We start from the raw sequence: 144,179 nt of genomic DNA, 5'->3' as shown, positions 1-144,179 counted from the left end.
GGACGCAGGGAAGACAGAACCGCGGGCACCTGGGCTGAGGTACTGGAAACGCGATGAAGAAACTCACACCCAGCCCAGCAGCACTGGCTTTGTTGCTATTCTGTCTTTTGCCAATGTCTTTAAAATTGTGTCAGCAGCTGTCTCTGGGGCTCTTTTTTCTCTCCTGATGCAAGTTTCACACCTTCTCTGCAACTCTTCAGCTAATCCTAGGCTTACTTATTGGTGCTTATTCCTTCCTTTACTACATCCTCTTCAGACGGTTTGTCTTGCTCTAATTGTAAGCACCCTCACATTCACACACCTACGCGTCATGATTTTGTTCCTTATTGTTTCATTCTGTGGACTTTTGGAGACCGAGTCAATAATATAAGCTGGAGATGTTAGTTACTTAGCTCAGAACTTGTGGCTTCTAGCTCAGTGGGTTATAATTTTGGATGCACACGTTGAATCAACCAAAAACCTTTAAAAAAATGCAGATTCCTAGCTCCCGTCCCAGACCTCCTAAATAGGAATCTCTGAAGATGGAGTCCAAATATTCCTATTTTTAAAAGTTGCCCAGGTAAACCCATGCAGCTGACCCGGCACTGGTCCAGGGCCCACTACTGGGAGCCGTGGCTCTAGCTTCTGAGTCACTCTCCTATTACTTAGTCTCTGCTGTTTTCTGGGCTTTGAGCTCAAAGCAGAATAACCCTTGACCACAGATATTTTGTTACTGTATCTCTTTGCTTACAGAGTCACCTCCCATGGCTTGGGAACATTGTGGAAATGATCTTAGGTTGACCCAGTATTTACTGTAATTTTAAAGTCATATCATAATTACATCTTATCTGTCTCCCACACTTCCTTGTCTGGAGCCCAAATCTCTTCTCACTGTTCATGACAAGACATAAACTGTTCACGTCTTGTCTTAATCCAGAAAAGAACATTATTCTGTATGGGTCTAATCTTGTAGTCATTTAAAACCAAAGTCAGTTATCTCTGCCTTTATTCATTTAGTCATTACCATCTTTCTCATACTCCCAATGCAGGTGCTTGATCCGACTGGTTATCATGGCCCACTCTTTGTCTCTAAATCCATCTTTTTTTCATCTGAGCTATATATGGCTCATACCGTGTAACAGCAAACATTGAGATCGTGGAAATCTAGTGGGTTAGGATGGGAAGCAGAATCACTACATGATCCTGGGGGAGCCTAGGATTTTTAGTTACTTTCTAGTGAGAGTTTTTAGTTCATGGAAATGATGCTTGGAAGTTGAGGGGTTAGGGCCTTCTTTGCAGATCTCTAGGATGGAAGTCAAAGTCTGAGGTCATTTCCTAGGGATGCAGGGGAGCTGAACCGGAGCCTTGGAAGCTTCACTGTGATCAACATTCCTGGGAAAAGAAGCCTGGACAAAGGTCTGTGATTTCTGAGCTTCTAAAAGGGATGGATGAAACAAGAACAAGAACAAGAACAAGAACAAGAACAAAGTGCTGAGGAATGAGAACCGGCACTGTGAGGGAGAGGCTCTGTGCTCTGCTAGAACACCACAATCCAGGAGCACCTTGGTGGCTCAGTTGGTTGAGTGTCCGACTTCAGCTCAGGTCATGATCTCACGGTTTGTGAGTTTGAGCCCCGCATCGGGCTCTGTGCTGACAGCTCAGAGCCTGGAGACTGCTTCCAATTCTGTGTCTCCCTCTCTCTCTCTTTGTCCTTCTCCCCCTCATGCTCTGTCTCCTTCTCTCAAAAGTAAATAAACATTAAAAAAAAATTTTTTTTAAAGAAAAGAACACCGCAATCCAGGTGAAAGTCTAGAGGCCAGTGGTACTTGTAGAAAAACCAAATTCCAGGTCACCTGGGTGGCTCAGTCAGTTAAGCATCCAACTTTGGCTTAAGTCATGATCTTGTGGCTCATGAGTTCAAGCCTGGCATCGGGCTGAGTGCTGACAGCTCAGAGCCTGGAGCCTGCTTCGGATTCTGTGTCTCCCTCTCTCTCTGCCCCTCCTCTACTTGTGCCTCCCACCCCCCCAACTCTCTCAAATATAAACATTAAAAATTAAAAAAATAAAAGGAAAAACAAATTCCAAGCCCTTTGCATATGGTACTAAATGAGTTTAGTGTTTGTGTAGCTACTGTGTGTTGAGGGAGTATAGTGGGAAGGACCAGGTCTGAGAGAAGCAAGAAAAGGGATGTATCTGCAGAATGTGCAAGAAGAATCCAGGAAGGCCCTCAAGGACTTTGAGGGCCTTCAGTTCTTGAAGTCCTGTCTAGTGAGTGCTTAGTACTCATGGAAACAATTTTTGATTAGACTTTGCTCAGTTTTTCTACTACTAATCGACAATCAAGAATTTCCCTTTCAACAGCTATGACGTCTGTATGCCTTTTTTAAGTTACAGGAGAATTCTACACATGCCTTTTGGGGTAGGAAAAGTTTAGAACACTTACATTTCCATATTTGCATTTTATGCATTATCCGTTTGTGGAAACTCCATGTGACCATGCCATGACAGATGTCATTTTAGCTTCATTTTCACTTCTTCTGGAATTGTTTGTTCACTCCCCTTGATTTAATACTAATTTCAATGTACAAGATATGCAGTGTCATCCAACCAAAAGAATATTTAAAAATTATCCCATTGCCCTGGTAATGAAAAAATGATTATCATGTGCTAGATCGGAATTTATATACAAATAAAGTATCTTTAAACATATATGCAACAATTCCCACCTCCAAACTCATGGGACCAGACTAGAAATGATTCTTGGTTTCAGCACATCAGTGGTCTTAAGATCAAATAAAATGTGGCTGAAAATTGGAAAATTAAGCATCTAAAATGAAAATGTTTCCCTTTTTCCCTTTTAAGAAAGTGCTTTGTTTATTTCATTCAAATGGAACAGGGAATTCCTATACTCAACCACCACAATGCTCCTAATTTGTTAAAGATGTTTCTTCTTATGATGGGGAATCATCAGATGCAAGAATGTCAAAGCTAACCTAGGGTTTATTACAAAAATATAAATTGCCCAATGACCTCCCCACTTCCTCTCCTTTTGGTTTCTTTATGAATGAACTCTTTGGAGAGAAACATTGCAAAGATGCTCTCAGATCTCTTGATGATATGGAACCAAACCACAGAATTAAAGTGTTCTCTAGTCCATAATAATTTTCCTCTTGATATCCTTAAACTCTAGATTAAACCAGTGAATCTTTTGCATTCATTTAATAAAGGATGAAAGAGTCTTAACAGTGTACAATTTATTAGCAGGATTTAATTTTTACAAAAGATCTTTATTTTAAAACTATGGCAAAAGTTAGTCATTTTCAATTAAGGAAAAAAATAGATTGAACACAGCTTTAAACACATGCAGCAATTGGGGCAACTCAGTTGTTCAAAAACAATGTAAATCCATGTAGCTGAAGATGAAACGTTTCTGGGCTACTCAATGGTAAAGTCACTTACCATTATCACAGGCACAATTTCAGAAGATAAATATCTAAGAAGATAAAATGAATTTCCTGACATTCAGCAGCAACCATCCCACCCCTACCTCCTGTTAACTTCTAGTGGATGTTAGTAACCACGCATGTGTAACAAGGAACTCACTGCAGTGAATAATTATAGTAAATGTCTTGCTCAAACACTTATTCAGTAACTTGAAAATAGGTGTTTAAATTATATAATTAATCATCCAATTAGCTGGTATTATAATCAGTAGATAGTTAGTGGATGGTTCAATTGCTATTCATTCAGTTACATTTAGTATCTGAGAATATCAGATAAAATTGTTCTGTTTTGTTAGTCCCCATGTGAAAAACAGAACATGAGTGGAGGATGCGATGTATCCACATCATTGGGAATATAAGCATCAATAAGGCAAACCTCCTCATGATGATTCTTCTGTGCCACCACTGAGCTTTAGGCTGAAAGAATTGGTTCTTGCTAATTATAATCTGCTTCATTTTCTTACAGAAGCCCTTCAGTGTTGACAGAGAAGCTTGCCCATTCATTTCTGGGACTACAGTAAGTTGATATATAGGGGACATATTTAGCATGTCTTTCCACAGGCATGGTGGTTTTCCCTTTCCCTGGAGCTTTCTTCAACTATCTTACTCTTTTCTTAACTATATTTGCATGAGACAGCATCTACCTATGTGACAGGATCTCTCCCCTAGAATGCTGGCAATTGAATTTTTTTAAATGTTTATTTTTGAGACAGAGGGAGACAGAGCACGAGTGGGGGAGGGACAGAGAGAGAGGGAGACACAGAATCTGAAACAGGGTCCAGGCTCTGAGCTATCAGCACAGAGCCCAATGCAGGGCTCAAACCCAGGAACCGTGAGACCATGACCTGAGCCGAAGTTGGACACTTAACTGACTGAGCCACCCAGGCACACCTAGAATGCTGGTAATTGAGAACAACAAAAGATGTTATAAAATAATTTTTTTAAAGCTAACATTCAGTTCCACTAGGTTATTAAGAATGCACTACATGCCCAGCATTAATGTAGATGCTGAGGAAACAAGAATGGATAAGGCAGAGCTCCTGTCCTCAAGTAGTTCACTAAGAAGAAGTGAAGATTCTTATACAATGGTGTGAGATACACTAAAATATTCACAGGCTCCTAGTTTTATGAAAAGTCCATAGAGAATACTATTTATTTCATCTGGTAAGGATAATAAAAATATTCAGATATACAAAAAAGAGGACATCTAGCATCTCAGGATTTAAAGGAAGGTCGACCAGCCCGGGGCACTGCTTCTTTTCCACATGGCTCCTTGGGCTTCCTCACCAGATGGTAGCTGGGGAAAATATTCCGTGAAATGAAAGCAGAAGCTACAGATCCCTTAAATTCCAGCCTTGGAAGTTAAACAGTATCAGTTTTGCTCTGTTCTGTTACTGAATACATATCATGGAACCAGCCAAGATTTAAGGGAAGAAAAAATAGATTCTACCTTTTGATGGGACAGTGACAAAGTCACATTGCAAAAGGGATGGGCAATATTGTTGTGACCATGTTCAGAAATACTATCCACCACCCTTCATTTGAAAATAGGGCATTTTAGCACTGATGTATTTAGAAGGACATAATCACAGACTAATGGGTGATCATGTAAATTGAATAAATCTAGCTTAATGAAAAACACTATGTAGTTTATATTTTTTCTAGTCACTAAATACCAGACATAACTTTATCAAGGATCAGCACTGGCTCAAAGACCAGCCAAGGTTTAGAGACCAATTATTTAAGCCAACAACTTTAACATCTACTTAATGACTCATGAGAAATACATCTTAACAACCCAATGAGCACTTACACATACATGAAACAAATCAAAAGTATCATGAATGTTGTACTTCAAACAATTTCTTTTTCAACTTTTCCTATTTTATTAAAAATAATGATGTTAATATTCTACTAGATTAATTTCATGATCTAATAATTGGGGAATACCCATGGCCAGAAAAAAACATTTCTAAACCATTCCCTCCTTATTCTGTCTCTATTGAAAACCTTGAGTAATGACAATATGACTGTCAACTAAGCCAGTCCTTATTACCTTTAGCAGTTCTTTTTTGTTAGAAAAAGGTAAGATTTGCTTCTGGCTTTCATATATTTTTCTTTGGGCCCAAGAATAATCTATCCTCCACCTGAGAGATCAATCGTCCAGTATTTGGGGACAACTGTCATACCCCTGAAGTCAGCTTGTCTTTACTTCTCACTCCCTTTCCTTTATCTGATCTTTAGTGAACAGTCTCCTGAGTTCTATAGGGACATGGATAAGAGAGTGAGCCCTGAGGTCAATCTGCTGAATTTAAATTCTGGCTCCAGATTTTATTAGTTGTGCAGCTTTGTGGAAGGTACTCAACTTTCCAGAGCCTCCGTCTCCTCACGTGTAAACTGGAGGGTAATTATAACATTTAGATCATAAGGGACTATGAAAGTTAAATGAGAGAATATAAGAAAATGTTTTGCATGGTACTTGGCAAGTATTAAATATTTAAAAATTATTATCGTTTTCATACTTATCTCTCTTTAGTCTGTCTATACTCCATTTAAGATGTGGTTCAGAATATTATATTCTGTGCATTTACATTATATATTATTCTGTATTATCTAATGATGGATACACAGCATTTTTTTTTTTTTTTGAGAGAGAGAGAGAGAGCCCAAGTGAGCGAGGGGCAGAGAGAGGAAGAGAATCTCAAGTGTGGAGCCCTAGCAGGGCTCAAAGTGGGACCCAAACTCACCAATGGTGAGATTATGACCTGAGCTTAAGTCAGATGCTTCACCTGAGCCTAAGTCAGATGCTTAACCAACTGAGCCACCCAGATGCCCCAACATTCAATGTTTCTTATAATCTGTTGAGTGTAGTATGAGAAGAGAGTATCCCTTTCATGGATAAGCGTCCTATGCTTTTCTTTGGGCAGATTGAGGTGGCATAACTTTTATGACAGTTTTTATTTGTACTCAAACTGAACTAGCTGGTGTCTAAAATCTCTTGTTTTTCACACATGTTTCCGTTAAGTCAGGTCTCTGCCCTCCCACATTTGAGCTTTTGTCTTTTAAGACCCTATTCATTATTATCTCATTAGATTCAAACCGCTGTTACAATCTGTTAAATAACGTTATATTTTAATTCTAATCCTGCTATCCAGTGAATAATAAAATGTTCTGTCTCCCTGCATCTCCTCCATCTAGATGCTATCTTCTGAATCTCCTTCTAAGATATCTTACATAGATAAACACGTAAGAGGAACAGGATCTAGCTAGAGCCCCCACAACAAGGCACCAGAAACACCCATCAAGACACCAAATGGTCAGTCAGGATTCTCTATATCCAGTATTTTGACCAATTGCTGCCATCAAAATGGTCTGGTGACCAAACCACTTATTTCTCTTCTCTCATTTTACACGCTGTAATGAAAGATGTCATATGGGTTTTTTTAGAGCTCAGTTTTACTACATCTTCCACATTTCCCTGAAATAACATTATGGCAACAACCCCATCAACCAAAGAAGTGGAAACATCTATGGTATAGTCAGAAGATGTGATTCTGTCTCCTGTGAAATCTGGGGCAAAGTCCAGTTCCGTTCCATGGTCCAATGATCACCTAACATGTATCCAAGTGCCAACCGACACTTCCACTTTTGTACTTAATAGGTATCTCCATATTTATATTTCTGTATTTGTTGGGTTAATTCTAACTCTGTATTAGTTAGGTTAATTCTAAGAGGAGGAAGAAGAAGGAGAAAAGAGAAGCAAAAAGAAACCCAAACATCAGCAGCTTAATACAATAGGATATGTCTGGTTCTTGTGTTTAATGCATGTGTTCCTGGATTGTAGGGGAGCTTTCTTCCATGTAGTGATTCAAGAAACCAAGATCACTACTGCTTGTGGCTCACCGTTCACTAGGACCTCAATGTCTCTGCATCCAGCTGAGGAAATAGCAAGCTAGCCTACAGAAGACACACTGGCCAATAAGACGTACATATCACTTCTGCTCACATTGTAGTGGGAAGACTGGCCACATGGCTGTACTGAGGTGCAATGGGAATGGTGAAAGATGGACTCTGGCTGGGCAGCTGCTTCCCTGATACAACGCTACAAAAGAAGCACAGGCAGGCCCCACACAACTCCTTCACCACCTGTAACTCTATGACCTTATTTCCTAACCTTTCCCCCAAGCTTCCTTGCCTCCTGACACTTTCCTCTGCCACTTCAAGGCTTTGCCTTGGCTTTTCCCTCTTCCCAGAATCTCTATAAGCTTCACTCCCTCACTTCTTTGCCACGTCTGCTCAAATCGCATCTCATCACAGAGGCCTTCTCTGACCACCTCATTTAAATAGCACCACCTGGGGCGCCTGGGTGGCGCAGTCGGTTAAGCGTCCGACTTCAGCCAGGTCACGATCTCGCGGTCTGTGAGTTCGAGCCCCGCGTCAGGCTCTGGGCTGATGGCTCAGAGCCTGGAGCCTGTTTCCGATTCTGTGTCTCCCTCTCTCTCTGCCCCTCCCCCGTTCATGCTCTGTCTCTCTCTGTCCCAAAAGTAAATAAACGTTGAAAAGAAAAAAAATTTAAATAGCACCACCTGCCATTCCCTATGCCCACGTCCTTTCAAATAGACTTTTCTTAAAAAGAACAGTTTTAGGTTCACAGAAAAATTGAGTGGAAGGTACAGAGAGTTCTCATGTACCCCCTGTAGCCATGGAGACACAGCCTCCCCACAAAGAATGTGTGGTACACAGTGGTACATTTGTTATAATCAATGAACCTATACTAACACATCATTATCACCCAAAGTCCATTATTTCCATTAGTTTTCACTCATGGTGGTGTGCATTCTATGGATTTTAGCCAATAGATATAATGAAAATGTGCCTACCATTATAATGCATATGATGTATCACACAGAGTGGTTTCACTGCCCTAAAATCTTCTCTGTTCCACTTATTCATCCTTTCCCCCGTCCTGATCACTTATCTCTTCACTGTCTGCATAGTTTTGCCTTTTCTAGAATATCATTTGTTAGAATCGTACAGCATGTGGCCTTTTCAGATTATTGTCTTTCACTTAGTAATATGCATTTAACTTTTCTCTATGTCTTTTCATTTTTTAATAGCTATTTCTTTTTAGTGCTAAATACTGTTTCATTATTTGGATGCACCACAGTTCATTCATCCATTTACCCACTGAAGGACGGTCTTGGCTGCTTCCAAATTTTGGCAATTGTGAATGAAATTTCTATAAACATGTAGGTACAGGTTTTGTGGGAACATAAGTTTTCAACTCCTTTGGGTAAATACCAAGGAACATGATTGGTGGATTGTATGATAAGAGTATGTTTAGTTTTGTAAAAACTGCCAAACTGTCTCCCAAAGTGGCTGTCCCATTTTGCATTCCCACCAGCTATGAATGAGGGTTCTCATTTCTCCACGCCCTCATTTGGATGCCAGCATTTAGTGCTGTCAGTGTTCTGGATTTTGGCCATTAAAACAGGAGTATAGTAGCATCTTTTTGTTTTAATTTGCTTTTCTCTGATGACATATGATGAGGAGCATCTTTTCATATCCTTATTTTCTATCTCTAATCCTCTTTGGTAGGGTGTCAGTTCAGACCTTTTGCCCATTTTTTAAGTTAAATTATTCACTTTTTTATTGTTGAAGTTCAAGAGTTCTTTGTATATGTTGACTAATAGTTCTTTTTTAGCCCATCCTTTGCAAATGTTTTCTCCCGGTCTGAGGCTTGTCTTCTCAATCTCTTGACAGTGTCTTTCATGGAACAGAAGTTTTCTTATTTTATTTATGTTTTATTTGAGAGAGAGAGAGAGAGAGAGTGCACGGGGCAGGAGTAGAAGATCAGAAGGAAAGACAGAATCTTTTTTTTTTCTTTTTTTACAGAGAAAAAGAGAGGCAGAGAGCTGGGGAGATGGGCAGAGGAAGAGAGAGGGAGAATCTTAAGCAGGCTCCACGCTCAGCGCAGAGCCCGATACAGGGCTCAATCCTATGACCCTGGGATCATGGTCTGACCAATCATCAAGACTCAGACTCTCAACCAACTGAGTCACCCAGGCACTCCACAGAACAGAAATTTTTAATTTCAGTGAAGTCCAGCTTATTGTATTTATTTCATAGATCATGACTTTGGTGTATCTAAAAAGTCATCACTATGCCAAGGTCAACTAGATATTCTCTCACCTTCTAAAAATTTTATAGTTTTGTGTTTTCATTTAGGTCTATGATCTGTTTTGAATTCATTTTTGTGAAAAGTTTAAGATCTGTGTCTAGATTCATTTCTTTCTTCTTCTTTTTCTATTTTTAATTTTATTTTTATTATTTTTCTTGTGGATGTCCAGTTTTTCCAATATTATTTGTTGAAAAGTCTGTCTTTTCTTCATTGCATTTATTTTGCCCTTTTGTCAATGGTCAGTTGACTATATGTGAGTCTCTTTGCAGCTCTCTTTTATATTCCATTGATCTTTGTGTCTGTTCTTTCTCCCGTACCACTCCACCATGATTACTGTAGCTGTGTAGTCAGTCTTAAAGTTGAGTAGTATCAGTCCTCTGACTTTGTTCCTTTCCTTCAAATTGTGTTGGATATTTTGAGTATTTCACTTCAATTATACCTTTTTTTTTTTAGTGGTTTCCCCAGAGTTCACAATATACAATATACATTTACAACTAACCCAAATCCACTTCAAATAACACTATATTGTTCATGGGTATTATAAGTACCTTAAAATACATGTATTTTATGTATGTATATATAAAATATATGTATTATATATATATAGTACGATATGTAATGTACATATATAGAGAGAGAAGCAAATAATTGTTGCTATTATTATTTTATTTTAGATAGATATATAGCAGGAGCGGGGAAAGAGGCAGAGGGAGAGAGAAAATCTTAAGGTGGCACCACACTCTGCATGAAGCCCAGTGCAGGTCTCAATCCCACAACCCTGGGATCATGGCCCAAGTTGAAATCAAGAGTCTGACACTCAACTAACTAAGCCACCCAGGTACCCCTGTTGCTATTATTTTAACTAAACTGTTACTGTTAGATCAAATAAGATTAAGAAATACCAAGGTTTTTATATACCTTCATTTATTCCTTCTCTAATATTCTTCCTTTTTTTTTTTTTTATGTAGAAAGTTTCTGCCTTATATCAAGGCTGATCTACTAGCAATAAATTCATGTTTCCTTGTTTGTTTGAGAAAGTCTTTCTTTCTCTTTCATTCTTGAAGTACAGTTTTGCAGAATTCTGGGTCGGTGGTCATTTTCTTTGAATACTTTAAAAATGTCACTCCACTCTCCTTGTTTGCATGGTTTCTGAGGAAACATTGGATGTAATTCTTATCTTTGCTCCTCTATAGGTAAGGTGTTTTTTTCCTCTAACTTCTTTTAAGATTTTTTTTTCTTTATTTTGATTTTTCTCCAGCTTGAAGATGTTATATGCCTAGGGACAGTTTTTGTTTATTTGTTTGCATTTGTCCTGCCTGTGTTCTCTGAACTTCTTGGATCTGTGGTTTGGTGTGTGACATTAATTTGGCAGGAAATTCTCAGTCATTATTGCTTCAGATATTTGTTTTGTTTCTTTCTGTCCTTATTCTCCTTCTGGCATTCCCATTGTACATACATTTTACTTTTTGTAGTTGTCCCACAGTCCTTGGATATTTTGTTCTGTTTTTTTCTCCCCCAGTCTTTTTTTTTTTTTCTTTTTGCTTTTCTGATTTAGAAGTTTTTTTCTTAATGTTTATTTATTTATTTGTTTTGTGAGAGTGAGAAAGAGAGAGACTGTGTGTGTGCAGGTGGAGGGCAGAGAGAGAGCAGTGAGAGAACCCCAAGCAGGCTCTGCCCTAACAGCATGGAGCCAGATATGGTACTTCATCCTAAGAACTGTGAAATCATTACCTGAGTTGAAATCAGGAGTTGGATGCTTAACCAACTGAGCCACCCAGATGCCCCCAGATTTAGAAGTTTCTATGGACATTTCCTCAAGCTCAGAGATTATTTTCTTAGCTGTGTCCAGTTTACTAATGAGCCCATCAAAGGCATTATTGTTGTTTGATTCTTCTTAGAATTTCTATCTCTGCTTGCATTATCCATCTGTTCTTGTATGTTGTCTACTTTATCCATTAGATCCCTTAGCATATTAATCATAGTTGTTTTTGAATGTCATGGTCTGATAATTCCTATACCTTTGCCATATCTGAGTCTGGTTCTGATATTGCTCTGTCTTCAAACTGTGTTTTTTTTTTTTTCTTTTTAGTATGTTCTTGTAATTTTTGTTGAAAGCCAGACATGATGATATACTAAGTGAAAAGAACCCAAGTAAATAGGCCTTTAGTGTTGTGGTGGTAAAGTGTGGGAGGAGGAGAAGCATTCTATGTTCCTATGATTAGATCTCATTGCTTCTCGGACCTTTGGCTAAGATCAAGTGTATATTCCTATGATTACAGCCCAGTCTTTTAGTGAGCCTGTGCCCCTTGGGCTGTGAACTTCACAACCTTAGGACAGAATGGCTGGAGGGGGCTGGGTTTAAATATTTCCCAACCCTAGCAGGTTAGGCTCTGATAAAATAGTTTATCTTGAGGACAGGCCTTGTTAAGAACAGAATACTCTGGTGTATTTCAAAATGGTTCCTTTCCAGAGGATTTTTCTCTGATCTTCATGAGGAGAACCCAGTAGAGCCCCAAGACGTAAAAGTCACAGAAGAAGTATGCCTTTCTTCCCAACTCCAGGAAGTTTTTAACCCATAGACTTGTCCACAGTAAGCCTCTAACAATTCATCAATTATAGTTCACCACCCCATGCCCCCAGCCCCCAGTGGTTCTTGCAGAAGGGGGTTTCTGCTGCAGTAAGTTGTGATTATCTCTATCTGTGCGTGTCTGGCTTTCTAATTTGGGGGGCAGTACTTTCCCTTATGAAGTCATTTCTTGAAAGGAGTTAAGAAGAGTTGTTCTAAGCTCCTTATGTACCAGAGTGGAAACAAGAAGTCCTCCTAATCTTTTTTTTAAATTATTTATTTATTTATTATTATTATTTTTTTATGCCAGGTATCACTACCTGATAAATTAATGGTAGCTTGTTGTTGGTATTTTTTTTTTTCCTGTCTCCCCTGCTGAATGGAAGTTCCATGAGGGCAGGAAAGTATTTTGTTTTATTCATTACTATGATGCTTGAACTCACATCACTACCTTGAATTCTTCTAGGTTTTTAATAAATGAGGTGTTCAGTGAAGGCTTTTGGAATAAATGAAAGAATGGCAGTTTGGGGGCTACTCCTAGTTCAGCCACATCATTTTTGTGATGAATTGCAACCATGAAGTGGTGCAAAAGCTTTACTCACAGAGTTGCTGTGTTGAAGAATTTAATTTAAATTCTTTAAATTTAAATTTGTTGAAGACTCAATATAAAGATCAGGAACAACTTGACTTCCAGCAAGTGTAAGGAGCCACATTCTTGTGTCTGTTTTGTTTTGCCTCATTTATTTCATATGAATCATACATGTTGAAATAGAGAAACCAAGGACATGGGCTTACAGCTGACCTGACCTCCATGATTGACTAATAGTTTCAAGGGGGAAAGATGTGGTAAATGTACTATTTGTTTATAATATTTAAAAGATTTTTGAATTCTAGAATAGTTTTAGATTTACAGAAAAGTTGCCAAGATAATACAGAGAATTTTATATGCCCCATACTCAGGTTCTTCTATTACCACATCTTGCATTATTGGTGCAATTGCCAAAACTAGTGAACCAATATTGGTACATTATGATTAACTAAGCTCTATGCTTTATTGTATTTCATTAGCTGTTCCCTAATGTCCTTTTTCTGTTCTAAGATGCCATCCAAGAGACCATATTACACTTAATCATTATATTTCTTTATGTTCATCTGGGCTATGACAATTTTTCAGACTTCCCTTGTTTGTGATGACCTTTGTGATGACAGTTTAAAGAGTACAGGTCTTGTATTTTGTGGAATGTCCCTCAGCTGCAATTTGTCTGGTGCTTTTCTCAGGATGGGACTGGGATTATAAGTTTCAGGGAGAAAGATCAGAGAAGTAAGATGCCATTCTTTTTTTTTTTTTTAATTTTTTTTTTCAACGTTTTTTATTTATTTTTGGGACAGAGAGAGACAGAGCATGAACGGGGGAGGGGCAGAGAGAGAGGGAGACACAGAATCGGAAACAGGCTCCAGGCCGTCAGCCCAGAGCCTGACGCGGGGCTCGAACTCACGGACCGTGAGATCGTGACCTGGCTGAAGTCGGACGCTTAACCGACTGCGCCACCCAGGCGCCCCGTAAGATGCCATTCTTAACGCATCATATTAAGGACATGTGCTAGCCACATGACTTATCACTGGTAGTGTTGATCTTAATAACCTAAGGTAGCATTTACCAGGTTTCTCTTTAATGTACTCTTTACAAGCAAGTCCTTAAGCATAATCCACATTTAAAGAGTGGGGTGTTATACTCCATTTCCTTGAGGGCAGAATGTCTATATTAATTATTTGGAATTCTTCTGTATAGATTTGCTTCTTCCCTCTTCCTCCTGTATTTGTTTGTTTGTTCAATTATGTATTGAGATGATGGCTGGTGGATATTTATTTTATATTTTATGTTATAATGCAATGCTACTGCATTTTGATTCATAAATTGTACTGTCTCTGGCTTATTGAATGCTCTTTCAGTAGACTCTTGTGTCCCTTTGACATACCCGTGTCATTTCATTTGAGCGCTTCCTTATTTTCTAGCTTTGCAAAATGATCCAGGTTATCTTGTCTATTCTATAACCAAGTCCTAAGACTGATCATTTCTCCCAAAGATCACTGATTCATTTTACTGCAGAATGATATAAGTAACCAAGTTCTGAATGGGGATTTTGCTCATTGATACTGGGATAAAACTGCTTTCTAGCCCCTCTCAGGAGACAGATCCAGGAAATACATGTATGTATATTAACCATGTATACACACATATCTAAATTTATTTCTATATAGATCCACTGGTATCTGTATGAAGCTAACCATGAGTTCATATTCATGTCTTCAACATGAATCAGTACCACTTATTCATTCTAGCCTTGATGTGGTATTTTTAAAGTTTATTTATTTATTTTGAGAGAGACAAAGACAGTGCAAGTGGGGGAGAGGCAGAGAGAGAGGGAGAGAGAATCCTAAGCAGGTGCCATGCTGTCAGCTGAGAGCCTGATGTGGGGCTTGAACTCATGAAACCGTGAGATCATGACCTGAACTGAAACCAAGAGTTTAGAATCTTAACTGGGTGAGCCACCCAGGTGCCCCTAAAGGTTAAACTGTTACAATTGTGTGACATTGACTGATATGGAAAAACAACAACAACAACTCGAGGTTAGTTGGGGACCTCACTAGCCCAGGTGAGAGACATTCGAGTATCATTTTGAACAATCTCTGGAGATGCAATAAAAGGAGCTGATGCACGACTATGATGACTGGGGGGCCTGGGTGGCTCAGTCAGTTGAGTGTTCAACTTCAGCTCAGGTCGTGATCTCGCGGTTTGTGAGTTCAAGCCCTGCATCAGGCCCACTGCTGTCAGCGCAGAGCCTGCTTTGGAACTTCTGTCTTCCTCTCTCTTTGCCCCTCCCCTGCTCGAACTCCCTCTCTCTCTCTCTCTCAAAAATAAATAAACATTAAAAATACAAACAATAGGATGACTGCGTTTAACATGGCAGTGGCAGACATTAAATAGATGCCTACCTGTATGCAATGGCATTAAACAAAGAACTAGTGTAGATCCAAAATTATAGACCTTACCTTCTCCCATTTATTTATTGAACAAATATCTGTTGACAGCCCACAATGGAGCAGGCACAGAACTGGACTCTGGGTATGTAATGGTGAACAAAACAGACATGCTTCTCACCCTGAGGGCTCTAGACCGTAAATACGAAGAGAGGGAGAGACAGTTAAATAAATACATGTATAAGTATATGGTTGTAAACCCCTGTGCTGAAAGAGAATATGAGTGAGATTAAAGGAGGAAGCTAATTTGGATTTGCAATCTGGTTTCATGTTCTTTGTTTCCCCTGAGAACAGAGGGAAAGTCTTCAGTCTTAACAGAAAGATTTAGATTTGGGCATTTGAACTATAAAGGATGCTAAATGTTGGAGTGCTTTACCAAAGAGAAGTAGAATACTTTCTATTCTGCCTTTTTGAAGAGGGCTAATTGACAGATATGCATCCTTTATTAAACCTTTTACTGCAAGTCATTTTCAGTTCTGCATTTCCAGGATGGGAGAGGGGCCCAGATGCCACTCTGGTGCCTGGGTTCTTCATGTGGTTTGTCTCTAGAAAACTGAAAAACAAGCTCTTTATCCCCAGTGTTTACAGGAATCTCAAACAGGGCTACATAAAAGTAGCAATTTATTTACATGCAACAACACAGGAATAGAAATGGCAGTCCTCTTTGCTGACAGGAAAATTTTGCCTAATGTCACTTATTACAAACAAAATGCCTTTTGTAAACTCCCCAAAACACTTATTAAATATATATCTCTGTGTTTTGAGAAAGTCTGGGAAGTGGCTTGGTAATTACAGCCCAGAGTTAACACAATTTAGCCTCACTTATTCAGTTCCAGCTTTCAGATTCCCACTGCCTTGCTGGGACCCCTGTGGACCATCCTGACCACGTCTTTGCTTTCTTGATACTTATTTCAAGCCTAGCAATTATCAACCAAACCTTCACTACCACCAGAGTGGTCAGAACCTCCTGACCTTAAAGACTTGCCAGGACTCAACATTAAACAGCCTCTGGTACTTCTGACTGTGACACTGACAGCTGCGTTTCCCACACGAGGATTGTGCAAACCACATTCCAAGGAATGCTCTCTCCCCAAATCTATGCAGCATGTTCTTAGTCATGATTTGTTTAACGTGTCCTGTCCTCCATCGTTCCTTTCTCTTTTCTTCCTTGTCCTATGTCACACTCATAATTTGTTACCCACTCTACTCTTGCGAAGCACTCTATTTACCTCTCCATTTCTCAGCACTCTATTTACTTTTGCGGTGATCAGATTTGGGAAACCATTCTCTCCCTTGCCTGTGCTGTATCTCAATCCCAAGCGCTATTTCTGCCCTGATTTTGCTGGAGGCGGTTTGGTGTAGTAGATAAGGGCACAGACTTTCGGACGGGACAGACTTCCTTGATTGGAATTCTGATTTGCACCTGGCAGCTGTGAAACTCGAGGCAAGCTTTATCTTCTTTGAGCCTCAGTGCCCTCATCTGTATAATGGCAATAATAATAGTACCTACCTCAAGGCCATTATGAGGATTTGGTAAGTTAATGTATGTTAAGTGCTTAGAACAATATCAGGCATGTAACAAGCCCTATTGAGATTTTAGCTGCCATTATCATCATAATCATGCACTTCCTAGGAACAATTGACTTCCTAGCTATAAAAACTCACTGAGTCAGACTTTCTCAGTTTGAATTCCAGTGTCATCAACTCCTTGCCATGTGACTTTGGGCATTTTCATCTCTCTCTGAGCCCCTGTTTTCCTCCTCTGAAAATATAGATACTGATTGTAACTTCCTTATAGGGATTTGTGAGGATTCAAATGAGATAATGAATATAAAGCCCGCATCACGGGGTTTCATAAGTAGTAAAAAAAAAAAACTCCAAATGAAATTGTACAACTGAACAATAAAATTACAAAAAGTAAGAACTCACTAGATGGGTTTAACAGAAGTTTAGATACAACAGAAGAGAGAATTTTTGAGCCAGAATATAAGTCATTAGAACACATTCGAACACATTCAGATCGGAGCACAATAAAAAAGAAGGGTGGAGTACACTGAAAAGAGCATTAAAGCTGATGAGACAGAGAAAAGGTCTAACATAAGTGTCTTTGTACTCCCCAGTTTGAGGGAAAAGAAGAGAAGGAAGATATAATATTTGAGTATTCATCAAATGATGCGTATTTAAATATCCATCTCTTCTCAACACTGATGACAAAAGGTATCAAACCATTTCAAGAAGCTCCGGGAATTCCAAGGTAAATACAAAGGAAGTACTGGGCATTGGAATAAAACTGTGGAATATCAAAGACAGAGAGGAATCTTAGGAAATAGCCAGAGAAAAGAGACACATTACCCCTACAGGAGCAACAATAACATTTCTATTTGATTTTTCAACGGAAATTATAGAAGCCAAGATAATGTAATTGTATCTTTAAAATGAAGTGCAGCCTGAAATTCTATATTTGGAAAAAAATATTCATCAAAATTAGAGGAAACTTAAGGCTGTTTTCTGACCAACAAAAGCAGAGAATTTGTTACCAGTCTAAGCACACCAAAAATATAGGCATGGGTATTCTTCAGGTAAAAAGAAAATTATCCCACATAGGAAATTTGAGATAGAATGAGGATCAACTTATAATAATAGACATAAGAAGAGACAAATAGTCTAATTAAAAAAAAATTAGAAAGCCCAGGATTAGAGTAGAAAGTCCAAAAACAGACCTATATGTATACAATCATTTGATTTATGACAAAAATGCCTTGGGGTGTCTGGGTGACTCAGTCAGTGAAGCGGCCAACTTCGGCTCAGGTCATGATCTTGCAGTTCAGGAGTTCGAGCCCCAACATCGGTCTCTGTGCTGACAGCTCAGAGCCTGGAGCTGGCTTCGGATTCTCTCTCTCTCTCTCTGTCAAAAATAAATAAACGTTAAAAAAATGCCTGTAACTGGTTGAATTGTGTCTCCCACAAAATATATACTGAAGTCTTAACTCCTGGTACCTCAGAGTGTGACCTGATTTGGGAAGGGGAAGATTGCAGGTGTAATTAGTTAAGAGAAGTTCTCGCAGGAGTAAGGTGGGCCCTTAGTCCTGTATAACTGGTGTCCTTATAAGAAGAGGGATATCTGAACCCAGACATAAGTCATTGTGGGAGAAAACCACGTGATGAAGGCTGCAGAGAGTGAAAGGCCACAGCTAAGCTAAGAAATGTCAAGTATGGGAGCGCCGGCTCAATCGGTTAAGTATCTGACATCAGCTCAAGTCGTGATCTCACATTTCTTGAGCCTGGTGTTGGGCTCTGTGTTGGCAGCTCAGAGTCTGGAGCCTGCTTCAGATTCTGTGTGTCCCTCTCTCTCCCCCTCCCCTGCTTGTGCTCCCTCTCTCTCAAAAATATATAAATAAATATTAAAAAAGAAAGAAAGACAGTCAAGAATATAGCCAGCAAATCACCAGAAGCTAGAAAAAAGCAGGTAAGGATTCTCTACAGGTTTCAGAGGCAATGCACCTTGCTGACAACTTGATTTTGGACTTCCAGTCTCCAGAACTGTGAGAAATAAATTTCTGTTTATATGACACACAGGGCACGTGGTTAGGACAGCATTAGGAAACTCACACAAGGCCACTTCAATGAAATAGGAATGATGATCTTTCATCAAAAGGTTCTGGGTAAATTAAATATCCATGTTTTTTTAAAAATGTATCTTAATATTAATTACACTAAGGACAATAAGTATTTTATTAAAAAGGATGAAAATATATCTTGATGCTATATGGATGAAAATTCAAATATCAATAAACATGAAAAAATGCCTAATGTCATTAATTTTTAGAAAAATACAAACTAGATCACAATGAGATTCCACTGCATAACCTCCAGACTGGCCATAATACAAAATAAACCCGACACTACAACACGTGGGTGGGGGCAACGGGTAGCTGGAACTTTCATACACTGCTAATTTGACATACCTACTAAGCAGAAAAAACGCATCCAATGCTCTGCAAATTCCATTCCCAACAGAAAAGCAAAATATATCTATCAAAAGACACATATAAGAATGTTTATAGCAGCATTTCTTCTAGTAAATAGTCAAGAAACAAAAACAAAAAAAACAAAAAAATAGCTGCCCATCAATGGTAGAATAGATTTTTAAAAATTGTGGTCTATGGCAATAAATATAAATGAAATCCTGCTACCTGAAGCAACAAGAAAGACTATTAAAAAAATTATGTTCAGACAATAAGGCAGGTACAAATGGGTATATCATGCTTGATTTTAAATGCATAAAGCCTCAAAACAGACAATTTAACCTATAATTTTTATGTTTTAGAAATAGAAATAATGATTATCTTGGAAAGGGGGTTAATGATTTGAGGAGTTGAAAAAAGACTTCTGAGATACTGGCAATATTCTGTTTTTTTATTTGGATGGTTAATTATATGTGTGTGTTCCCATTATAGAAATTCATTGAACTGTGCTCTCATGATTTGTGTGGTTTTCTGTATGTGTGCACTCAAAGAAATTTACAAAAACAATGCATGTATGTTAGTTATTTAATGCTCTGTAACAAATTATCTCAAAACAACAGCTTAAGACACATTTGTTATCCCACAGCTTCATGGGTCAAGAATCCAGGCATGGCTTAACTGGGTCCTCTGGCCCTCCCTGTCAAGAGAGGCCCTCTCAAGGCTCACAGAGGCAGGATTTGTGACCTAGCTCACTCCTGTGGTTGATAGCAGGACTCAGTTCCTTGCAGGTTGTTGGCTGGAAAATTCAGTTCCTCCTGAGCTCCTTTCCAAGAGGCCTCATTTTATTCTTCTCTGTAGGCCTCTCCAAAGAACACCTAACAGCATGATAGCAGAATGTACCCATAAGAGAGCATGCTAACAAGATGGAAGTCATAGTCCTTTGTAAGGTAATTGTGGAAGTGACATCTCATCACTTTTGCCATATTTTATTCATTAGAAGCAAGTCATTAGGTCCAGCTTACACATAAGGGCATAAGGGATAGGAGGCAGGGCTCACTGGAAGCCATTTTAGAAGTCTGCCTATCACAGCATGTTACTAGTTGTAGCATAGAACAAAATATATACAAATATGTACTAGTCCCTACACTTCCCTATGCATTTCCTAATACACAGGATAAGGTCAGTCAAACAGAAATCTGAACTAAATGGAAAAGTCTCTATTCCTGTTTCACTTTGGTTGTGTAGATGGAGAGATTGTGACTTTTAACTGACCACAGGCCTTCTCCCAAAAGAAATTAAATTGAATTATATAGAGGAAAAATAGCCCCATGAAAAGAAAGGGCAGAATGCTTTGTTTTAATGGGTTTTGAAGACTCTGCCCCAGTAACAAATGTTCTCAGTTATCCCACCACCCACTTGAAAAGCAACTGGCATTGGGGAAAGAACAGAGTTGCTTGGCCTATTGCAAGAAGACTCATTTTACTGGAATGCAAGCATTACTCTGAAATAGGGAAGAAGAGACAGAAAGTGGGAAAATGGCCTCCAACAACCGCTTTTAATGGAAATGGCATGATGGCCCCTTACCCTCCTCTTCATGGTTTTAAGTCCGTGGTCCCCAGAGAGCATATCTGAGGCTGCAATGAAAGCCTGGATGCAAGTTCTCTCTTCTTTAATGCCCCAGTCAGAGAGAATGTTTCCATTGTGTGTGGGGTTTTGATATGTAGCTTTGAAAAGAATACTAAATCCTTCCATGAAAAGGTTGGATATTGTGCTCTTTGCTGAGTAAAGAGAGTTGTTGTTTTGGAGTAAGGCTGAAATCCCACTCAAAGTCTCCCCTTGTTCGGGACCTGCTTCTTCCTCAGGAGGCACATCAATGTACCCTTTCTTTTACTTATTGTTTTTTTCTTTTCTGTGGATGGCGTGACCATTCTATTCTTTGATGGGAAGGAAATGTCACACTGAAAGAGGAAAAAATGTGAAAATGCAGGTAACATTTTTTTTTAATGAAGAGAAAAAAACGAGACAGCGTTGTTTCACTGTACTGGAGGCATGATATACTAAGGTTGCCGATGTTAGAGGCTGGGGTCTATGAAGGCCACTCCCTGCCAAATTCTCAGTCTCTGAGTCGGGAAAAAATCAATAGGAAGTGCAGTATTAACACACAGAAATCCAGTTAACTGGATTCTTCAGAGAACTGGAATTTTTTGCTGCTCAGCAGTGCTAGGAAACATTAAGAGAGCAAATGAGAGCAGGAGTTTGTTAAATGGCACACTGAACGTCAACCCCCCCCCCCAGGAAAAGGACCCTGTGGTTTCGTGCCTTCCAAAGGTAGCTGAAAATCAAGCTGTGTGAGACTTAAATTGCTACAGCCTCATCTAAATCTACTAAATCAGAATCCCTAGAAGTAAGGTGTGAGCATCTTTATTTTAAAGGGAAAAAAGCCATTCAGGTGAGGAGTTTGGACCAAAAGGTTTTTTGCAGGGAGTACAAACACAAGGCCACTACGGTTATATCTACCATGTAAAGCAAACAGAGACTTTCAGATGATAGTGATAAATGTAGGTTCAGAAACCTTCCACCTGAGACTGAGAGCTCCAGTAATTGGGGGAAAATAGAAAACTCCAATCATGCAGATGATGGCCCGAATCTCTCATTTCATGTTCACGAGAGCCAGAGGAAACAGGCTTTCCTCGCTTCCAGCCTTCTGGTGATAATTTCCTTCACCAATATCTCTGTGCCACCGAATGATACTTTGTTACATTAAAAGCTCCCTGTTTTCTACTTTTGATAGAGTATATGTTAGTACTTGAACTATCTGTTGAAGGAAACTATTAAATCCTCCCTAATTATACTTTCCATACAGTTGTCATCTCTCTGTCTCTGATTTTCCAAATGAAGCAATCTGTCCCTCTGTTTTCTTCCTGTGTCAGGCAATTGGAAACAGGGGCAATCTTAACTTTCCCAGAAACTTCCTTCTCAGCCTTCAGACTCCCATCTCCAATCCTCAGAGCAAGATTGGCTATATCCAGGCTTGTGTCTGCAGGGCTAGGCTGGAGAGACCCCTCTCTTTTTTTCTCTCTCAGAAGCTGGAGAGCCACACATATTCTGGGAAACCTGCCCAGGAAGTCCTTAACACTCATCAGAAAGATCTTCCTTCAATTAACCTAGATCACAACTATATTAAGGAAAGCCCATCTCCTTCCTTTGGCCAAACAAAGCTCGTTCTCAAGAAATGCATGCAAATCATTTAAACATAGGACAGCAGTGCTGCACCTGTGGATAAACTCCCTCAAAGTCCTCGTCCATATTCATTCACTGCCATATCTCTTCCCCGTGCCCCCCCCCCAGAAGAATGTATCTTTCAGTAAGTGTGAACACAGTTGTGTTCTGAATCACTGTTAATCCAAACACTGAGGAATTTCACGCATCAGGCACTAATGTACAAGGTGCTTCCACACCAAGTACACATTAAAAATTCCAGATCAGTTTCTCTCAAACTCAGCAGCTGCACCAACCTAAAAGTTACTGGCTACTTTGGTACAGCTGCTCAACTAAGAAAAACAGACGAGGGTGTAGGTAACAGGCTCCATTCTTCGCAAAGCATTTTAATTAGGGTTCATGTGCCTGGTGTGATGGGAAAAGGCCAAGAACTTGGGAGTTTCTCAGATGCACTTGGAGTTGCCAACTGTACCTTCTGGCCAAGTGTACTTCTGACCAAGTGAAGTAACTTTATCTTGCTAAACCTCATTTTCCTCATTTCTAAAGTGAGAATAACACATCCAACTGACTCTCAGCATTGTTGTGAGGGCATGGTTAGAAGATGAATCTGAAAGAGCAGTGTAGTCAGCCAGGGGTTAGTGAAGGGTATGGAGCTCTAATTGCCACCTATTTGGCCTCCAAATCATACTGTTCTGTATCTAGTGCTGGTGAACACATTGTTTCACATGATATTCATATTTTTTCAAGATTTTCTTGGCAGATTTTTCATACACAAACCATGCGTTGAGTGATAGGGTGGGATCCTGGAGATATGGAAGTAAAAAACAATCTAATAGGTGTCTCTTTATTTTACGGTATGTCGTCATTATGAATCTGCCTTTGATTAATTATATTTATGCAACAAATATTTATGAAACACTATATGCCAGGCACTGTCCTAGTTCATAGGAAGGGTCAGCAAATTAAATATACATATTTTAACATATGTTTAAATATACATATTATGTGATAAAAAATGGTGATAATGCAAATAAGGAAGATAGATGGTGTGTAGTTTGCACAATGGAAGCCCACTCTATATTGTATTTGAGCAGATTTTTGAAGAAAAGTGTGTGAGACAGCTACAGGGCTATCAGATGGAAAGGTGCTTAAAGCAGAAGGAACAGCAGTTGCAGAGGCAGGGTGTGCTTGGGATGTTGGAGGAAGAGTGAGCATGCCTGAGGCAGAAGCATAGTGAAGCGGGGAAAAGGAGTAAAAGGGGAGGTCGGAGAAGTTGCCGGGACCAAATCATGGGAGTCAAATGGAACTTTGTAAAGGCTTTGCTTTTAACCCTGATGAGTTGAGAAGCCACTGAAAATTCTGAGCAGAGGAGTAACATGATCTGACTCAACCTGTTGTGAAAACACTCTGGTTGCTGTGTAGAGAATGTTTGGAAGCTGAAAGGTTAGTTAGGAGCCATTGCTGTAATCTTGGCAAGAGAAGATAGTGGCTTAGAATGGGGTGGCAGTGGAGGAGGTGATGAGAAGGTGTCGGGCTCTGGATGTCTTTGGAAGAATTGACAGGATTTGTGGACAGTCAATATACAGTGTGAGAGAAGGAGAGGAGTCAAGGATAGCATTGTGATTTTAGCTGAGCACTAGAACTTTGAATCTACAATTTACTAAGATGGGAAGACTGAGTAGGTCTATAAGGTGGAAGGAGAAACAAGTGTTCCATTTTGGACGTGTTGAGCCTGAGATGCCTAATTATATCTACATCATGTAGAGTAGGTAGTTGGATATATAAGTTTCGAGTTCAGAAGGGTTGAATACAGGAAATGTGAGGTCTCTAGCATTTAGACACCTTTAAAGACATGGGAGTTAGATAAGGTCATCCAGGAAAGTGAATATTGACAGAGAAAATAAGATGCCAAAGATTTTTTTCCATTTCTATTTCTATTTAGTCTTTAGTCAAAAACCTTCACAAAACCTTTATCATGTACTCAGAGACTTCTTCATCCAGTATAAGACTTACCATATTGACACAACCCAGTTTCCCAACCTTATGTCTCCTTCTTCCTTCCTTGCTAACGTATGCTCCCTATGACGATCACTATTTCCTCAATCTTACCATACTCTTTCCTGTCTCTGAATCTTTGATTGTCTTTTTTTTTTTTTTCCATTGCAACTGGCCACCCACATTTCTGGCTATTGAGATACCACCAGCTTCTTGAGGTCCAGTTCAATTCTATGTCCATGATGGGTGGAGTGATTCCTATTATCTCACAACCAAATCTGATCCCTACTCTTTCTTGTCAACCATTGTATGCATTTGGACCCATGGCAGATATGGAAGATTGTAGCTCACAAGGCACTCATTCCAGGCCTCTTCTGGACTGCCTTTTTGTACTAAAGAAGCTCAAAACCTAAAAAAAAAAAAAAAAAAAAAACAACACTAATCCCAAACTCCTCCACTAGAGTTTCTACCTATGCCTTAGGTTCCCCAAGTAAATCTCTGGGATCACACAAGACTTGAAAAGCAGAAGTGGTCATTATGGCATAACTGCTACACTCAGCTACACTCAAAGAGGTTTTCATTCTTCTGAGGCAGCGAGGTACAGAACCTAGGATCATAGGTGCTGAGTGGAAGATAGCAAGGGCCACGACAATGAAATTTTCACTAAATTGTTTTCTGAGATGGTGGACAATTCTGGCTGTGTAGCATCCAACTTTGCTTCCTTGGCCTATCTAAAAAAAATTTTTTTTTAATTTTTTTTTTCAACCTTTTTATTTATTTTTGGGACAGAGAGAGACAGAGCATGAATGGGGGAGGGGCAGAGAGAGAGGGAGACACAGAATCGGAAACAGGCTCCAGGCTCTGAGCCATCAGCCCAGAGCCTGACGCGGGGCTCGAACTCACGGACCGCGAGATCGTGACCTGGCTGAAATCGGACGCTTAGCCGACTGCGCCACCCAGGCGCCCCTAAAAAATTTTTTTAATTAAAAAAATTTTTTTTTATTTTAGAGAGAGAGAGAGAGAGTACAAGTGGGGGAGAGGAGCAGAGGGAGGGAGAGAGAGAGAGAGAGAGAGAGAGAGAGAATCTTAAGCAGACTCCACTCTCAGCACAGAGCCGGATGCAGGGCTTGATCCCACAATCCTGGGGATAATGACCTGAGCCGAAATCACAAGTCAGACTCTCAACTGACTGAGCTGGCCAGATGCCCCAACCTTTCTAGAAATTATGTAAGCACCCTAATACTCTTTAATAAACACTTTCTGCTCAAAGTAGGCTAGGGATTCTATTTCTGCAATTAAACATCCTGACCAATAAAATACCTTTCTCATTATGACATACCGTCTTGCTTTGCTGTATAACATGTCTTAGCATACTTTTATTATGTTCTCTATTAGATTGCCTAGCTCCTTTCAGACAGGAAGCAACAGTGTTAAACTGTCCCTGTATGCAGTACAGTGCCTAACTGTACTTAGGGGTGTCCAGGGTGCCACAGGAAACTCACAGGGGTACTGCAAGGTATCTAAACACAGTGATGTGGGGCGCCTGGGTGGCGCAGTCGGTTAAGCGTCCGACTTCAGCCAGGTCACGATCTCGCGGTCCGTGAGTTCGAGCCCCGCGTCAGGCTCCGGGCTGATGGCTCGGAGCCTGGAGCCTGTTTCCGATTCTGTGTCTCCCTCTCTCTCTGCCCCTCCCCCGTTCATGCTCTGTCTCTCTCTGTCCCAAAAATAAATAAACATTGAAAAAAAAATTAAAAAAAAAATAAACACAGTGATGTGTGTGAACACTGAACAGACTATGACTATGAGGTTACTTGAAACTTTCTACTTAGAAAATTGAACTGTTTTTTCATATCATAAGAGAAAAGTACAGAGACCCTGAGGGAATTATGAACCAAAAAATTCTGATAACCTGTGTACTAGGTGCTGAACAGAAATAAATGTGTATGACATCTGGGCTTAAATGAGACTCAGAGAGTATAGTCCTTTTCAGTTCAGGAACGAAGGGCAATCTGACCCATATGGGAACCAGTCAAGGCAAGGAGGGTTGGAAAATAAGACTGAGTTTTTGACTTAAATTGTGGAGCATCTCAAATATAGCTTTATAATTTTGGTCGGAAATTATGCGAAATGCTCCAATACCTACAGCAGGCAGAGGACCCACTGCCTATCTTTGCATCACTGAGCTACTATGGTAGCTCTTTAAGGTCCTCTTGGCAGCCCCCTCCTTATCCTTAATGTCACTGCCTTGTAGCATTCTACTGGCTAAAATGAAGCGTAAGAGCCCAGAAAGGAGGTCAAACACAGGCAGAGAGCCTAACTGAGGCTATGATAGAGATGAAAGGCTGTATTCTGACTGTTGGCATTCCAGCTCATATCTTTTGCCAAATGATATTTATACAGCTGAGAGGAGTATGTGAGTTTCGTGTTCCTTCTGCATAGGAGTGCGAGCCATTCTCAGGAGAAGGGTCCTAAATGGAATGCATATGTTTTACAATATCCAAATGAGCCTCCCATCCTCAGATCCTTGAGCCCCTAAATACCACTACTTTGGCTAAGCTGGCAGGCTCCTTTCTGGCCAGAACTCTGATTAGAATCTAAACTTCACATGATTGTACTCCAGAATCATGGAGTATGAACCATGTTGGGGTTTTGTAGCGTCCGAATGCAATTCATTATGGTTACTGAGGTTTAGGATTCATTTGAAGGAGCTAGAATTATTCTGAGGAGACATTTTATCAGATAGTTTTCAGCTAAGCCAAGTTTTCCTGAGAGCTTAGAAACTGTGGTCCAAACCTGGGACCTCATCCACCCAAAGCAGCAATTAGGGGGCTAAAGGGCAACCCACCAAATCAACTTGGATTTGCCTAATGGAAACGTGAGTCAGCTTCTCAGGGCTACAGTGGCCAGGCCTGTGGGACAGGGTACAATAGAGTGAGAATGCAAGGAATTGACAAGCAACTTCCATTTAATGGACAGGAATAAAGTTACTAGCCAGTTGTTCTACTAATCAGGTGTCCCCAAAGGTAAAAATATGGCAGCTTTTAAAGCAATCATTACAGAGCTCTCTCTGTCTCTGTCTCTGTCTGTGTGTGTGTGTGTGTGTGTGTTTAAATATTTAATCTTCCATCTATCTGAAACCCAGAGTAATTATCAGGACTAGAGCTGTAGAGGAGCAGAGGATGGGGAATCCTGCTTTTTTCAGTTGGTTAGAGAGAAATATATGTAACTTTAGAGTCACTCTCTTGTCTCCAACTTTTACAGAGCAGTGTAGAGTGGAGGAGGGCTGAGATGCTATGGAAGGTAAGGCAAATGCTGGCTTTTTTTCCTCCCTTGATAACCAAATTAAGGGTTGCTCTTCAAAAAATAAAATACTCTGCTAATAAGTATGCTTATCTGTAGGGGAAAAAGAGCATGGGTGACTCTTGATGATCTATTTATCGGTCTTTATCAGCTAAGAATGTGACACAGACAGAATCCCAAAGAAAAGCAGGAGGGAAACATTCAAATATTTACTTGGCAGCCTTTTTGCCAAGACAGATATAATATTTGTGTTGGTGATGTTCGCTGCTTCACAAGTGAGAGCGTTTCTCTTCACCTTGAAACACTGAAAGCAGCCTGACCTAAAATCATAAATAAAAAATTAAACTTACTCCCAAGACCCTTGAAAGGTCAGTGATGTCACTAACTGAAATGACCTTGCACTTATTTTAATTTGGTGTCTTTCTGTCAAGACTTGACTCTTCTCTCCTAGGAGACCACTCATTTGTTAAAGCAGGTTGTTTGAATGTGGAGAGAATTCTGGATGAGGAGTCATTAGACAGGTGGCCCATCTGGCACTGTCATTAATCAGGGGGTGCCTGTGGGCAGCTCTGTTCAACTCTCGGGGGCACAGCTTACTCCTCAGTAACAGGACAGGGCAAAATGGAAATGTCCTCTAAAATCTTTTCCAACTTGAACGATTCCTGATTTTAAGAGTTTAAGAATTCACCTTGTTGGCCCTTGTGCCACTGGGCCAGCCTCCTTCTATCCATGCTTCCATCTGTTATCATTTTTCCTCCCCTCAACACACAGCCACATGCCAGGTTCTGTATATTCTTGTTGATAAGCCACGTCAAACTCTGATATTGTGCTCATAAAGAATTCATCTCATTGCCAACTGAACCTAAAAGATGTCTTTAGATTTTCTACAAGTCGCCCAAACAACTATCCAATATTGCAAACTAAATCAAAGATGTCAACTGAACGAACAAATCAGTTAAATCATCAAAGGGCCTGATTATTTGATCAATTTGATTAATCTATTTAGTGGCTGTTAGAGGCCCCCAGCCTCTGTGTGCAGACCCTCTACATTGGAACAGAACAGGTGACAGAGAAGGCCATGCAGGGGTAGGTCCAGACATGAGTCTCTGCTTGCTTAGCAGCTGTGTGGCCTTGTGGAAGTTTTGCAACATCACTTAGCTGCAGTTTCTTCTTAAGTAAGATAAAGATGACATTACATAAAGTATAGGGCGGCTTAAATGAAATGCGGTGTATCGAGTCCCTAACACAATACCAACTCATTTCCTTTCTCTCTCTTACCTTTTGCCCGGCTAAGAAGTCTTTTTGCAGCAACCCTAGCAAGTGGGCATAGAACTGAGAAAATTTCTCCAGGGTAGGGGAGCCCATTACTAGAGAGCCACCCAGACAGCCAGAAAAGGCTTAACAGAGAAAAAAGGCAAAGGCCTTCCTCTGAGTTCAAAATAGCAATTGCCAAAATTTTAGGATCAAAGCACTCACATAATCATTCAAAACAACAACAAAAACAGCCTTCAGCTGACTTCATCTTATTTCATCAATGGAATTTTAGAATGGGCTGTGTATGTGCCCAAGCAATATCCTCTGTAATATCCTTGGAGTCTGTCAGCCAATAAGCTTCCGGAAACAAGAGAGCTCACTACTTTTCAATAAAGCTGTCCATATTAAGACAACCTTATTCAACATTAGCACAAAAATCTTACTCATTTCTAACTCCCGCTTGATGTCCTAACTCTTCTCTTTGGAGTAACTTAGAATGTTTATCCCTTAGCAATGCAGCCCATCACATACCTGAGAAGGAAGGTTGTAGCTTCCAAAATCCACTCTTTCCGAAGTAAAAATTGCTCTAATTTTTCCCTGCAAGACACTGAAATCTATTACTCTTCTCTGGGAGAGTGGAGCAAATGTGAGGCATTTGTGTAAAGGAAAAAGTGGATGTTTGCGGTAAGATCCCGGGGAAAGTTTAACATATGTTATAGTATTGCTCATATGTCCTCAAAAACATACAGGCCTAAATAAAATAAATAAAATATTTCAATCCTCTCTAAATTTATTCATCCAAATCTGATGATGGATTTTGATTCATCTTTAATTTCATTGCACACACACACACACACACACACGTATCAAATATTTAAAACTATTTGGAGTTGGGGCGCCTGGGTGGCGCAGTCGGTTAAGCGTCCGACTTCAGCCAGGTCACGATCTCGCGGTCCGTGAGTTCGAGCCCCGCGTCGGGCTCTGGGCTGATGGCTCAGAGCCTGGAACCTGTTTCCGATTCTGTGTCTCCCTCTCTCTCTGCCCCTCCCCTGTTCATGCTCTGTCTCTCTCTGTCCCAAAAATAAATAAACGTTGAAAAAAAAAATTAAAAAAATAAATAAATAAAATAAAACTATTTGGAGTCTTTTTTGCAGGGGACAAAAAGTTTGAGTTCTTTCAGACAAAAATAATAACATAAAGCCAATATCCACTGTAATAATTTCTCTTGTGGCAGATTTTAGATGGCATTCACAGATCAGTTATAAAGAAAAGAGCATCTCTTAAGAAAGCTTATCAATTTAAAGTGCCCAAGAATAGATTGGAACAGGTCCACAAACCTGTAAGTGCTGCACGGTTGCTGAAAGTCTCTCAGAAAACATGTGGCCTAAAACCTAAAGTCCAAATGTATTGCTTTAATGTATAATAAATAGCAGTGGCCTGATCAGTGAGGAGGGAGGGGATGGTGATTCCAACTACCCCCTAAGCAGGAGGCCTGGAGTGTGTGTGGGCACATGCAGTCTCCCTGTCAAGTCACATTGGCTCCATGGCTCTAGATGTTGCTTGCTGCCTGGCGATCTGTCCAGAGACGAAGCAACAAACTCGCTTAGACTTCAGATTCCCCAGACAGCCTTGGTAAACACTGATGGTTCCAGGAGCAGCGAGGCCCTTGGTCAGAGCAGGGAGCCCGGTGCCCCTCGGTGTTAACACCACTTTGGCCCCAGGAGTCTGCTCACCCCTCTTCCCAGCCTGTCCTCTGTGCCTCTGCAGAAACCCCCCCCTTGGAGATTTTATTCTGGGTTCATACCATTTGAACTCATATGACTGCATTCACAAATGCTCACATTTTTTGCTTTTTTTAAAATACAGATTTAAAAATAGAGTAGACAGTTCACTTCAAGGGGATCTAAAAAAAATTTCCAGTGTAATCTGCAACCTGCATGTTGGAACACTTTGTTCTTGATGCTAACACTGTAGCCTTTAATTCTCCTTCTCCTTTTGCCTCTGACCCATGAAGAAATCTGACTAGAGGGCTTTCAGTTCCTGAAAACAATGTTTTTAAAATACCCAAATCAGTTCAGCAAATATTTATTTGAGCATCTCTTACGTACCATGCATTGTTTATTCTAAGTGCTGGAGATACAACAGTAAACAGAACAGAGAAAAATTGAATTTTGTACAATAAATACTGAAGAGGAAAGGGAAGGAGGTGATGAAAAGTAACATCTAAATAGGGAAAGCCCTCACTGAGAAGAAGGCTTAGAGGAAAGGTCTGAAGGAAGTGAGGGATCTATCCAAGCAGGGAAGGAGATTTGATGCACAGAGAGAGCTAGCTTGAGGGGTATGAGGTGAAAGTGTGCCTGGAGGTTCAAGGAGCAGGAGGCTGGTGAGGCTGGAACAAAGGGAGCCAGGGAGGCAGGGAAGAGCTGTCCCCAGGAGGCCAGGTGACGTGGGGCTTGTGGCTTACAGGAAGGATTCTGGCTTTTACTTTGAATGAGATGTCAAACCATTGGAGAGGTTTGCTTTTTTTTTTTTTCCTTTTTTTTTAAAGTTTATTTATTTATTCTTGAGAGGTAGAGGAGGAACAGAGAGAGAGAAGATTAAGAATCCCAAACAGGCTTTGCGCTGTTAGCATAGAGCCTGACATGGGGTTCGATCCCACAAACCATGAGATCATGACCTGAACTGAAATCAAACCACTGCAGAGCTTTGAGCAGAGGAGCACCATGAGTTGAATTATGTTTTAATGGGTTGCTGTGGCTACTGTGTTAAACATATACTGGGGAGGGGCACCTGGGTGTCTCATTCCATGAACCGTCTAACTTGACTCAGGTCATGATCTCATAGTTTGTGAGTCTGAGCCCCGCCACGGGCTCTGTGCTGACAGCACAGACACAGCCTGGAGCCTGCTTCATACTCTGTGTCTCCCTCTCTCTCTGCCCCTCCCCCACCCCTGCTCACACTCTGTCTCTCTCTCTCTCTCAAAAATAAATAAACATAAAAAAAATTTTGTTAATAATAATAAAAAATATATTGGGGCACCTGGATGGCTCAGTTAAGCATCCCACTTCAGCTCAGGTCATGATCTCATGGTTTATGAGTTTGAGCCCCATGGAGGGCACTGACAGTGTGGGAGCCTGCTTAGATTCTCTCTTTCTCCCTCTCTCTCTACCCCTCCCCTACTTGCACTTTGTCTCTCTCTCAAAATAATGAACTTAAAAAAATATATACTGAAGCTGGGCAATTATGGAGGCTCTAGGTAGGAGGTTATTGAAATGATCCAGGTGAAATATGGTGGTGGTTGGAACCAAAGGGATAGCTGTGGGGGTGAGGGCAAGAGGCTGATCCCAAATATCAGATGCAAGGAATTTGGTCTGGGTAATTGGAAGAACAGAGTTGCTATTAACTAAGACAAGGAAAGCAGCAGGAGTTTTGGAACTAAAAGATACCAGGAGTTTAGTGTGGGTCACATTAAGGCCAAACAACTATGAAAGCTATCAATTTTTTTTCCTTGCTCTTTAACATATAAGATAAGCTCCCTTACTTTTACACACACACACATGCACAAACACACATATGCACACACGTGCTGTGCTGTTTTCTACCACCCAGACTCAAGAAGGGAGTCCTTCAATTCCTGAAGGAATCACTCCTCTGCTGAGTGAATCCATTCCAGGAGGTCCAGTTGAAGTGGTTCTTGAGTACAGAGGTTTCTAAATCTTCAAGGCCAAGTGAGGAGTGGCCTGGAATCTCTTTAACACCCAGCAGCAACATTTCCTATATACTTATTTATTATTATTATTATTATTATTAATACTAGTGGGCAAACAACTAGGGTGTCAAACCACAGAAAGCCTGATGAGCCGTAGAGAAAATGACAAATTGCTGACTATCAACTCCAGACTGTTGGGACTCCCTGAAACCTGCAACAGTATCACAAATGGAAGGATGGAGACAGTCTATAAAACAGTTTATGATGACAATTACAGGCAGGGAATCATCGGCTATTCTTGTAAGAGAATATCATTTATAATCCAATTCTGTGTTTACTCACCTAATCAATCAGTCATTCAATACACACTTCTAGAGGACTCACTAAGTGGCCAGCACTCGGACACAGAAATGAATATTGTGGCCACATCTTTCTTTCAAGGAACACAAGCCAGCTGGGGAGACAGGGTGCAACCTAACAGTGCAGGGTATGGCCAGCGAAAGCTATAAAAGTATGATGGTGGAGAAGCAAGGAAGACAGTTCTTTCTGGGCTGAGAGAGGAAGTATTGTTTGAACAGTTGCAAAGAGAGTGGACATTCCCCCAAGCAGGCCAAGGAGAGAGGAAGCGAGGGGAATCATGTTTTTAGATGAATGGCTTGAACATAGAGTGAAGCTGTGGGCATATTCACCGACCTACAGAGTAGTCCACAGGAATGTGGCAGGAGGGTAATATGGTGAGCGACGGAGCCAGCTCCCAAAGAAGTCTGGTCTGCAGGTAGTTGGCTTTATCCTATGAGCAAAGAGGGACCATTAAGTAGGGGAAAGCCTGATGGATTTGCCTTTTAGAAAATTCACTCTGATAGAGAGATAAGGAAGTGCACAGGATACATGAACATGTACAAGACCTTTGGAAGGATTCTACAGATCCTACAGTAAAGGTGGTTTCAAAGGTTTTTCAGTCAAATATACTATATGTTAATTAAGATAGTTCTTCTTAGCAAATTGACTGAAATAGACACTTGTAGAGTTGCATTTGCCCAAGATTACTTGAGTGTTGCCTGTTTTCAGTGTCACGGAGCCAAACATGAATGACAAACTTTTACATGCTTCTCTGTACCCTAAGTAAAATGAATATGAAAGACAAGGAGATATTTTGAAAGTCTAGTCTATCAGAATGCTTCTTTGGTTCTACACGCTATTCAGTCTAATTCATCTACTTCATTGCCTAAATTCATTTCAAAGAATTTATATTTAGAAAAGATTTATGTTATTGATGAAAACAAAAATGAAGGGAAATGTAAGTTTTCAGTTAATGTCACATGCATATTTGAGGTGTATAAGTCATTAAAAAGCCTTTTTATTAGAATAACTGGTTTGGGAAATACCAGGTGAATGTGTAAAACATTTTAAAGAAATGGGAAAATTTTCCCACTTATCCTAAAATTCATTGAAAGGGTTTAAATGTGTCAGAAACATTGCTTAAAAGAGTAATCAACTCTTATTGATTATTCTAGAGCAGAGGTAAATAAATAAGTAATACATAAACAAGCTTAGATGCCTGAGACCTTCCACAGTCTCTGATGGTTTCATCACAAATGAAGCACCCCGCCTTCAAAGATACCTTGGTGATGGGTTCTGACCTCAATGGGTCCCATCACCCACCAGTGGTGAGATTCAGATAATCATGGAAATGTTGTTGTTCTGTAGAAATGAGAAATGAATCCAGTCATCAGGCATTATTTCTCTTTTATTGTTTAGCATTGAATCCAACTTGTTCTCTCAACTACTGTATCCTAAACCATTGGAAGCAAGATCCCAACCCCTCGTTACCAAGGTGGACATGCCTGTAGAGTCTTCAGGCATCGTACAGACCTTTTTCTTAGCTCCTAAATAAAAAACAAAGCAACACACTTATGAGAAAAGACTCTGTCCCCATTGCACCACTGTTTCTTCTCTGATGAACCCCTTGTCTGTATGTCTACACTGTTGTCCTGAGTGTAAATTCCAAACCCCATCTCTTATCTCTATCCAGCGAGGTGCCCCCATAGTGCCATAATTCCTGCTTTTACAAGAATTTTGAGACAGTTTGTGATCTAACTTGCAATGGAAGAGAAAAGAGGAACCCCAAGCACGAGGGTCTTGATTCTGAGTGCCACCGTAAGCTTGCTATGCCAACAAGAGACTGCCAAACTAATACTTCCTGTTTCTACAGCTCTGTGTTCCATACAACACAGAAGATTATAGGATATGTGGGACTGAGGAAGCAGAGAAAGTTTCTTTTATCCTGATTCCACCTAACTTACACTCATTTATTTATTATTTTTTATGTGACATTCATTTAAATCTCTTAGAGGGGCACCTGGGTGGCTCAGGTAGTTAAGCATCTGCCTTCCGCTCAGGTCATGGTCTCATGGTTTGTGGCCTTGAGCCCCACATCAGGCTCTCTGCTGTCTGCGCAGAGCTGGCTTCGGGTTCCCACTCTCTCTCTGCCCCTCCCCAACTTGCAAGTGTGCTCTCTCTCTCTTTCTCTCTCTGAAAAATAAATTTTAAAAAATCCACTAAATCTCTTAAAGAGAATATATGAATTATTCAGACAAAGAACAATGAAGAAAAAGTTTGCTGAGTAAATGTAATCAAATGTAATCGAAATGACAGAAACAAGAAAATTACGTGCTTTTGAAGCGTCTTTCAAAAAGCAAGTTAAAATATTAATATTAGCTAAAAATCTTTTGAATACTTATCATTGGCTCACATATACAGGTTAAGTACTTTGTTTATAGTTCCCACTGAATCCTCAGTACTGATTTGGGAGGGGACATGTACAATCTGAGACTTGAGGGCTTTGTCCAGGAACATAAAGGTTTTACATGGCAAATTTGGGATTCAAATGTAGCTCTTCCTGTGCTCAGTATAATATACAGCCTCCTGACGATTGCACCAATATTGTAGGTCTCCTAGAACAAATATTATTAATACTTTGTACATGATTCATATTATTATACATTCTTAAAAGCAATACAACTGTTTTCATTTTAAAATGAATGTAATCTGGAATTTTCACCCCTTCACACTATTCTATTTAATTATTTAGGATTTGTATGACCCTACCATAAAATTCACATGTGCTATCCAAAACTCAGAAAGAAAAAAAAAAATGAATTCCATATAAGCAGTCCAAAAAATTAGTATTATCTTGTTTTTCTTTAAATTGTATTCCATTGGTTCTAACAGCCAGATAGGATTCAGTTGCCCAAATACACACAGTGCAGCTCAAAATATTTTAGCAGGAAGTGAAGTAGACAGCTTCCTCTCCCTAGAAGTTTAAAATCTAAAATTCAATATGGGCACTTAACAATGCAAAGAATATTACCACACCCAACCGTGCAAGAAGAAAGTACACGGAATAATAAATATATAAGCAAGCCCATAAATTATCACTAATTTTCATATTTGTCTGAAGTTTTCATTGTTGTGGGCATTGTACACACACACACACACACACACACACACCCCACGCACACACAGAGCAATTATCACTCAAATCAGGGAGAATCTCAGAAGAAATGAAAGCAAGGGAAAGACTTTTCCCAATAGAGAGACTACTGGATGAAACCTGGGAATGGCTTCCATGAAAGTGGGGTAAGCTTGGTAGAACAATATGAAGCACATGGTAAGGAGATGGGTTTGGGCAAAATGAAGGGAACCTGAAAGAAGGAAAGAGATTCATTACAGATCCAGGGATCAGATAAAGAGCCCCATAGTAGGGCCAGAGCAGCCTGACCTATATGGAGGGAACACAACTGGAAGCCGCAAGAGATTTCAAGGGGTCAGATAACGTGGGGTGGGTGGCGGAGGCATTGGCCCTGCTCCATCACCTGGATCATCGGGGTCTGAGGTGGAGGAAAGTGGGCCAGTGAGAAGGAGGCGGCCATGGTCAAGTCTAGAAGCTGGTTCTTCAGAAACTAAACCCCTTTATCCACATAATGCCACTTCTTCAGATGAAAAGGACAGAATTCAAATGACGCTAAGACTCCTTTTTCATTTCTTTCAGGTTTTCAGGCAGTAACTCTTGGCATAGAGGGCAAAAATGCAGAGATGGAAGGACGGTGTGGTCAGGAAGGAAGGAAGCCCAGATTATAAAGGGGATGAGTTTTAGTGGTAGCAACTGGCATAAAATACACTCACTAGTATGTTAATCTCTTCACCATGTTCCTGGTGATATTTTATGTCCATTCTGATGAAAGAAAAATATTCGAACTTCATCTCTCAAATATCATTATTAACAAACTCTATTTCTTTATTCCAGGTCTTGATGAAGACTTATGAACTCAGTCGGCACATTTGCACTTGTTTCCATATCACTTGCAAGAGAGTTTTATTGTCTTTTGAGCAGTTAGGAGGTAAGGATGTGAAGCCAGATGTGCCTCACTCAGTTCAAATTCCAGCTGTTCTGCTTAATTGCTGTGTGATGTTGGGAAGGTGCTTAATGTGTCTAAGTCTCAATGTCCTCAACTGTTAAAGGGAATAATAATATCTACCTGCATCACTGCTTTACAGATTAAATAAAACAATGCATGTAAAGCACTTAATATAGTGCTGACAAACAACAGATGCTCAAAGGATATTAAAGACTATAGTTATTTTTCTGTATGCTTTCTTTCCAGATAAATCTCGCACTTTTTAAAAGTAAGTTCAAAGTTTATGTTACCTCTGATACCCCAACAAAATACTAAATCCCATCTTCTACAAACAGTGAGGGGTTGAAAAGTAAAAGCTATTGTAGCTGTGACCAGGATTACATGCCCCACCAACATCCAAGCAGAAAGCGGATCCTTCTGTTCATGATCATATAGCAGCAAACACCAAGTTGTCTCTTGGACTGAATGGACTGTTGGCTTCGGAAAGAAGAGATTTAGAAACTATGGATTAATATAAGCGTGCAGGAATTGCTTACCTTGTAAAGTGTGCAGAGGTGTGGTGATGTTTAGTATCTAGTTATTCATCCCTGATGATTTTTATTGCAGCAATAGTCTATTTTAGATAGTTTTTCATCCTACTGCATGACCTGCTAATAAATTGAAGCATTTTCACCTCACTAAACTCAATTTTTAATGACAATAGCCTATTTTGAATACACATCATTGGAATCTCACTCTTGGCGCATAATGAATCCCTCTCTGTGGCCTGCCTAGGACTCTATTAAATAATCTTTGTGAGCCTCACCACAATGGTTTGGTTCAGTATCCCTCCACCATCGAATACATTAAACCCAAAACAAAACACTGTCATACATGGAAGAGTTCATAAAATCCAGCCTGTGAAAGACAGTCAGCAATCTGTCCAAGTCACGTCCTGGACTTTTTGTTTTACAGACTTTCCCAGAATATTGGCTCAATGTTAACAGAGAAGCAGTATATCAAACTTAAAAAGGAAGGGGTTGGTTAGTCTATGGGAGACCAGAGTCTAGAGAGTTGCCCACACCTCTGAGAAACACCAAGTTTGCTAAACTGCTCTTGTCAGCTCAGATTCTATGGCTGATAAAATCACAGGGCTCTACAGTATGCCTACTCAGTCCTTTGGGATTATTACTAAATAGGACCATAAGGTACTTTTTTGCTTTTTGCACTAACCGCAAATGCAAAGACTCCAAAAGCAGTCATTTGCAAACACATTCTTTTTCCCTCCAGGTCATGCATTCCTCTTTTTTTTTTTCTAAGTGAGAATGAAAGAATTTTTAATTCATTGTAAGAATAGTTATTCTCATTTGCCTTGCCTTTTTTTTTAAAGAATTATTTCATATTCTTATAAAGTGTTATTAAGCATATTTTTGAAGCAAATGATATAGCTTTGGAACTAAAAGATTCTTCACAAAGGAAATTGCTAATCAGAGAATTTTAATAATTTGCTCAAAGTCCCACAGCCAGTGAGAGGTAGATGTGGGAGTAGGATCCTATTCCCCCTCTCCTAAATGCTGGGTTTACACCCTGCCAAGCAGTCCAACTTCAAATAGTGGAGCAATTATAATGTGCCCACATGCTCTGGACTCTCATCTGGCCCCAACCTGTATAGCACCCTTTGCCCTTCTTTCTAGCATTTCCTACCTCTAGTCTGAATGCCTCCTGTTCTAAATAGTCAGATGGAATCCCAGCAGTTTCCGCACATTTCACCAGAACAGCTAAAAACATGACTCCTCACAGATATCCTAAAGGCTAAAAGATCTTAATAAGGTGTCATGAACACTCCTGGTCCACATGAGTACCACTCTCCAACACAGGCAGAAGCAAGACGAGAGTAACACATATAGAGAAAACGCTGCCGTGTGATGAAGTAGAGGTGCCTCCTGAAGAGGAATCCTGAACTGGGGTCATAGAGTGTGTGCTGCAATAGATGATCCTGACCCTGATCTAAAGGTTGAGTAAGGGTTACCAGGGTAGGGGGCTGGGGTGGGCCACCCCTGTTACAATAACCAGATTTGACTTTTATTCTACCACTAAGTAGCTGTTGGACAAGTTTTACAAATCCCCTGACTTCTTATCTGAAATGGAGTTGTTAATAGTAACTACCCAAAAAGTTTGGTGGGGTATAAATGAATACATAGATGTAATTTCTTTTGAAAGCCTAAGTAGACATCTCATAAATTTTAGCTATGATGTTGTTGTTGATGATGGAACAATATGCTCAAAGACTCAGAGGTAAAATTTGCATAACATATTGCTGAACATTCCAGGAAAAGCAAATACTTCAGGTTGGTGGAAAGATTGAATGTAATTTAACTGAAGTGGATTCACTTCTCCTAGCTGTGGTATAAGCAAGAAATTGCACATCATTTCAACTAACCAATATAGTGGAATACTCATTAAAGCTTGCTTTCTCTTCAAAGGCTTGATGGTGGGTTTATGGTGGCCTCCGTTAGAAGGCATGTTTGAAGTGGGCACCCGGGTGGCTTAGTTGGTTGAGCTTACAACTCCTGATTTTGGCTCAGGTTATGATCTCACAGTTTGTGAGATCAAGTCTTGCATCCGGCTCTGCTCTGACAGCGTGGAGCCTCCTTGGGATTCTCTCCCTCTCTTCTGCCCCTCCCCCATTCTCTCTCCCTCTCTCTCTCTCTCAAAATAAATAAACTTATTAAAAAAAAAAAAGAAGGCGGCAGGTGTGAATTTAAGGTAGGTAGCCTTAGTGGAGGGAAAAGATTTAATTTCTAAGAGATAGGTAAAGTGGAGCCCCGGGAATAGTAGGATAGGCAACCAGGGCTGAGTATGGAGAACTAGCCTCATACCTGGAAGTAGACCTATAGAAGGTCTATGGCTCCGAAGGTTCCAGGAGCACTGGCCTATAGTACTTCCTCAGAGCCACCATTTAAATGATCTGAAGTTATAGGGCTCAGAAAAAGCTAACTGCAGCTTTTGTCCTGGGGATGACTCTTCCTGGATGGACTGTCCATCATGTTAGTGAAACTTCTAGTCTTTCCCGTGTCTCAGGCCTGGGGCCACCTCATGAGTGTGAACTTTGGTTCAGTGAGGCTTCAAGTCTTAGAGTGCCAGTGAAGGGACTGTTAAGTGGAACTGCTAATTATGACCTGTGGCACAAGTGTGTCCATTTATTAACAAGAGGTAATTCTGTCTAATATGGAGAAATAAGTCATTTATAAATGGAGTTGAAATGACTTTTTCCAGATGTCACAGCAAACTTCAGGCAGAATTTGTCCTAGAAGGAAAATATTTTACTCTCAAAGATCTCAGAGCCATGGGGATTGTCCTTTGGCAAGAGAGAATGACCAATCCAAATTACTTAAATAAAGTCTTCTCCTTTAAAGTTAACAAGATTTCTAACTTCTTTAACTTTGTCTTCTCCGCCCCCCCCCCACCTTTTTTAAGAGAGTAAGCTGAGGAGAGGGGCAGAGAGAGAGAGAGAGAGGATCATAAGCATGGAGCCTGATGTGGGGCTCGATCCCACAACCCTGGGATCATGATCTGACCTGAAATTGAGTTGGACACTTGATTGACTGAGCCACCCAGGTACCCCAAGATTCCTAAATTCTGGCAAAGTTATGTGCTATAGACTGAATGTCATGTCTCCCCAAAATTTATACACTGAAACCTAATCCTCAATGTGATGGTATTAGAAGATGGGGCCTTTAAGAGGTGATGAGGTCATGAGGGTACAGCCCACATCAATGGGATTAGTGTCCTTGTAGAAGACATCCAGAGAGTTCCCTTGCCCCCTTTCCACACTTGAAAATACAGTGAGAAGAGGGAGACCTATGAAGCAGAAAGCCAACTCTCATCAGACCCAGCATCTGCTGATGCCTTAATCTTGGACTTGCCAGCCTCTAGAACTGTGAGAAATAAACATTCGTTGTTTAAGCCCCTCCTACCCAGTCTATGGTATTTTTGTTACAGTAGCCTGAACTGACTAAAACACTGTCTGAGTTAGAAAAGAAACACCAAAACAGAATATGACTGGAGTGCTCTTGTGTCCTTTCTGAACCTTTGCACCCAGGGTACAAAACCACTCAGGGATCCGATGGCACGCAAAGCGCTTCCACTGTGACCCACCTCCACTCACACTCCAGGCAGATGGGAATTCAGAAGTGCCCTTCCCTCCTGTGCTTCCCTCCGCTGTTCATCCCTGCCACATCTCTCATAAGGTTGTTAGGCTTCCCAATCCTGCTTTATCTTAAACTTCAAACAGACTCCTCTGCCTGCCCCCATAGGACACTCTAGTGCTTGCTGGCTTGCAGGTATTGTATTGAGCCATTTTCATTTAATGAGCAGGATGTGTTCACATAGCGATTCACTGCATTATAAAAGCCTTTATTAATCACTCCATGGTGCCATAAAATGACAGGCATTTGGTTCCCAAAGCAAACACTACAAACCAAGAACCTTAATATAGAGGTGGATATAAAATTATAATAGCCAAGTGGCAAGTCCTTGGTGCATTTAGAGGATCACAAGAGGATAAAAAGAGCTTCTGGTGCCTCTCTAATTGTTTTTAAATTTTTATTTATGGTCATATTAAGCAGTTCCCTGAGAGCTCGAGCCATTTAAATTATGGTGATTCTTTCTGAAGGCTTTTAACGGTAAGGAAATTGGGAATTAGTCCCTTTTCTGAGGAGACACAGGTGCCTGAGTATTTCCTAGCAGACAATGTTCTTTAAACTTGCTGAGTGGATGAGTTATCAGCAGTTTGCAACCTTCAGCATGCTTCAGAATCTCCTGATGAATTTAATAAACTCATATTGCTGAGCCCCACTTCTAGAGTTCTGATTCAGTAGGTCTGGAGCAGGACTTGAAAACCTGTAAACATTCCTTGGTGATGTTGATGTTGCTGGTCTAGGGACCACACTTTGAGAATTACCATTATAGAATATACTTTGAGCTAAATGCACCAGGCCATCTGTCATTGTTGGGTAGGGTTTAAAAAGGTATGGCTCCTCCAAGAAGCACGTCAGTCCCTTCATTGTCTTTTTCTCAGTAAGAAAGGCACACTAATCCCACACTATGCTCCTCAAGTTGCTTATGGATTAGATGCTGTTTAAGGTGAAAAAATGAATGTTTGTTCTAGTTGTTACCATGGAGTAACAATATATGCATGGGGCTGGGCAAAGGGATTGCATGGCATTTGTTCTGGGTCACTCAGAAATATGAGAAAATAATTACATTGAATTTTCAAGCAAATCCAGAGATGTTTTTCTCCAGTAAGTCCATACTTCATATATACAGTTGACCCTTGAGCAACTTAGGTTTGAGCTGCATGGATCCACTTATACACGGATTTTTTCGATAAATACTGTACAGTACTATAAATGTATTTTCTTTCATGATTTTCTTAACATTTTCTTTTCTCTGACTTTATTAAAGAATATAGTGTATAAAATCTGGGTTAATTATATATATAATGTACAAAATCTTGATTGATTGACTATTTACATTATCCACGAGGCTTCCAGTAAACAGTAGGCTAATGGTAGTCAAGTTTTGGGGGAGTCAAAAGTTATACTCGATTTTTGACTGTGCAGAGGTTGGCACCCTAACCCTTGCATTGTTCAAGGATCAAGTGTATTCCATTTCAGAATGAGCAAAGAATAACCATATATAATGTCAGCAATGAAGTTGCAATAAAGGAGATTTTCTTTATGCGTAAACTGTAGCATCTTTTGATTTCATTTCAGCCTATTCTCTATCAATAGATTATGGTTCTTCCCCAAAGAATTGTTATTATATATGATATTTCTATTATATCACACTTTAGGATGTTGTCTTAGGATAACATATTTTATATTTGTTAATTTCTCAGGCTTAGGTTATAAATTTAATTTCTCATATTGGTTGTACTGAAATCCATTAATTTTTAACCTTTAATTTTGAAATAATTTCAAACATACAAAAAAGTTACATACAAAAAAGTTGCAAGAATGGTACAAAGAACTTCCATATAACCTACACTCAGATTAGCCAGTTCAACATTTTCCACATCTCTCTCTCCATATATATATATATATATATATATACACATACATATACATATACGTATATACATATATATACAAGATTTTACCCCTCAAGATTATCCCTCAAGATTTTAGTGTTAATTTTCTAAAAATAAAGACAGTCTACTACATAGACACGGAACAGCCATCAGCATCAGAAAATTAACTTTGATAGTTTACCACCATCAAATTTATAGACTCCATTCAAATTTTACTAATTTTTCCAATAAGATACTTTATAAACTGAGGATTTCAATCTAAGATTGTTGTATTTAGTTGTCATGTCCTACAACTTGGAATAATTCTTCAGTCTTTCCTTGTGCTTTATGTACTTAATATTTTTTAGGTGTTTAAGACTCATATTTTGTGGGCTAGACTTCCATCTAAATATGTCTGCTTTCTCCTCGTGATTAGATTCCAGGTATGCTTTTTGGCATGAATACCATGGCAGTGACACTGTGCTCTCCTCGGAGTATCACATAACGATGTACATGATGTCAGTTTGTTCCATTCTCAGTGCTGTGAATTTTTTGCCATTTGGTTATGGTTATGTCTGCCAGTTTTTTTGGTACTATTTATTAATAAGTTATTAACAAGTATTTTGATAGGATATACATTGACACTATCGATATCCTGGTTGTCATCAAACTATCACCAGCTAGTTTGGGCATGCATCAATGATTTTCATGCCTGAACAGTGACAATCAATTTCTTTAATTAAAATTCATGGGCTTTATGGGAAAAGGGGGCTAGGAAATGACTCTAAAACAATGATCAGTCCTTGAGTTTACAGTCTAAATGGGAAGGTAAGAAATAGATGCAGGTGTAGGAAATGAGCTATGAAGTATCAGGCTGGCAGTCGGACCGAAGACCTGTAACTACTGACAAAAGTGTGACATGGAGGAGTAGTTTGGGTCTCAAGCTAGTGGGACTGTGAAGAAGATGTAGCCCTGGGAGGAGAGGGGTTGCTGAGGCAAAGGCAAAACATGAGAAGTAGGAATGTGAAGCTGTCACGGCGGAGGTTTTTGTAGGAAATTTGGGGGAAATAAGAAAAAAAATTTTGAACTGAAAACCTGTTGCGTTGATTTTCAGGAATAACTGCTTCGACCAAATCCATGAAATAATCAAATAAGAAACAGTACTGGAGGGGCGCCTGGGTGGCTCAGTCGGTTAAGCATCCAACTTCGGCTCAAGTCATGATCTCGCAGTCCGTGAGTTCGAGCCCCGCGTCAGGCTCTGTGCTGACAGCTCAGAGCTTGGAGCCTGTTTCAGATTCTGTGTCTCCCTCTCTCTCTGACCCTCCCCTGTTCATGCTGTCTCTCCCTGTCTCAAAAATAAATAAACGTTAAAAAATTTAAAAAAATTAAAAAAAAAGAAACAGTACTGGAAAATCTTAAGTCCTACAGTAGTTTCTGCCCTTCTAATAACCAAGAATACATTTTATTATCTCTCTCGCAAATTCCTGAAATGTTACTATTGACCATCATTTGTTATCTGCATGAAAAGTAATGTTATCATTCAAAGGTGATTTTTTTTTTTTTAGTCCTGCAAAAGCAAAGAATTTTGATAGTTTAGTTAATCTAAGCAGTTTTATCTCTGTACAAACTTTGATTTTATTGAGTTTTTTGAAATATTAAAAATAGCTTGAGGATTCTCATTGTTTGTGGACTCTTAGAAGTTGTACATACTCATTTAGTTTAATAATTGCATAGTATAGATAAGGAAATAAGAGGCTCAGAAAAGTTAAATAACTTGCCAAAGGTCACACAGTCATTGACTAAACCAGTCTTGACATGAATCCAGAATCTGCTCCTTTGTCTTTCTTCCTAGTTGAGAGCTTTATTATGCACTAACTTGTGTTCTTTTCTTTTTTTCTCTTTTGCACTATTCCTTTCCACCCAAGATTTTAAACTGTTGAAACAAGGGAAAGTCATCTTCTTTTTGAATAATGATGATAGCAATATGTGTATATTATTCCTAAAGAGAGTCGGTACTAAATGCTTTCTAGACATGGCTCATTTAATCCTTCTAACAACTCTGTGAAACCGGTATTAGGAGTATCACTTTACAGATACAGAATCTGAGCTTTATGAAGGGTAAGTAATTTGCCTTCAATTATGCAGCTAGTAAAGAGCAGAACATGGGTTTAACCCCAGATCCAGTCTTCTCCAATGCCTTTGTTCTCTACCAGCTAAGCTGCCTCTAAGGGTACTCATAATTCTACATTCCCTAACACAGCCAGGTGGCCGAGTCTGATGATTTTCTAAGGTCTCTTAAGATGCCCAGCTCTTAGAAAGACATAAAAGTCATAAAAGCATGGGTATTTGTTTTCTGAAAACAATAAGGTACTGCAAAATATGTTAAATGTATCAAAGTGAACATATGAAAATCTCCTCTAATTATTTTTATAAGACAGTTGGAAATATATTGAATCAGAGAATCTTCACATTTCATAAGATGTTTAACATTCATTTTCTTGTTTATTTCTCCTTATCAATTTTGTCCTTTGCAGGCAATTTTCCCTACAGGCAATTTTCCAGCAAAAATATCCCTCTTCACTTGGAATTATTTTGCTCACCTGTAATGCCTCAAGGGTAATGTTGGACATCTTTAATCAACAGATCACTTCTCTTGAGGTTGTGAATGGTCACCATTCAGGAGCAAGGGGACCAGAGGTGGGGCCTCAGGGACCACCAGAAGAGTAGGAAATCTCACACAGAGGCTTGACCCGTGCTATTGGGCAACTTTGCGACCTTAGTGGTCATTGACATGTTAGCAAACATTGGGCTTGAGAGAAGGGATGACACCAAAGCTGTGTGGGAATGAGAGAGCTGTTGGGCAAATGCAGGATCGCTTGGCAGGAAGAACGTCAACTGAGATATTGATGGTGCCCCTACATATTTAATTGAATGCAGGGAATTTAATCCTGAGACATCTTGAGTCAGAGCTCACTCTCCTGTTTCCTGTCGGATTTGGCAGTGCCCTGGTCTGTTATTGAGACTGTGCCCCCGGGGAAAGGAGAGGCTTCAGGGGGGAGGGGACACATCTGCCTTCACGTTCAGGAGTTGTCATTAGCCCGACAGAGGCCAGACCCAGAGTACGAAAAGCTTTTCTCCCAGTTACCGATGCATCCTCCAAGGCAGGCTTTTTCCTCTTTTTCCTTTCTTTTCCCGGTTTTTACTTTTGTTTTCTTTTTAACATTTGCTTTAGATATGCTACACCGTGTAGTGGTTTTAACCCTAGTCATGCATTAAAATCACTCTTCTGTATTGTTGGACTTTTTTAACCACATGAATTTATTATTTCAAAAAAATCAAGTCACGCCGGGGCACAGAAATTTTAATTTAATTGCTCTGGAATGGGGCCTCGGCACCAGGACTTTCAAGATCTCCAGTTGGTCCCAATGTAAAGCCTAATGTGATTCTCAGCCTGGGACCCCCAGAGGTCCTCAGGAACTACTTTGAATATTTCAAAGAGCCCAAAGACAGTCATCTATTTTACCCATAATACACTTCCTCCAGTTAACACTGAATCTCTTTGCTCTTGGCTGGAACTAAATCAACACCTGATATAATAGCTTATCACTTTCTGATGCTAAACTTTGATAAGCAGAGTTTCGTAAAATAAAACTGAAATGGGAAATTAATTATTACTTTATAAATACAGTTTTTATGTGGGTAAAATCTTTCAAAAATTGAGTATATCATGAGAGAAAGTATATAAAAGGGTAATTTCAGGTGATAAAATTGGGAAGCAATCTGATAAAGTTATCTTTTAAGCTGGTATTAGCCTTCAAATACCCAACAACAAATAAGTAAAAGGCGTACCAGAAAGGCACTGGCTGGCAGGCCGAAGCCAGCAAGGGGATTTTATATTTGTCCTGGATAATGAGCACTCAGCTATGCAGAGGATGACGTTGGTGATCTTTGTGAATTCACCTGCATTCTCCTGCTGTAGGCAACCTAAGTCTCACAGCGTCTCCCAATCGCCCCATCTCGCTTCTATCAATCCCATTAGGACCAGACCCTTCAAGACCTGTCTGAGAAAAATCACAGAAGGAAGCACTAGAGATTATTTCTATTGTCTGCCAAGTTGGTCTCTTGCTATCATCCGGAAATGTTTAACATAAGTGAATCTTTAATTAACTTCAAAAAGTGCCTGTGCTTGGTTTCAGGTATGTAAACATGGCAGGACAAAAGTCACTAATGTTTGGCAAGGGGAGTTCTGAAAACATCAATTAGAACGAGTTGGTATGAACACCCGATGAACACCCACCTCGACAGTAGGAACGAAATTAGTGCTAATTATGAGTATCCCTCTTACTTCACCAAACATTTGTTCATGATTATACACTGGGAAGTGAAATCAAGTACATTTTTTGCTTGTATTTTATTTATTCATACATTTAACAAATATTTAAAGAGAATATACCATGCACTAGATACTGCTCCCGGCACTAGAAATAAAGAAATAAGCAAAATAAACAAAACTTACTATCCCCATGAAGCTTAGATCTTGAAAGGGACTGTAGATGTTGGAAGTCACTACCAGTCAAGAAGAGTGCATGCAAAACAGCTGTTACTTAAAACTCTGTATTAAAACATTTGTAATTCAGACTTCTAAAAAAAATACCTCCTTTGCATACAGAAAACTAAAGTATTCCCTCCAACCCTTCACAAGAATAGTTTTAATTCACAGCTTCCCATTGCTCGAAATGATTAAATCGAAATCCAACTAAGAGCAAAACATAATTTTAGGTTCTTATGTTCTCCATCCCCAACAGTTTACAACTGAGCATTTACTAGCTGGGAGCTTGGGTCATTCAAGTAGAGCTTGCTTCTTTAGCGATGATAAGCAAGACAATGCGCTGTGTTTATGGACTTAGAGGTGAGAAGAGAAAGAAAAGCTCTCTTAGGAAATCTGAAAAGGAGTTTGGAGACCAGTAAAGAAATTCAGAGGACATCAACATTCAAATCAGATACTGCCATGTAATAAATATTTGCTGAATATTTCGTTGGGCAGCTAGATTCCATAGATAGGGTGACATTGTGTCTCTTAAGACGTTAGCACTTTGTATGTACAATTGTACTGTATAGGATACATTTCAGCTCTCATTTCCAATTGGTAATCCCTTGAAAAAAAATCGTATAATGTGTCTGTGGCTGAGTGTAAAATTATCTTGGGTAGAGCCTCTGTGAGAGTATTGAGGCAAATGCTAATTGTGCCACCTTCTTGGCTTGAGTGTTTTTCAAGGAACAGTTATAAAGCCTTTAAGGCAGAGAAAGTGATCGAGAGTCAGAAAGTATGCTAGCAGTTGAAACCCTACTCTTGAGATAAGAGCTACCTTGCCTAAAATACAGTGAATGGCAGCCTCAGGACAAAGGATTAATGTGAAGAGGTACAGCCACACGTCTTCTGAAAGCCCTACACCATTGCCACATTGTTCTGAGTATTTATAAAAAGTAGTTTTCCAGGAGTAGGGACTTGTCAAAGGAAGTTAAATGTTCACTTCATAATGGGGGTTCCATGAAGAATTACTGAGGAAGTAAGAATGCTTTTTCTTAAACAAGCCTCCTTCTGTTTAAAATTTTATTTTAAAGTGAAGGTAAGTATATATGTCTTGATGCTTTAGAAACAGATGTAGTGTAAATAATCAAATTTTAGTCAGATAATAACAGAGGCTTACAAATTTGGCAAAAAATAGGAGACTATCTTTTCTTTGAAGTGTCTTCCCACAGAAATGTCAGACAAATGTAGCAATCAGTTTTACCTGGACACTTTAAAAACACTTAATCTCACTGTCCTTATATTAATTCAACACACAAACATTTAAGTTGGTGTCCTGCAGAATAACAAATTCATAGGATATGATCCCTTACACGAATAAAAAAGTACCATTGATCACATTGAAGCATGAAAAGGACTGCCAGAGAAAAAAACAGAACACATTAAAAAAAATTTTTTTTGAGAGAGAGACAGGGCGCAAGTGAGGGAGGGGCAGAGAGAAAGAGAGAGAGAGAGAGAGAGAGAGAGAGAGAGAGAGAGACAAGCAAGGCTTACCTAAAGCGGGGCCCGTGCTCACCCAAGCAGAGCTTGAGCTCACTCCATGCAGAATTTGAACTCACAAACGGTGAGGTCATGATCTGAGCCGAAGTCAGATATTTACTGAGCCATCCAGATACCCCAAGAACACCAAATATTGTAAGAGACACTCTTATACTAACATTTTTTTGCTGTTTATCTGAAATTCAAATATAACTGAACATTCTGTATTTTTATCTTATTTTTTATTTTATTTTAATTTTTTTTAACATTCTCTGTTTTTATTTGCTAAATCTGGCAAGCCTAAAAGGGTACATCCAAATTAAAAAGCAAATTACTAGAACTCCAATTTTTTTAAACATTTGAAAAAAATATTCAACTAGACTCTCTCCTGAAATGCTCCCAAGGTGCTATGGACTGATGTCTGCCCCTCCCAACTTATATGTTGAAGCCTTAACCCCCAATGGGACTGTATTTGAAGATAAGGCTTTTAGGAGACAATTAGGTTAAATGAGGTCGTAAGAGTGTTCCTAATCCAACATAATTAGTGGCCTTATTAAAAGAGAAAAAGACATCTCTCTATCGGCACACCTGCACCAAGGAAAGGCCACATGAGCACTGCACAGAAAGGTGGCCATCGAAAGCCAGGGAGAGAACCTTTCCCAGAACCTGACCGTGCTGGCACCCTGATCTCAGATTTCCACTCTCCAGACTGTGAGAAAATAAATTTCTGTTGTTTAGGCCACCAGTCTGTAATATTTTGTCATGATCACCCAAGCTCACAAAGACACAAGACCCACTGCACTTCCCCTCGTAGTCATCATCACCCCTGGACCTGCTGTACTTCCCAGATTTATTTCCCCAGCAGATCCTGACCTCCATGGCAGCAGGGAGGGCAGAGAGTGCCTGCCTGGTCTTTTGCTGTGTGCTTAGCTGAATGCACAGTGCCTCTGGCTTGTAATGGGGACTGAGTGAATACCTGTCAGCTAAAGGAATACTGTATGAATTAAGTGACTAGAAGGGCAGACAAAAAAAAAAAATGTGTTCACCATTGCCTAATGTATAGAATTGTTGAATTATTATGTTGTACACCTGAAACTAATATAACATTGTATGTCAAGTATACTTCAATTATTTAAAAAATATGCCCACTGCAATGTTATTTATAATAATAGTTGAAACATTAAGAAAGATCTAAATGTCCAAAATTAGGAGAGTGTTCAAATAAATTAATTACATTAATAAAAGTACAATCATATGACAATATATCATGTAGTTGTTAAAAAGAGTCTTACAAATATTACTTTTAATGGCATGATAAAGGTCACATAAAGTCACATTAAGAAAAAAATAGGATATATATGTACCTATACACACACACACACACACACACACACAGAGGAATATTTGGGAGTAAATGCAATTTTTTTTCTTTTCTTTTAGAGAGAGAGGGAGAGAGCCTGTGCCCGCACCTGCTCACCTTGGGAAAAGGCTAAGCCTGGTTGTCCAGAGATTTCCAAAAAGAAATAATATTGGGATTGTCTTCAGTGGAACATGGCAGGATAGGGAGTGAGCATTAATACTACCATTGTTTTGGACTGCCAGCTCACCATGATAATAAAGTGCATACTGACTTTTAGTTGTTTATTTTTAAAGCAATTTTTTTTAAGTTTATTTATCTTGAGAGAAAGAGAAAGAGTGGGGGAGGGACAGAGATAAAGGGAGAGAGAGAATCCCAAGCAGGCTCCATGCTGTCAGCACAGAGCCCCACAGGGAGATATATTTCACAAACCGTAAGATCATGACCTGAGCCTAAATCAAGAGCTGGATACTTAGTCATCTGAGCCACCCAGGTGCTCTGGAGTAAATGTGATTGTTAACGATGGTTATATTCAGATAGTCAGATAAGATTATTTTTTCATTACGTTTTTCTTTACTTTTCAAATTTACTACAAGAATTATGGATGCTTTATAATCAGGAAGAAAATTAGTAGTCATTTGGCATGAGTCATATGGATTGAAAGATTATATTTGCAAAATTTTTATAGCAGGGAAAACAAAGATAAGTTGGTCAAAGTCATTATTCATGCAGGATTCAGAAAAATCTTATAAACTCCACTGAGAAAACACCTCAGTAGTGAGATTAAACTAAGTTACACCATAAAGAAAGCCTTTATGGTCAGGAATAGTCATGTGAACAGATAATGTCATTATTTGTAAGGACTAAGGCAAACCCATGTAGTAGGGATCTGGGGCAGAAAGGAAAGACCTTGAAGTGGATGCCATTGCTGCCCTGTCAAGATTCCCTTCTTCAGCCTGTTGTATCCAGCTTACAGCTGCTGTGAGTTTGGGCTGCTGGAGGTTCACAGCTGCCTTCTTCCCTGGTGAATTTCCTTTCACAATATTGCAGCCTCCCCTCCTGGATGAGAGGGGCACCAGCATTGTCGAGAAGCTGCAGTGGCTGTCCCATGTAGGTGAGGATTAAAAGGATAGGAGATCCTCCTATAGCACTGTGCTCCTTGATAGCAATGGGGATGATAGGACCTCAGAATAGCACAGGCCAGATGGCCAGAAGCAAGGTGGGCATGATTATCAAAGTGCACAGCAGACGGACTAACAGGCTGTGTTCAAAGAGACCTATGGAGCTACCTAATGGAAAATGGTGTTCCCAGAATGAGATTGACGGACAAGTCAATAGGGGTCTTGCTTAATGTATATCAGCAATCAAGATATATCATGAATAGATGAACAGAACGCTAAGGTCTACCCACTCAGTGGAAAATCATGATCCCTTCATCAGTTTACAGACTTTAGCTAGTTCTTAGACCCATAACCTATTGCTTCCTAACTTGCAACACCATGGAAACTGTATAAAGTAGTGTTTCCCTCCTTCTACAATGGGGCCAATGGCCATTTACTCAAATAAAGATACACTGGGGAAAGTGGGCTGTTGAATCAGGAATCTGAGTTGACTATGATACCTAAGGACACAGAGTTCCATCATGGATCCTCCTGTTAGAGAAGAGCCATATCTGGGTCCAGAGTTCTAGGCTGGATCCATCTCATAGTGGGTGCACAGGGTCCATGAATCTACCCTGTGGTTATTTCCTGGCTTGCTAAATTTATAATCAGCATATGTGTACTTAACGTTTGTGAAAACCCTCACAATGATTTGTAGATAAAGAGCTGTTACAGTGGGAAAAACCAAAATGAATACCCCCTGAAATTTCTAAGGTAATACATCAAAAACAATATTATATTCCAGATGGAAAGGCAGAGATTGGTACCATCCTCAAAGACTTAAAAGGTAAATGGATCATGGTCTTCATCAGCTCCATTTAATTCATTAGTCATGAAATGACTGTGGACAGAATGACTCAGCCATTGATGTAAGTCAGCTGCTAACCACCACCTCTAAACATCATAACCAAAGAGCTTGGAAAATCTTTTCCAGGATGGAGTGAATTTCATGTGGGAAACAACTGGATATGAGTGGTGTAAGGGATAGAGTATCATAGATGCTGTTGGTGCCCTGGCAGGATCCCTTTTTTCCAGGCCAGTGCACTTATCCCACAGCTAGTGTGAGTTGATCTGCTAATGGCTCACAGGTACCCCTTTACCTGGAAAACTGCCCTTGATAAATGGAAATTATCACTCCTGAGAGGTATTTTTCAGTTAAGTGCAGTGAAATCTATTTCGTGGGATCATCTCTTAGCATGAAGAGAACAGAAAAGTGGTCATTTCTTTCGGTGAAATAAAAACTAATTCATTTCTCTATTTATTTAGCAATAACTTCCTAAACACAGATTAGAGCCAATCATTTGTGTTACCTGTTCCAGATCCAAGAGGGAATCAGTCTATCTCCTGTCTTTCAGAACTTACACTTTAGGGTCATGTCTGAGTCTCCCTCCATTTGTCTGGAAAGGTGAGAGCAGGGTGTGCTTCTGGACACAGATGGGAGAAAACGGTAGCTTTCTGAAGGGAGGGTTAAAGAGTAGTTTTCCCTAGTACAAGCAACAAGTGGGTGCACCATCTGTAGAAAATGTCAAACAGTAATAAAAACCAACTAAAAGGGGGCGCCTGGGTGGCTTAGTCGGTTAAGCTTCCGACTCAGGTTATGATCTCACAGCTGGTGGGATAGAGCCCCATGTCAGGCTCCTCACTGAATAAATAAATAAACTTTAAAAATTGCTTAAAAAAAACAACTAAAAGTCAGTATGCACTTTATTATCATGGTGAGCTGGCAATCCTAAACAATGGTAGTGTTAATGCTTACTCCCTACCCCCCATACGCCACTGAAGAGAATCCTAGTATTATTCCTGTTTGGAAATCTCCGGACAACCAGGCTTAACCTTTCCCCAAGGTGAGAGGTCACAACAGCTTCCATCACCAAGGAAGGAGAGAAGTGGTTAGAAGGAGAGGTTTAGAGCCACCAGTCCCAAAATAACCTTGAGGGTCCACCCCTGAGTGTCTCCAGGAAAGCAGGGGCAGTTCATTATGATTAGACTCTAGCTTTTGTGTGGGGGCAGGGCAGGGCAGGGAGTGAGGATCGTTGAGGCAGCACACAATGAATTTGCCTCACTATAAGCTTGTATATTTTATCTAGAGTAGGATGCTTGGGGAAAAGTAGAAGAGAATGAACGAAAAGGGAGAGCAGAATCAAACCCCTTCTGCGAGTCAGAGGAGTTTGACTTCAGTGAGCTCTGAGAGAAGAGTTGATCTCTTAACCTGTGCTGGCAAAGATTTAAAGTCACTTATTTTGGCAGGGAGAGTCAAAAGACCAACTGTTCATTCCTAGGGATTTGGAGGTAGTAACTTGCTTAGATTTTGTCAGTAAAAGGAGATAATTAAGGTTCTAAACAACTACAGACTTCTTCCTATTCAGCGAGCTTACAAAACAAGGCTATGAATTTTAAAACCTTTACAACTTACCTGAGGAATTAATATTCTCCCATCCACAATAGTCACCATAATGGGATAGAAAATGAAAAGTGACCAAATGCATTACTTTTCAACCTTGAATTTCATCATGCTCGAATTTTGTAGAGTATTTATTATACTTGATTAAGGGAGATTTAAATAATATGGGTTATATTTTATGTGTTGGGTGAATTTTTCATAGATGAAACTTCTCTTCAGAGGCCTAGGAATAAGAACAAAAGAAAATAAAAAGGTTACTTGGCAAAACTTAGTATTGACCTGCATTATCCAATACTGTAGCCAGTAGCCACATTCAGCTATTTAAATTTATAAAAAGCAAACTAAACTAAAAATTCAGTTGATTGGTTGCTCTTGCCACATTTAAAAAAGATTTTTGTTTTGAAATAATTTAGGGCTTACACAGAAGTTGCAGAAATAGTACAGAGAGTTCCCATGGATGTTTCTCCCAGTTTGCCTCAGTAATATCTTACATAACCATAGGATAATTATCAAAGCCATCAAATTGACGGCGGTACGATACTATTAACTAAACTACAGACACTATTTGGGTTGTTACCAGTTTTAATATGCACATTTGGCGGGTGTGGGGGGTGTATAGTTCTATGACATTTTATCGTGCGTATAGATTTGTAGAACTATGATAATCATCAAGATCAGCATCAACCATTTCACCATCCCTTCATAGTCCTGCCCTCCTGCCAACCCGAACCCTTAGCAAACACTAATCTGTCATTCATCAGTATAATTCTGTCATTTTGAGAAGGTAACGTGAATATAATTGACTTTTCATTATGCAGCATAATGGATATCCAACATGCTGTTGCAGTTTGTTTCTTTTATCACTGAGTAGTATTCCATTGTATGGACACCTTAGTCCATTTGGGCTGCTGTAACAAAATGCCATAGACTGGATGGCTTATTAAAAAGCAGAAATATATTTCTTATAATTCTCAAGACTGGAAATTCTAAGATCAAAGTGTCTACAGATTGGGTGTCTGGCAAGAGCCCACTTCCTGGTCCATAGACAACCATCTTCTTGCCATGTCCTCACATGCTGCAAGGGGTAACAGAGTTCTATGGGTTCTCTTTTATAAGGGCATTACTCCTATTCATGAGAACTCCACCCTCATGACCTAATCACCTTCCAAAGTCTCCACCTTCAAATACCATCACATTGGACATTAGGATTTAACATATAAGTTTGAAAGCTGGGGGTTCACATTCATTCTGTAGCAATGGATGTAATATAATTTGTTTATCCGTCCACCTACTGAAAGAACATTTAAGTTGTTCTAAGTGTTTTTTTTTTAATTTTTTCAATGTTTATTTATTTCTTTTGAGAGAGAGAGAGAGAGAGAGCACATGTACAGGGTAGGGGCAGAAAGGGAAGGAAAGAAAGAATCCCAAGCAAGCCCTGGGCTGTCAGCACACAACCCAAGGCAGACTCAATCCCATGAACCCGTGAGATCATGACCTAAGCCGAAATCAAGAGTTGGATGACCAGTTGACTGAGCCACCCAGGCATCTCTCAGGTTTTTTTTTTTTAATATGAAATTTATTGTCAAATTGGTTTCCATACAACACCCAGTGCTCATCCCAACAGGTGCCCTCCTCAATGCCCATCACCCACCCCCCCCCTCCCACCCATCCTCATTTTTTGATTTACAAATAAAGCTTCTATGAACATTCACGTTCAGGTTTTGTGCTGATTTTCTGTCTGGTGGTTTATCAATTACTAAGAGAAGCCTTAGCTCTAGTTACGGGATTGTTTATTTCCCCTTTCAGTTTTGCAATTTTTCTTTCATGTTTTTTCAGGTTCTGCTGCTTAGAACATACATATTTAGGAGTGTTATGTGTTCTTAGGTAATTGACCCTTTTGATAATTTTGTAACACCACTTTTTGTTAATTTTCTTTGCTCCACAGTCTACTTTGTCTGATATTAATATAGGCACTCCAGCTTTCTTTTGATTAATGTTTGCACAATATATCTTTTTCCATTCTTGTACTTTAAGTTACCTGTATCATACCTAGATTTGAAATGAGTTTCTTCTAGACAGCCCATAGTTGGATCATAATTTTTTGAATCCATTTTGCCATTCTCTGTCTTTTATGGTGAGTTGAAGCCATTTACATTTATTTATTTATTTATTTATTTATTTATTTATTTATAAGAGTTCAGCTTTTTATTGAACAGGTTAAAGAAGAGATTTAATCAAAAGACTAAAGCCCACATCATCATCAGACTCCTCTGATTCTTCTTTCTTTGCTTCCACTTTCTTCTCCTCAGTTGGGGCAGCAGTGGTGGAGGGGGCAGGCCCAGCTGCTGGGACAGAACCACCAGCCCCCACCTTACGGACAAGGCTCCTGATGTTGACGATGTTGATGTGGGCCAGGGCCTTTGCAAACAAGCCTGGCCAGAAAGATGCAACATTTACACCCACTGTTTTAATGAGAGCATTGACCTCATCCTCCTTGACCGACACCTCATCATCCTGCACAGTGAGACCCGAGTAGATGCCCGTGAGCTCCCAGACAGAGGCGGAGGTGGGGAGACTGGGCGCTGCTGGATAAAGTGAAGCGTCCTCAGTCGGACCAAGCACTGTAGCAGCAGCTGAGGAAAGGGGCTGAGCCATTTACTTTCAAAGTAATTCACAATGTGTTAGAATTTACGTCTTCTGTTTGATTGTTTTCTATTAGTTCCCATTGCTTGTTTGTTTCATTTTCCCTTTCATGCATTTCTTGTTGGAGTATTTTCATGACAGTTGCTTGACAACCTTGTCATTTAACTCCAACCTCTGTGCGATCGTGGCATTGCATGTCTTTTCTCATTTGAGTTATGGTTTTTCTGGGACTTGGATTGATTCTTTAACAGTTTGAGGATTGAGTTAGAAGAATCAGGTTTCTTTTTAAATCGTATATTTTAGCAGGCAATCAACCCTGAACGTGTCTTGACTCCATTTTGTGGACTGTGGTTTGAATGTCAATTTAGTCTCAAAAGCTTTGTACTGTTATTTTGGTCTCCCTCACCTGTGTGCTTCTCAGAGTCCAATCTGCAGATGTGATATGGCGCACCAACTTCAGTTTCCTAAGTGTTTGCTGTGTTTATTTTGGCAGGTTTCATGCACATGAGCCATTTTTCAGGGTAAGGAGTAGGGAGCAAGCAATCCGGGACTTTAATCATAGAATTAAAGGAGTCCTTTTTCTACCTTGTTCCTCTCTATAATTCTCTCCACAGTCTCTGCTGTGTTGTCACTGTTTAGTGCCACCCTACCCACAACTTAAGCCCTCAGTAGCAACATATGGCTAACAAGTTCTATATTGGACAGTGCAAATACAGAAAATTTCCATCATCTCCAAAAGTTCTATTGCATAGGGCTGATATAGATGAAAACCTTTTGCTTCATGAGTTTAAGCTCTTCTTCAAGATGATTAATTATAGAAAGAAACAAAAGGCATAAAAATAGATGGGGAGGGTGAGAAAAGAAGAATTTTAAGATCCAAAGATTAGAAAAATAAAAGTGGTAACAAGAAAAGACAGCAGAGAGACATTGGAAATACCTACATGGAATAAATCTTTTTTTTTTAAAGTTTATTTATTTTGAGAGAGAGCGAGCGAGCAGGGGAGGGGCGGAAAGATAGGGAGAGAGAGAGAATCCCAAGCAGGCTCCTCACTGTCAATGCAGAGCCTGACACAGGGCCTGAACCAACAAACCACAAGATCATGGCCTGAGCTGAGGTCAAGAGTCAGACGCTTAACCGAATGAGCCACCCAGGCGCTCCGCCATGTGGAGTAAATCTTAATTGAAAACAGCAGAGCAAGCTCCTAAGCACAGGGTCTCCTAGATATTCCTGATACTTACCTAGTTTCATGTGCCAGAGACCAGGCCATCTTCTCAAAGCTGTGTTTCAAAAGCAGTGGGTTCAAGCTTCAATTGTCATTCTCTTACCTCATTCTCTGCAGTGAAAGAGATACCTAGAATCTTAGAGTGCAAAAGACACTTTAAGACTGTGCAATTCAAATGTTACTTCAAAACACTGTGCATGCAAAGATTACACACTTGGGTATGGTAAGGCTAGCCTCCTTGCTGGTTTTAGACTTGTCTAAATTAATGAGTATCAAGCCCCCACAGGGACTTCCAGGTATGGGAGCCTCACTCCTGCCCAGGCCTTGATGAATTGCAACCCAGTGCTCTTTGGTCACCGAAGAAGAAACATTATGGCTCTCTGACCTTGTTCATCCTTTAGTTTTTCAGATGGAAGAGAGAGACCCCAGATACTGTCCTGAAAGCAGCTGAAAGTCTGAGTGTCTAGTAAATAAACAAAGGCAATCCCTAGCCCCAGGCTCCAGGGCAAGGGAGAAGCTACTAGGGAATTGAAACTGAAGATCTGAGAAGAAAGAAGTAACCTAGAGAGCGGTGGAGAGAGGGGAGTAAAGAAAGAATGCCAAGGCACTAGTGGGTCAGGGGACAGTTTTGAGCTAATCTCACAAGTTCCTTTCTAGAGACTTTCTGGAGGCAGACACTGAAGGACACAAACAGTTGGGACAAGAGCTGGCTTCTTCAGAGCAATCCACACACTAGTTTCTCCTCATGGGATTTCCCAGAACTACGGTTTTCCTTTCCTAGTACACAACTTGGAACAAATTTCCTGAAAGAAGTGTTCAAAAAGTTGTTCTCTCTTCTTACACCTTTTGCCAAGATTTCTTGAAAATTCTCAAATTCATCTCAATGCCTTTCCACCCTTATCGATAAATCAGGACAGAAGGGAGATACCAATCATTAGACCTGACGTGTGTATTTTCACTACCAATAACATATTTAAAACATAATTCAATATAATTATTGAAAAAACAGGCTTTCAATCCAAATATTGTTGAAGAAGAGGGAATATTGCCACAGAGAGGTGAAAGAGATACACTAAGCCAAGATGGAAACTAACAGTATTTTAGTGTGCTTAGTGACAAATCATAATGAAAAACCTAACAATAGTTTTCAGAATCAACAGAGTTGTTTTCTAAAATGGTGCCAGGATGTGGTATCAACAGTGTGAGTGGGAGTCATATGAAACCAGACAGTTTTCTTATTCTATTATTTAGTACCTGGAAAAATGACCCAAGGTGTCAGCTTCAATAAAAGTAATCGTAATGCCTATCTTGCAAATTCATTATTAGGATTACAAGACACGGTGCATGTAAGGTGCTTAGCGTGATGCCTGGCACACTTGGCACACACTGAATGTCTGGATCTTTCTTCTTTTCTCCCTTTATAACCTGTGATAGATAACATCACTTCTGTTGGGCCTTCAACCTTTCTGCCATCCATCCATGCTGCTGGTCAGGTGCCCTCTTCTCTTCTAGGCTCCCTCTTCTCTTGAATAAACCCTGATTATTACAATTATCATGTGCCTTATAATTAGACATTGTATCTATTAACTCAAGTCATGTATTTAAATGAAGCACCTAGTGAAGTAATGCATTGGGATCATCAATAGCTTTTTGCCTCTTGCCTCTTTCCCCACTTGTCCACTAGGTTTGCTGGGGAGCAGCTGATTCAAACCTACTTTATTGGACTCTGTGTTCATGTTTATTTTACAGTGTTTATCTTTATTCCCAATTATTCTAACCCACTGAAAGAAAGCAAGGCCCTTAATAAAATGGAGCATGCAGTTTCAATTTTCACATGAGTCACACTTGCGAGTAGTGCGTTCTTTTGTCTTGGGCTCAGCGCGTGGGGCAAATCAAAAGAGGATGGGAAGAGTTTTGTGCCTGGACACAGCTGGAGCACTGTGTTAAGTTGATGGTATCGAAGAATCTGAAGCTTTTCTTTTGGTCTGTGTAGGGAATAAAATTAGTAAGAATCATTTTACACCCGTGGGAGGGATTTACTGGTTTATAAATATGATAAACCTTTCTTAGTATAAGTGCTTTGAACTTGCTGAGCGACTTTCAGCGGTGGATTCCAAAGCACTTCTCTGACAGTAAGCCCCAGGACCCTCAGGATGGAGGCATTATTTCCATTTTAGAGTTAGGGAAATAAATGCAAGGAGTGACTTGCTCGAGAACACAGAGTAAGTCCTCTTCATGCTTATACCTCAAGAACTCAGACCAAATCTAACCTCTAGGCTACTCTTGCCCCCACATAATTATTTTGTAAAAGGAAAACAATGATTTCAAATGTATATTGAGTTAAGCATAAGCATACATCCCTTTCCACCTGTTTTAACACGTTTTTGAAGTTTTGCTTATTTTTACATTGGCAGGATTTTCAGATGATTAGCTCTGAGTGTCTTTTGTTTAAAGTGTCTCATATGAAGGATGAGAGAGACTGGATGATCAAGGATCTTTCCTCTGTTTAGTAACTAGCTCATGTTCAGTCGAGCTGTGTGGTGACCAATAGGGACTATTCCAATTCTTCTTCTTTTAAGTTTATTTATTTTCATAGAGACAAAGACAGGGCAAGTGGGGGAGGGGCAGAGAGCGAGGGAGAGAGAATCCCAAGCAGACTGCACTGCCAGTGCAGAGCCTGATGCAGAGCTCGAACTCAGGAAACCATGAGATCATGATCTAAGCCGAACCCAAAAGTCAGATGCTTAACCAGCTGAGCCACCCAGGCACCCTGGGACTATTCTAGTTCTGAGAGAGGTAATCTATTGTTCATCTTAACCTAGTCTTGGAGGCAGGGCATTGTTCCAAAATGAAAAATGGCAGAATTTATATGCGGTTATTTGGGTTCTATACACGAGAGTCCTATTGAAAACCTATGGACATGGATGCAAAAGTACAGAAGGGAGTAGTCTTAGAAACAGAAAATGAACAAAAATGTAGAACAAGTCCTAAAGAGCAGTAGAGAAAGCAGTAGAAGGAGCACTAGACAAAGCCAGAGATTGAGAAATGAAAAGTAGCATCAGCAAGGCTGATACCACCAGTGCTAACCTGCAAACAGATTTCAGGAGAGGCATATGACTTGACCTCACTAGACCAAGAGGATCAAAGGAAACAGGCAACCAGTATTAAGGAATAGGCAAGTAGGAAGACAGTTTTATCACACTAATGTCCTAGAGAATAAGATAAAACAAAATATATCCCTAGTTCCTAGTTGGAAATTTGCATCTATTTAATTGTCTAGTATAGGTGCAACAGATCAAAAAGTAACTGTAAATCATCACCAATATAAAGGTCAACATTTAAACTATTAAGACTGTAAATGGGGTAATAACTGAACGTCATTACCCATGCAGGGCACTACACTAATACAGGCTTTTCTAATACCCTTACCCCACCCCCAAATGCACAAAAGCTTTTCGAGGCAACATATAGCTTCCATCCAATCCTTATTTAAGGGAAGCATCAGCTTCAGCAGCCAACAGGTTGCTCCCTATTTCTTCCTTCCTTCCTCTCAGCTTGTAAGATCTGGAAACAGGAAGTGATATTTACTCCTTGGTCTCAATAGAATAACGATGGACAGGGGCGCCTGGGTGGCGCAGTCGGTTAAGCGTCCGACTTCAGCCAGGTCACGATCTCGCGGTCCGTGAGTTCGAGCCCCGCGTCGGGCTCTGGGCTGATGGCTCAGAGCCTGGAGCCTGTTTCCGATTCTGTGTCTCCCTCTCTCTCTGCCCCTCCCCCGTTCATGCTCTGTCTCTCTCTGTCCCAAAAATAAAATAAAAAAAAAAAAAAAAAAAAAAAAAAAAGAATAATGATGGACACTGTGAATGTACGCGACTTTAAATATTGACCACAGCAGGGAAACATTCTCATAGGAATATTTATAAAGCTTGTGATCTTCATTTTTGAATATCCACGTGATGTTTCTTGTGATTTTTAAAGAATTAAGCACGAATTGACATTTCAGTGAAAGGAGAAATAAGCCCTACAGAACCAGAAGAATCCACATGAGCCTTGTCCAGAGAGGATGATATTGTAAAAAACGGTATCATCAGGAATATGTTAGTAACTGTTCATTCCTTCTCATAAATATAAAAGCCAGAAGAGAAGCACTCAAAATTACAACTTAAGAACTCTATCGAACAAGGTAGCTTGTCATTTGTTTTTGCATAGCTGTGTAGTTATATAGTGAACAGAGCAGATTCTGGGCAGATCCCCAGATGGTTCTGAGTCTGGGGGAAGAGATGCATGCAATTTGATAATGCCTTTACAAAAGGGATGTTATACACAAAATGGGTAAAATATGATTGAGACCATCTCACTCGAACTTTATTCGACATTCACTTGTGTCATAGAACACTTGTGTCTGTGTTACCATGCAAACTACAGGTCTGGGGGTTACATTTACATTTTTCTCCAGAAACAAGGAAAACAGCACTGCCTTAAACAGAGCTTCTATACTACTTCTGCTGCTGTCTTGCTATGGCCTTCCTTTTGGAGAAAGTCATACCTCAAGCCATGGTTTCCGTACTTGTTTAAGAGCACTTAATACCCCAGCATAGAAACAGGCAAAACATTATTCTACTAGTGTATTTCTTCTATGTAATTAATTTACAACATTGGCTTATTATCAAATTCATCATTAAGCACAACCAGTGTTTTGATTTAGAAAATAATTTGAAATCAGCCTCAGTATTTCATTTTTTGCTGTACTTCGTTTTGGTTGCACAGTACTGAGAAAAATCCTAATTCAGCTGTAGAAGTCTTTGCAAAGGCCGACACTCTTGCATAGCTCCCCTGGCAATCTCAACACACTCTTTGAAAAAGTGGATGGAAATATTTATTGTAAAAAACTGTATCATCAGGAATATGTTAGTAACTGTTCATTCCTTCTCAAAAATATAAAAGCCAGAAGAGAAGCACTCAAAATTACAACTTAAGAACTGTTTTGAACAAGGTAGCTTGTCATTTGTTTTTGCATAGCTGTGTAGTTACATAGTGAACAGAGCAGATTCTGGGCAGATCCCCAGGCCTGACCTGGCATTTATCGAGCCCAGTATTCATGTAACCGAACCCAGCATTCATGTAACACAGTCGTGTGCTTGTACAGTTTTACATGAGTACACATGAGTGGGCCTGAATTTTTTAAAGGAACATTTAAGCACCATAACATTCCTAATCAATGGCACATTTAGAAGTAAAAATATTTTCAGAGAAGGCAGGAGAAGCTATATTCTGACTCTACACAAAAATGAGTTAACCTGAGTACACGAGTTACAACACCAGTGCTATCAAGAGTCAGCCTGATATCCAGCATATTGAACATGCATGCCATTTCTATTCTTTTTTTGAGTAAAATTCAGATCAAACATTTGAAGCTTCCTGAATCATTTTCCAGAGTTCTTCTAATATCTGACATACCGCCTGGCCTAGAATCAGTAATAAATACTTGTTGAGTGGGTAACAGACTCTAGTTTGAAAATTCACTGGCATAATAGAGCAAAGGTCTTTTCAAGATCCCTTGTCCTCTTCAGGGGAGATAGAAAGAAAACCAAGCCATTCTGCAGTTACCTACCTCTGGTACTTAACCAACCACTTTCAAAGCTTATTTCTCATGCCTCCTTTACAATGGAGGTTTTTACATGAGTACTTGCAGGTCTGTAAGGGAGATGTTATTATCCTAGCATCATAGCTCAAAAATCAAAACAAAATAATATTTACTAGGGTCTATTAATGAGTGAAGTGTGGAATTGAGATTCAGAACCTGGGCCATGGGATCTCTAAACCCACTTCTGTCTTTGGCGTTCTCTACCTCTCCCTCAATTTCCTGCCTCTGTCACATGCTGAAAGCACTACATATAATTTAAAGCCTACTTGGGCTTTGGGGTTAGTCAGAGAAAGCCATTGAGTCTCATAGTTGCACTTGTTCACACATAAAAGACTTGAGATAATAATATTTCATAAATATATAAACTGTATATATAAATATATATATTTAAATATATGTATTAAATATATAAATATTTTATATATTTAAATATATATATTTAAATATATAAACTAAACTATACATAAACTGTATGATAAAAAAGCATAAACACAGAACATATCCACACATCCTATGTATAGAGTAAGTTTCTTAAAGTTTGGCGTAAAGTACATTTCTTACTGTATCAGGGCATTTCACAGTGAGAGCTTTCTTATTCAGAAATGAACATTTGATTCTTTCCTCTGTTTAAAGAAACTTTTTTGAATGTTTTCTTCCTCTAGATATTGGAGAGTGTACTAACCAAATAAACATATAGAATATTAAAATTTCCCTGCTGATAATTTTGCTAAAATACTGAAAAATCATTTCTTGCATAAATAAGACTAGACACAATAGTCAAGGATCAGGGTTTCTCGACACACAAAGTAGGCTTTGTCCAGTGGATGTTTTCCTTGGTTTTTTTTTTCCTTGATAGAGTGCTAACAAAAGTATAACTTTCCCACTTTGTTGCAGAGATGGGGGATTGAAGTCTAGTGAGGGCAACTTTGTGCCTTATCTAAGCCTCTCATGGTGGGTCACTTAAGAGGGAAAGACCCCATTCATAGGTCCCTGGACAGGAAAGAGGGCCCACAGTGGGGACAAGGAGCAGTTCTGTGCTTAAAGGGATCTTGCAGATTTGCATAACGGAAGATGTTTATCCCTGTTTATGGCATATCCCTTCTCCCTTTATGTTTCCCATGGTTGATGTTACTTTTTATAGTATATCTGCCTGTTTGAGAAGGAGAGTGTGAGTTCCATGCCTTGGAAAGCAAAGAGGAAGGGACAGAAACCTTCAGTAACACTATCTGCTGGAGGGTGTCTGGCTTTAGGAATTTACAAAGAAGATGAAGTGTGTGTGTGTGTGTGTGTGTGTGTGTATTCACTGAAACACATATATATGGTATATATGATGTGGGAGCTTTTCAAATGGATAACTTAAATGAAAGAATCAAAAGCTTTTCTTTATATACACTTGCAATTTCTTTAGTATATTGCATACATTGTCAAATTAGTATCAATTATTAATAATTAGATTCCAAATTATATTCTAATGTCATTTTTTGTGGAATAGTAAATTGGGAGGATCCCACTGTCTTTGAGTTTTAAACATACCTGTGGAAAATACCAAAATTCCTGTGATGTACTTTTACTTTTATCATTGACATTATGATTTTAGTAAGAAAAGAAAGGAAACTTCCAAGGAGAGTTTAATTTTAAAGAGGATGCAGGGTATCTTTTAGAAAGATTTTCTTAATCATCTGGATTAATCCCGACTTTCAACTCCAGATAAGAAATAGGATATCCCATAAGGAGGATTTGCAGCATGTAGGGAATTTTTTGCCAACCAGGAAAGGCTCCCAGGGTCTCAGTTATTAAAGTTAAATTTATTGGTGATTATGTCTATTTCCTGTATAAATGAAACTTCAAAACAAACACTTGAAAAAGCCAAAAGAAGTCAACTAAATGGCATGGTTTTTACAAGTATAAAAGAAGTGGACATTTTCAAAGGGCCTCACGGCTTGGCAGATTGAATAAAATGAATGTGAGAGCTTACTGTTAACCCCCAACAAATGCTGACACAGTTGTAGCCCCCCCACCACCCCCACACACTGTTCACAAGAAATAATAGACAAACTGCCCAGAGATACACAGCTTTAATCCCATCAAGGGGCTCTTGTGACCTTGTAAACCAAGTAACTAGAGTTTGAGTAGATGAGGCTGTCCCTAGACCTTCTGGATGGGATTAATTCCATGTAATTCTCTACAGCCTTTTCTAATTGGTTAAGATGTGTGAGATGCCATGCGTAATGGAATCACTTAGCCATCTGCCTCTCACACAGGCCACTTCAAATGGGGGAAAAAAAAATTATTGTGAGAAGCCAGCAATTGACTCTATCTTGTAGGAATATAGTACTTACTCTTCAGCCAGACATTATGACAAATCAAAACAATGAACACGAATGTTGCTGCACCAGCAATGCCAACCTTGGTAGAAGGCGCAATTGTATTGTAAATGAGCCTGGATGCTGCAGAGCCAGGTGTCTCAATCTGCATGTGGAGTTTTACATTTTGGTAAAAGTAAGTACCAAGCCTTGTGCCAGTACACACACTGGTTTTGTATAAAACAGATCTTCAAGAAGTTAAGCTGTAACAAAAATAACATACATCAGATGGAACACTTGCCCAGCACTTGTCTGTACTTGTCATCCACTAAAATACTTCACTCATTTGGCAAAGTTAGAAAATAATAAAATCATCAATATACGATGAAGGTCACACAATTAGCCCGTTAACTGAACTTTTTTTATTTTTCACCTTGTTTGTTACAGTGCTATATAAATACAACCTGAACCCACAAGCCATTATAATCGTAAACACAAGCAAAAGCATGTTCCAGTATTACACAATGACCATGGGCCCACTTAAGGCTTATTCCTTATTAAGCTGGATACATCTAAATGAACACTGGACACCTATATGCAGTTGAGACTGGGCATGTATCCATGTGCCTCTAAATCAGTGATTTTACACATATGTGTTTGTAATGCCCAGAGACCTCAACGCAATCTTGGTGGCTTGGGAGACATGCCCATAGAGATCTACACTTTTGAGAGAGCTAAGTGAAGTTAATTATTTGAGTGCTTGTATTCATTAGATGTGATGATTGGAAAAGGTGTGGGAGAAAGTGTGGTTTTCTTGGTAAATAGGATTGGAGGTTACAAAAAAAAAATAAGAGTACATAATAAGACAAGGTGATAAAGCAGGCTTAATTTTTGTAGTCAACTATAAGGGACATCGTTATTCGTAAAAATTAGACTTCTAGAATGAATATATTTAAGAGCAATATATTTTTCACGTATGTTACTTGAGCCACCTCCATCTGAATTATTCAGTGTCCTTATTAAAAATGACCCCCCAATACCTTTTTCACCTGCCATCCTCTTTGCCTGATTGACTCCAAGTAATCCTTATTGTTACATGCTGGACTTTCCCCTAAACTCATAACTGCTTTAGGATGAGGGTTGTGCTTCATTGATATCTCCAGAGCTTAGCACAAAGAGATATCCATGTTGAATAAATCAATGCTGATTTTAAGAAAGTGGAATTTCATAGGATTTCACGACTAAGTCTGAAGTAGTTAATATCAGGTGTTTGTGTCAGATGGGTCTGAGAATAATATGCTGCTGTAGGGCCTGAGCACCTGAGCCAATGCCCACACCCTATTCATAGACAAGAGAAAGGAAGCAAACGTGTATCAGGCACTAAGTGCTAGGAATGATGATGGCTGCCTCAAAGAGTGTGTCATGTGAGCCTCACAATCCCAGTAGGAGGAAGAAATTGCCACACATTATAGAGCTAAGGTAGTAGAAGCTCAAGGAGGTTAGGCTACATATTCAATTTCTCAGAGCTACAAAGTAGCCAAAGAAGGACTGACTACACCCCAAGGATCCTCTGTCCATTGTTGCAAGTTGGGTTCAAGTGGATTTCACCCACACCTAAAATATCTGATTTATCTTGGACCTCCCCCTGATAGAAATTAAGAAAATTCTCAACTCAGGACAGTTGATTCTACACTCCATCTCCTGGGTTTTACAATTAGGTCAAGCAGATTTTCAAAAGTAGTTATTTCCAAAGCATCACCTTAGGGCGGATGGGAAGAGACCCCCTTACTCCCTGACTCTCATTCATCCCACTTACTTGCAGCTGGGCTGCAACCAGGATACCAAAGGGCCACAGGGTCACCCCAGAGTTCTAAGCTTCAGGCAGATGGCTCCTCAAGTGTAAGACAGAACCTAGATCTGCACACAGGCTGGAGTTTATGGTCAAGGGTCTGTTGCTCTGTAAGGGAACAAAGAAACCATTAAAGCAGCCCTGGGCCATTTTCCAAGAGATTTGGAGGGGGGAGAAAAAGTGGTTATAAGCAGAAGAAAAGTGAAATTTATATTTTCTAGAGATTTATGTATATGTGAAATATATATGTATACATGTATGAATGTTTAATTCCAGGGACCCAATACAGAACAAAAGAAAGTCTCTTTGAAATAGGTTTCCTTTTCTTGTTTAAAACTCCGTTTGATGAGCATGTAGCTTAATAATCCATTTATAGTTGACACGTGTGCTGCTATTTGAGCGGTCTTAACATATTCACGGTTAAGATCCTTCAGGGTCCAAAACGGAAAAGCACCACAGCAGCCCAGAAAATGCATTCAAACTCATCTCATTTCCTTAACAAGTGGTCTTTCAGGTAAGATCACACTTAAAGAAATGCCATTACAAGAAAAGAAGAAAAGAATAGAGAAAAGTTTTTATATTCCTTTTAGATTACATCTTTTTCCCTTACCTTATGAAAATAAAAGTATTTTAAAAGAATTCTAGTTATAAGAGGAAGCAGCTTCAACCTGAATTAATATTGGCAATTGGCAATGTCTCTTGAATTATTCCTAAGTGTTTCTTTAAAAATTAGGATTTTTTTCTTTTTGCCTTTTTCTTCATATTTTAGCCCTCAGGAAGTAAGTACTTCTATGGTTCAACTTTCTCATTTTCAGGAACATATGTATACCAAAATATGTGACTCACTCCACTTACCAATTTTTCCCCACATTTTCTTTCTTTTTATTACACATGCTTTTTTTTTAAAGCTTTCCAACTATATTTACATAACATTTAGGGGAGCAGCAGGCAATTGTAGGGTATGGGGAAATATACTAAATTTTGTAGTGTATTAACAGGGATTTCCTCTGCCAAAAAAAACTCTGACACCATTCATTGGTGTGTTGTTGGCTCAAGTGGGCAAGACAGATGGATCCGCCCTTTCACCTCAAAGGAGAAATCTTTTTTGGATTAATAAACAACTGACCTATAAGAAGCACTTTTCCATCCCTAACAATCCACCATCCTCTATAAAATTCACAGTCTCCTTGCAAAAACCAGCTTCAGTGTCATAGAAGCATTCTAAACCACAGTGTTTTCCTAATCCAGCATTGCTCACCAAAATCAGGGCTTATGGAGATATTTTTGGTAAACTTTGTCTGCCTCCATCCTAAGAAGGCTATATTAAACAACACCCAGAATTGCCCAAGGAACAAAACCCCCGGCGGGGCCATGGGATTGTTTCCAGGTCAAGCATGCAGTACTGGCTTTCCCTTACTCATTTCCTCACCTCAGAGAGGAGGTGCCTGTATCCATCATAAGTGGACGTGGCAATGTCCCTCTTCCTTGCATTGACTATAGAACTGACAAATTCCCCCCCAGTTCCCTCTGCCTGGAATGCTTTTCTTTCACTTCAGTCATGCTGCTGCCCAAATGTCATTCAGTTACCAGAAGGCCTTCCCTGACCACCCTATGTAAGTTAACCCACCACCACCATCTCTCTCAACATCTTACCCTGCATGAATCTGCCTCCTAACCCTGACTCACTACATTTATTTGTTGGCTGCTTCTCCCTAGTTAGAATATCAGCTCCTTGGGGACAGGACTCTGAGTTTTTTGTTTGGTGCCGCACTCCTAAGGCCCGGAACGATGCCAGGACATTATTAAATTATAAATAAAAATTATTTTAAATATAAATTAATTATATATTATAAATTATAATTCAATCACAAATTTAAAAAGACACCTCCCTGAGATATTTGTCTTATGAACCAACCAATGATGGTAAGACATCTTGCCTAGAGCTTCAGAAAGGTTTCTGGCCATTTTTTGACTTTTCATGGTGTAGTGCCCTCATTTTTGTGTGTGGCCCAGAGGCAAGGTGTTACACCACAGGACCTGGGGACCTTCCTTCAGGCTGTGGAAAAGTCTAGGGTTGGTAAGTGGTGGGTTTTCCCCATAGACTGTGGCCTGATCACAGTTTAAGGTCTTAGTCTGCATTCAAAGACTTCTATAGAATAGCCTCCCACTGTTTTCCAGCCTTCCCTCTTGGGGTAAACATATACAGTCTTACCCACAGTGAGCTATTTTCTACCAGATGTGCTCACCCCACCACTGTGCCCTATTAATGATATTTTATTTGCCCCCAAACTGTTCTTTCTACCATTCCCAGCCTCCTTGGCACTTCTTGCCATCACCACACACCTCAATTTCATCTCATCCACACTCAAAGCCTTGTCTAGGAATCGTGCCTTCCCGGAGGCTCTTCTTCACATGCCCACCATCACTATCACTGCCATTGCTCTGGCTGGAAGAAGCCACTTCCTCTCTGCTCTCACTGATTTAGATCCACATCTCCCTGATTGTGCAATAACAATCTTTACTGTGTATTGGGAGGCTTTGATTGTGTTTATTGTTGTTTGCTTATTTGTTTGTTTTTTGTATGAGTCTTAGCTTTGCAAATTAGGCTAAGAAGGAGTTCCCCTTGTTTTTATTAATCTGCCTCCACCCACTTCAAATGTGCAAAGCATTCCTAGTCCACAGTGATTATCAACTGCAGAGCACAAATCCTGAGGTGGGGACAGTGAGGGTCTGAGTCTATTGTGGGGAAGAATATATCCAGGCTGAAAGAGTACCCCACCTCTTGCTATGCAAATCCACAATTTCCAACGTTCCAAATAACCTCTCCAACCCATGAGATTTGCCATATTAGACTGGAAGCAGCATGTGTATTATTCACCATTGCATCTCCTACACTGTCTAGCACAATGCCTTGAACTTTTTTTTTTAATGTTTATTTATTTTTGAGAAAGAGAGAGAGAGAGAGGAGAGAGAGAGAGAGTAGGGGAAGAGCAGAGGGAGAGAGGAGAGGGAGACAAAGAATCTGAAGCAGGCTCCAGGCTCTGAGATGTCAGCACAGAGCCTGACACGGGCTTGAACTCACAGACTGCTAGATCAAGACCTGAGCCGAAGTTGGTTGCTCAATCGACTGAGCCACCCAGGTGCCTCACAATGCCTTGAACTTATTGCGTGCAGAAAAAAAATGCCTGGGGAATGAATGAATGCACTCCTGGAAAATCTTTCTGTTCCCTTGTAGTTAGCACCTCCTTGATCCCAGGTTTAAAGCACACATCCTTAAGGCAGGTTATAAAACATCTTCATCTTTAATCCTTATCCCCCTGCACAGCCCCCACACCCTCTGACCGAGCATTTATCTCAGGGCACAAAATGCCATTTGCGTGCTGATCAAAGGCTGTGGGAATGGGGGCATGAGCAGAATGGCAGCTGCACTCAGATCCTGCCCACACCCTTCCTGTTTGCGGCAGCCCACCCCAGGGGCTATTATGTTTGCAGAAGGCTAAGCCCAGCCCCTCCTTCCCTGGTCCTTACAGACACTCTGTGGGGCTGAAGTGGCAGCCCCTTGCTCATGGAGCCTGTTTTCAGCATTTCATTGTCCCTATGCAAGGCGCAGATAGCAGCCCAGACGCTCCTTTCCCCTTTCCTGGGACACTGATAAGGCAATGAAAACAGTTCTCTATTTTCCTGCACAAAAGCTAACTTAGAAGAATGGGGTGGAGCATAAGTGATAACCAGCCAGAATTTGTTGCTTTGTGAAAAGAAATGTGGCAGGGAGGGACAAGGGAAGACTGAAAGCTTTGAGTTTCTGCTCTGGGTTGTAAAAGTCAGCCACCATTCAACAACAATGTCCCCTTTCCAGCCTTATAGCCTCATTTCACTTCTGTAATGGAAAACGCTGCCCTCAGGTCAGAGGACCACAAGTGTCTCCTCCTGAGGGTGGCTGGGCCACCTGGGAGGCTCTCATGTGACCCACTTAACCACAGTGTAACTTAGGGGTTGGAATTAAGGGAGAGGGGAGAAGACAAGAATGCCTTCCTGTACATTTAACCCATTCCAACCGAATTTCTTACCCTTTTGAACCCACCAGCTTGGTCAATTTCAGCTCAAGATGTGTGTGTTTGTGTGTGTGTGCGTGTGTGTGTGTGTGTGTGTGTATGTGTTTATGTGGGGAACTTCATCAACTCCACATGATCTTGGTTTATCCCAAGTGTCTCTGGTCAGGGACTCTTTAAATAAACAACACAGCCTGGAGTTTCCAAGTTATTTTGCAAGAGAAATCCTTCAAAGATGTAGTTGGTGTTTGGTGACCATGGAGGCAAAGAAATGCCATAAAGAAATAGAAGATTACTATTTCCATCTGGAACTGAAGAAAAAAAAAAAACTGAAATTAAGGAGAGAAATGAGATTTTACCAAAATGTTTCCTGGTGGGAGCTCACTGCCCTGAGGCAGGCACTGGTATCCCTCTGCCACCACTTGCTCTGGAACGTGGTGTAATTAACAGAAACTGCAGTCCTCCTTTTGTTTATCAGAAAAATAAGGTAGTTTCCCTGAGGCCAATTCAAGGAAATTAATTGGTCTGGGGTAGAGTCCCAATATTGCCATTGTTTTTGAAAGCAACCAAGATGGTTCTAAAGCACAATCAGGGTAGAAAATCGGTTAACAAGACAATCTCTAAGGCATCTGCTGGTTCTAAAATGTTACAGTTCCATAGTTCAGGGTCCAAGTTTCTCCATTTTTTTTTTTTTTTATAATTTAGATGTAATTGACATACAATGTATTAGATTCAAGTGTACAACATAATGATTCAATATTTGTGTATATCACAAAAATAATCACAGTAAGTCTGGTTAACATCCATCTCTGTTAATCTTTCTCTCATTTACCTAAAGACTTGATTCACAGCTCCTTACTAGCCTCCACATCATTCTGAAATTGATGGAGAAAGAAATTCAGCAAGTGGCCAACTGTTACTTTTCCCACTCTGCGACATAAATGCAGGTAATTGAGCGTTGCTCAACACCTAGGGACCAACCTTCACAAGGCGTGTAAGTTTGGAGGGCTCTGGGAGGATTAAAGCAGGTGCGTATTCATGACCTGAACCTACCCAAGAAAAATAAAGAACTCCACTGAAATAGCAGCCATGAGGAGAAGAGAACACAGCAGTCAAACAACCCTACTAGGCAGTTTAGACCCTTACTCATTTTCATCGTGAACAAGGCTGTATGGAGCCAATGCAGTCCCATTAGTCACTGACTGGGATGTGCCTCTTTCACTTTCTTTGAGAAAACACTTGATTGTTTTTACAAATCTCACTCTCTGCTTCCTAAATAGCAATATAAATCATTCTTATTGTCCCTCTGTTCCCTTTTCTGCCTCCTTGCATCAAACTCCCTAAAATGAGTTTCCAGAATCTATAGTCCTGTTTTAACTCCAGACTTGCTCATCTTCCCCCTAGGGAGGCTGTTCCTCCAGTGAGTTGTGTTGGAGGGTGTGGGGAGGGTCTTGGTGACAACTGCCTAAGGCACGACCAGCAAATCTCAAGTGATTTTAAAATCAAGTGTGCAGCTGCATAAATACAAAAGGAACAGGCAGCATAAAATTAAGTAAAATGCCAAATATCTCATACAAATGGAATAGTTACACAATAAATGCAAAAAATAAATATGATTATGTTAACTTAGATCTTTAGAATAAAATCTCAGGAATTGGAAACGATTCTATTAGCCATATAGGCCAATTCCCAAAGGATGCTCTCTTCAGCATCCTCAGCGTACAGCCATCGGGGATCTGACCAAACATCCAGCGATGGGCTTTACTCTCTCACAAGGCCTCCCATTCCAGTTTGAATCCATTTTAATTAAAATCCAGTTGAAGTCAAATATTCAATTAGAAGCACTGCGAGTAATAGCACAGCTCTAAAGTAAACATCAGCTCATGGATAAAAGGAAAAGCACAAATTGGGAAGTTTGTAGAGTAGAATGGGTAGCAACGGTCTGAGATGTTTATTTATAATTTTCACTTAGAATCACTTTTTTTTTTTGAGAGTGAGAATGTGTGTGAGTGGGGTAGGACAGAGGGGGGAGAGCGAGAGAGAGAAAGAGAGAATCTTAAACAGGCTCTATGCTCAGTGTGGAGCCCCAGGATCATGGCCTGAGCCAAAATCAAGAGCCCAATGCTCAACCCATGGAGCCACTCAGGTGCTCCCCCCCTTAGAATCACTTCTAAGTTACACATTCACATGGCCTTTGCATGTCCCCATCCAGAAAATGAATATTTTCATTCAGCAGCTTCTGCTGTTAGATAAAAAAAAATTATGGAAATAAAATATTTTGAAGTAAAAAAAAAATTGATGCAAACCTCTTGTTAAAGTGAGATTTTTTTTTTAAATAAGGAATTTGTTTTTTGAAGCTCCAACTATTTGGTAAAAATTATCTCCTCTTTGTATTCTAGTTATTTAAATGTTATGGGTAAGTTGGAAGTACCATAATTATCTCAGTTCCTCTCAAATTCTGTAGGAAAACTGATGTAAATATGTATAGTGATTATACAAATACCACTGAGTATCCATTCAGATCTGATCCTTAAAAACAAAGTTTTAACCAAGATACTCTAAATAAGTAATGTAGATGAAGAAAGATGAAGACTAATTGAGGGGATAAAATTTGCTCTCTGGGATTAATTCCAGATTTAAATGCATGGATTTTATTCCTTCAACCAGAAAATCTCGCTTTTTTGGCTTGTTGTATTAATCAAGATAAAGATATCCCATCACATATTGTGTTCCGTATAAACCCAATACAGGTGCATTTTCAAGTGCAATTGGTCCATGTACTACTCTGAAATGATGATACTTTCTGAGATATTAAAGAAATCATAATAATAATAGCAAACATTTATTGAGCACTCACTAGGAGCCTGGGACTATAATGGAGCCTTACATACATCATCTGATTTAAAGGAACGGTCATGATTTGCTTTATCTGAAACCACTTCCCAGGTACTAGAAAATTAAATGAGTGTCCACCCAGCCTTTCCAGAAGCATCTCATTTACATGGCACTTTAAACTTCCATATCTATAATCTCTTTAGAATCGGGAGATATACGGAGTAATAGAGCTAACAATAGAAGCTAACTGTTACTCTGTCTTCTACCTTTCTTTATAAAATGAGAAAAATGTGAAGGTTACTTGCAAGTTTCTTTCTAGTTTCAAAATCCCTGTATGTCTTAGCCCAAGACTAAGAGGTAATCAGCTTTATCAGCTTTCAGAGCATTTTGAAAACAGTGCTGTGTTCATTAGCTTATTGTCAAATCTAGACCCACCTCTACCTTCACATGTCTGGAGACGACAGGTCCAAATTTTAGAAATTCACTTTAATTAAGGGCACCTGGGTGGCTCAGTCAGTTAAGCGTCTGACTTCAGCTCAGGTCATGATCTCACGGTTCGTGGTTCAAGTCCTGTGTCAGGCTCTGTGCTGACAGCTTGGAGCCTGAAGCTGCTTCGGATTCTGTGACTCCCTCTCTCTCTGCCCCTCCCCTACTCGTGTTCTGTCTCTCTCACTCTCAAAAATAAACATTAAAAAAAATAAAAAAAAAAAAAGAAATTCACTTTAATTCAACCAAACTTGCATTGTTGTGCATGGGCTGGGAGTTTGAGAGATAAATGAACTAACGTTCCTAAGAATCCTAAGTATCTTTTGGAAAGATGCAAGAAAGAGATAATTCCAATGGAGAGAAACTGAGACATCATCAATAAGTCCAGTAAATATGAGATTTTCCAGGGGCTGGTTTTTAGCATGATGAAGGAATTAACTTTTTGCAGGGCTAAATTCTGTGGGCAAGCTCTATCCTATGGGGAACCATATCCTGATGGGGAAGCTTCGTTTATTTGTTTGCTTTGCATTACTCCAAGGTGTCTGTCCAGTGCTCAGCTCAGAGACAAGATTCAATGTATTTTGTGAACTTTTCTTTTTTAATGACTGAATGCGTAAATTAGAAACTTCTAAAAAATCAATAGTGTTATAAATGTATCTATTCACCTGCTCAACAAATAGTTATTGCAAATAACTCTGGACACAGTCCCTGCCCACTTGAAGTTTATAATTCAATGAGAGGGACGTACTTTGGTTAACTAATCACACAAGTACTTTGTGCCTGCAGTGGTGGTTTTTCCCCTCCATCCTAGGATCACTCCCCTCTGTCTCACACCTGCCTTCAAGTCATCCAGTTGACCACTGTTCCTTGACCTGAGGGCCCCTTCCTACTCTACCATGAGCCATGGGCCATGACTTAATGTGGCTGCTATTTATTGAGAACCCCTGTAAAATTCTCTTCCCTGCCAAGGGCTCATGAGGAAGACAGAAGTGTATGAGGCAGGCCTCACCTCCATTTACTGCCTCATTTCTTCGTTTCTTCGTAACTTCACCACACCAAGATGTGGGGGCACGTAGATGTCACTGAATAACTGGATGTCAAACTAAATGCTAAATGTGACTTCATAGCTCAAGGGGAGATGAGCCCCAAAACGAAGCCCTCTCTAAGGGGGTAAACTTTTTCTGAAACACATCCTCCTGGTCTCTGAGAGTACCTCTTCAAGTCTCCATGTACCTTTTAGGAAACTTCAGCTCAGATGGGCATAGATTTTTTAAAATTATTATTTTATTAATACCACATTTAGGAAACTAGCAATAGTCACACAAAAAAATAGTGCACATAAAAATGTATTGTCTTATTCATGGTGGCTTAGGAGAGAGGGCAGTGGAGATTATAGGACAGCTCTAGCCATTACCATTCCCCAAGCAACCCTTGGAGCTGCCTCTGGCTGAATCGTTTCCACTGGGGGCTGGGGGATGGGATGGGGACACCTTCCAAAAATAATTCCACAGAGGAATATTAGAAATGGCAGCATTCTCCAGACAGTGGTCCTACTCCTAAATGCTACCCTCAAAATAGTTAGGGAGTAGGCAGAAGGCATTTCCTATTGCTCTGTCAGAATACTCCCTGGCCCCTTTCTGGAAGAAAGTTGTAGAAAAAAAGAGCAAGTAGAATCTGCAAGTGGCCAAGAGGTGTCATCAGGGAGGAGCCAGCATCAGAAGCCCCAGAACAGGAAGATTCTACCTGCGAGCAAGAGTACAGGCAAGGATTCAATTAACTTCATGTCCCATGCCTTTCCTGGGCACCTACTAAGCTTGGGCACTGTGCAGAGGTCACGGATCACAGCGCTGTGCAAGCAACAAGGGATGATAAGGGAGCACACAGGATCTGTTATAAAGATGCCTACCAGGCATTATGGGAATGGAGATGCAGGAGCAACTGAGGCAGGGATCCATCCCAGAGCAACCAGTTCTTTAACCAGGAAGGACAAAGCAAGGGTGCAGCATCAGTTAGAGAGGCCGGGACTTCCATCTTTTGACAGAAGAGAGCTAGTGAGCAGGCTGTTCCAGAGAGTAGTCCCCATCCCAAGGCAGGAGCTACGCTCACAGCTGTGAATATTCCCCCACTGTGTTGTGTGGGAGGGCAGAGGGAGGGCGGGGACAGAAGGATGAGGCAGCTTGCTCCTGAATCCTACAGGGACAGGGTGAGCCCTTCACCAAGACTCTAAAGCCCAGAGGTCAGTATTTTCTTAGGTTTCTTTCTTGGCCCCTCTACTGCCTCAGACTTCAGGAGCCCCTGTAGACTTGGTCACCAAGGTGCCACAGGCGCCAAGGTCCCTGGCTCCACTGCTCTGGCAGAGGCCCTGCCCTGACCACATTCTCCCCGGGGCCCAGTGGCTGATTTCTCCGGTTTTACCTTTGTTTTGCTAGTCTGTTCCTCCCTGGGCTTGTTTGTGTAAGAAAACCTCTCTCCCTGTTTCCTGTGTCTCTGTCATTTCCTCCCATTGCCATTCTGCACCATGGCACTGAGGCCCATTGTTTTTCTTTCTAACCACATTCTAGTCCCTGGGAATGGACAGTAGGTACGGGACAATGTGGAGGAAGGCAGGTCTGCCTGGGCTGTTTCAGAACCACTCTCAAGCACCACAATATCACAGTAAACTGGCGGGAGTGGTGTTCGATTGTCAGCGAGGGAAGGAAGAAACTCAATATCAGGCGACAGCTTCTTGCCAATTAATCCTTAGACACTGTCCAAATGGAGGCAAAGGCAAGTTCCCAGGGGTGAAGACCAGAGATGTCTGATAGCGCTGATAACCATCTTTGGGAAAGGAAGCTATGACTGTCCCATTTGCTTTCAGGTTTTCTGACATGTTCTTACTGCTTTTAAATTAACTGGAAAATCAACTGAGCCTTATTTAAAAGGGGAGCTAAACAGAGGTCTGAAACCAGGAGCAGGACACATGGATGCCCAGTGAAATGCACTTAGGGATGGATTTCTTTGTGGTTCTATTCAGTGCTCTGACCTGTTATCCCTTTTGATCAGCCCACTATTCAGGCAGCCTGCATTGTAGTGTAAGGTAAACGACTTGGTGTTTTCTTGGCAGAGCTTGAATCAAACAGGTTCTCACAGGAGCTCAGATCCTGAGTTGTTTTCCTGAGCCCAGGGAGAGACAACTGTAAAAGTAGCTGGCCTGGGGAAAGAGGAATGTGATGCTTTTTATTTACCATTGAAATGCTCAATGCTTGTGTATGTGTTGATTTCCAAATACAAATGGGAGGAACACCGAGGTCCATATCCCATTAATGACTAAGTGTCACGTTGGCTTAGTTTGGGAACACTGCCTTAGTTTTGAAAACCAAAGCTTTTTTTTTTTTTTTTTAGTGAAATTTCAACAAAGTGAACTGAGCAAGATTTGATATAGGATTTCAGCTTGGTTTTCCTAAGAGAAGTATTGAAAAGCACATTTATTTTGTTGACTATCACCTAGCAGAAGTTTGTGGTTCTATTTTGGTAGTATTTGTTTCATAAAACTTTCATGGTTTTTGCCAGCTTCTTTTATTACACTGTTCCCATCAGTTATGACACTGAGACTCCCTCATCAAAGAGGTTTTGTTTATTTCAAGTTTTAAAGGACAACATGGTTGCCAGAAACATGTTAAACCTCCAGGTTTCTGTTCGAACAGTAGACAGTTATAAAGCACAAAGGTATCAAATTCCCTTATTTCAAATAAAGTTTGTTGTTTTTCATTAAAGGATTTAAGCATGCACTATGCCATGCATGTGCTGCAAAGCTGCTTGGGACACAATTTTAATATCAACCAGTCTTGGGGTGCCTGGGTGGCTCAGTTGGTTGAGCGTTGGACTTTGGCTCACGTCATGATCTCATGGTTCCTGGGTTTGAGCCCTGTGTGGAGCTCTGTGTTCATAGCTCAGAGCCAGGAGCCTGCTTCAGATTCTCTGTCTCCCTCTCTTTCTGCCCCTCCCCCACTCGCACTCTGTCTTTCTCAAAATAAATAAATAAACTTAAAAACGTTTTTTAAATAAAACAAAATAAACGCTCAAGCATATTGAAATATTTAAGGATGAGATGCAATGATTTTTGAGTTGTGCTTCGAAATAAAAGGAAAGATGGTTGGTAGAGTTTATATGAAGCTCGACCAATGAGGACTTAGAAATGTCTGTGGGTGATGAGTAAAAGAGGGTTCATCACAGCAATCTGTCTCTTTTACATGCTTCAACTAATCTATGCTTCAACTAAACTAACAATTGGCAAAAAAACAAACAAAAAAAAGAACAATGGGAGTCAAAAATATTTTTTTTTTGACTGGTTAAAGAGAGACTTAACTGGTATTATTTCTTCATTTAAATTCTCTAATCAAGTAACACTTTAGTAGCATGCCACTCTGATGCTGTCTTCTTACAGGGATCAGATGTATTGAAACTGTTGGAAAGCCAGAAATCTGAGCAGGTCCATCATTTTTCAGATGTCCAATGAAAGAAATACAAATTACATGACTGCATGCAAATTACTTGATATTATTAACTCAGAATTCACTTATTCCCTAGAATAAAATTTATAGGGAAAATCTGAGAAAAAACAATACTGGTGAATAAATCTGAGAAATGAGCTTTTTCCATCTCTGGCTCTAGAACAAGCAAATATAGACAAGCTTTGCCAGGAGTGTTCCATCATGGGCTTCAGTGGGTGGAGGTCCATTTATGAAAAGGGAAAGTTTCTTTAGCATGTGAACGAGGAAAAGTCATTTTACTTCCAGAGACAATTCTTGATCTATGTAAATCTGTATTTTCTGGGACTGCATCTCAGACTCTTGTCAGTGTTCCTTCTCTGTACTGCTGAGAACAAAGTCTTAAGAATCAAGATTCTTCCATTGCGGGTTTGCCAATCGGATATTACAACATTTCCTTCCTAGGATATTTTATTTTTCTTTTATCTATTTTACCCAAATTACATTTATGTACACATATTCAAAGAATGCACTAAACAATAAATCATTGAGATAATTTTCTCATTTCAAGGTGTCCCATGAAAGATTCTATGGCCAGCAAGTAGACCACATAGGCAAAAGTGAGTTAGGATCCTGGCCCAGAGGCAGTTAATCAATTATAATATGTGATCCAGATGAGAAGCAGATAACATGGCCCAATATTTTTGTAACTAAACCTGTATGGTATTTAGAGTTTGCCCTCCCAGAGGAGATTCAACAATGGGCCCTCAGCCTTGCATGGGGAAATACCTCACTTTGGTGTGCACTGTATTTATATTTTGGGCCATTAGAGACACAAGCTGTCCACTAAACTAGCCGAAATAGAAAAAAAAAAAAAAATCCCTGCCTCTGTGTGGGTTAAATAAAGACCACAAGTTGCAGCAGTTGGCCTCAAAGAATTGAATAGGCCTCTCCCCAGACACTCATTCTGCTTATCTGGAATCTTAATTCCAGTCTGCACCTTTTGATCAGGCAAGCCCCAGACCATGGACAACTTATCGAAGGGGCTGGAATTTGCACTGTGCCCCATGCACTCCATCTTACTGGCCACTTGTAGGCTGGATTATGGGACTAACACTTCAACACTCACAAGTGGAGGCCTGGGAGTGGCTCCTGGTGTCCATCACAGGCGAGGTGCCACGAGTCAAGTGGGAGGTCAAGCGGAACACGCCAGAAGGCCTCCCACAGCCTCTGTGGCTCTTCCCAGCTCTCCGTGTTAACAGAAACATCCTTCCTCACTACACAGCAACAAGGTTATTTTTCCTTTTGAATGCAGGCATGAAGCTCAGTTTTCCCAGTCTTCCTTCTCTGCACATCCTTTCCTTTTCAGGGTGGTCTTATGCTGTTGTCTCACTGACTTCCCATCTCACCCCAGGAGGCAGCCCCCACCTGTGCCACAAGCTGGTGAAGGTCTTGCAATCTTCCCGCCTGCCTGGATTTTCTGTTATCAGCCTCTAGGCCTGCCAGCTCCCAGGGTCCACTTTCAGGGACAGCAATAGCTCCAGGCCTTCAACCCATTTCCATGTTAAGCTGGACAGTTACTAAGATTAATTCCTACTCTGCTCACAATCTGATTTTCCCATCATTTGTGCCTCAAACCCTAATTCAGAGTCATCCTTAGCTAAAAATTATAACACCAAGGATACGTAAACCTTTGGTGGCCCCTGTCCCTGACCTGGCCCCTCCATTCCCCATACCCTCACAGGAACTGAGAGAATAGGAGAGGCCTCTCACTGTGACCCCTCACCTTGTCCTCCCATTCTTGGGTAGTTTCTTCTCTGAAACCTTTTTTTCACCTTTCAGACCATCAAAATCTACTCTCTTTGCATCGCATTTCTTTCTGTCCCATCCCAGTCACTTGTCCCATGAAAAACAAGTTTCGAATACTAATTAACACAAAGATGTTAACAGATAAACAGGGCTACATGTGTGATCGAGTGATGTAAACATAAGAAATGTTTTTATACCAGAATTCTCAAGTACCCTGGGAGACGACTGGCCCAAGAAAAAATTATTTAGTGATGAATTGTCATTTCCTGTCACTTATTTCCATATAATACAGCCAGCCCTTGCTCTGTAGGGCTGATTCTGATTTGTTTCCCAGCAGCTTTCCCCAAAATTGAACATTGTTCACCCTCATTTCAGATGGAACGCATCATTCCAGATCCAGATAGCTGTCAGTGCTGCTTCTGTCCACTCGGGGTGACAGTATGATGTAATGGAAAGAGCCCCAACTTTAGAATCAGGCAGACTTGAATTCCATGCTCAACTCAACCACCTGCTAGCCTGGTGACATTGGCAAGTTATTAAATTCTTTGAGCCCTCAGCTTCCTCATCTGTAAAATGGGAATATATCACTTACTTCCAAGTTGCTGAATAAGGTAAATGAGACAACACACATAGTTGTTTGGTAGTTTGCTTTTAAAGCTAGGTATAACAGTAGTTACTTGAATCACAGCTTTGAACATAAAAGTCATCTGCCTGCAGTAAATATGGGTTAACTTGCTGGTCACTTCTCATTTTCCATTAATAATTGCTTCATTCAACACTGCAGAACTAGCAAAGAGCAGCCTACTTCTTGACTTTAGGTGCTAGAAAACTTAGATACTTAAACCATTTGACAGCCATTTTTTTAGCTTATTCTGGGCTACCTCGTGTGTATCATGAGAAACTTAAAAATAAATGGAAAAGATGGAGAAAGTAAAAAAAAAAAAAGTCTTAATATCACTCTTCCTGCTGAAGGCAAAAATTGCCTCCACACTAAAATTTTGAATTTAATGGCTAGTATAATTTTTAAATAGCATAAACATTGAACTTTCCAACCAGCCCCTTAAAAATATTCATTATGAAGTGATAAGGCTCACTGTAAAAGAAGTCTTCCCAAGTAACAAACCTAAACTTTCCCTGCTTTTTGACAATTCCAGAGGATCCTAAAATATCCATGAGTGTGTGATCTGGTGAAATGTCCTATTTATATGTAAAAGTAGTTATCTAAGCACACCTTGGGAAAAGGTAACACTTATTGATTCTTTCAGCATATCAGGAAGGGAAATCTATTTGACTAAAACCTTGACCTATTCTTATACTGGTGATTGCTCTCTCCTCAAAGATCCAGTCTCTCACAATTTAATTTAACAAATTCTTCTTTTAGTCACTTTGTGCTTTTCATGTAAAAGTCAAAACTTGTCCACTTCCTGGGCTGGAAACCCAGATGCCAATACTTTCTTTATTTCACACTGAGTCACTATTGTAAATCTGAGACAAGTTGGTCAACGTGGTTAGAAAGCTTAAAATAACAAGAAAAAAGGTGGATATTATTTTTTACTCCCAGTCCAGAATTGAGGCTTCAAAGGCTCCCGGAGATTCTGGATGTGCCCAAGGTTGCCTGGTCATTGGTGGCAGACCTGAAACTCAAGCCCAGGTGGATCTGATACCACATTGGTATACTGAGGTCGGAAGCATGGACTGGCCTTGTGGGAGCCAGTCACCTTTTGTCATTCACTTCACCTGACGCCTGGCCAGCTGTCCTTCCAGAGTGTGCTGTTGTCACAAATGGTGCCAGCTGGAAAAGTGAGAGGGAGAGCAATACACACAGCCCTGCTAGAATCAGTGCCAGAGGGTGCACACTCTGGGAATGAGGCAGCAGGGCTGACTTCTGTTTCTCTGTTCTTTCGGAACCCTGGCTCTCTTCACTGTGCTTCAGTTGCGAAAACTAACCTGCAAATTCTTCCCTCCCATGTGCCTTACTAGGCTCCTCTCCAGGATTTATTCACCTTTGGCAAATGTTCATACTTCTTTCCCCTTGCCCAAGACATCCCAGCCATTCTTCCTTTCAAAGATTTTCATGATCCATTCCCTCATTTCTACTCCTGCTGCCTCCAACCTGGTGCTGTGTTTTATAGTTTCATATCCAAGTTCTTGCAACAAGTTCTGAACCGCTTCCCTAGTTCCCAGAACTCCACTCTTACCCACCATCCCAACACAGAAAGATTGAATCACAAACACACCTCCCAGGGTATTTCCTATGGTGGATCCAGATTTATCAGCCTAAACTCCTGCTGGTGTGGTGAAAAGAGCAAAGTGCATGGGGTCAAAAGACCTGGTTCTAGTGCTGGCTCTATGGCTGACTCTAGTTCTTTGACTTTGGTTGAGTTATAGAAAAGGTTGAATTGAAAGTCTGAACTAGATTAAGCTGTAATTTGAGTGAAGGTGGGGTCCCAGATTCACACCCAAGTGACCCAATCTGCTACTCATTTTCCCTTAGCCCTATGATCTAAATCTATTCTATGACCTGCCTGTGTCCTGGAATGCTGACCCCTATGGAGAATCACTACACTCTCCTCCAGCTGTCTTCCTCTCCACCAATGGGAGGGAGGCAGAGATGAGAGCAACAGAGGAGAGAGAAACTGGGGTATTTGTTCCCTACTGTCTCCTTCCTACTGGGCAGACTCTCCTACAAAATCCCAGCAGTCACTGGACTCCAGTAACATGATCTTCCCTTGTCGTTTCAGTCCTAATGGTGCTAATTCTTTGAGAGATGAAGTTCTCAAAGTATCGTCCCCAGACCAGCAACATCAGTATCACCTGGGAACTTGTTAGAACATTTGCAGGCCCTGCCTCAGATTTACTGAATGAGAAATTTAGAGGGTGGGATCTAGTCATTTCTATTTTTAACAAGATCTTGGATGATTCTGACACTCAATAAAGTTTGAGAGTCACTGCCAGAGAGGAGATTGCTAGAACTGACCCTAAGTCTCTGGTTCAGTAGGTTAGGTGGTAGGGTCCAACACTGTGCATTTCTAACACAGATGAGGCCTTAGCTGCTCATCGCAAAAGTACAAATTCAAAACCACAGCTCTCTGGGGCACCTGGGTGGCTCAGTTGGATAAGCATCCAACTTTGGCTCAGGTCATGATCTCATAGTTCATGAGTTCAAGCCCCCCATCAGGTTCTGTGCTGACAGCTCAGAGACTGGAGCCTGGAACCTGCCTCGAATTCTGTTTCTCCCTCTCTCTTTGTTCCTCCCCACTCATATTCTGTCTCTCTCTCTCAAAAATAAATTAACATTAAAAAAAATTAACACACACACAAAAGGAAAGAAAACCACAGCTCTAGATCAAAAGCCAAGTGTCTCTTTCTCTTGCTAAGAAAAAGGAAGCTTTCCCTCACTTATAGATCTTCCAGTGAGTTCACCCACAGCAGATTCTGTTTGAGGTAATGTCAATTCTCCTCAAAACCTACTCAAATCCCCCCAACACCCAGCACCTCCCCCCCACACACACATGTGCACACACATGCACACACACACTCCCAACAGACTCACTAGGAGAGTTAAATGCCAGTGTGGTTTAGAAGAATTTCAAGATTTGCTCCTGAAGGAAACCCAACTCATTCTAACTAAAGGAGTTATAAAATCTTGCAAACTTTTACAAAGAGTGTATTAATTTGTTAGGGCTTTCATAACAATTACCACAGACTGAATGGCTTAAACAAAACAAACTTATTTTCTCACAGTTCTAGAGGTGAAAAGTCCAAGATCGAGGTCTTAGCAGGGCTAATTACATTCTGATGTGTTGGCTTCTAGATGGCCATCTTCTCTCTGTGTCTTTATATAGTCTCTCCTCTGTGCATGTCTGTGTCTTAATCTTCTCTTATTATAAGAATTTCAGTCATATTGGTTTAGGACCCACTCATAAGACTTCATTTTATCTCAGTTATCTCTGTAAATGCCTTATCTCCAAATACAATCGCATTCTGGGGCACTGAGGGTTAGAAATTCAACATATGAATTTTGGGTTGACATGATTCAATCCATAACAAGCAGAATCTTGGGAAACATGGGTAGAAATAGATTGGACCAAGGAAGACAAAATATAGTTGGATAGGATTGAATGTATTGATATGAGTGCACTCACCTGAGCCTAACATAGTAGTTCTCAACCTTGACAGCACATTTGGCAGGCAAACCTTCAAAAAATACTGGTGATGTTGGAGTCCAACCCCAAAGATTCTAATTTAATTTTTCTGGGGTATAGCCTGGGCATCAGAAAAAAAAAATTTTTAAGTTTATTTATTTTGAGAAAGAGAGTGTGTGAGAGTCAGGGAGGGGCACAGAGAGAGAGGGTGAGAGAGAATCCCAAGCAGTCTCAGTGCCACCAGTGCAGAGCTCTATATGGAGCTTGAACTCAAGAACTGTGAGATCATGACCTGAGCTGAGATCAAGAGTCAGATGCTTAACCAACTGAGCACACAGGTGCCTCAAGGGCATCGGAAAGTTTTTAGTTGCCCCAGATAGGTACCAAGGTTGGGAACCCCTGTAAAGCAGTTTCCTTACCCAGTTAATTGGACCAGTAAATGAGGCTGAAATATCACAGTTGTTCTTGGAAGAATAAGGGGTCCATACACATCAAAAGGTGGAAGTGTTGGAGTGAATTTATTATGTGTAAACCACCCAAGTACCCTCACCCCTGTCATGCCCCACTCCCACTTTAGAAGACCCATATGATGCTCCCCTTATTAAGAAATGCCTTAGGGAAAGAAAGCTCTACCTTAGAAAGCTCTACAAAGATGCAGAATGTCTCTATGCTAGAGATAGAGGAAGGGAGGATGTTATTGCACAGTTGGGTCCTGATTTCAATGGCAGTATGTAATCCTGGTGGACTTGAAAGGAGTAATTACCATAACAGACTGCAGAAACAGGGAGAGCTGATCAGACTGTCAGACCTGGAAAAATCTGGTGGTTACTTATCACAGAGCCCTTGGGAAAGGGAAAGATGGGCAGGTTACCAGGGTATTGGTTGATCCACATATCTGAAAAAAATTCTAGGTTTAATCAGTAGGAACTAGACTAGTTTACCTGGAAAAAACTCTCAGGTGCCATCCCCTCACCTCCCCCACTGTCCTCATCAGATGTACCAGAGTTTGCAAAGGGAATGTAGTGGACATTTGTGAAAAAGTATCCGAGTGAGGCTGTTATGTGCCTCACATAAAAATGGGGAAAAGGTTGGGGCGCCTGGGTGGCGCAGTCGGTTAAGCGTCCGACTTCAGCCAGGTCACGATCTCACGGTCCGGGAGTTCAAGCCCCGCGTCAGGCTCTGGGCTGATTGCTCAGAGCCTGGAGCCTGTTTCCGATTCTGTGTCTCCCTCTCTCTCTGCCCCTCCCCCGTTCATGCTCTGTCTCTCTCTGTCCCAAAAATAAATAAAAACGTTGAAAAAAAAATTAAAAAAAAAATGGGGAAAAGGCATTTCCCCAAGGAGAAGATGATGAATAGAAAAAAAAAAGTAATAATTGCCTACTACAATGCCCACCCAATAGCTATTTCTATGTAATTAATTGACTCTTTGATTCACCATTAACATTTCATCTCACTTTATTGTTGACAAAATGTTTTTCACATATACTATCTACTTTAATCTCATTTTAAAACTCCTGACTTCATTTTTTTTTTTTAATATTTTCCTTTTAGAGAAAAGGCAATTGGGTCTAAGAAAAGGTGTACTTATATAGAACTGAAATCCAGATCCAGTATAAACTTCAATCTCTTTCCATTATATAACATCATTACCTTAAAAATAAGAGTTGTTTTTTTTTAATATGACATTTTATAATCAGGCTTGGATCAATTTGGACTAAGTAAATGCAGTATTCTTCCAACATATGTAACTTCTATAATAATACGAGCAAAAAATAAGTAATGGTTACTACTTCGAGATCAATCATATGCCAGACTTTACTCAATTAAGTTAAATTCAATAAATACATTTAAATATATAGGATGCATCCCAGATACTAGGGAATCAAATAAATATAAGATCCAGTCTCTGTGCGCCCATAGTTCAAATTAGGTCATCTAAATAAATAAAGTAGACATCTAAACAAATAAGTACAATAGAGATACTTCAGGAACATTGTATTTTAATTATCTATTTGCTTCTATTCCCTGGACTCCAAGACTCTTGGGTTCAGGGATCATGTCTTTTTTGTATTCCCAGCACTGATCACAGTGTCTGGGACTGAGTAAATTCTCAATAAATAGTTATAGAATTAATTAATGTATTTATTTATGAAAAAAGATAAGTGTAATGGAGACTCAGTTGAAGGAGGGATTATTTTTATTTCTGTACTAAGAAAAGCTACATTTTGACGTGGTAGGATGAGTTTCGAAAGAATCCAAGAAAACAACTCATCTGCACACTGGAGTTGTGCTGTGTACGTGTGCGCTCTTTGTCGTGCTCATGACTAGAAAGGCCTCGTCACAATAAGGAGGGCATTCTGTCCTATAGAAGGTACTTTTGCATTGTTGTGTTGCAACCAATAGATACTTCTGTTCCGACAGATACTGCAAACAGTAGACTTAGCTTTGCTCCTTTAAGACGTGCTTCCAATCTCCTTACTACTGCTGCGTGTAAATCTAGCCCTATTTCAAACACGTCTACAGTCTTAATTTTCTCAAACTGTCCATTTGTACTATGTATATTGCCCATACAGACACTATATCATCAATTTTTTTTTCTCATGGAAAGTACACTTATTCATTTATTTACTCATTATTCTGCTGAGCATAGAACCCTCTACTGGGTCCACTGTGATTCTGAGACCTACATCCCTCTAACTCAAATGTAAAAGGCCTCCATCATTTCTCTCTAAGCTCATTCCTCCTGGAATGAATACATTGTTCATTAGACATTCAGCAAGGTATTTGCCATCTGACAGGCTCAATGAAAGCATCTCCTCTCCTAGAAGAAGTTCACTACAAGGACAACCACTGTCTTTATTCCAGTCTAGCACAGACCCCCAATGATACACGCACTCTAACACAGTTAAATTCAAAGGGGCCACACCTAGGGAAGCTACAGAATAGTTGAGAGTCACTTAAAATACTCTGACATGTCATGTCAGGTCACCAATTGGAAAAGAGGATTTTTGAAATACCTGGATCAGGAAAGCTCGGAGGTCCTGCCTATGGGATTCAGAAACATGCCAAAATTGAGCTGCTGTTTTGGACACACTTTGAAGGAAAACATTTTTGGTGGCCAGTTTCAGCGTTTGTCTTCGATTCAGAACTCATATTTGATCCTAGGCCAAAATATGTATCCAAAATTGCAAACAAAGCTGTTAAAATATCAGAAGGACCATGGGGGCTAGTCTTCAGAGACAGATCCAAAGGCACATGTATAAGGAAAGCCCCGTGGCCACTTCACAAAACCTTTAAAGTACCAACTTCAACTCAAAACATATGGCAGCACAGGGTATGAAAAGGAGCCTTTCACTTCCTGGAGAGATGCCAGTCTTCTGTTGGTAGCACTGAGAAGCTCTGCCACAGAAGAGGCTCCTGGGGAAAATGCAGTGGACTGTGTGAAACACATTGGTGGTCTGTCTCCTTTCTCACTGCCAACGTATTAACGGTGGAAGTTGTTCCTTCAGTTGGCATGAATTGGTATTTTTATGTTGCCTAAAGAAACTTGGAAACTACTGTATTCTCATCATTTAGATGTAGACTTTCTCATGTGGGAGACTATTTGAGGCCATGTGAGATCCATTAATTAATTATTAATGAAAATGAATTCTTTAAGTCAATAAAGCTTGCGGCCACAAGATTTTAAGCCCCAGATTATCCATAAAGAAGGCAGAATGCCTTATGTGTGTTATGTTAATTGGATCTTCTACTTACACAGAGTTGTGTATAGCCCATACACAGACCACCAATTCCAAAAAATGGAGGGCAACATGTTCATCTAGTATGAAAACTATACTGAGTAAAACCATTCTTGGTTCCGAAGTGCCTTAGAATGTAATGGGGCTTAGGGTCACCATTAAACATGTCATTTTTAAGAGCTATAGAAGAATAAACTGACTCCCCACAGACCTACCCTGGGATGTACACTTTTAAACAAATTCTTCACATTCACTTAGTTACTTGTGATTTATTTCTTTCTCGTAAAATGAAGCTCGGTGTATGAAAAAAGAAGTCCTATTGGTTTGAATGTGGGAATCTAGATGTAGAAACCTGGATTCCCACATCCAGATATAATCAGCTTTTTTTATATACATATTTTGACATGGTTGAGATGATGCTACACTCAAAAATTATACTCTTCTCTTTTCACTCAACAGTCTGTGCATCATGAGACTTTTTACATGTCATTGAAATCCTTTATTAACAGGTTATAATTGCTATATAATATTATGTCAAATAGGTTAGTTTGTAATATATAACTTCTCATGTTTGTACATTAAAAAAACTGTTTCTATCATTTAGCTCTTCTAAATATTGTTGTGATAATTTTAATGTGTTAATCTTTGTCTACTCATTTCCTTAAAATAATTCACTAGAAATGGAATTGCAATTAAAGTTTTTGGTTCTTGGATATTAACTAAACTGATGTGGTAATCATTTCACACAATATACATATATTAAATTATTAGATTGTACACCTTAAACTTATACAATGTTATATGTCAGTTATAGCCCAATAAAACTGGAAAAAAAGGCCAAAATATTTGGTTCTGGATATAATATCTCCACAAGTTTACCTATTTATTCTTTTATATATATATATATATATATATATATATATATATATGATACAAATATATCAGTAACATATATCAGTAAGTGCTGTGTGTGTATAATTTCCCCCACAAGTTTACCAATTTATTCTCCATTAGTAATATTGTTATTTTAATATTTTTAATGTTTATTTTTGAGAGATAGATAGAGAGAATGAGCAGAAGACAGGCAGATAGAGAGGGAGACAGAAAATCTGAAGCAGGCTCCGTGCTGTCAGCACAAAGTCTGAGGGGGAATTGAACCCAGAAACCATGAAATCATGACCTGAGCCAAAGTGGGACGCTCAACCAACTGAGCCACGCAGGTGCCCCCCATTAGTAATATTTTTAAATGTCCATTTTACCACCATCGACAGCACTGAAAGTTCACTTTAATTTTTAAGCTATTTTAAGATTTAGTCATTCCTTTCACACATTGCTCCTGGTAGGTTGCCTTGTCTAATCACTCATATGATTGATTATCTGGCAAGTTCTTCTGAATGTCAACATTTTTTTAAAAAACATATTATAAACCTATAACATATTATGAGGCTACATTGTCTTCTACAATAAAACAGGGTTATTTTCACAATTCTATATAATTGGGAATGAGGTTGTCACATAGATGGAACACAACAGCCTTTAGCTACTCTCTGATAGATTTAAAATGTGACAAGCAAAGACTGTTACACTTTAGTATTTTCTGCAGAAGGGATGTATCTGAGTCCTCATAATGCTTAAAAAACTTATCTGAAAATTCACGTTCCTTTTCAAGTTATTATGTTCAAATACTGTAAGACGAAAAAGAGGACATGAAAAGCTCAATAAAAAAAATTAAAGTCCGGGGTGCCTCGGTGGCTCAGTCGGTTATGCATCCGACTTCGGCTCAGGTCATGATCTCACGGTCCCTGAGTTTGAGCCCCGCGTCAGGCTCTGTGCTGACAGCTCAGAGCCTGGAGCGTGTTTCAGATTCTGTGTCTCCCTCTCTCTCTGACCCTCCCCATTCATGCTCTGTCTCTGTCTCAGAAATAAATAAACGTTAAATAAATAAATAAATAAATAAATAAATAAATAAATAAATAACGTCCATGTTTTCTCTCTTTATTTGAGCAGGTGTCTGAAGGGAAAAAAAAGAAATCTCTCTCAAACTGAAAAGGACAGAACTATGTGTTTATTTTGCTCAACTGTCAATCTCCAGGTCCCCCAAGTGGGGTAGCGCTGCCTCAAAAAGCAATGGAGAAAAAGTTCTGGAGATGAATGTGGTGATGGTTGTACAAAAATGTGAATATATCTAATGCCACAGAACATTTGTAGTTAAAAAAGTTAAAATGGTAAAATTTTATATATATTATATATATATTATATATTATATTATATTATATTATATTATATTATATTATATTATTATATTTTATACCCCTCATACCCACCCCCTCAAAAAACAGCAATGGAGGCTCTTCTGGTTTTCCCTTGACTTTTCTGAGCCTCCTGCTATCTGTTAACCAACCTGTAATGAATCTGCCATAGTCCCCTAGCTGCTGGGAACTTCAAATTATCTGAGAACTCATAAACTCTGCCCCAGATCGTCTTTTAAATTAGCAGCAATGTGAGTACAGATCTTCCTCAGTTTATGATGGGTGTTGTCCCAACAAACCCATCATAAGTTGAAAATCCATTTCATTCACTTAACCTACTGAATATCATAGCTTGTCTGGCCTACCTTGAATGTGATCAGAACACTTACGTTAGCCTCAAGTTGGGCAAAATCATCTAACACAAATACCATTTTATAATAAAGTGTTGCATATCTCATGTAACTTATCGAATCCTGTACTGAAAGTGAGAAACAATGGTTGGATGGGGACAGAATCGTGGTAAGCATATTGGTTGTTCATCCTCGCGACTGGGTGGCTACTGGGAGCTGCCGCTGCCACTGCTTCTGCCCAGCGTCACCAGAGAGGGTCTTACCATATCTCTCTAGCCGGGAAAAGATCCAAATTCAAAATCTGAAGTATAATTTCTATTGAATGCGTATCACTTTCACAGGATCGCAAAGTTGAAAAACCATAAGGGGACCCATCGTAACCCAGGCACCGTCTGTCCAGGCATGAACATAATATATTTGAAAAAAGAAAACCAGAAGAATAGCAGCTGCGGTTTCACTACTGTCTGGTGACTGAGAGACTTGGTTCAAACTCTGCCTACAGGCAAAGTTACTGCACATGTACCCTGCATTCTGTCATCAGCGTATTTCTGGAAACGTAGTATGTAAATTAAATTTTTTTTTGAAGTTTATTCATTTTTTGAGAGAGAGAGGGAGGGAGAGAGAGAGGAAAAGAGAGCTCAAGTGGGATTGAGGCAGAGAAAGAAGACACAGAATCCAAAGCAGGCTCCAGTCTCTGAGCTGTCATCACAGAGCCTGTGATGGGACTTGAACTTACAGACGGAGTTGAAGTCAGATGCTTAACCAACTGAGCCACCCAGGCGCCCCATGTAGTATATAAATTAAAATTAACAAAATGAATTATTTACATAGAGATGAAAATAGCAATTGTATTTCAATTCTATAAATAAAGCAAATGGTGCAAAAGAGTCTAAAATACAGAACTCAACCTTTTAGAACTACCTTTGAAACATAAAATCTTGCTTTGTTTATAAAATCAATTCCTGTCCCCACCCCTACCCCCACAAGAAGGCCACAAAACTCATCTTGCTTCTTGGCAGAAATTAAATGAAAACACAAACAAGTATAAATAAAATGTTATAACAGCTATAAGAATATGTTAAAGAATTGGAGAAACCATCTTAAACACACAAAAAATTAAAATAGTATATGTATAATATTAATATAAATATGTTAACATCTAAGAGCAGCTAAAATGTCTGGACCACTTACTCTGAGCCAGGCACTGTCCCAAGTGCTTACTTGTACTTGCCTCGAGTTGGGCAAAATCGTCTAACACAAATACCATTTCATTCTTAACATATCCTTCATTCTTAACATAGTCCTTACCAGGTAAGGCACTATTTATTACTGCCCCATTTTACAGACATGGAAAGCCATTACAGAGAGCCAGAGAGTTTGGTAATTTACCCAAGGCTTTCAATTAGCTGCAATGCTCTTAAGATGTACACAGTAATGCTTTTTCAGACTCCATCTGGGATCTTACCCTGTACCTAAGATGGCCACAACTGGAAAGGAGAAAGGCCATAATTGTAAATAAAAGCATCCACTGGCTTTTGCAAGCCTTACAAGCATCTCTTTGAAAAATGACCATAATTCATATCTAAATAAAATTGAAGAGAGAAGTAGTTTATCTTCTCCTGACCTTCAAGTTTAGGCAGTTAAACTACTGCTATGCCTCCAGATTTTCCTGTGATCATAATTGTTTCCTAGAGGCATCAGCTGGCGCTTGACTGAGGAGTGATGAAGAAAAGCATACTTTACAAAAGCTTAGTCCAGTGTGGAGTCTTTCCCTGCATACTCAAATTCTGGACACGGTTACTTCCTATCCTGACAGACCCCTACTAGGACGATAGTGGGGACAGAGTACTGGTTCACACGGAAACTCATCCTCTTCAGATCCTCCACATTAGAAAGGCCAGAGCCCTTTGCAGACCCTATTTCCTCTATCTTGGAAGACTTTGTTCTTTACCTCTAACTACCCTTGACCCCCACCACCAGCCCCAGGCTTCCTACCCCTGGTACAATCTAAGAGAGGAATCAATGAGGTTTTCCTCATTTACTGAGTTCAACAAAGGCAAGCCCACAATCTTGGGGGTGGGGTTAGAGGTGATGAAAATAAATTCCAACTAGCCCATCCTGCAAACACTTGGAGGTCCAGATCACATCTGGCTGGGGAGAGGGCTTGGAGTGCTGGTAACTTATCAGTGCTCGGGTTACTCAATTACACCAAAGAGTATCCTCTGGGAAAGCAGCCGGTATCCCCTCCTATCACCTCAGACAGAAAGCACATCTCAACAAAGTTGGTGACTGAAGGGTTGCCATTCATGACAAATTCATTTATTTATTTCCTGAGTTTTCATCTTTAGGACTACTTCCACATCCATAAAACAAAGAATCTTTATGCTATATTTATTTCCAAGAAAGTGTTCCAGTGTCAATATGGAAATTATGACTACAGAAGTGGACAGAGTATGGTCAACTACCATGCATTTAGGTTCTTTCTACATAGGAAAGGATTAGCAGCAGAAAGAACACCAGAACCAATTTTAATCTCTCTTTTACCTTGTGACTAGAAGCAAATCATTGAATTCCCAGAGATGCACATTCTCATCTGGAAAACATAGATAATATTCCTAGGTCTTCTTTTTGCATCTGGATGTGCAAAAATTAAATGGAGTGATGTAAAGAACAATGTAATTGAAAGTGCTGTGTATACTATCCATTAAGGATTACATGAGTAATAAGCTATTACCATATAAGGTGATAAAGGAGATGTTCTGCCTATGAACACACTAGGCAATGACTTCTTAAGGGTGTCTTTAAATCTCATGTTCGATAGTTTAGTAAATGAAGAAAACTTTGCCATTTAATGCAGTAAGACAGTCACATTTAATGTGTCCACAGTAGCTTAGGCCAGTCCACAGAGTTCATACCCCCTCTCCAAACATTGTATATGTTGTTTATATGATTCACTTGTTTATATGGAAATTAATCACATGCTGTTTAATGGTGTCATGTATTATTATTTGCCTCTTTTTAAATTTAATTTTTTATATGCAAATATATGTCTCATTTCTTCAACTAGACTGTAAATCACTTCACGACTATTTAAGAGCTTGTTAAATGAGATGATAAGTATTAAAGACATAGTATAGTATCTAGCACATGGTAAAAGCTCAACAAATAGTAATTATTTTTTTTTCAGAGGACCTAACATAGATTTTGGTCCAGAGTATATACAACAAGTTATCAATTAACTATTTCAAGTAGGAAACACCACACTGTGGGATATTATTTGAAGAGTCCCTTGAGCAATAATCATATAGGACTTCAAAAGAATATTTCAAGCCCCATACAAAATGCCATTTCCAATTAAGCAACAATATTTAAGAGTCAAGAGTGGGCAGTGATGATGAACACAGGTTTTGGAGTCAGACAGACCTTGGTTTGGATGTCTACTCCACCTCTTACAAGATCCGTGGCCTTGGCCAAATTACATCACTCTATTAACTCCAAATGAGAATAATAATACCTGCTCCAGTGTTGTGGTAATGAAAGGAATCAATACAGGCAAAAATTTACACTGAACCAAATGGTAGTTGTTACTCCTACTAAGAGTCCAACAATTTTGTGTTCTAGGATTGAGTAGGCCACTATATGAGAAGGATAGATTAAAATGTCCACAAAGAAAGAGAAATGAGAATTTAGCCTGACAGTCTCCTAGTCCACCAACCCAATCTTCACATTTTGAAAATTAGGTAGAACATATAGCCCAAATAGCCCATATAAGAACATATTTAATGCATATATTTTTCTGATAAAAAATGTTTAAAATTCTAGAAAATATATGTTTAGTTTGTTGAAACACATGCCTTTCTGGTTTAGACTAAAATCGGGTAAGTTACCATCAGGGAAATGCAAATCAAAACCACCATGAGGTAACACCATATCTACTGGGATGACTGTAATCAAAAAGACAGACAATAATCAATCTTGGTGAGGCAGTAGAGGAAATTTGGAATCCTCATTCACCACCAGTGGGAATGTAAAATGGAGCAGTCACTTTGGAAAACAGACTAGAAAGTCCTCAAAATTTTAAGAGTTAGCATTAGAATTAGCATCAAAGCTACCATATGAGCCAGCAATTCCACTCTTGGGAACATACCCCAGGAAATGCAAACATATGTCCACATAAAAGTTTGTACACAGATGTTCAGAGCAGCAATATTAATAATAGCCAAAAAGTGGAAATAACACAAATGTTCATCAAATGATGGATGGTTAAACAAAATGCGATATAGCTAACAATAATTATTCAGCAGTGGAAAAAATAAAGTACTGATAAATGCAATAGTATGAATGAATCTTGAAAATATGTCAGGTGAAAGAAGCCAGTCACAAAAGCAACATATGTGATTCCATTTATATGAAGTGTTCCGAATAGGCAAATTCATAGAAACAGAAAGTAAATTCATGGTTGCTTAGGGCTGGGAAGACTAGGGGGGAAATAGGAAGTGGTTAATGGGTACAGGGTTCCTTTTTGGAGTGATGAGAATGTCTTAAAAAACTGATTGCGGCGATGGTTGCCCAGTTCTGTGAATATGCTAAAAACCATTGAATTGTACACTTTAAACAAATGAATTATATGGTATGTGAATTATATCTCAATATAGCTGTTTATTTTTTTAATGTTTATTTCTTTATCTCGAGAGTGAGAGAGCACAAGCACGGTGAGGGGCAGAAAGGGAGAGAGAGAGAATCTCAAGCAGGCTCTGTTCTTGGCTCAACGGAGGGGTTCGATTTCACGAACTGTGAGATCAGGACCTGAGCCAAAATCAGGAGTCAAACGCTGAACTGACTGAGCCACCCAGGCACCCCAAGCTGTTAATTCAAAAGATTGGATTAGTGCTGTATTGACTACAAAGGCCTCGTTAGTTTACAGAAAGACAAAGACATCAAACCAATAAAAATATCACTAACAAAATAGTAAAGATTACTTGAAGAGTTTTTAATGATATAAATGCATCACGAAAATGTAACTGTAGTTCACAGCTAAATTTTTTTTGGACAATTGCATTTTTAAATGTGCTACAATACACTTAACTTAGAAACATTGGAGTTCTTATCAGTGATATGTTTTAGTAAGCTACATAGGTATTAGGTTTATAATAGACTATAAAACCATTTTAAAAGAAGGCAATTAAGGGGCCTGAGTGGCTCAGTGGGTTAAGCGGCTGACTTCAGCTCAGGTCATGATCACACAGCTTGTGGGTTCGAGCCCTGCACCCGGCTCTGTGCTGACAGCTCAGAGCCTGGAACCTGCTTCAGATTCTGTGTCTCCCTCTCTCTCTCTGCCCCTCCCCTGCTCATGCTCTGTCTCAAAAATAAATATAAACATTAAAACAAATTTTTTTAATAAAAAATTTTTAAAAAAAAATAAAAGAAAGGTAATTAATTTTAAATTGCACTTTATTTCCATGTGTTCCATTTTGTTCCAACTATTAATATCATCAAAATCTTGAAGTATGGTATTGTTAGAACTTTTAGACTTTTTCTAATCAATCAATAGAAATGTTATAAAAATTATGGAGGGCAAAGGGCTACCAAAATATGTAGTTAAGAAACTGAAAAGATAAAGTGTGTGCACCAATTATAATCTGATACATGATACAGTCTAATAATTATAATCAAATAGTCAAAGTGTCTTTTACCATTTTGGTGAAAATAATAGTAACTTTACAGAGTACTCTTTTGGAGGGGGATTCTTATACACACTTTCATTAACTTATGTATTGGTAATTATATTCAGGCTTTACAGCATCAATATTTAACATTTAAATTTGAAAATATCTTCCTTCGAAAACCATATAATCCCATGTCTTCTAAAATCAAATTATTATATTATTGCCCAAAATAAACTTCACTCAGTAAATGTGTCTAATACATAAATAAAACATTCTTATGATTTCTAACATGCTAAAATTTAGAAAATACACTTACAAAAGAAATAGATGTTGTGTAGTAAATAATGCTACTTAATTCTAACATCAAAAGAAGATGATTGTGGTAACTTAAAACTTTCAAAAAACTGTATCTATAAGTCTTTGCTCAAGAGAAACATTTTGAGATTAAAATGTCATCAAGATTCACATTTATTTCAGTCACAGGGACTTTCTCTTTTAAATTTATATTTGATATTATTTTAGAGGATGTTACATGCATCTTAATTTTAGAATTTGGTTTTTGTTTTATCTTTATAAAAATTTAATATGATTAGAAAATATTTAGCAGCAGTTGAAACAATATGTAAAAACATTTAAAGTTGGAGGTAGATTTAAAATTAAATTAATGTTAGGGGCGTCTGGGTGGCTCAGTTGGTTTAGTGTGCAAGTTTGGCTCAGGTCATGATCTCACAGTTTGTGGGTTCAAGCCCCGCGTCAGGCTCTGTGCTGACAGCTCAGAGCCTGGAGCCTGGAGCCTGGAGCCTGCTTCTGATTCTCTGTCTCCCTTTCTCTCTGCCCCTCCCCTGCTCCTGCTGTCTCTTTCTGTCTCTCAAAACTAAATAAATGTAAAAAAATTTTTTTTAATTAAATTAATGTTATGTCAATCATACTACAATAGAGTGGTTTAAAAAATAAAATTAAAACAAGGGTGCCTGGGTGGCTCAGTCAGTTAAGTGTCTGACTTCAGCTCAGGTCATGACCTCATGGTTTGTGAGTTCAAGCCCTGGGTCGGCCTCTGTGCTGACAGCTCAGAGCCTGGAACCTGCTTTGGGTTCTGTGTCTCCCTCTCTCTCTCTCTCAATCTCTGAAATAAATAAATAAACATTTTTTAAAAAATTAAAACAATTTTCAGAGCAGACACCATTATAATAAATGAAGAAAACTTCAAATTTAAAAATTTTGCCAAAATACAATACTTGTTTGAATGACCTCAAATTTTTTGTGTTTCAAATTGCTTCATATTTCTTCCACCTGTCTGTTGTCATCTTGTTATATTCCAGAAAACAAATTAAAGGAAATATAACATTCAAGCAAATTACACAATTAATATTAAGAACTACATGTATCTCATTGTATAACTTCATAAAAAATAGAGGATTCGATTTTCTAAATTTCTCTGAGAATTGTGTGAACTGAACACATTGCTTATATATTCATTGTGTTTTCTTTTGCCACCTTATTTACAAAGTTGGGTTGGGGCAGGAAAAATTTACATTTTCATGTGAAGAATTTTCCTAACACTTGCTTCTGATTAAGTACCCTGGATCACAGTGAATCAGCAAACATTGATTTACACAGAGCTTTAGAAAATAGCTCGACTTTCAAAGAAGTGATACTTTCTCAAGTGAATCCTAAAGTCTTCAAAGGTCAACAAAAAGAGAAATTTCAGATTTTCCTCCCACCACAATAATTTGGTATATTTAAAAGTATTTTTGTAGTCAGACTACTATAGAAATCTGGAAGTAATTCTGATTTTAAAAGGCAACATTTTCTGAAGCTTGAAGTTTCTAAGTGTTAATTAAAAGCCATAGTTAATGTTTCATTTAGTTGGAGCTGTGAACATTAACACTCATATCACTGAATATGCATTTATATAATGAAAATACATCAAATACATGCAACATATTTAAAAACTACCATAATGCTATCCACACATTTTTCAAAGGCAAAAAAAAAACAACTTTTCAAAAATCTAACTGAAACTGCCTTTTACTCCAATACAAATTGGAGTTCTCAAGTTGTTTAAGTGAACTGATTTATAATGGAAATAAGTGGAGTTTAGATGAGTTTCCTGTAAATGTGTAATAAAACCCACAGTTGTATATGTAGATTCTTAATTTTTGAACAATAAATTTAGGGCCGGGCAATGTCACTGGAGTAAATTCCTTTAAGAGATGTAAAGGTCTTGATGACAGTTATTTTCCAGGTCTACTTTCCCACAATCACATCTCTGAAAGATTTTCTGCATGAAGTGTCTGAAGAAGAGTGGTGGACATGTCAATGATCCCTGAGGTCCATTCCGGGTCCCCTTTAAGGTGGAGGTGGGGCAAATAGGAGAGAAGAAAAGGTAATGCTGATAAGGGAATCTGAACCAAATGTTGTCGCATGCTAGAAATGATTAGATGCCCTTGTCATGGAGCTGCTACAGAAGTCCGGGGTGAAAGAGGGAAACAAGAGGTCAAGTGTGGGCACATGAGTAAAAAAAAAAAAAAAAGGTTTGTGTGGTATAGTGGAGGGAAAATGAATCCTTAATCTACTCCTAAATCCTCTCTCCTTTTCTTTTTTAAATATCCTTTGGTCCTGTGATGGGAAGAACAGAGGTGGGTCTTGATGCTATTTATTAACACGTATCAGGTTAAGCTACACAATATGTTTGTAATTAAAATAAAAGCTTTAGCAAGAATATTCTGCTCTCTTGCTTAGAGGTGTTCACAAAGCACAAGCAAGCTACTGAACTGACCTTCATCATGGAATGCCTATTTTTTTTTTTAATGTTTATTTCTTTTTGAGGGAGAGAGAGAGCTCAAGCAGGGGAGGGACAGAAAGAGAGGGGGGCAGAGGATCCAAAGCGATTTCCGTGCTGACAGCAGACAGCCCTCATCAGGACTGGAACTCACGAACTGTGAGATCATGACCTGAGATGAAGCCAGGCACTTAACCGACTGAGTCACCCAGGCACCCTGCAATGCCTATTTCTTTTTTTTTTTTTTTAATTTTTTTTTTCAACGTTTATTTTTATTTTTGGGACAGAGAGAGACAGAGCATGAACGGGGGAGGGGCAGAGAGAGAGGGAGACACAGAATCAGAAACAGGCTCCAGGCTCCAAGCCATCAGCCCAGAGCCAGACGCGGGGCTCGAACTCACGGACCGCGAGATCGTGACCTGGCTGAAGTCGGACGCTTAACCGACTGCGCCACCCAGGCGCCCCTGCAATGCCTATTTCTAAATGTCCATGTCTTATCACTGTACTTACGTTTTGGTGGGAGTCATGTCTTATATTCATTCAATAGCTATACATTGAGGACCTGCTAGGTGCCAAGCCCTGTTTTAGACAGTGAATAAACAGAGTGAAATCCTTGCTCTCATGGAGTTTACAAAATAGTAACAAAATAGGCATTAAACAAAGTTAAATGAGAAAATTGGGTATTATGTTTCATTAGTTTTTAACATATACCTTTCCCATATTTTGATGTATGTAAATTGGGATGCATTTTTAAATTGATGGTAAATAATATTTTAATTGGTGATCTTTTTTCTTTGTGGCAGGCCATGAAACAGTGATATAAGCCTTAAGTGATAACATTCAGAATTCAACAAAATATAGTAGAGTGGTAGAAAGTAGCAAACACTTTCAAAAGGAAGAATGGAGAGGAGAGGAATTGTAACAGTGTGGTCAGGGGCAGCCTCACTGAGAAGGCATCTTTCCAGCCCAGGCATAAAAAAGGAACCAACCCATCATGCAGGGCTTCCCAGGTAGAGGAAAGTACAAATGCCCGAAGATAGGGGGGTGCCTGGTCACGGTCCTGGAAATACAAGACCAATGTAGCTGGAACTGAATGGGAGTGAGGACAGCAGTAGAAAAGGGTGAAAGATGAGAAGTAACAAAGAAGCCAGCTTATATAAGGCCTTGTGGACCATTGTAAGGACTCTGATGTTTACTCTGAGTGAAATGGCAAATTATTGGGACTGTGTGGAGCAGAAACCATGATATGAATTCTATGTGAAGGGTAAAAAGGCACCTCTGGCTGCTGTGTTGAGAATGGATGGACTAAAGGAGAACAAGGCAGAAAAGAAGAGAGCAATTTGGAATCTTCTATTCAATGCCAAGTAAAAGGTGATGGTGCCTATCACCAGGGTGTTAGCTGTAGAGGTGATTCTGTAACCAGATTCTGAATAGATAAAACCTACAAGATTGGTTCATTTTGGATGTGGGGTTCAAGAAGAGGTGTGTCATGATAACCCCAAGACTTCTGGCCTGAAACACTGTAACTAAGATGGGTCATCATGAATTATTCTGATTATAAACCAGGGATGCCTCATACTAAATCAACAAGTTTCCCACCGAATAAAGCTTGTGTATTCAAAGCTAAAAATTTCAAATAGTGGTGACTGTAGGAGTTCTGGCACTAGTATACAAAAGTGCTGTTTACCAAAGGAGGGGAAAGACAGAGAAAGGCAAGAAAGGCAAGAGAAAGGAGAATTAGGTTTATTGTACCAAGTGGTTCATGTATATTCTCATTTAATCCCAACAACCACTACACAATGTCATGATTACTCTCCCCATTTCACAAGTAGAGAGATTAGGCTTTAGGTTGGTTAAGCAGGTTACCAAGGTCACATAGCTATAGATAATCCTTTAGAGTTCTCCCCTTGGAACTGGTTGCAATTTTTTAACTAGGCTTCCAAATCAGGTGTCCCACTCTTTCAGTTTTCTTACAGCATCCAGTTCTGCTCTATTTCCCTCTCCTAAAGGAATTGAGGGAGATATTTTTCCCCCTGAAGATCAGTGGGAGGATATTGCAGTGGATACCATATAGTGTTCTTCCAAAAAGCATCCTTCAGCCAATATACTTCAGTCTCCGGGAATGTCATATTTCACCAGCAGAGCTACCTGCCTACGCAGGGCACAAGCCTTTATCCAACATCCAACCCCCTTCCACACCTGCACTTTTTCCCCCAAAACTCTTCATTCTGGGAGTTAGAACCTACAGATTTTCTAACTGCCTTTGCTCACATCACCATATCAGATCCTCACATCGATATGGTACCATGTCCCCTCGGGCAGTGGTTACACAAGAGATCTGCAAGCTGTGATGCTTGCCCTTAGATGGCAAGCCTTCCCCAAACATGAAGAGTGCAGCATAGAGTGAGAGCTTTGCAATCAGTTAGGACTAGGTTCAGCTCTGAGTTTCTGACACTTTCTGGATCCACAACCTATGACAAGGTACCCAGCTTTTTAAACTTCAATTTCTTTAACATTAAAAAGCAGAAAATGGTAATTATGTTACAGTATTGTGAGAATTAAATGGGACAGTGTTTATAAGCCCCTAGGGTAGGGTGTGATACTAGTAAATGTTTCTTAAATGTACTCTATTACTATTGCCTGGCTCTTCTCCCATGTGAAGCACTAATAGAGGGTGTATACCATGTTCAGTGAGCTCCCAGATTGCAATGGAAGTTCTGCACTTAGAATCTCACATCTAGGGGCACCTGGGCAGCTCAATCGGTTAAGCATCTGGCTCTTGATTCGGCTCAGGTCATGATCTCACAGTTCCTGAGATCAAGCCCTGCGTTGGGCTCTGCACTGAGTGTGGAGCCTCTTTGAGATTCTTTCTCCCTTTCTCTCTGCCCCTTCCCCACATCTCAAAATAAATAAGTAAACATTGAGAAAATAAATCCCACATTTATTTTTCTAATGCTACCTTTACTCCTAAAAAGCCAAGGCTGCATGTTTTTTGTTTGTTTTTTCCTATATCTATGGCCAACCAGCCCAGCTTGTGAACTGTAACTAAGAGGAGGCAGAGTCAAGAGCAAAGCAGCAGGCAGTGCTGGAAACACTGGCACAGCTGGACATCAGGAGAAGCGCCCCACACAGGGACAGGCACACAACCTCTTCTTTCTCAGCAGCTCTGTGACTCATGGGTTGGGAAAAGCTTTGAGAAATGAACTAGTCCTCTCTGTTGCTCGAAACAACTATTGTCAGTTACCTGAGCATCTATCTTGCACTTAAAGACGTTAAAAAAGGAAATAGATTCCCATCTCAGCCCATGTCATCATGTGGTCGATTTATTGTTGTTGCTGTTGTTTCATGAAGGTGGCATTTCAGGAGTCAATTCTTTTATTCCATGCCTCCCGGGTAATTGGTACTAAACCAAGGAAATGTAGAGAAGTGGCCCAGTGACAGAGCCACCTCTCAGCCATGTCTGTGCAGACCTGTGGGAGAAGCACTAATTATCTCTTTCTGTCCAAGGTCTTAGTTCACAAGGTATCCTATGGGCACCTCAGTCTCAATTTGTCTAAAACAAACATCTCTCTTACCCTCACTTGCTCTTGCTCTAGTGCTCACAGCACTGATTGAAAATATGCTCATACCAGAACTGTAGCCATCACCACAGAAAATCAGTTTCCGAATCTTGTGGATTCAGGTAATTCTCCCTTTGAAATATTCCTCCAAACTATTCTCTTGTTGTCATCTTCACTGCTTAGTCTCCTCTCACCTGGCCTATTGCAACTGCCTAGCCTAAATCTCCCCATGTCCAGTCTCTCCAAGTCCAACCACCTCAGTGACATAGAAATTATGATTCTAGGGCACTTGAGTAGCTCAGTCATTAAGCATCTGACTTTGGCTCAGGTCATGATTTCATGGTTCATGAGTTCGAGTCCCACATTGGGTGAGCTCAAGCCCCGCTTCGGGTGAGGATGAGACCCACTTCAGGTAAGCCCCGCTTTTCTCTCTTTCTCTGTCTCCCTCTCTGCCCCTTGCTCACTTGCACCCACTCTTCTCTCGAAAGAAAGAAAGAAAGAAAGAAAGAAAGAAAGAAAGAAAGAAAGAAAGAAGAAATTATGACTGTACCCCTGATTTGAGCTTAAACTTTCCACATCCATCACTCAGCTGAGATCTATCATACCCTAGAACTCTGCTGTCCAATCCAATAGCCACTAGGGACATGTGACTCTTGAGCACTTGAAACATGGCTAGTCCAAATTTCGACGTGCTACAGTGCATAAGACATGCCAGATTTCAAAGACTTGGTATGAAAACAAGAGTATAAAATATTTCATTAATCTGTTAGGCTCATCACATGTTGAAATGATAACATTGGGGGACAGCTGAGGTGAAATAAAATGTATCTTTTAAAATTAACTTCAATTAACTTCATTTGTTCCCTCCCTCCCCTTTTTTTTTTTATTGTGGCTACTAGACAATTTAAAATTGTGCATGCTCCTTGTATTAAAGTTTTCTCTGACAGTGCTACCTTGGTGCCAGGTCCTTCTCAATTTGTGACCTTTCCACCAGCTATTCTTTCCTTCTCCCTGGAACTTCCTTCAGCAAGTGAACTCCCATTCATTCAAGGTTTAATTAAAATTCACTTTCTGACATTTGTCTTTCTCTGACTGACTTACATTGCTTAGCATAATACACTCTAGTTTCATCCACATTGTTGCAAATGGCAAGATTTCATTCTTTGTGATCACTGGGTAGTATTCCATTGCATATATATACCACATCTTCTTTATCCATTCATCAGCCGATGGACATTTGGTTTCTTTCCATAATTTGGCCATTTTTTTTTCAACGTTTATTTATTTTTGGGACAGAGAGAGACAGAGCATGAACGCGGGAGGGGCAGAGAGAGAGGGAGACACAGAATCAGAAACAGGCTCCAGGCTCTGAGCCATCAGCCCAGAGCCTGACGCGGGGCTCGAACTCACAGACCGCGAGATCGTGACCTGGCTGAAGTCGGACGCTTAACCGACTGCGCCACCCAGGCGCCCCTGGCCATTTTTGATAATGTTGTTATAAACATCGGGAAGGTTGCTGGAGGGGAGGTGGGAGGGATGGGTTAAATGTGTGATAGGCATAAAGGAGGGCACTTTTAGGGAAGAGTACTGGGTGTTATATGTAAGACATGGAACCAAGACTACACTGTATGTTAACTAACTTGAAGTTAAATAAAATAAATAAATAAAAATAAAATTCACTTTATTAAGACATCTCTACTTTTTCCTTTGTAAGTCCTTTTTGGCACTTTTCCTGATTTAAATATTTATTTAGAAATTTATTTCTTTAATGTCTATCTCCCTCACTAGACTGCAAGGTCCACAAAGGAAGAGAACCAACCTTTTCTTGGTTCCTCACTGACCTTATGAATCTTCTTTAATGTCTGGAAGACATAATATGTGTTTAATAAACTCTACTTGAATAAGTGAATGAATGAGACATTCTGATTCCCCTCCCAGGTAGTGTTGGTGGGGCTGAGCAATAAACTAAACCAACTGGCATAATTGAGACAGAATAAGATAGTGCAAAGCAAGGCTGGTCCACTGTCTAGCTCCCCATTTCTTCCTCTATCAGTTGGTTCCCTGAGAAGCTAAGCCTCTACCCCCCAATCAGCACCAATGAGGTGGTAAAAGGTATCAGAAGGAGTCCTTTCCCACTCAACCCTCCATTCTCTTCTTTGTGGTTAACAGGGCCCAGGGAGCTAAGCTTACACCTTGACTCAAAAACAAAAATGCCATGCCCCACTTTCTCTTGGAAGGTGTTAGTGGGATGAGGGGTAACTGAAGTACCATCCCATTTGTCTGCAACAAGGCAGTGTGAACAAGTGTTCCACTTTGGTGGGTGGTGTCAGTGGGACCCAGCATGAAGTTCAACGCAGGCACTTACCCAGCCCTCAAGCTACACCTCAACAAGAGACTACCTGCTAAATAAGAAAGATTAAATAGAAGCTTCATAATATAATACTTCAAGTTCCATGACACCAATAAATAAATAAATAAATAAATAAATAAATAAATAAATAAGAAAGAAATCAATCTTGGATCACACCAAGAATAAGAAAAATCACAACTTGAATGAAAAACACAGTCAACAGATGCCAACACCAAGATGAATCAGAAGGAATTATCTGACAAGAATTTTAAAGAAGCCATCATAAAAATGTTTCAACTAGCAATTATGAATTTTCTTGAAACAAATGAAAAATACAGAAAATATCAGCAACATAATAGAAATTACAAAGAATAGAAATAACTTCAATAGCAGAAATTAAAAATTCCCTGGATATGTTCTATTGTAGAGTGGAGATGACAGGATACAAACATTGAACTTGAGGACAGGTCAAAATGATTTACCTATTCTGAACAATATGAAGAAAAATGGAATAGGGTAAAAAATTAACAGAGTCTCAGGAATCTGTAAAATATATATATTTTTAAAGCTAATAGTTGGATCATTTAAGTCCCAGAAGGAAAGGAGAGAGTGAGGCTGGAAAGTTTTCAAAGACATAATGACTGAAAACTTGCCAAATTTGGAGACAGACATAAACTTACACATTCAGGAGGGTGAACCCCAAATAGAATAAACCCAAAGAAATCTACACTAAGACATACCATAATTAAACTTCTGAAAACTAAAAATGAAAAAAAGTCTTGAAAGTATCCAGAAAAGAAAAAATGACACATTACAAGGGATTCCTCATCTAAAACCACAAAGGACACAACAATATTTTTCAAGCCCTGGAAGAAAAGAACTGTCAACCTTCTTTTCTATATCTGGTGAAAATATGGTTCAGCAACAAAGGAAAAATAAAGACATTTTCAGATGAAGAAAAACAAGAAAATCCAGCCATAAAGCATGGCTAAAGAATGTTCTCTATACATAAAGGAAATGATAACAGAAGAAGGCTTGGAATTCCAGAAAGGAAAAATAGAACATGAGAATGGGTAAAAATAGGTAATAGGCAAAATGGGCAAGTATAATAGACTATCCTTCTTTTCATGAGTTTCCTATATCATATTTGATGTTTAAAACAAAAATAATAAAGCCATCTTTGTGGTGGTCAATGTATATAAAGGGAATTGTATCTTAAAAGTAGGTAGTAAAACATAAGTTGATACCAATAGATTGTTGTAAATGACATATGCACGTGTAATCAGAGAACAACCACTAAGAAAAGTATACAAAGCTAAACACTCCAAAACACTATAAATAAATCAACATGGAATGAATTGATAAATTAATAAATAAATGAAAACTGGTTCTCAGAAATAATCTCATTTCCAAAAAAAAAGAAAAAAATTTGCTTTCAACAACAAAAAATTATTGCATAATAATGCATGTTGCATGTTTAAACCATCACAATTACAAGTGATAATGATCAAAAGAGTTTTTTGTAAATCACTGAATTAGGTATTAAAATTTTTAATCATGAAAATGTGTAAAATCAGTGTAAATGAAAGATGAAATTAATGTGACAAAAGCAAAAAGTGTAGTCATTTCATCATTAAGATCATGTCCTGATCCTATCATTTCATTCATGTTACTTTGTTTTTAATTTACTGCTTCTAACTTGATCCAAAGCAGCTGTTCCCCTACGAGTCTTATCTTTTTCAGCCTGGAGAATAAAATGGGGTTAAAGATGCAACCAGATATAGCCCATCTCCATGAAGCTGCAGGTCGGAAGAGGGTATGTGCAGTGCCAGAAGCTCATAAAGTTGGTTTAAAGGCAGGTTTATCTTATTCTCTCAAGACCAAAGTCATTAGAACAAGGTGGATGGCCACTGCACATAGACATCTCCACAGCAAGTGGATGCCAGACCTCATTCAGTGTCCTTGACTGTGGTAAACTCTTCAAAGAGAGGTCAGCTGTGCTGCTGCTCGCCCAGTGACCCCTGGTCCAAACAGACAGAAAAAGGGACACTGCCTCTTAAAAGATCAAAGCCCTAGCTTTACTCACTGCTTCTCTTGACTCTCCTGCTGTGGAGGCTGAAGGGGTGGTTAATGAGGGAGGGGGTGGGGGAGAAAAAAGGAAGGGCATTTTAGCACAATGTAAATCATTACTAGCTCCACAAGAAACTTTGCTGAGGGATCACTGGTCACTGGTCATGAGATGAGCAGAAATGAAGTCTGGAGAATGGCTCTGACAGACAGAACTGCTCTCCTAAGGCCTCTCCTTCCAGCAGAAGCCTGTGACTCACTCATCACAGCTGTCAAAGCAGAGGTCAAAAGGAGAAGAAGGGGCACCTGGGGACAACCCACCTTTTCTCAGAGACATTTGCTTTCTGGTGCTTTGACATCGACATTGTTTAACAATGACTTCCAAGCTTCCAGGATGGGGATATTGGTCATTCAGGCTCTTTGTTCTGTTATAGGGTAACCAACCATCCTAGTCTCCCTGAGATGCACCTTCCTCTGCTTCAGCACGGAAGTCTCACTTCCAGAAAAATCCGTCATGCAGGGAAAACCAGGACAATTGGTCACCTCAGCTGTGGGACAGCAAGACTGAACAGTTGACTGTGCTATTTGTAGAAAGATAAGTATAGTGGATTGAATGGTGTCCCCCCAACACCGCCCCCCCCCGCCAAAAAATTCCTACACCCTAATCCCCAGAACCTGTGAATGTGACCTTACTTGGGGAAAAAAGGCCTTTGCAAATGTAATTAAAGACCTGAGCTCATCCCGGATTTAGGGTGGGCCCTCTGTCCAATGACAGCTGTCTTTATGAGAGACAGAGAGTATACAGAGACACATAGGAGAAGGTGATGTGGAAACGGAGGCAGAGATTGGAGTGATGCTAACACTCACCAGAAAGTGAAAGAAGAAAGAAACAGAATCCACTGAGAGCCTTTGGAGGGAACACAGCCCTGCCAACACGTTGAGTTTTGGACTTCTGGTCTCCAGAACTGTGGCAGAATAAATTGCTGTTGTTTTTAGCCACCCAGTTTTGTAGTATTCATTATGGCAACCAAGGAAACTAATATGAGAGTCTGGTGCTTGCGCATCTCCCCTGAGGCTACAAAGATTTTTCGCTGAAGACACTGGGTGACTAGAAGGTAGAACAGATAAAATTATGCAATTAGTCTAAAGAAGAGTTTTAAGATGGATTGGATTCTTAGGAATCACCAATGAGTTTGGCAGACTGACTTTTTTCATAAACTGATGACATATAAATTTTCCTTCAAGGAAAAAGCACAGACCTCCCTCAGATACATATATGCCCCCTCAGAACAACAAAACATCCTTAGGTCTCTTTTTTCTTTTGCCCAGTGTAAGATATAAGATATTTTTTCCATTTTTTTCAAAATTTCACTCATGAATTAAGTCTCCCAAGATAGTTTGCCAAATTAAAAAAAAAAAAAAAGTTTGTGTCTATTACTAGAGGGTTCTAGCCTTCTAATAATGTGATGTGTTTAAAAAGGGAATTAACTGTGACATAACTGGTGATCTGTGCAAGTCACTTTGCTTCTCCAGTCCCTGTTTTTATCACCTATAAAATCAAGAGGTTCAACTAAATTATGTCAAAAAGATTTTCTTATTTTAGCATTCAGAGGTGTGTGTCAATAACCAGATTTCAATAATAATAATAAATATCTTATTTCCAGGGTGCCTCAGTGGCTTAGTCAGTTAAGCATCTGACTCGATTTCAGCTCAGGTCACGATCTCATAGTTTCGTGAGTTTGACCCCCACATAGGGCTCTGTGCTGACAGTGTGGAGTCGGCTTGGGATTCTGTCTCTCTCTCTTCCCCTCCCTTGTGCGCTCTCTCTCTCTCAATCTGCCTCTCAAAAATAAATGAACTTAAAAAAAATCTTATTTCCACATTAAAATAAAACCAATCTCTCTATATTAATAACCACATATGAACTTCTCTTAGTGAACTTACTTTCATTTCAAGATAAAAGCACCCCCTAGTTTTACTTCCTTTTGTATATAAATAAATTTCTTTATGTATTTTTTTTTCCAACAGACTTAGGATGGCCAGGACATTTTAGCCAACAAAACATTATGCTGAAAACATTACAGTTTCTTGTTCTTGAAATTCTATAAAAGCTAAAAATGAGAAGGCAGAAAGCAAATGCATGAAGTATGATAGCAACAATAATCTAAGAGATGCTAGAATTAGCATCTTAGCTCATTATAAATCATTTGAAATCACTACAGGGCACATTTCCAAATAATGTGACAAGGAGGAAAAACAACTATCAACATCCCCAGAGAGACAGTAAAGGAGGTTTGTGTTTTCACTCTCCATAGACTGTGCCAAACAAGATTATTACTGATCTGAGTGACTATCTGCCACAACCCACCAAGAGCAGCTAACTACAATTTATCAATTTATCCATCTTTTCTTCATGATGCCTTCTCTAGTCCCTAAAGTGCAGAACATATGCCTCTTCCATGTGTGCCCACGCACCCTCACCTCCCTCTGTTTTCTTACCTAGCTATCTTTTTCTCTCCCATTGACCACAGTCCTTGGCGTCAGTGGCTTCTTATGTCCAGGATTTTGAAAACTTGGCTGCACCTAGCACACTGCTTTGCCCACTACAAGCCAACTGAGTTACAGCAAACCACACCAAATGCTTTATTTTCTCTGTTGGGCTCTCCTGGGTGCATAGTGGTGACTGTAATCACTACATAAACTAACTTCACATGAAGACATGCCATTGTGACACCCAGGAGTTTTCCTCAAGAGCCTCTCTTTTTCTGGCATATTTTTGTTTTCTTGACCACACTGAGAGAGGGATGGATGGGTGCCTCCAGAACAGCATTTTTTTAAACAAGTGTCTCTATTACCTAGAAGGAGAATTAGGGAATTCTAAACAGATGACTCTATCCAGAAACTCCTAACCTCAACAGTGTTCTGTGCTATACAGGTATGTTTAGCATCATTCCTGCTCTCTAACCACTCAATGCCAGTAGTGACCTTAGCTGTAGCAAATAAAACTGTCCCTGGATATTACTACCCCATGGGGGGGCACAATTGCCCTGGGTTTTAGAGCTACTGCTGTAATATTTTCTTATTAGCACATTTGAGGAGGGGGAAAAATAGTTTATTCGTTTACTGTCACCTTGACAGGTACCAAGTGTCATCTCTGAAGTAGCCTACTATAGAGCCAGGGTAAATGGAAGGTGTACACTAGAACGAAAACCCCAACTATTTCTCCAACTCATCCAACAGCTACCTGAACCTGTCCGCCATCTTGCCGCCCCTCCACGTGGCCCCACCCAACTCCCAGAATGCAGTGGCGTGGCCGGCTGGCCCATCTCTATGGTCTGAGCTCTCTCTGATTGGACAGACTTTTCGGGCTCCCGGAAGTGACACAACGCCCTTCTCCCAAGAGAACTGGTACGTTTTATGACTGACTAGCTAATTGTATTCCCGGCTCGAGCTGTTTTCGTTTTCCTCTCTGGACACCTCATTACAGATTATCAGTGTGGTGCTTGTCTTATAGAAAGAAATCCATCTTTGTCCTGTATTAGATTAATAATGATTCTCAATACCGCTATAAACGCACTTATCCCACCAAACTACTTATTTGAAGTAACAGACAATAAATAGATCATTGAATTACATAACTAAAAGTAAAATCTAATTTTAGTCCTAAACTTCAACGTCTTCTCTGCTACCACCATTAGCCAGAACAATGAACAAGAACAGTATGTAACTGCTTTTCCTTTTGTCATTTTTCTTTCCACATGCATTATTCTGATGACTGTTGGCGGTCATCTGTAAAATGGCAAAACACAAAGAGATAAATAAAAAATAAAAAGGAGATAGGAGATGAGGAGGAAGAGAAATAAAGTGCCTAGATAATTTGCGATGTAATGAATCAGCCCCTGAATAATCAAGATCTAAAGCTACAGAAAGCTCAAGGTAATAGCGGTTAAAAGAGGAAAAATGAGCCAGTCACAATGGAACTGTGGAGGCCACCAAGTCCTCTGTAGGGGACCTTCTCAGCACTGCAGAATGACCGTTCTGGTTTGACACCTACCATGCATCATGGAGTCTGAGAAATAAAATTTACATTAGGAAAGCAAATGGAGGACTAAGAAACAATCCTTTCCTCAGGTAACTGGCTGTCCAAAATTACAGACATCACTGAAGAGAGGAAATAAAACTGAAAATTACCACAGAATTTGCCAAGACCCCAGCCAGAATAAAACAAAGTCAGATGGCATGGAAGCCTTACATGCCTGAATGAAAAATGACTAAATAAAACCAAATTTTGTCCCACAAGAAGAATGGGTAAAACTTTTAACTAATTAGAGAAACTCCATCATGATCAAATATGAGCCACATAATTATTACATGGAACAGTAAACATTTTAATTATATAATTAGAAACAAATGTAAGGGCTTTTTTTTCTTCTTTATTTTTTGTGTGCTTGTATTTTTCTGCTTTCATGGTCAGCAGCCTAATGTAGTGATTTAATTACCTCAGAGTCAGTCAGTTAAGCTCACTGTCTGAGAGCTGCCTTTTCACAATGCCCTGAACTGACCTGAAGTGAAACTCAAACTCACCCTTTGTGCCCAGGGCTTTCCTGACAACAAAAGAGGTATTGGTTCTCCTTTCCCCAGATACCAGCCCTAGGCTTACTTCCCAGTGCCTCCTCCTCCTCCTTAAGTCTCCTTCCTCTACCCATTCCTTGCCTTCACTCCACCCTCCACCTCATTCCCACACCAAACCCTCCCCCCAACACACACACACAATGGACAGGAATCCTGAATCTGCCATCTTGTTTGTCCCGTTATCACAGAAACAAGAGCATGGAGATGGTTCTATATTTCTAGGCACATGAAATCCCTCAGTCTCTAAGCACTCTGACCTTCGCTGCTACAACCATGTAAGTGCTTCAGGAGAAGATCTCACGGTCACGTTTCAGAGACATATGTAAGAAGAAGAAGCAGACACACAGCTTGATGGAATGAGCTGGGCAATCACATGGCTTATTAGAACAGCAAGAATTACACCAACAAGTCTTCAGATTCTGCTCCTTTGATCCAGATCCTATTTTAACTAAGGAGAAATACCTTCTCTGGAAAAAGGCTTTAATGGATAGAGATGGATTCTCTGGTGGGGTTTCATTGGCTTTTCCTCTGCAAACCACACCACATATGATACCCAACAAGGTTAGAGCACATTTGAGACATACCTGCTAGTTTGAGGGGGAAGAACAATGCTCAGGACCTCCTGCCTCCATTTTTCACACAGGACCCATCCCCTTGTTCTCTTACCTCACTCTCCATTACCATGCTGGTGCTTTCAAAATCTCTATTAGGAGTTCTGGGTACAAATATAGGGTAATTATACTTTTCAAAACATAGCAATATATCATAATCTCGAGAAACAAATGAGAACGAGTACCATGGGGCATTGGTATAAAGGGGAAGGAAAGGCAACATCAAGACTTTTTCTTGAATTATTTAAATATGTGATAGGATATGGGCTATTCCTCTGAATGTTTTGTGTTTTTTGGGTTTTTTCTCGTTTTGTTTTGTTTTTTTTTAGTTCAATCAATATATTTTCTGTTTCTGTTGCCTAGAGTCTAAGAAAATAACATGATGGAACTTTTAAAAAATTGATTTTGAAATCTTCATAGTTAAGATCCTTCCATGTTAAGAAAAGAATATACTGCATAATGGTTCAAGAGTGTCTCTTGTTTGCCCTGAAACACGACTACACAAATAGAAGCTTTTCCACAGATGATAGTCTGGGAACAAATTCTGTAGCAGTTTGGCCTTGCAATAGTTTTAAAACACACCAGCACTAATAGAATTCCATAGTCTACTTCTACCATTGCTCCTTCTATAACTTCTACACATGCCTTCTACAACTTACCTCATAGAGAAAGCAGTCAGCAGGGAGACTTGTTTATTATTCCATAGTCTGAGATTCTCAGGGGCTGCTAATGTAGGGGTCGATCTGCTTAGATACTAAAGACACAATTTTTTGTTCTTTGAAGAGATTTGCTGGTGTAAATGGACCTACTGTGGTGGCTTAGTTTCTTCACTTGTGGAAAGGATACTCGTGTGTGTGTCATTCTCAAAGTGAGATGGTTAGAAATGGACATTACAGGGGCGCCTGGGTGGCGCAGTCGGTTAAGCGTCCGACTTCAGCCAGGTCACGATCTCGCGGTCCGGGAGTTCGAGCCCCGCGTCAGGCTCTGGGCTGATGGCTCAGAGCCTGGAGCCTATTTCCGATTCTGTGTCTCCCTCTCTCTCTGCTCCTCCCCCATTCATGCTCTGTCTCTCTCTGTCCCAAAAATAAATAAACGTTGAAAAAAAAATTAAAAAAAAAAAAAAGAAATGGACATTACAATTAAGCATTGTCCAGTGAGCACTGGTGTTCTTTTGCATGAGGGAAGACGGGTAGTAGTAACAAACAGATATACTGATCTTGTTACAGAGGATCCAAACCAATATACTCAGTCCCTATTAAGATTTGATTAAAAGATGTAAGAGATTTCAGCTATAGCATAGCACAGTTGGGTGAAGTGAAATAAATGCTTATATCTGTGGAGATTATTTAAGTGACTTGTGAAAGACGTAGAATCTATTTCCCTGTAGTTGTAACTGGATGCTTATTCCATTAATGAGGATGTAACCAAATAATAGTAGGAGGAATTCCTAGGGATACTTCCAACTTTATTTCTTTATTACCTTCCTTTACTTCAGTAAAATGGTTTAAAATGTTAAAAATAATTCAAGGGGCACCTGGGTGGCTCAGTCGGTTGAGCACCCGACTTCAGCTCAGGTCATGATCTCACAGCTCGCGAGCTCAAGCCCCGCATCAGGCTCACTGATGTCAGCCTATAAGCGCAGAGCCTGCTTTGGACCCTTTGTTCCCCTCTCTCTGCCCCTTTCCCACTTGCGCTCTCCCAACAATAATAAAATATTTTTTTAATGTTAAAAATAACTCAAGACTGTATTCATATTCAAATAATTTCAAACAAATACAGTTGTTTCCCATTGCATAGGAATTGTTATTGCAGTACTAGAGAATATTTATGTTGCACTAATCACTTATAAACTGCTATTTAACTGTTTTTATTAGCTATTTAAGGCAGTGCAATGGCTCTCTGATAAGAACTTACTTGCAAACATTTGGCAATTCCTTTCTACCAACCAAATGCTGCTTAGCATTCATCTGTTGTCTCTACCATTTCAGTTAGATAAAGTATAAGGATTTCTCTGAGAGGTGGAAATGTCCTTTTTTTCTGGGTTAAAGCAGCTAATCAGGGCTGCACTGACCTAAGCAGATAGAACTATGAGAACTGCAACCTTTGGGTCTTTGATCACCTTTACCTTACAGAACAAGTAAGCTTAAAGGAAATAGTGACTTTTACAGATAGCAAACATCACTTTTGTAAAAATCAATGATTAAATAAATAAATGTGTAAAATAGATTAAAATAGTATTGAAATGATCAGCAATCAGACTCTATTGGCTCATCTACCTTTTCAGTCTCATTTCATTCTCTTCCACCTCCACATACCCTCCCAGCTATTCAGGTCTCACTGGCCTTCACTGTAAGGAACTTGCTGGCCTTTCTTGATTACACCAGGACCCTCACACCTGCCTGACAGTACTCACAATGGCTCCTCTGCCTGGAAGACCATCCCATCCTTTTCCTAGTGAAATCACATTCATCCTCTAACACACAGCCGACATCACATGCTCTGTAAAGTTGCCCCTGACCTCTCCTGTGGTGGCCAGCCGACCTGAGACCAATACAGCATGTCACCCCTGCCCCATGCCCCCAGGTTCTGGGATCCTATTTCTCTTGTAGTACTTTTCCCATGACAAACTCCTTAAAAATAAGTCCACTTTTCATTTCCATCTCTTTCCCAGGAACTCCCCTAAAGGCTAGAACATGGGAGAGCCTAAAAATATGGTTGAAATGTGATAAAAAGCATCTAGCTTACCTCTTTCAGTCACTACCCAAGAAAGTACCACAGAACATTTTTGCCATAAATATCAAAGCATTGTTGCTGTTACTAAAATTTTAATGCTTTCTTAATTAGAAATTATATATATATATATACACACACACACACACACACAAATAGTAAAAACAACTATTTGATAACACTGAAAATAAAAACAAGGACAACTTTGGGGGGAAAAGGGAATATGAATGAGTTGCTAACCTGCCTATAAAAAGTAAGTAAAATTTTCACCCCAGAAATTCACATATGATAAAGTTAGTAGTTGCCTGCCTTTGAAAGAGAATTGCTATGGAAGATCAGGAAAATAGGTAAGGTATTTACAGTTTCTTATAAGGCACAATTACACAGCAAACTGGGAAGGAGACCTAAGGCTTCCACTTTCTAATTCAGTCCTCTTTTTCACAAAGATTTTGCAATTACTTCCTGTACAAATGAAAAGTTTGTGGCTGGTCAGTCTCATTTCTATGGATAAGAGTAGGAAACAATGTCACACATTAACCAATTAAAGGCAAGGAAAGAGGAGAATAGTAGAATTCAGTAAAATTAATCAGATTCTAATTACTACTTGAATGCAATGGTTTTTGAAACTTGTCTGTATGGAACTGCCTTCAGTCCATGCATCAGGAATAATGACTATCTACTGCCTAAGTTGGGTTTTTAAGTAGACCACTTAGTGTCATGAGGGTCTCTTGTTTTCCCAGATGTGTGTATTAGTTCCTGCTACTCCCCACACTAATAATGCCTTCACTTCCTAACTCCCAACCCTCAAACACTATATTATATCTGAGGACTTCCTTGTTTTTCCCTCAAAACATAGTTTTCCCACTATGATGCTTAATTTTATGTGTCACTTGGCTAGGCCATGGTACCCTCATGATTCATCAAACACCACTCTAAATGTCCCTATGAAGGTATGTTTCAGATGGAATAACATTAAGTCAATAGACTTGAGTAAAGCAGATTACCCTCCAAACTGTGAGTGGACCTCATCCAATCAGTTGAAGGCCTAAAGAAGAAAAAGACTGATTTCCTCCAAGAGACAGAGAATTCTGTCTTCAGACAGTCTTCAAACTCAAGCTTCAGCATCAATCCTTTCCTAAGTCCCCAGCCTACTCTATAGCCTGTACAGGTGCATGGACCAATTCCTTAAAGTCAGTCTCTCTCTCTCTCTCTCTCTCTCTCGTTCTTTCTGTCTGTCTCTCTCTCTCTCTGGGTATACACACACACACACACACACACACACACACACACACACATATCATAAATATATACATATATCACATATATGTCATATATACTATATGTATTCAGCAGACATACAAATTGGTTCTGGAAAACCCTGATGGATACACTCATCTTAAAAGCTCAACATTTTTTGTATTTTTGTATTAAACTAATTTTGACACCTGGATTTATAGTTATAGATGTACTATTAATGTTTGAGCTTCCAGAATGCAGCACCTGTGTTTTGGTCCCCTTTGCCTCTCCTCCAGCACTAGGGTAGTATCTTGCATGCAGCAGGTACTCAAAAATGCAAGTTTGTTTAAATTTACTAGAATGGAAATAAATAAGTCATTTATATTTGGTCAATTGATAACCTGATATTTCTGCTTTCCTGTACCATAAGAGGTACAAACACAGTAAAATAAAATCAGCATTCAGACTAATGTTATGGAACTCTCTAATATCTGTGATCCTCAAATACTTCTCTATAAAATAAATGCATTGGAATAGATTAATAATTCTCAGACTACACTACCGGGGTTCCCTAATGCTTCCTCAAAGGAGGAAGCATGAGGATATCCCAAATAGCCTATATGTTCTGATTGTAATTCCTACCCCTAATCCCTCCTCCAAGCAGATATATTTTGATTAATTGCATGTGAATTTACATGTAATATTCCACTTAAAAAAAATAAAAGAAACTTTACATTTTTAATGCTTATTAATTTGAGAGAAAGAGAGAGATAGAGGGTCAGAGAGAGACAGAGCTGAGCTGTCAGCACAGAGCCTGACGCCAGGCTCCAACTCACGAACCACGAGATCATGACCTGAGCTGAAGTCAGATGCCTAGCCGACTGAGCCACCCAGATGCCCCAGAAGAAAAGAAACTTTAAAAACCACCAGCCTAGATCATCTCTAAGGAGTCTTCCAGTTCTAAAATTCTAAGATTGTTTTGCAGCTAGTTTACAAACTTAATTTAGCTTTCCTTCTCAAGGATTATTCTTGTTTGAACTATTTTAATCCAGCCTTGCTCAAACATGAGGGATGCTGGGGTTTTATCAATAAAAGTAAGTGGTAAGAGGGAGGGACCTAGAATTCTGTTGATTAAGAGCAGAAGGGTAGCCCCATGAGGGCAGCTGAATGTTCTAAGACTTTGGGTCCACAGGGATTGATTCAGGCTAGTGTGGGGCATCCAAGGAGTTCTGCCCCTGGGGGCTAAAAAGAGGGCAGTCTCCTGTCAAGTGGGTGTTAGAGTCACAATTTACTATAAAAGTTTATTCTCAGCAGGATCCCAAACTATGGATGGGGCTGGCAAGAATGTTGTGGGACACTAGTACCCAACCATTTCAACTAGGGCCTTAAGGAACGACTATAGTACAAACAAAGAATCAGATAGCTAGAAAGGGAATACAAGACAAGGTTGAGATTATGCTAGAAATAAGGGAAAAGCAAACAGACAGGAGGCCCTTTGGAAATCACCCCAATAGCTCTGAATTGCTAGACAAGACCTATTTCAGATCTTACTGGCTAGGGAAATAAAGCTTTAGTTGAACTTTCTTCCTCAATAAGATTGGCTCAGCCTTAGTCTGAACCTACAGAGGGAGGCATCAGGGATTTATACCCAGAGAGAAACTCACGGAGACTATTTTATAAATTTTTTTTTTTAACGTTTATTTATTTTTGGGACAGAGAGAGACAGAGCATGAACGGGGGAGGGGCAGAGAGAGAGGGAGACACAGAATCAGAAACAGGCTCCAGGCTCTGAGCCATCAGCCCAGAGCCCGACGCGGGGCTCGAACTCACGGACCGGGAGATCATGACCTGGCTGAAGTCGGACGCTTAACCGACTGCGCCACCCAGGCGCCCCAAGACTATTTTAAAATAATAAGTGGATGATAGTGTCCAGAATATGGCAGACATTATCCTACCATGTACTGAGTCAGTCAGTTCACTTTTTGAAGTGAGTGTTCAGTCCTAGTTTATTGTTAGGAGTTATTCCAGCAGGCCTGGAGTTGGCCTGGGCCGTTTTGCTTGAAGTAAGTGATGCATCCACACAGATCTGACCCCTGGCCAAGATGTGAAATGTGCTGAATAATAGTGTTGCTTGGTAACTATGAGTTCAAGGCAAATTTCAGAGTGGTTCTTCCAGTTTGTCAACATTGTTTATTGATAACACTGAGATTGATGATGTGTACCTGGTCTTGACGAGAGCCTAGTAGGCTTTGTCCTTGCATCTGGTTACACAGCAAGAAACATGCCTTTGTGACCAGCAATGTATAAGAAGTCCAGTCAGGAGTCCATTCTGAGCTCCCTGGTTCCAAGGTGTTCTGTGCCCACATTGTTGGTTCCAGCTTCAAAAAGAAAGCATGTCTAAAATGGTCTTTGCAGAAGGAGGATAATTAGAGCCTGGGCCAGACTTTCCAGACTCTTTACTGTGGGATAACTTTGGGGTATGATGGGTATCTTTATTGTAATGTTCTTGCTATATTGTATTGCTATTTGGGGTCCTGTGAATCTTCCTTAGCAGTCAAAGTCTGTGACTGTCACCATAATCACCCCTGGGCACCAAATTTTAATAGGAATTGAACCCAAAGGTAGAGACCAAAATGTAGAACAATCAGAAACCATGTCACATAATGAAGAGTTGAAAGAAGTAGAGAGGCTTCACTTGGGGAGAGGGGGGAACATTTGAAGAATTGTAATATGCAATAGGGTTTTCTCTATGTCTCTTTCAACTCTAAGATTGAATTGATTTTTACTAATATCTAGAAGGCAAAACAATGCAGTAGAATGATATTACAGGGAGGCATTTAAATATGAGAATGAATGAATCTAACAATGTTGGGCTGTTTTAACTGGAATGGGCTTCTTTGTAAGTTTGAAAGTTTCTAGAAGGTTTAAGAGTCTGGATGACAACAGTTCAAGTGTGTATAGATAGTTACTGTTGTATTCATTTTTAGATTAGACACACTATTTTCTACATTCCATTTCAATGCTAACATGATTCTAAGTATAGATAATTGTGAGTATAGATAAGAAGAGTCCCTATTACAATAACATCAACATTCATTAGTTTTATTCATGATACCTTTAAAGTCTTCTTCTTTCTATAGGCTCAATTCATTGTGCACTGAGTGTACCACAACCCCGTTCTCACCTTTCAGCAAAAGCGAGCATCCAAGATTCAACTTAAAATCTTTTTTAGGGGCGCCTGGGTGGCGCAGTCGGTTAAGCGTCCGACTTCAGCCAGGTCATGATCTCCCGGTCCGTGAGTTCGAGCCCCGCGTCAGGCTCTGGGCTGATGGCTCAGAGCCTGGAGCCTGTTTCTGATTCTGTGTCTCCCTCTCTCTCTGCCCCTCCCCCGTTCATGCTCTGTCTCTCTCTGTCCCAAAAATAAATAAACGTTGAAAAAAAAATTAAAAAAAAATCTTTTTTAAAAAATCAAAACTTTATTTTCTCACAGATTTCCTTGTGATTAAAATGAGAATGCAAAAAAAGAAACTGTAACTGAGAATTAGCACTACCTCTGGGCTGGCTGCTGAGAGCCGCAATGATGCATCTGGGAAACAAATATAACGGGAGAGTGTTGGGCACATGCCTAGGGCATCTAGGGGAAAAAAAACAAGGTGCTTGCCAGAAAAAGCAAAAAACAAAAAACAAAAAACAAAAAAGACCAAAAACACCTTTGCATATCCAAGCATCTAGGGCGCCAAGAGCGCATCTTGGTCCCTTGTGGAGCACACCAGATATATAGCCCATTGGGTCCAAGCACAGACAAACAGATAAGAGGTTCAAAAACAGACAACAGTAATGCAGAGTGACGCTTCCTAAAGGGGTGAGGTGCTCTAACCTCAGGCCAAGTGCAATGGTCCAGGCTGGTGTTGATGGGGTGGCAGGGGCCGGAGGTCCCTGATCAGCCAGCAGTTCCTCATCCGGAACTTTACAGGGTGGTGGGTGGAGAAGCAAACAGCATCCCGAGTCTGAGTCACTGCCAACTGAGGGCATTTTGAAAAGCAGACTCCAAAGTGGAGCCAGGGAGGATTATGGGACTTAAAACAAGGCCAAGACGCAGGAACATTCCACGCAGAGGAATGGATCTGGGGAGGGACAAGACTCTTGGAAAGGGGAAAGCAGCCCTTTACTGCAGGCGGATGCTGGGCCGCGTGGGAGGGAGGGCCCAGGTGCCAAGCGAGATCCGGCAGCAGCAGCGAACGCCCACATTCCCGCTAATAACCCTGGAAAGTCTTGGACTTTTCTCCTCAAAACGACTTCTGAATAAAACACGGGAGGCCCAATACGTTTCCATTTCATCCAAAAAGGTAGCATTTTGTCCAGGTGCCTATCTGAAAAGCCTCTCTGCCCCAGCTCCAGTGCAGGTAATGCATGTGTTTTCGAGAAGCCTGGGAAGAAGTAGGCAGCCCCCTTGACTCAGGCATCGCAATCCATCGTGGTCTCACACTTCATAAATAACCAGAGAGGAAAACTTTCCTCATCTCATTTAAGCCAGTGAGGTGTATATAGCTTTAACAGACCCAGGACACTTATCTCAAGCTGAGACTGTAATTTCATGGCAATAATTTGTTTAAAGTGTTGCTGATTGCTTCCTATTTCTCCCTGTTAATGACTTTTGCACCTTTCCACTGTTCCTTTTATATGGGCCGCTCTGGCAATTACCCTACAGGAGGCTGTTTAGACAACACGAGGCCTTTCAACAGGCTGCTGGGAACTCAACCGGACACTCCCTAGATCTGAAAAGTCTCTTTCATGCAGATTCTTCCTTTTTTGGAGAAAACGGATTTTGTTTTGTTTTTTAACCTTCTGTCCCTGCATTGCTGCCTCACAATTACTGCTATTCCTGTAGTGTACATTTTCAGAAGACAACTGAGCAAAGCTAATTTGCGGTTCATAAATTTCCTGATGACTGAAACCAGCTTAAGAAAGGTGGTGCGGAGTGCCTGGGGTTGAACATGTAAAAGAATACATCTCCTTTAGGTTAGAAGTCTAATATGGAATGCCTTGGAAAGCGTGTTAGTGGTCAGAGGGTCATTTGAGAGCCTTTTAATCTTCACATTTTAGAGCAACTTGTGCTTGCAAACTTTGGCAAAGTATATTCTTCCCCTATTGGCAGTGATTTCAAATTTGAATGATGAAGTAGCTTCTTCCATATTTCATGGAGCAAAGTAAATAGTGTGTTCCTCGTGTCACCAGAGAGCATAATGCACGAAAAAGCCAGAGAGTAAGGGGCACACACAGCAACGTAACAACACGGTGGTCAGCCTATTTTCTTCTCTTTTGTCTTCAACCCATCTGTTCTTCCCATTGATTCACCTTCTTCCAGCCATTGCTTTTCTATGTTCCTTGCCCTTCTTCCCTCGCTTTAATGCTACCAGAGGCAGGGCAGTCCTGGGACCAGAGAAGTGGACAGACAGCAAACACCCTGGGCTACTCAGGTTCGGGTATTTGGTTCCACGGACCAAGTTTGCTGTTTCAGCCCAAAGGTGAATGTGATTGAGGAACAGAATAGAGATCCAAGATACTGCACGTGCGTCAGCACTGCTGTGGCAGTCCAGGCTCTGAATCGCAAGCACTTTAATCCCTCAATGGTAAAGCCACCCAAGGAAAGAGATACCCTGAAACCAGACCAGGAAATATTTGTGCAGGAGGCGGGGAACTCGATCCACACCGCTTTTCTCCATCACTAAGATTCTTATTAACAGCAGGCCAAGTCCTAACTCCAAAAACAGTGTTCTCAACCTCCCGGGTCAATCATCCCAACATCTTACCTAGGAGAGTTTACCAGGGCTGCCATCTCAAGATTCCTTTCTATACTTTTTGGTTCATGTTCAGGAAAGTCTTGTCCTCAGGGTCCAATGCTTTCCTGCTACCACATCCTTGCTGTTAGGAATGAAAGTAATCTCTGTAGCCTCAGTCTCTAGAGAAGTTGATGACCTCAGTTGACTTCACAGTCATCCAGGAATCAACTTCATCATGTGTATGTTTCATTCATTAATTCTTTCAGCAAACAAATAGAAAGTCCTTACTAAGTGCCACAGTGTTATAGGTGCAGGGAAGTATATCAGTGAATCTTGCCTTCAGGGAGTTTATGTTCTAGTAGTGAGTGGGAGGGACAATAAGCACAGTAAGTAAATTACTTCATTACGTTAGAAGGCAAGAAGTGATATCAAACAATTAAAAAGGTTGAGTTGGTGGAGAAGGAAGTGGCAGTACAAATGGGTCATCAGAGTGGATCTTATGAAGGAGGAGATGCTTGAGCCAAGTCTTAAGGAAGGTGAGAGAGTTTCCAAGCAGACATTCAGGACAGAGCATTAAGAAAGAGCTAGAGCAAGGGCGCCTGAGTGGCTCAGTCAGCTAAGTGTCCAACTTCTGCTCAGGTCATGATCTCACGGTTCCCGAGTTTGAGCCCCACATCAGGCTCTATGCTGACAGCTCAGAGCCTGGAGCCTGCTTTGGACTCTGTGTTTCCCTCTCTCTCTGCCCCTCCCCCATTCATACTCTATCTCTCTCTCTCAAAAATTAAATTTTTTTTTAATTTTAATAAAAAAAAGAATGACCTAGAGCAAATGCCCTATGACAAGAGCATGACTATTGTGATCCAGAAACAACAAGGAAGTCACCAGGGTGAGATCTGACTAAGAGGAGGAGAGTAGTAGGCAATGTAGTCAGAAAGGTAACAAAGGCTTTTTTGACTCTTTCATGGACTTGGAATTTTATTCAGAGCAAAGTGGAGAATCATCTAAAAGTTTTTGAATAGATGAATTCAATGACCTAACTTCCATTTTCAAAAGATCTTTCTGGCTGCTCTGTTGAGAATAGACTGTGTGTGTGTGTGTGTGTGTGTGTGTGTGTGTGTGTGTGTGTGTTGGAGGGTGAGTGGAGGAGGCAGTGAGAGGAGTTAGGAGGGCACTTAATCCAAGCAAGAGATATTGGCAGCTCCACCAGACTGGTAGCAGTGGACATGGTACAAAGGAATAAGATTCTGGAAAGATTCTGAAAGTAGAGCTGGCAAGAGCTCAGATGGATTGGTTGTGAGATGAGAATAAAAGGAGTCAAAGATGACAGGGGTTGTTAACCTGAAACTGTAAAGATGGAGTTACCACCACCTGAGATGGGTGAAGGCAGAGGGTAGCAGAAGTCAGATTAGAAAGATCAGAAGTTTATTTTAATATACATTGAGTTTAATAGATTTCTATCATTTAATAATGATTACAATACATTACAATAATATTATATGTTGTCCTATGATTTTACAGATTGTAAACGTTGAGATTTGTACTTTGTACCTGTCTAGTTGGGAAGAATAAAGCTGAAAAGTAGCCTAGGGATCTGCAGACAGTGATTCTATGCACTAATCTTATCAGTAAGTTAAGAAAGTACACTATCTTTTTTGGAGGAAACCACTGGATGTTAGACAAGCTCCTTACTTAGGGAAATTGACCAGCTTGTTCTGATGAATGTGATTTCTTTATCCCCTCTGTCCTCCTGCCAGCCTCACACAGGATTTCCTGTGCACAGAGCATAGTAGAGATAAGACAACACGTCAAGGCTCACAGTTGTGGCTCTTTGGGAAAGCCTAGAGGACCTGCCAGAATTAGAGCATAGATCAGAGAAATAGGGCTTTCCCCCCAGACTGATAGTTTCCATTCCAAAATAGTCCATGCTTACGCTTGAAGTAGTAGGAGCAAAAAGGCTTCATGGTTGGATGAAACAGTCTCTCATGGTAAAACACACAGGAAATGTCTGGAAGCTCAAGGAAGCAACTCTATGAGGTAGGTAGTTTTTGTGGGACTACAAGAAGGGTGGAACAAAGAAAATATCTAGCTGCTCTGCCCCTTCAGCCCTTGAGTTTAATCTTAACCAATTCTGGAAATTAGGTCTGAGTTGGTATTGCCCAAGGGGTGAACTCACTGAAGATTCTGAAAATTGAACTCTGAAAATTCTGTCCTAGTTACTGCTAGGACAAAGGAATGTTTTCCTCTGTTCTTCTCTTTGGAACAGTGGCTCCAATAAAATAGATAATTAATTCTTGTTGAATATAGAAGAAACTACTGACTGCTTTGTCTCCAGAAATTAAATGGAATTTCAAAGCTGCATTAAATAAAGCAGGTGGATAAGTAAATGGCTTTATGAGAACCACATGAGCATAGCATAAGTTATGCTATGAATAATTGCCAATCATTATTGTGTTGAATCACTGTGTTGTACACTGAAAACTAGTGTAACATCGTGTGTCAACTATATCAAATAAAATAATTAAAATTTTAAAAAAGAAGGGACCTAACAATCATGTGGCTCAAAGAGCAAATAAATTTACTCCTTTCTTATGTAACAACTCCAAGGTCAGAATTTCATGCCTGCAGGCAACTCTGATCCTTGTAGCCATTCAGAAACCCAGGCTGATGGTAGCTCTGCCATCTTGCAAATAAGGTATTCAAAGTCACAATTCCTGGAGAAAGGGGGGAAAATTAGAAGTTCAAGGTCAGGGAATTCCTCTAAAACAAGTGAAGCAGAAATTGTGCACTTCCTTTCTCTTCACATTTCATTGGCAAGAGCCAAGATACATACCCAACTTTTGCTACAAAGGATGCTGAGGAATGCAGTCCTGACTGGGTAGGCACATGCCAGCTACAGTTCTGTTATTATGGAAGAAGACAAGAACACAGTTTGGAAGGCAATTAGCTGTTTCCACCTCAACAGCATTCTTTACTTTGAGGTGGACTGGGAAATATGCCCTGAGCTACAGGGAAGGTAAGACATTTGTCTGAAGAAAGCTGTGCTCTGTAAAACCACTCTCCTAACCTAAGAAGAACTATACAAAGGGCAGACATTCCCTGAAGTTCTCTAAGGAGAACTTTCAGATTATCAGGGAGTTAAGTTAAAGAACCTGACCTTGAGCCCCACCTCAGACACTAGTATCCCAGGATCCCAATTTATTTGGACACTTGACTATCAATGTGTATAGCCTGGGTAGCCAAAATAAATTAGTTAAATATAGCTGGAGAAACTAAACACACACACACACACACACACACACACACACACACACACCACCACCACACCACACCACACCACACCACACCCACAATAGCAAATTTAACATCTCTCTTGAAAAGTTGCTATTTTTGTACCACTTAACCATAGGACAGGTCACTTGCCCATGTGCTATGGACCAGAGAAGGCTCTAGTTTAACCAACACTCTGAGAATAACTCAGGTTAGCAAAACACTTAGCCCCTTTACCAGAGAAAATATTACCTTGGAATAATTGCTGATCATTGTTGTATGCTTACTACCTGCTAGCATTTGATATTATCATCTCACATAACTGTCAGAGCTGTCCTATAAGTCTTTATGAAGATGTGGAAACTGACCCTCAGAGAAGTTAAGTAACTTGCCTGTGATCTCGTAAGTAATGAGTGATTGAGCCAGAATGTGAACAGACATTCTGACTGTAAAATCTATATTCTTTCCTTTGTACTATGCTGCCTCCAGCTATGCCAGGGATAATTTGCCTTACAGTCATATGGGGAGACCAAAGTGTACATGATAAGTGGGGATCATCTTGTGGAGCAGAGATTATATTATTTTGTGTGGTTCTAAAAGAGCCAGAAAAAGTGGAAGGAAGGCACTAGAAAGTAGATTTATTTTGAGAAGGAACAGAAGTTTTCCACCAGCCCCAGCTGTCTGATAATAGTGTCAGTTTACCACACATGGTAGTAAGTTCCACAGCATTGAGGGTATTCATGAAGAGGCTTGGCAAACATTCATCTGAATTTCTTGCAATGAAAAGTAAATTCAGTGACTTCTTTTTTTTTAAGTTTATTTATTTACTTTGAGAGAGAGAGAGAGAAAGAGAGAGAGAGAGAGAACAAGTGGGGGAAAGTGGAAGAAAGAGAGGGAGAGAGAGAGAAAATCCCAAGCAGGTTTTGCACTGTCAGCATGGGGGCAATGCTGGACTTGAACCCACAAACCATGAGATCATGACCTAAGCTGAAATCAAGAGTCAGATGCTTAATCGACTAAGTCACCCAGGAGCCCCAAATTAAGTGACTTCTAAGGTCCTTTCCAATTCTGTGATTCTTCTACTTCAAATATGTATCATTTTATTTCCTTTGAGAACTTTTTACTAACTTAGGATAATTGCAGTTTGGGTTATAGAGACTTAGATAACTGATTATCTGCTTTCTGAACCTATTTTGAATCCTGTCGGTGATCGTAGAATATAATTTAGGAACACTGGAGCATATAGGTTGAGGGTCTATTTTTGGAGTCAGAAAATTGGTCCAATGACTCTAAAACTTACTAGCTGTGTCACTTAAGCTCTGGCACCTTCAGTTTCCTCAAGGGTAAATGGGAGTAATCAAGTCTCTCTTACTATGTTACTATATTACATGACATGTTATTTATAAAATTCCTAGCATAGCCCCTAGGACACAGTAAGGGCTCAATAATCATCAACATTTACTATTTTCTGGTTTTTGATTGTAGCCATCCTAATGGTATGAGATGGTATTTCGGTGTGGTTTTGATTTGCATTTCCCTAATGATTAGTGATGTCGAGCATCTTTTCATGTGCTTGGTGGTCATCCGCATATCTTCTTTGGAGAAATATCTATTCAAGTCCTTTATTCATTTTTAATCAGATTGGGGTTTTTGTTGTTGTTGTTGTTGTTGTTGTTGTTGTTTGTTGTTTTTGCTGTTTACTTGTAGGAGTTCTTTACTCTATAAAATAACATCGTATCAGGTATAGGATTTGCAATTATTTCCCCCCAATATATGGGTTGCCTTTTCTCTCTGTTGATTATGCCCTTTGTTCCACAGAGTCTTTCATTTTGATGTAGCCCAATTTATCTACTTTTTTTGTTGCCTGCTTTTTTGGTGTCACATCCATGCATAAACTGAAATTTTACGCATAGGGCTAATAAGGCAAGAATCACTACTTCTTTCACAGACTGTCTGGGAATCCAAAACCTTTGCCTCAGACATTCCCAAGGGAGCTCTGCGGAACTGTGAGTAAATAAACAGAGCAAACCCTGCTGCAGGAACACCACCAAGGCTACTAGGCATAAAATTGGAACCCTTTGTTTGTTTATTTGGCAGCCCGTGCATGGAATCCAGAGGGCACTGAGATTCTGGGATTGTGCTTGAGAAGTGCCTGCCGTTCAGCCCTGTTTGCTGTCACAAGCAAGTGGGACAAGGAGCCCATGTAGAGGGTCATGTGGCAGTGAGTAATCACTAAGAAAAGCAACTCTCTGAAGGACTGATCAACACATCAGGGTCAGGATGCATCACATGGACATGTGGATGCCTTTGTGTGTGTGTGCGTGCGTGTTTTAAGGACCTATTAAGATCTGTCAAACATGATCAAGTGTCTTTAATTAAGTGCCTGGGCCAGTCTGTATGCACACATATGCAACTGTTCATTTCTACACACTTGTAACTTAATAAATATTTTCTATGGAATTTCATGTTACCTTATTTACCTAAGCCAGTAAATAAAATAAATGCTGAAAGATTTTTTTTCTCTTTTGCCTGCTTTTGGTATTCTAGTAAACATTTTTATATTCATACACATAAAACTTTCTCCAACTATTTATGTTCCCAGATTAGAATTCAGAGTCTAGAGGTAGACAATCACTTAATTGTCAAATGTCTGTAGTGAATTTTGTTTATTCATTGCAAATGCTCCGATTCTCATTTTAAACGCTTGTGTCTAGCACTGCTTCTCTTAATTTTTAATCCTGTGTATATTTCAAGAGGAATTTAATCCATCTGGTTCTGATTCATTTACTCTTAACTCATCAAAGTGGTACTTGGTAATTGATGTTTGATGTCCAGAATGCCTTGTGGGTTTTTAGGTCGTTATGAAGATTCTCCCCACCCCTCCCCCACCTGCCTATCTACCCCTCCACAGCACTGGTCATAATCAAGAGGCTGTATTTTATTTACCTGACATAGTTTCAAATCATCAGAAATGAGTACTTGACCAAATGTCAAAGCCCTCAGCCCTCTGTAGTCACGATTTTGGAGTGTGATAAAGTGTAAGGCCCTGGGTGGCAGGTTACTGGGGGCTGTATGTGCTCAGCAGGGCCTTGCTGCTCAGCAGGCAAGGCCACACACTCTGTGCTGTCCCCTGACTTGGAGTCTGTGTGTGCAGCGGATGTCCCTAGACACCAGGAGCAGCGTTCTGAAACCTCTTTCATCTAGTGCTCACACACACGATGCCACAACACTCCCATGCCTGTAGCACACGCAGGGTCCCAAGACAAAGCTTTTTCATCATGCACGCAGTCTATATGATTACTTCAAAACAAGCCATTAACTCAGTAAAGCCCTGCTGTATCAGGAAAACAACATTCTCTATTGTTCTTGCTCTTCCAAATTCTACCAATAGAAAATTTTCTACAGTCTTCTCAAGGCTTGGCACTTCTTGAAGTCTTTCAAGGAGGGTCACAGAATATCTTTTTTTTTTTCCCCATAGAATATCTTCAATAGTAGAGCTTAAATAGCTCTCATGATAAGAAAACTCAATCTATTGTTTCACAAAATGTTGCAGAATTTTAGCCCTGGAAGTGGTCTTTAAAATCACGCAATCTTTAAAATGTCAACTATCCATAAATCTCTGTACAGTAACTTGTCCATTTTGTTTCTGCATTTGTTCTTTCTTTTAAATATGTAGTGACATGTGGTCATGGCCTTAGTTGGCTCGTCCATTCACCAGTCACTTGAAAACACTTATTGACTACCTACATTGCGCTGGGCAATCTGCTAGACGCTGAGGTTTTCTCTTCAAGCAAACGACACCCTACCCTTGCAAAAGCTACACATGCATTCACTGCCTACTGAAAGCTAACAGCTCAGAGTCCTTTCTCCACTGTGTCCTTGAGAACCAGCTTTATGTGTATGCACACTGGGACAAAGCAGATAGGAGGTAAAGGGCTGGCTCAGTGACAAATGCCTCTTGCTTTTTCTTAAAGATGGCCTCGGAGAACAAACTGAGGGTTACCGGAGGGCTTGTGGGAGGGGAATGGGCTAAATGGGTAAGGGGCACTAAGGAATCTACTCCTGAAATCATTGTTGCACTATATGCTAACTAATTTGGATGTAAATTTTAAAAAATAAAAAATAAAATTAAAGAAAAAAAATAAAATAAAATCAACAGAAAAAAAATGGCCTCCTAAGTTTAAAATCATTCTTCTTTTGCAACATCAAAGACCAAATGCATGAACATTTACATTAACTCTAGTAGTACAGATATCACAGTGCATCATTATGTCTCAACCTTCTATATGTTGAAGATTTTGCTGGTGCTTTTACCTCTTCATGTGAATGTGGAATTCTTAGAAGTGAGAAGGTAGTAATCCATTACCAGCAACTTTGCCAATGTGATATTTACTTTTATCAGTTAATCGAAATAGAAAGTTTCTTCTTTTTGAACTGCCTTTTGCTAGCTTTTCCACCGTCCTGTGTTTTACTATCATACCACAAAGGAAAAGTTTTGGGGCTACTGATTCATATTGCAGTGAGGTCATCTGAATTTTTAGGACTCTGAATAGGAATCATATTGTGAAAAGAACGAGCCTAGCTCAAACCAGACAAGCTGAGAGCTTATCTTACGAGGACATAGGCTCGCCAGTGGGTGGAGGAGATGACCATTGCTACCTTTTGTTTCCTTCTCCACTGGAGTTAAACAGATGTGGTTAGTCACCGTGCAAGGAAGCGTGTGGAAATGTGTAAATATTCATGTTTATGTGTGGTCACCAGATCTAAGTCAGCAAGGCAGTAAATTCTGTGGGAGCCCAATGTAGGCACTAAATTTTGCACTCACCCACCAAATGGGTACACATGCCCCTTAATCTTTCTTCCTGCAGGAGGGCTTCCCTGGCACCATCCAGCCTGAATCTGGGGCCAACCTTTCTCTAGAGCCCCTTCCCGTGAGTTACAGCCTGCAGTGTGGGGGCTGAATAGAAAACAGTCTTCAGAAACTCAACTGGAAGGGCTGACCGGAATTCAATCTAATGTTGAGAATGGCAGGAAAGCTTCTATTATTCTACTTCATTCTATCTGCTGTGAGGCAGCACGGCGCCTGGAGTCTGACTGAGCTTAACTCATTTCCCTGGATTTCCGAGTCTTGGCCACAGTGCCTATGAAAGCCAAATATCTCACTCCTGAGGCTCACTACACTTCCTGATATAGGATGCACTTGCCTGTCTCCTGGTGACCTTAAACACTAATAAAGGAGTCATAATATGACCTAGACAAGACTTGGAAGCCAACCGGAATGCAGATGATTGACGGGAGTGCTTTCAGTTATCTACTAATGCTTGTACTGGCACGCTGGTGTGGCTCTTTTCATTCTGGTGTGGGAGTGTGAGGCTTAACAATATAGCACAGTATGCTCTGCACACTGGTAAGGCTTAATGCTCAGGTGTGGCAAAAAGAAACTCCGCTACAGACTGGAAGCCTGCAGGCACCAGCTACAATTTTTGCTGTCTTTCCCCCAGCTGGCTGGAAGGATAGCAATGGCACTTTGGAGACAATTCTCAAGTGTGAATTGTCTCCAGTTCTGGGTATGGAGTTAGAGGAGGGAATTCTCTTGCTGACTTTTTGCACCCCTGGCTGCTTTGGTTATATCTCTGCTTGCCTTCTCTCAAACGTTACCAAAGTAATGAGCATTTCTGCAGAAAGATCACGAATTCACAATCCCATCCTTTCTTCCTTTAGTATCTTTATAGTTCTTCTATACTAAGATAAGTGTGTGATCTGACGCATAGTGTGGATCTGTGATGAAGATATCTGCTCAAATAACAAAACAGGCCTCGGGAGACTGTTAAGAGTCATTTATGTTTACTGGTTGTCGTGTTTCTGTGTCTTTAAGCTTGAATTCCTCATTTTTGAGAAAGGCTTTTTATACTTCCATTATTCTGCTTTCTACTTAATACATCCAGATTCAGAAGGTGAACTTATATCAAACTGGACAGAGAAGCAGGCTGCCTACCCTTTTGTATTTGGGAAGTGTCCACTAAGTAATCAACATGCAAAGAGTTCTTGTGAAACTTGCCCTGAAAGTTTCAGTCTGCCATCCTCAAGGACCAATGGCCTAAGGTGATCTGTCACAGCCATGACCAGGAATTGCCAGTCTATGTGCCATCTTTGGCCATCCAGTGTACCAGGGTCAGACTACAATGACATGGTTATTCTCCTTGAGAGCAGCCTCCAGCAGGAGACGGTGGCTTCTGTGTTAGCCTGTCATGAGTCTGTGACTTGCTGAGCCCTCCCTGAAACTATTTATAAGTTTATCCTCTACTGTATCTTGGAGTAATGAGCATTCAGTTTTAATATATACTATGTGTAAGTTTTATTTTATTAATTTTATCATTGTCTCTTTCCATTTTTCAATATACATCTCAATTTGGCAATTTGATGGTAAGTTATTCCAAATGTTCTCTTCAAGATTTTATACATTTCTAATGTATTTCACTTAATACTTAAATATCTATACCTATGTTGCAGAATCCCACCACTTCTTTTTAATATGGCCTATTAGATGCAGCTTTAACTAATGTTTTTGAGTTCCCACTATATTCTGGGAACTGAGTTAGATTCTTTATCATCACCATCATCACCATAACCTTCATCATCATCATCATCATCATCATCATCGTACCTAACACTTATGTACTTACTGCATGCTAGGCATTGTTGAAATACTTGATGAAATTTCTTATAATTATCCTATGAGACATTTTCTTTCACTTACCAAGAATAACTTCATAGATTTATATTGTGATCCTTACTATACAGATGATAATTCTAAGGTTCAGAAAGTTTTAAGCACCTCACTTAAGGCCAAGGACCAAAAACCAAGATTCACATATCCATATGTGGAAGACCCATATCCGTATATAGCAACCCATTTAGCTATATTGCATAAATCCATAGAAAAGTAGCTTTGATTCTGTTGGATACTTGCCTCATCTAGCCAGTCCTTAAACCTGGGTTATTTCTAAACTGTTATACAGATTTTTAAAAATAAATTTTTGCATTCTCCTTCCAGTGGTCTGTTGTAGATTGATACTGACACATAGGGAAGTTAACCTGATATGGTATCTGAACACAACATAATTTTAGAAAAGCAGATCCAACAGCAAATTCACAACATGGTATAAACATACTTTCTCATCTAACAGAAGTTGGCAAATTCCATGTTCTACACAAATAAAAATTATAAAACCATGGTAGGTACTGCTGGAACTTAGTTTAATTTCTTTGCTGTGTTTGGTTACTCTTACTTTGGTTATGGAAATGTTATAACATATTAGTGATCTTCTATTGAAAGGAAATTCTCCATAAAATAATCTGGAGCTAGAAACCAAAATGAATTCTTTAAAATTATTCAAATATGTGCATGTTCAAAGGGCTTTTTCTTTTACTTTCCTTTAAATTCATGCCCATTTCTTTAATCCTTTCTTCCAAAGGCTTATTTTCCATCCTTTTAATCACCTTTGAAGACCCTCCAAGTTCTCTGTTTCTCTCAAGTTTGTGAAGCCAGAAATGGGCACAACTTAACCATCACTGAGTAAGACATGGAGGCTAAGGATTCTACATCATCTTCTTGTATTCTGAATTCTCCATGTTGTGCTCAACAAAGCACCATACTCTAACATGTTTCCTCTTTACCACAAAAAATAATTCCCAGATTTTTGTTTTTGAACACATTGGTTAAAATTTGCAAGTGCACACTCTGGTTTTCTTTTTGAATCAGACCATTTTGCCTTGCCCCCTTAATCTCAAACCGAGGTAGGTTTTGTTTTTGCCTGACGCTCAATTCGAAGGCATCTGAATACTTCGTATTTGCTCTGTTCCCTTAGTCCAGACTTTCACTTTAAGCATGATCCCAGAATCATAACCTATAGAATAAATATTTCCCCAGGATAACACAGTGATCTAGTAATGATGTTTGTTGTAGCCCAGTCCCCAAATGTAGCTGGTGTGGATTTTAGTATGGAAATAAATGCAAAATGCTATGCCACTTGTTTTCTAGATCAACAAACTCCTAGCAAATTTGGTGTCATTTGCAAATAAGAAAGCTGGGCTTGATGAAGTTGATTGCATCAATCACACACCAGCCCTGCCTCAACTCTGCTCTATCTAGAGGGAGGAAGGCAGAGATTGTAAACACACACAATTCCCACAGCTTCTAAGTGCAGAGGAGGAGAAAGGTAGGGGCTCTTGGCTTCATGCAGGGTTTCTTTCTGTTGCAGTATCAGTGGCACTCACCCTTGAATCTTCAAGAACTTGTCTTCTTCTGGGGCTCTGAGGTGGCTCAATCAGTTAGGCATCCAACTCTTGATTTTGATCTCATGGTTCGTGGAGTCTGCTTAGGATTCTCTCTCCCTATCTTCCCCTCCCCCAAGCGCTCTCTCTTTCTCTCTCTCTCAAAATAAATTTTTTTTTTTAAAAAGAGCTTGTCTTCTTCAGACACAAATTTCAGTCTTGTTTATCTTTTAAAAAATACACGCATCAGGTAGAAAACCCTAAGGTCTCTTATAAACATGTCACTGAAATGTTTCCTGATGGTTTCTAGCAGCTACTGGTTCTCCAGATATATTTTTTCATTAGCATTTAACCAGATGTTTTTGAAATGCTAAGCTACATTTTTAGCCATCCTTGCGTTCACTGATAATTAATAACTTAATTTCTACTTTTGACTTCATAAATCTACATGAAATATTTACCTGTTTCTGGTCTTGGTTATATGAATCATAGAGATGAAAGACTATTAAACCATGATAAAGTACAATTATTTCAGTTTGGACCATAAAGATTACTCCAAGGATAAATAGGGATTTACTATAGGTTGTTAATCTTGTCTACATATGAAATAAAAATCGTTTTTGATTTTCAAATATGTTACTAAAGCCAAAATTGGGTCTGTCATTTGTAGTTTTTATAAACGCTTGATTTTTATGGCATTTGTTTGAGACTGTGCTTCATGAAAAACGTAAAAAAAATTTTTCCAGGTAGAGAGGGGCTTGATTATATTTTACTTAGCCCAAAGCATATTAAGGCTCAGCAATAAGAGTTCTATATATTTTCCAGAAAAATCTAAGATGTTTTCTCAGATTGTGCTTTGAGGAGCTCTAGGGGTTCCTCCCCACACCTGAGGACAGGGGCAAGAAAAAAAGTCAAGGGTAGGCTGGGATGGGGGAGGGTGGACCTTGTTGTGCACCCAACCAGAGCAGCTCCACTTCCGATCTGCTTTACACATTGGACTTCTGTGTAAAGTTTCATTTGAAGAAATATCCATGTGTTACCAGGAATATGAAAAATATTTCTAATAATAAAAAAGATGTGAAATCCAATGGTCCTAAATTTTATAAGCAGGGAAACAAGTTCAGAGAGAAGAAATGATTTGCTCAAAGTAACATAGCTAGTAAAAAAAAAAAAAAAAAAAGGCTCCATTAATGATTTGTAAAACTTAAAAGGCTATGTTCAATTTAATCAACATTTATTAGAGGCCAACAAAACATAAGGCACTATGCTAGACCTCCAGGGAATAAAGAAAATAGCATATAACCCTAAGTAGAAACCTCATATAAAATGCTAAAACAAAAAACTGAAGATCATCCAATCTAGCCTACTTGTTTTAGAGTTTAATAGTCTTCTTAAAGCCACATTTCAAGTAAATGGCAGAATCAGGACATGAATCTGAGTCTTCTTGCCTCAGTTATAATATATTTTCCTCTATACTAGTATGCCCCAAATTTAGTTCATGAATACCTACTCTCTTGGGAAAGCTTCCACTTGAAAAATCCAACTAAACATTTGCATTTTAAAGGTTCTAAAAAGTGTTATAGTGAAAGAAAAAATGTGTTTAGATGACAGTTCCAGAAATTACCATAGAATACTATTCAGGTCATACATGTTTACACCCCAAAGAACACAACTGGCTTGGGGCGCCTGGATAGCTCAGTTGGTTGAGGGTCCTACTTTGGCTTGGGTCATAATCTCACAGTTTGTGGGTCTGAGCCCCACGTCAGGCTCTGTGCTGACAGCTCAGAGCCTGGAGCCTGCTTCAGATTCTGTGTCTCCCTCTCTCTCTGCCCCTCCCCTGCTCACACTCTGTCTCTGTCTCTGTCTCTCTATCTTAAAAATAAACATGAAAAAAATTAAAAAAAAAAAAGAACACAACTGGCAAAATTCTTTCCTATACCTCTCCTCCCCAAAACTTTACTAGATTTGAAACTGAACTGTAGTAGAATCTTCTTTACAACCCACGTTTCCATGGTTTATTTAAAATGGAGCTTGAGAAAATGTGATCTCTGTGATGTATTAAATCAGATGTACTCTTATCTATACACATATTGTGTTTGCATGTTATAGAAAATATTATGCACATATGTCCAAATAAGTGTGAATTAAAAGCAATATACAAAGTGCTGACAAAGTGTTGTTTTAGTTTTAATATCAGTTCACATTTGTTCATATCCATCATGAGAAATTCAATGTGTATTTATTTTCTTCCTAAATATAGCATATGTGTATAATTCATTGGAAATGTTGAATTAATTTTAGTAAGATAAGGATTGGTGGATACATTCTTGTCCTATTTTCAGAGATAAAGTGACTTTTGTGCAAAATTAAAATCAATTTGTTTCCCTTATAAAACACATATATCTCGGTACATTTTTTTTCCTGGTCAGAATGGTAAAAATAAAAAGGTATAAATAGGAAAATTTCCCTAAAAATTACCACATAAGGTACACCAAACCTAAATCATACTGTAAATCCTGGGAGAGACCTGTTCTTGTAAGATTTACAGACCAATTTTTCAAGATCAAAAGTGTTTATATAGGCTTACAAAATCTTGGATCTTTTCCCAGACTAAAGCTCTAACACTTCTGAGGCTGGCCCATCACTAATATGTACAATATTTTTGACATTTCATGGGATGGACTCAGGGGTCTTTGTGATAGGCAGGCTTCCTAACATAATGGAGTGCCAGAAATCGTGTACTGTGTGTGAAAGGTAGTCAGATGGCACTGGCATTTTGCACAAGGAAGGAAATGATTTGTAGATTCTATGAGTCTGTTGTATTTTGTCAGCTTTGTTAGTTGAGAAACATCATTGGGGACCCATTAGTACTTAGAGGGCCATGCTGCCCCCTGACAGACGCTCCTTTCCGAGTGATTTGAGTCCTGTGTTTAAGTGATGTTCCTTCCTGTAGTATAGCATTTCCTCACAGAAAACTTTTAGAAACAGCCTCTCAAGTATGTTGACTCTCTTAATCCTTAATAATAAGACCTAGCAGAGTGCTTTACATTTAGTAGGCCTTTATAATACGAATTTTCAACAAATTCATGCATTTACCAAGCCGGAATATGAAAGATAAAGTAAATCGTGAGCTCTCTGGTAACATATCTCTAATGATCCATTTACCCACTATGATTTATTATTGTTTTCCAAAGTCTGGCCATTACGCGTCTCCAGTTTGCATAATTGTTGTACTTTCATTGGCAACAGCAGTAATGGGATAAAGCCATAGGCGGTCTTTTACCCACCTGGATTATGAGGAATCTTACTTGCAGTGTTTATGTTGAAGGTTCTCTAATCACAAAAGTTTTCATGTGTGATCAGGTGTAGGAAAATCAGGTGTTAGGTATAGCAGAGAGGGATGAGATATGGATCCTGCTCTCAAAGAGCTTCACTCTCATTGTAGAATCAAGACAAACACAAATACAGGCAGTAGCACTTATCAATGACCAGTTAGTGGTATTTGAAAGCACTATTGTTGGAATAGAGGTTTGACTGTTCATATTGACAAAAAAAAAAAAAAAGAGGATTGATAATTGTGTCTTTTCATCCACTCTTTCTTTTTAAATTTTTTAATGTTGATTTATTTTTGAGAGAGAGAGAGAGAGAGAGACAGTGCGAATGGGGGAGGGGCAGAGAGAGAGGGAGACACAGAATCTGAAGCAGGCTCCAGGCTCTGAGCTGTCAGCACAGAGCCTGACATGGGGCTTGAACTCACCAACTGTGAAATCACGACCTGAGCCGAAGTCGGACGCTTAACAGACTGAGCCACCCAGGTGCCCCTCATCCACTCTTTAGATAACAGAGATTATATACAAAAAGATTATCTCATCCAATACAAAATTTATAGCCAAAATTGAGGCTCAGCATCCATCCCCAAGCTTCTTCCAACTCTGGTATCACTATCTTCTTTCTCCTGCATCACCCTCAGCAGTGCCGAAGGCTTTACCCCTTTCCTTTTTTCCTATCCTGGCCTTGCCAAACTCTCTACAGGAGCTTGGTATTTCACTTCCCAGAGTTCTGTAGCAGCATTAGAAAGAGGCCAATTTAATGGGAGAATACAAGTGAGCACACCCATAGCGATAACCCCATTGAGGTTCTCAGCCCCCAAGTTGGCCAACATGTCTCTTAATGTGGTTGATAATTTACAACTTGCAGTCCTGTGACATGGGCTTAGGCTATTTGCAAGGCAGCTTCCAAGCAACCTGGGCAGAGCTCTCAGCGGTGAAACATTTAAGGTGGTAACCAAGAGCAACTTGTCTGGGAGTCCAGCCCTATCAGAATATGTTCTGTGAGGCAAGGTTGCCAGTTGAAGGGAATAATTACAAGGGGCTGCCTAACCACCATGACAATAGAAACTTAACCCAAGTGTTTTCAGGTAACTGCTAGCCTTGGGCCTGGCTGCCTTCCATGGGCCCCACAGCACACAGCACCATGTGAAGTGGATGTTTTACAGCAAGTTACAGCAACGCAGCTGTTTGCACTAGAATTTAACCCAGGTATGCCAGACAGCTGTGCCAAAGCATGCCTTCCTGTTTCATTAATTCAACAACACATATAAAAAAGCCATTTGACCATGACTGCTGGTTTCAGTTCCTTGTCAAGAACTGGTTATTTAATTCAATTTAATAAAATGTTTCTGAGTACCGACTATGTGTTGGACACCTGGAAATAAAGAAGATACAGACCTTGATGGAGGGACATCACCCAAACCTTAGGCAACATCTTAACTAGTAGGAACGCCCCCCCCCCCACACATACACCAATGTTATAATTCTGTGATAGGTGAAAAACTAGAAATAAATATGAACTATATGGTGATACAGAAAAGAAAATGGTTACATCCGAGAAGGGCAGTCAGGAATGACTTCCCAGAGGTGACGTTACTTGGACTTTGTAGGATAAATCGAAATTCTCTAGGCAGAAGAGAGGGGGGGAAATCCTAACAGTCAGAGGAAACATCCTACGCTAAAGTATGAAAATGTGAAAAATGGTGGGAGAGAAATTAATACATTAGATTTATTGAGGGTAAATCTTGTGCAGGTGAGTTTGGTTCTTGCTTAGAGAACCTTGGGTGCCAAGCTCAGAATGGTATCCCATACAGCATGCCTGGGGAGCCATGAAACAGTTGTCATATAGGGTGTGACATGATCAAGTTGTTTTCTAAAATCTCACTCTGGCAGCTCTTCAAGGAGGAGACTCAAGGAAGCTGACAGACTATCGTAATAGTCCAGGCAAAAGGAAGTGAGAGCTGGCCTGAGGATGCTGAAGAAGGAACATTCTGCTTGCTGGGCTCATAGAAATTACAACGGTTCACTCATTCCTTCTGCAGCCAGACTTTTGGGTTTTGGTGTACATAGATTTGTAAGTGAGTAAAGAGAACCTTCATGTTTCTAGAAAGAAATGCTAATGCTAGGATTACAGGACATTAAAATTGAAAAGCATCCTTAGATCTATTCCAACTCCCTCATTTTACCTATAAGTTATTGGCTACTTAATAGGAAATTTGAGGCTGGCAGCCAGGTCCCCAGTCAGTGAGACACTGTGTTGTTTTGTAGGATATTGTTACCAGTTGAATTGTATCCACAAAAAAGACATGTTTAAGTCCTAACCCCTAGTGCCCACAAATGTGACCTTATTTAAATTTTTTTTTTCTACGTTTATTTATTTTTGGGACAGAGAGAGACAGAGCATGAACGGGCGAGGGGCAGAGAGAGAGGGAGACACAGAATCGGAAACAGGCTCCAGGCTCTGAGCCATCAGCCCAGAGCCCGACGCGGGGCTCGAACTCCCGGACCGCGAGATCGTGACCTGGCTGAAGTCGGACGCTTAACCGACTGCGCCACCCAGGCGCCCCACAAATGTGACCTTATTTAGAAATAGAGTCCGTACAAATGTAATCAAGATGAGGTCATTAGAATGGGCCCAATCCAACATGACTGGTGTCCTTACAAGAAGAAGGAGATAACCATGGGAAGACATAAAGATACAGGGAGAAAGCCAGGTGAACATGGAGACAGAGATTGAAGTTATTCAACTGCAAGCTGATGAAGGCCAAAGACTGATGGCTACCAGCAGAAGTTAGGAATGAGTCAGGAAGATTCTACCCAGAATCTCAGGGGGAGCATGATCCTGCTGGCACCTTGATCTCAGACCTTAGCCTCAACAACTACAAGAGAACACATTCCTGTTGGTTGAAGCCACCTGCTTGCAGTACTTTGTATGGCAACCCAAGGAAACTAATTCAGATATTGTTAAAGTTTAAATGGTTTGTGTCTGTGTGTGCAAAGCCCCCTCTGAAATAGCTTCAAAGCAATGGCCTAATGCAGAGCTACACTTAAAAAAACAATAAAACTCGCTAAGCATTACACACTGTAAATCAATTTGGTTCAGTGGCAAATCTCATTTTCACAGTTTTTACACAATGATAAGACTTCAGCAACTAAAATTTAACTACACTTTATGTGGCATTCTTACCCATTATCTCATTTAATCCTCACATCAGTTCTGAGAAGTAGGAACGTTGAGAAAGTGGTTGGTTGTCCCAAAGTTTCCAAGTGATGGAGCCACAGTCAAATTACAAGATTTCAAGCACCAGATCCTGTGCTCTTGCCTGCATTCTGCTCCCTTAGTGGCTTTGACAGCTCCTCTCTGGTGAGAACCTTTCAGGATCAGCTGGGGATATGGACAAGGAAGATCCCTGCGCTGAGATTGCTTACATATGTTGACTCAGGAAGAGTCGACATGGGATACTACTGCAAATGCCAGCAAGCAGTTTTACTTCAAGGAAAGAAATGCTACTGATACAATGTAATAATGTAAATAGTCTAACTCATCCCCACAAACATTTATTCTCAGAGTGTTTGGGAGTAGTAAAAAAAAGCCTGTAAGAGGATATGATGTTGCATTTCCTCCCTACTTGTATCCTGAGTCCAAAGAAATAAGCTTTCCTTACAAAAGGGACCTTTACAGCCTTGAAAACCAGAACCAATTCAGCTTCTGGTATTCAATTTCTATTCAAATTCAAATTCTTCTAGAATTCAAATTCTCTAATTTGTCTAGTAGACAAACTAGATCTACTCTTGTCCCTAGCATCATACTATGATTTTCTACCTCAATTCTCATTGTGAGATTTTTATGGTTGGTAAGAAAAATCATGTCTTGGGCAAGTGATACAATTCAGTTTTTGATTTGGAGTTTGGCTCACTTATTTGTTTTTGAGACACTGGGCATCCTGTATAGATATTTGCAGGGAGACAAATAATTGGCCAACAGTCAAACTTCTGGAAAATGCATGTGATGTGTGGACCTCAAAAATACAATTTATTAGAAATTGGCTAACAGCATTATGGTTAATTACAGCCATCATGCCTCTTAGCCTCATGTGGAAGAACGGGGGGGGGGGGGGGAGGGGGAAGGAAAAGGAAGGAAGCCTCTTCACTTGTATAGGTCAATAAAAGACATTGGTTTTCTACTAGCAGTCTTGTGGCTCTTTATTAAAGTAGCAGGAAAGTGACATCCAGCTTCAACCAGGAGGAAACCTTTGCACAGCACCAGTGAATCTCTGCATTCTAAGAGCTCACAATGCTTAGGGTCATTCTCTATTTGTTTTACGTCCTAAAAGTACTTAAAGTCAAGGATAGTGACTCAAAAGTAAACCTCAGCCTTTCATCTTTCTGAGTGGGCTGAAAGCAAGTTCATGACCAGTCCCCCATCCAGACCATAAATGTACATAATGCTTGGTCTCAGGACAGATACCAGAAACACAGCAAATAATGTCTGTCTCCGCATCTGCATTAAAGTCCTTCTCCACTGCGGCTGTGACTCTGGGTGTGTGGAAGGGCTCTCCAGCTTCATGATAGGTGTGCAATCTGTGAACAGTTAGAGTTACAGCTTTGAGTGTACTGACACACGCTCACATAGCCTCACATAGCCCCTTCATCTGCTCACACTCTTAATAAAAGCCAGACCAATTATGTTACAATATAATCCAGAGGAACAAATTCTTCAGTTATCCTGAAATATCACGTACCCTTCACTATTTAAAATAAAGAAGAAGTCACAAGCTGCATATTGGATGTCTTTTTCCTTCTTTTTTTATTTTTGTAACAGAACTTTCATTTTAGTATTTATTATAATAGGACTTGGATTTGCCCAATAGCTTTTAAAGTAAAAATTATCATTCCCCACCCAGTATCCCCACATACCTGCAAATGTTTATAAAGATCTTATTCAAAAGTTCCAAAGACAGTTGAGAAGAGTTTCCTATGGATAATTGAGACTCAACCACTAAATCCAACAGGTTTGATGCAGATAGATTTTTGTGGCTTTCAGAGTTAAAACACCAGGACCCCCACCTCCACCAGGAGCCCCACCTCTTTACATCTGTCCCCACTTTACAGATGAGAAACTCAGAGCCCCTAACCAACCTCAGGGCTGTGAAGAGCTGTCCTGGAATGCATGCCCACAGCTGACCCAGCAGCACCACACACAGCTTTTGACTTTTCGCCCTGTTAGTTACTTTGCCCAGATTTCCAGGAGACAGGAAAGCTCTGCCCGCCTCCCCACTGCCCCAGAGCTGGGAGTGACCTCCCAGAAGCACAAAGCAACTTGGCAGGGCAGTTGCTGTGAGGTCTGGGACTCCCCCAGCACTGAAGCAGTTAACTTGTAGGAAGACCTAGAGAAAGAAAAACAGACTAAGAACTGCCTTGTGGGGAGGAGGGCTAGAAAACGAGGCTGTTGCTGTTGTTTTCATTGTGTGCACTCTAATCAGGGAGGGTAAGAACAATGATGCATGTAATGCTGATTTTGGAACGTGTCCACGCAGCTTTTCCCAGGCTAGACAGCCTTGGGAACCAGTGATAGAGTGGCACACCAGGGGCACAGCCTCAATCACCAAGCCCAGGGCAGGGCAGCCTTTTCTGTGGATAAAATATGTGAGGGATGACAAGAATCTTCCCAGCATGGGAAGTGGCAGTAACAAAAACAATACACAACAGGGAAAACGGTGAAGGTTTTGCATCTCACAGCCTGGCCACGGGACGTGATAATTGAAAGATAGGAGACTTCTCCTTCTACTCACCCCATTCCATTTTTCTTTTTTGTTTGTTTGTTTCCTTTTTTGCATTCAACTTGCCCTCCCTTTTCTTCCCCACTCCCCTCCCCCAAACTCCCTCCACCACACTTTGAAGCCAAGATGAAAACCCTGTGTTGTGGCTGCTGGCACCAG

At 39.9% G+C, this 144,179-nt stretch overlaps 1 protein-coding gene across 1 annotated transcript; it reads right to left on the bottom strand.

Moving 5' to 3' along the window:
* Nucleotides 1-56,382: 56,382 nt before the first annotated feature.
* LOC124529092 (60S acidic ribosomal protein P1-like) lies at nucleotides 56,383-121,622 on the bottom strand. Its single transcript, XM_047103000.1, has 3 exons — nucleotides 121,468-121,622; nucleotides 121,142-121,176; nucleotides 56,383-56,798 (listed from the first exon to the last, which is right to left on the bottom strand). The coding sequence occupies exons 1-3, from the start codon at nucleotides 121,620-121,622 to the stop codon at nucleotides 56,383-56,385; spliced, it is 606 nt and encodes a 201-aa protein (XP_046958956.1).
* Between the last annotated feature and the right edge of the window lie 22,557 nt (nucleotides 121,623-144,179).

This window comes from Lynx rufus, unplaced genomic scaffold (assembly GCF_022079265.1).
Source record: "Lynx rufus isolate CCGP_SWC_20201006 ecotype Redwood Valley unplaced genomic scaffold, mLynRuf1.p SCAF_6, whole genome shotgun sequence".
NCBI lineage: Eukaryota > Metazoa > Chordata > Mammalia > Carnivora > Felidae > Lynx > Lynx rufus.
Note: the sequence above shows the minus strand (reverse complement) of the source record. Positions and strands in the feature narration are given on the sequence as shown.

What these genes read in the sequence shown, in the direction of transcription:
- LOC124529092 (XM_047103000.1), bottom strand. Translation starts at nt 121,622, where the DNA reads ATGCCCTCAGTTGGCAGTGACTCAGACTCGGGATGCTGTTTGCTTCTC. An exon ending in ACCATTGCACTTGGCCTGAG is followed by an intron (nt 121,177 to 121,467) that starts GTTAGAGCACCT and finishes TTTGTTTCCCAG; the next exon opens with ATGCATCATTGCGGCTCTCA. An exon ending in TCTCAGCAGCCAGCCCAGAG is followed by an intron (nt 56,799 to 121,141) that starts GTAGTGCTAATT and finishes CCCTTTCCTCAG; the next exon opens with CTGCTGCTACAGTGCTTGGT.